This window comes from Pongo abelii, chromosome X (assembly GCF_028885655.2).
Source record: "Pongo abelii isolate AG06213 chromosome X, NHGRI_mPonAbe1-v2.0_pri, whole genome shotgun sequence".
Lineage (NCBI taxonomy): Eukaryota > Metazoa > Chordata > Mammalia > Primates > Hominidae > Pongo > Pongo abelii.
Genome location: NC_072008.2, coordinates 48,219,826 through 48,364,004, shown reverse-complemented (window position 1 = coordinate 48,364,004; position 144,179 = coordinate 48,219,826). Strand labels below are relative to the sequence as shown.

Genomic DNA, 144,179 nt, shown 5'->3' with positions numbered 1-144,179 from the left:
ACAGAACCAAAGACAAAAACCACATGATTATCTCAATAGATGCAGAAAAAGCCTTTGACAAAATTCAACAACCCTTCATGCTAAAAACTCTCAATAAATTAGGTATTGATGGGACGTATCTCAAAATAATAAGAGCTATTTATGACAAACCCACAGCCAATATCATACTGAATGGGCAAAAACTGGAAGCATTCCCTTTGAAAACTGGCACAAGACAGGGATGCCCTCTCTCACCACTTCTATTCAACATAGTGTTGGAAGTTCTGGCCAGGGCAATTAGGCAAGAGAAGGAAATCAAGGGTATTCAATTAGGAAAAGAGGAAGTCAAATTGTCCCTGTTTGCAGATGACATGATAGTATATCTAGAAAACCCCATTGTCTCAGCCCAAAATCTCCTTAAGCTGATAAGCAACTTCAGCAAAGTCTCAGGATACAAAATCAATGTACAAAAATCACAAGCATTCTTATACATCAATAACAGACAAACAGAGAGCCAAATCATGAGTGAACTCCCATTCACAATTGCTTCAAAGAGAATAAAATACCTAGGAATCCAACTTACAAGGGATGTGAAGGACCTCTTCAAGGAGAACTACAAACCACTGCTCAAGGAAATAAAAGAGGATACAAACAAATGGAAGAACATTCCATGCTCATGGGTAGGAAGAATCAATATCATGAAAATGGCCATCCTTCCCAAGGTAATTTACAGATTCAATGCCATCCCTATCAAGTTACCAATGACTTTCTTCACAGAATTGGAAAAAACTACTTTAAAGTTCATATGGAACCAAAAAAGAGCCCGCATCGCCAAGTCAATCCTAAGCCAAAAGAACAAAGCTGGAGGCATCACATTACCTGACTTCAAACTATACTACAAGGCTACAGTAACCAAAACAGCATGGTACTGCTACCAAAACAGAGATATAGATCAATGGAACAGAACAGAGCCGTCAGAAATAATGCCACATATCTACAACTATCTGATCTTTGACAAACCTGACAAAAACAAGCAATGGGGAAAGGATTCCCTATTTAATAAATGGTGCTGGGAAAACTGGCTAGCCATATGTAGAAAGCTGAAACTGGATCCCTTCCTTACACCTTATACAAAAATCAATTCAAGATGGATTAAAGACTTAAATGTTAGACCTAAAACCATAAAAACCCTAGAAGAAAACCTAGGCATTACCATTCAGGACATAGGCATGGGCAAGGACTTCATGTCTAAAACACCAAAAGCAATGGCAACAAAAGCCAAAATTGACAAATGGGATCTAATTAAACTAAAGAGCTTCTGCACAGCAAAGGAAACTACCATCAGAGTGAACAGGCAACCTACAAAATGGGAGAAAATTTTCGCAACCTACTCATCTGACAAAGGGCTAATATCCAGAATCTACAATGAACTCCAACAAATTTACAAGAAAAAAACAAACAACCCCATCAAAAAGTGGGCGAAGGACATGAACAGACACTTCTCAAAAGAAGACATTTATGCAGCCAAAAAACACAAGAAAAAATGCTCACCATCACTGGCCATCAGAGAAATGCAAATCAAAACCACAATGAGATACCATCTCACACCAGTTAGAATGGCAATCATTAAAAAGTCAGGAAACAACAGGTGCTGGAGAGGATGTGGAGAAATAGGAACACTTTTACACTGTTGGTGGGACTGTAAACTAGTTCAACCCTTGTGGAAGTCAGTGTGGCGATTCCTCAGGGATCTAGTACTAGAAATTCCATTTGACCCAGCCAGCCCATTACTGGGTATATACCCAAAGGACTATAAATCATGCTGCTATAAAGACACATGCACACGTATGTTTATTGCGGCATTATTCACAATAGCAAAGACTTGGAACCAACCCAAATGTCCAACAGTGATAGACTGGATTAAGAAAATGTGGCACATATACACCATGGAATACTATGCAGCCATAAAAAATGATGAGTTCATGTCCTTTGTAGGGACATGGATGAAATTGGAAATCATCATTCTCAGTAAACTATCGCAAGAACAAAAAACCAAACACCGCATATTCTCACTCATAGGTGGGAATTGAACAATGAGAACACATGGACACAGGAAGGGGAACATCACACTTTGGGGACTGTTGTGGGGTGGGGGGGAGGGGGGAGTGATAGCATTGGGAGATATACCTAATGCTAGATGACGAGTTGGTGGGTGCAGCGCACCAGCATGGTACATGTATACATATGTAACTTACCTGCACGTTGCGCACATGTACCATAGAGCCTAAAGTATAATAATAATAATAATAATAAAAAGAAAAAATAAAAAATAAAAAAAAATAAAAAATTAAAAAAAAGAAAGAAAATGGTATCCAAAAACAGAGATGATTTCACTTCTTTTCCAATTTGGATGTCTTTTACTTCTTTTTCTTGTCTAATTGCTTTGGCTAGGACTTCCAATACAACTTGGAAAAGAAGTGGCTTTGGCATCTTTGACTTCTACCTGATCTTAGAGGGAAAGTTTTCAGTTTTCGCCATTGATTATGGCATTAGCTGTGTGGTTTTTATACATGGTCTTTATTGTTTGAGGTAAGTTCCCTCTATACCCATCTTGTGGAGAACTTTGTTCTATTAATTATGAATAGATGTTGAACTTTGTCAAATGCTTTTTCTGTGTCTATTGAGATGATTATTTTTTCTTTCATGTTGTTAATGTATTGTGTCACATTGATTTAATTTGGAAGGTTGTTGAACCACCCTTCCATCCCAGGATAAATCCCACTTGGTCAAGGTATATGATCATTTGAATTCAGTTTTTTAGTATTCTATTGATGATTTTTGCATCTGTGTTCATCAGGGATATTGGCCTATAGTTTTATTTTCTTGTAGTGTTTTTGTCTAGTTTTGGTATCAGGGTGATGCTGGCCTCATAGAATGAGTTTGGAGGTGTGCCTTCTCCTTCTCCTCCTCCTTTTCTCCTTCTCCTCTTTCTCCTTCTCATTCTCCTTCTCCTTCTTCTTCTTTGTTTAAGAAGGATTAGTATTAATTCTTCTTTGAATGTTTGGTAGAATTTACCATGAAGGCATCTAGTCCTGGGCTTTTCTTTGTTGGGAGGTTTTTGATTACTGATTCAAAGTCCTTATTTGTAATTGGTCTGTTCAGGCTTCCTATTTCTTTTTGATTCAGTTTTGCTAGGCTGCATGTTTCTAGGAAGTTATCCATTTCTTCTAAGCTACCCACTTTGTTGCCATATAATTATTCATAATAGTCCTTTGTGATCCTTTTTATTTCTCAGGCAATGTCTGACATTTCTGCTGTAATATCTCCTTTTTCATTTCTGATTCATTCATTTGTACCTTCTCTCTTTTTTCTTAGTTATTCTAGCTAAAGGTTGGTTTATTTTATCTTTTCAAGAAATCAACTCTTAGTTTTGTTAATTTTTTCTGTTTTCTAATTCTCTATTTCTGCTCTAATCTTTATAATTTCCTTCCTTCTGCTAACTTTGGGCCTAGTTTGTTGTTCTTTTTCCAGTTTTTTGAGATGTAAAATTAGTTTGTTTATTTGAGATCTTTCTTCTTTTTTAATGTAGACATTTATCCCTGCTAGTACTGCTTTTGCTGTATCCCATATGTTTTGGTATGTTTGTTTCCATTTTTGTTTGTCTCGAGATAGTTTAAAAATTTCTTTTGATTTTCTATTTGACCAAATGGTTGTTCAAAAGTGTGTAGTTCAGTTTCTACATATTTGTGAATTTTCTGGTTTTTTTTTAAATTAATTTTCTGGTTTTCTTGCTATTATTGATTTCTAGTCTCATTCCATTGTGGTCAGAAAAGATACTTGAAATTATTTTGATCTTAAATTTGTTAAGACTTGTTTTGTGACCTAACATGTGATCTATCCTTGAGAATGTTCTGTGTGCATTTGAGAAGAATGTGTATTCTTCTGCTGTTGGGCAGAAAGTTTTATATATGTCACTTAGGTACATTTGGTCTGTAGTGTCATTCAAGTCAGTTGTTTTTTATTGATACTCTGTCTGAATGTTTTATCTATTATTGTAAGTGAGGTATTGTAGCCCTCTATTCTTATTGTATTGCTGCCCATATCTGTCTTCAGATTGGTCAATATTTGCTTTACAATGTCTTAGTCCATTTTGTGCTGCTATAACAGAATACCTGAGACTGGGAAATTTATAAATAGCAGAAATTTATTTCTCACAGCTCTAAAGGCTGGGAATTCCAAGATGAAGGCACTGGCGTTTAGTGTCTGCTGAGGGCCTTGTTGCTGCATCCTCACATTGCAGAAATGGCAGACTAGCAGAAGAGAGAGTGAACTCACTCCTAAAAGCCCTTTTTATAGCAGAATTAATTCTCTCATCAGGGTGGAGTCCCCATGACCTAAACACCTCCCATTAGGCCTCACCTCCCAATGCTATTGCATTGGGGATTAAGTTTCAACATTTTTCTTTTTCTTTGTTTTCTTTTTTTTTTTTGAGACTGGGTCTCACTCTGTCACCCAGACTGGAGTGCAGTGGCATGATCATGGCTCAACCTCCCAGGCTCAAGCGAGCCTCCCATCTCAGCCTCCATAGTAGCTGGGACTATGGGTACATGCCACTATGCCCAGCTAATTTTTGTATTTTTTGTAGAGACAGGATTTCACTATGTTGCCCAGGCTTGTCTTGAACTCCTGACTTCAAGTGATCCACCTGCCTTGGCCTCCCAAAGTGCTGGAATTATAGGCATGAGCCACCGTGTCCTGCCCAACATGGGTTTTTGAGGGGACAAAAGCATTCAAACCATAGCATTATATTTAGGTACTCTGATGTTGGGTATGTATATATTTATAATTGCTAAATCTTCCTGTTGAACTCACCCCTTTGTCATTATTTAATGACATTTTATGTATTAGAGACAGTTTTAGACATAAAATCTACTTTTTCTGAAATAAGTATCACCATTCCTGCTTTCATTTGGTTACCATTTGCATGAAATATCTTTTTCCATCCCTTCACTTCAGCCTATGTGTCTCTTTAAATCTAAACGCAGTCTATTGTAGAGAGCATATTGCTGGATCCTGTTTTGTATTTTTATCCATTCAGCCACTCTGTGCTTTTTGATTAGTTATTTTAATTCTTTTACATTTAAGGTACTTATTGATAAGTAAGAACTTACTATTGCCATTTTGTTAATTGTTTTCTGTCTATTTTGTAGTTGTTTTGCCCCCTTTTCCTCTCTTGCTGTCTTCCTTTGTTATTTGGTGATTTTTTTTATAGTGACTTTCTTGTATTGTCTTTTCCCTTTATCTTTTCTGAATCTATTATAGGCTTTTTCTTCGTGGTTACCTTGAGGCTTGCATACATATCTTGTAGTTACACCCTTCTATTTTAGGTTGATAACAGCTTAAGTACAATCCCACCCCAAAACACTGTACCTTTACTCACCCTGTCCCAACACTTTGTATTCTTGTAGTCAGAGTTAGCTTCTTTTTATATTGTGTATCCATTAACATATTCTTATCTTTTAACTTTTATATCAGGGTTAAAAGCAAATGATGCATCATCCCTAAAGTGTTATATTAATCTGTATATGTCTATATATTTGTCTTCACCAGTGAGATTTATACTTTGATATGTGTGATATTGTTTAGCATGTTTTCATTTCAATTTGAAGAACTCCCTTGAACATTTCTTACAAGGCAGGTCTAGTGATGAACTCCCTCAGTTTTTATTTGTCTGGGAAAGATTTTATCTCTCCTTCCTTTTTAAAGAATATTTTTCCAGGTTTAGTATTCTTGGACAGCAATTTTTTTCTTTCAGTACTTTGAATATGTCATCCCACTCTTTCCTAGCTTGAAAGGTTTCTGGTGAGAAAGCTACTGATAGTCTTACGGGAATTCTCTGATATATGATAGTTTATGCATATTCTCTTTTCTCTTGTTGCATTCAAAATTCTCCTCATCCTTAACTTTAGATAATTTGATTATAATGTATGTCAGTGAAGATCTTTTAACGTTCAGCCTATTTGGGGTTCTTTGGGCATCATAGACCTACATGTTCATTTCACTCCTCTGTGGGATGTTTTCCGTTATTACAATCATGTGCCATATAATAATGTTTTAGTCAATGACAGACTGCATATATGACAATGGTACCATAGGATTATAATGGAGCTGCAATTCCTATTGCCTAGTGACATCTCAATGATCCTGACCCTGTGTAGACCCAGGCTAATGTGTGTTTGTGTCTTAGTTTTTAACAAAAAGTTGAAAAAAAGTAAAATAAAATGTTTAAATATAATAGAAAAAAGCTTATAGAGTAAGGATATAAAGAAAGAAAATATTTTGTATAGCTGTACAATGTGATTGTATTTTAAGCTAAGTGCTATTTTAAAAGAATAAAACAGTTCTAAAAAATTTAAAACACAAAAAGTTTATAAGGTAAAAATTACAGTAAGCTAAGGTTAATTTATTATTGGAGAAAGAAAAACTCTTTGAAAAAAATTACTGTGGCCTAAATGTACAGTGTTTATAAAGTCTATAGTAGTATATACTAATGTTCTAGGCCTTCACGTTCACTTACCACTCACTCACTGACCCAACCAGAGCACCTTTCAGTTCTGTAAGCTCCATTCATGGTAAGTGCCCTGTACAGGTATACCAGTTTTAACTTTTATGCTATACTTTTTCTATGTTTAGATACACAGATACTTACCATTGTGTTACAGTTGACTACAGTATTCCTTTTGATTAACTCAAAATCAACTGATCTGTGATTTTGACTATATATACAAAATTCCTTCACCTTTGCTATATTCTTTGGCTAGAAGCAAGTCATGGGTCTTGTTTGTTCTCAAGGAGAGGGAATTATGAAAGGCATGGATACCAAGTGACAGGAATCATGAGGTAACCATAGGGTCTATACACCACAAGGTGCACCACATTGTAAATGGTTGATATTTCTTTACATGTATTTAATCTATAGATTCTCTTCTATAACGGTTTTTCTTACATTTTATTTATTGTTGCAAAACCCAGGCCATTTGTCCTGTACAGTTTCCCACAGTGTGCATATTGCTGGTTACATTCCTATGATGTTGTCAAACATGTTTTTCTATCCTTTGCATTTCCTACAAATAGACAGTCTTATCTAGAGGTTGATCATATTCAAATTTTATTCTTTTTTTTTTTTTCAAGACCATCGCATAGAAGACCATTACAAGAGACACATATTGACTGGTGATCTCTCTCTCTCTCTTTTTCTGAAACAGGGTCTCACTCTGTTGCCCAAGTTGGAGTGCAGTGGTGCTAGCATAGCAAACTGAAACCTCTGCCTCCCAGGCTCAAGGGATCCTCCCACCTCAACCTTTTTTTTTTTTTTTTTTTTGAGACGGAGTCTTGCTCTGTCGCCCAGGCTGGAGTGCAGTGGCGCGATCTCGGCTCACTGCAAGCTCTGCCTCCCCAGGCTCACGCCATTCTCCTGCCTCAGCCTCCCGAGTAGCTGGGACTACAGGCGCCCGCCACCACGCCCAGCTAATTTTTTGCATTTTTAGTAGAGATGGAGTTTCACCATGTTAGCCAGGATAGTCTCGATCTCCTGAGCTCGTGATCCACCCATCTCGGCCTCCCAAAGTGCTGGGATCACAGGCATGAGCCACCGCGCCCAGCCCCGCCTCAACCTTTCAAGTAGCTGGGACCACAGGCATGCGCCACCAGCTTGGTTAATTTTGTATTTTTTGTAGAGACAGTGTCTTGCTATGTTGCCCAGGCTGGTCTTGAACTCCTGGGCTTAAGCGATCCACCTGCCTCAGCCTCCCAAAGTGCTGGGATTACAGGCATGAGCCACCACAGCCAGCTGGTCATCTCTCTTGTTATAATGGTATCACCTGTTGATGATCACTTTCTATATCCATTAATTCACCATGGTGAACTCTAATTCTCTCATTCTTTCTGTAACTGTCTCATTTCATTGAAGTATAGTTCACTTAAGAAAGTCAGGATAAATGCTTAATTATTTCCTTTTCAAACCAATTATCAAATAATGAGATGATTCTCTAGCATCCTCCAAAGATGACCAATAATATTTTAAAAGTATCATTGTGAATTCATGAATTTAAACACATATGGTGTATTTTAATCCATTACAGTTATTATTCCTATTGATGCATAGTTGTTCCATCTTTGGCTGATGGGAACATATTTAGGTTGGCTTCTGAGTCTGACATGAATTTAGTACTTTTTGAGAGTGTCTTTGCTTTCCGATGTTCCAGTTTTCAGGTTTATCATGTATCTTTGGTGTCCAGACCTGGAATCAAACATTTCTCCCAGGAGCCTTAGTGAGAAATGATATGTGAGATCACAGTCTGGGTGCTATGCGTGCTCATGGCTCTAGATTTCCAGTTCTTTTTAATGAAACAGAGTGAGAAAATATACATTTTAAGAGAAGATATATCATGAATTCATATTAATATTTCTAAATCAAATTTGGGACAGCAAAAATGATAATAGGATTATGGGACCCATTCCTAAAGATCCTTCAGGGGACAGAGGCCATGTCCCAATGGTCAGCACAAAGTATCTGTCTCTGAGTGTTTAGCTCCAGAGGGCCAGGACATACTGGCATGGGCATAGATTCAGCTGTGGTTGGCTGGTCCTTGGGGCAGTGTCTTGGGAGCGGGGGGAGTTCCTAGGAGGGCAGCCCTGGATACCTGCACTGGTGGAGTTGGGCCAGAGGGACAGTTCTCTACAGAGGGAAAGACAGAGGGCAAGTGTATTAGTCTGTTCTCACACTTCTAATAAAGACATACCTGAGACTGGGTAATTCATAAAGAAAAAGAGGTTTAATGGACTCACATTCCACATGGCTGGGGAAGCCTCACAATCATGGCAGAAGGCAAAGGAAGAGCAAAGGCATGTCTTACATGGCAGCAGGCAAGAGAGCATGTGCAGGGGAACTGCTCTTTATAAAACCATCAGATCTTGTGAGACTTATTCACTATAACGAGAACAGCATGGGAAAAACCCACCCCCATGATTCAGTTACCTCCCACTGGGTCCCTTCCATGACCTGTGGGGATTATGGGAGCTACAATTCAAGATGAGATTTGGGTGGGGGCACAGCCAAACCATATCAGGAAGGGAATGAGACTTGTGCCTGCAATGAGAAATATCATGCTGGGGTATGTCCTCTGATAGATATAACCACATTGATCTTTATTTTGGGATTTTTCCATGAACCAGAAGTTCTGGACCTTTCAAGAGCCTTAATTGTTTTTGAGGGGCAAGAGGAAAAGGAACACTAGGACTGAGGGATGTTTATGGTGTCAGGGGCTGAGTTCTTAGCAGTTCAACAGGAGCTATTGGGCTCCAGGAATCCACCCCACTCCCACTACCAGAGCGGAGTTGGGGTGCTTGTGTTCTGGTGGGGAGACAGATGTGGAAAAAAGGTAGGCAGGTGGTCCTGTTGAAGTTTGTCAGGTAATAGTATATGGCCTAGGTGATGGAGGGTTTGGTTAGGAATTGAGTCAAAATAACTGCAGGGAGGCATAAATGGGTCAGGGATTCACAGATTCAAGGTCTCTAGAAGACAATGTGCAGACCTATCTCCCAGGCTACTTCCAAACAGCCATATCAAGAGGTGGCATTCCCAGCCCTTCTAGAGCCTCCTGTTGTGACATCCATCACAGGAGATTTTCAGGAGTCTGTCCAGACTTACTCAAGTCCAAGTCACATTAAATAGACTTGAGGTGCAGTAGGTAACATTTGCAGACCTGCCCATGAGTGATCATGGACACAGAGGAAAAAAGCAGAGGTCAGCAAGAAAGTTGGGTGGAGTCCACCTTAGGAGCTTTCAGGAACAAAGATGGGAAGTTGAGGCATGACTTCTCCCAGCCCGGCTTGCCATCTGCCTCTAGCAGAAGACAAGGATTATCTCAGAGAGCATCTACCTCTCTTGATTCTCAGAGGCCTGTGAGGATGGGGAGGGGATCTGGACCCTGTGTTCCAGTGGAGGAAGGGACACTGATCTAGTGCCCTGGACACAATGGCCCCATCTCTGTTAGTATTTTCTCTCCATAAACATCCATCAGGAAGCCCAACAACAGTGGATTGTAGCCTGGGTGGGGGCTGTCCATGTGAACCATATTCTTGCTGTTTAATCCTCCCTAGAACTCACACCTATAACTTCCTACCTAAGTGGGAAACTGATAGTGGGGGAGTGTTTTTGGAACTCTAACAGCTTCTCCCACTCCCCCCGCACTAGGGTTATACTATTTTATTTTTCTTGAATGGGTAATACATTGGTAATACATTTATGTGGTTCAAAAAGCAATGTGATATAAAAATACATAAGTTAAGTCTAACACATACAGACATGTGTAGATCCTGGTAAAATTTTACTTCATTAGCTCATTACTTCATTAGTGGGTTTACTTGGATTTCTTTTTGCAAATATGTATAATTTGCAAATAGATAAAAATATATATTTATAAATGTATATTGCATATATATTTAACTCATATATATAGATATATAACCCCCTTTCTCACACAAAATTGAGCTTACTACACTGTTCTATACCTAGTTTGGTTTTCTCTTCTCAATATATTCTAGAGATCTGTCTCTACATGGTTTCAATGTATTCCAGTGTTTATATTGCCATATTTTGTTTCTATTGATGGGCAATTAAGTTACCAGTCTTTTAATAGTATAAACATACAATGCTGCAATATAACTATGTCTATATTTTATTTTTTCATAGACTTTATTTTTAGAGAAGTTTTAGGTTTATAGCAAAATTGAGCAGAAAGTACAAAGAGTTCCCATACTCCTCCTGTCCTCCCCCACAGCTTCCCCTTCTATCAGTATCTCTCACCAGAGAGATACATCTGTGAGAACTGATGAACCTACATTGACACATTATTATCACTCAAAGTGCCTCATCTACATTAGGATTCACACTTTATGTTGTGCATTCTATGGGTTTGAACAAATGTAAAATGACATGTACACACCATTATACTATCATCCGGAGTAGTTTCACTGACCTAAAAATCCTCTGCACTCTGCCTATTCATCCCTCCTTCTCCCCAGCTTCTGACAATCTGATATTTTTACTGTCTCCATAGTTGTGCATTTCCAAAATGTCATATAGTTGGAATCATACAGTATATAGCCTTGTAGACTGGCTTTTTTGACTTAGTAATATGCACTTAAGTCTCAGCCTTGCATTTTCATGGCTTTAATAGCATCTTTCTTTTTAGTGCTGAATTATATTCCATTGTCTGGATATACCCCAATTTATTCATTCACCTACTAAAGGACATTTTAGTTGCTTCCAAGTTGGGGAATTATTAATAAAACTGCTACAAACATCCATGTGCAGGTTTTTGTAGGGACACAAATTTTCAAATCTTTTGGGTAAATACTAAGGAGTACAATTGCTGAATCATATGATGAGAGTGTGTTTAGTGTTGTAAGACACTGCCAAACTGTCTTCCAGAGTTACTGTACCATTTTGCCGTCTCACAAGCAATGAATGAGAGTTGCTCCACATCCTTGCCAGCATTTGGTGTTATCAGTGTTCTGGTTTTGGTCATTCTAACAGCTGTGGTGGCATCTCATTGTTGTTTTAATTTGCAATTCCCTGGTCACGTATGATGTAGAACATCTTTTCATATGCTTATTGGTTTGCCACCTGTATCTCTTTTTTGGTGAGGTATCTGTTGAGGTCTTTTGCCTATTTTTAAATTGGGTTGTTTGTTTTCTTACTGTTGAGTTTTAAGAGTTCTTTGTATCTTTTGAACAATATATCTTTTGCAAATGTTTTCTCAGAATCTGTGGCTTGTCTTACTCTCTTGACACTTTTTTTTTTTTTTTTTTACATTGTACACCTGTAGGATGAATTTCCAGAAGTGGGAGTGCTTAGTCAAAGGTAAATAATTTTCTGATTTTGTTAGAAGCACTAAATTAGCCCCAAAAGAGCTGTAATATTTTTATTTTGCACTTCCAACATCACTGTATGAGACTGCATGTGCCCCCCTCTCTCATCAACTGGGTGTTTTTGTTTTTGTTTTTGTTTTTGCCAACGTTATAGGTAAAGGATAGTATCTCAGTGTGGTTTAACTGAGTAACAAATTAACCCAAAACTTAGCAGTTTAAAATAACAAATAGGAATTATGTCACAGTTTCTGTGGGTTAAGAATCTGTGAGTGGTATAGCTGGGTGCCTCTGACTCAAGGTCTCTCACGAAGCTGCAGTCAAGATGTCACGTGGGGATACAGTCATCAGAACGATTGACTGGACCTGGAGGAACACTTTTAAGCTCATTCACATGGGTCCTGAATGGAGGGCCTCAATTCTTTGTGGGCTGATGAACTAAGGACCTTGGTCCTTGCTACACCATGTGGACCTCTTAATAGGGCTATTCAAAACATGGGATCTTTCTTTTGCCCCAGTGCAAGTCATCCAAGCTAGAATACCCAAGACAGAAGCCACAATCTTTTCATAACTTAATCTTGGATGTGTCTTCTCATCACTTTTGCTGTATTCTCTTCATTGAAAGTTAATCAGTAAGTCCAGTCTACACTCAGGAGAAGGGATTACACAAGAGAGTGAATATGAGGAAGTGGGTATCATTGTGGTCGTCTTAGAAGCTGACTACCATAATACACATTGATCTACCACATGTTGGTGAAGATGTACAGCAACTGGAACTCCCATAAATTCCTGGTGGGAGTGTGAAATGGTATAACCACCTCGGTTCAGCAGTTTCTTATAAAGGTCAACAGTTCAATAGTTCAACAGTTTCTTGTAAAGTTAAGCATATACTTACCATGTGACCAACAATTCCACACCTAGATTTCTTAAATCATGATCGTTCATGAGCTTTTATTTAACTGTTTATTTTGAAATACTTTTAGACTTATAGAAAAGTTGAAAAAATAGTACAGAGTTCTTATATTCCCTTCACCAGGTTTCCTTCATGTTAACATGTTTCATAACTATGATATAATGATAAAAAGTAGAAATTGACATTAGAACAATATTATTAACTGACTTACACACTTTATTCCTACTTCGCCAGTTCTTCCACTAATGTCTTCAGATCCAGGATCCAATTCAAGATACCACATGGAATTTAGTTTTCATGTCACTTTAGTCTCCACCAATCTGTGGCAGGCCCTTCCTCTTTCTTTATCTTTCATGACCTTGACACTTTTGAAGAGTACTGGCCAGCTATTTTGCAGAATGTCCTGTAAGTTGAGTTTATCTTATGTCTTTTTTTTTTTCTTTTGAAACTGAGTTTTGCTCTTGTCGCCCAGGCTGGAGTGCAATGGTGTGATCTCGGCTCACTGCAACCTCTACCTCCTGGGTTCAAGTGATTCTCCTACCTCAGCCTCCAGAGTAGCTGGGATTACAGGTGCACACCACCACACCCAGCTAATTATTGTATTTTTAGTAGAGACGGGTTTTCACCATGTTGGCCATGCTGGTCTTGAACTCCTGACCTCAGATGATCCACCCGTCTCGGCCTCCCAAAGTGCTGGGATTACAGGTGTGAGCCACCGCGCCCGGCCTGTCTTCTTATTATTAGATTGAGGTTACACATTTTTGGCAAGAATACTACAGAAGCAATGTGTCCTTCTCAGTGCATTATATCAGTGGTCACATAATGGCCACATCATCTTACTGGTGATATTAACTTAGATCACTTGATTAACCCAGTGGTATCTACTAGGTTCCTTCACCATAAAGTTACTATTTTTTCCTTTGTAATTAATAAATATCTTGGGAAGGTACTTTGAAACTATGCGAATACACTTTCTCATCAAGGTTTTACCCACTAATTTTAGCACCCATGGGTCGATCTTCCCTGCAACAATTATTACTATAGTATTCTAATAACAATTTTCTACTTCCCTCACTCTTTCTACATTTGTTAATTAGAATTATTCAGTAAGGAAGAGTTGTCCATTTTACCCCCATTTATTTATTTATTCAATTATTTATTTACAACAATTTAGACTCACATATTTATTTTAATCTATGGGTTATAATCTATCATTATTTATTTTCTGTCTCAAATTATTCTAGCTTTGGCCACTGCAAGCTCTTTCAGTTTAGTTTATGGTGCTCTTTTGATAGGCCTCCATCTTTTTTAAAAAGCACTTCACTACCTTCTCAGACTACGAGGTGCTCCAATTCAACCACTTTTTCATGGAACCCTGGTTCCTTTTATTAGAGAATGGTATTTAAAAACCAAGATCTGACTGCTGTATGTGCTCACTGGTACTGTTATTATTGCTTCTAGACCCTCTCAGCTAACTTGAAAGCTTGGAAATATATGTATATATTAATCCATGCATGCACATATATTCATTCTCATTCTCTGTCTCTATGTCTCTCTCTCTCTCTCCACCTCTGATTCCAATCCAACACCACAGGATTCATTCTAGCCTTTCCCATTTCCTTAATTATAACAGTGAGAAATCTAGCTCTCACTAACTGATATATTTACTTATTTGTTCAACTCTAGTATTAACATAAAGAACTTTCAGAATTGCTAACTCATACCCCTGGGAACAACAAATTTACTAACTAGAGAATAATATTTGTGTTCCATTATTTTTGTCTATACCCTTACAGTATCCAGTAAAAATACTATGTCCTAAGTTATGTATTTCTGTCTTTTCTGCCCCATCCCCTTCAGTGTAATGTTATTAATTTATAAGATAGTTGGGTTATTTTTTCTTTCTTTCTTTTCTTTTCTTTTTTTTTTTTTTTTGAGATGGAGTCTCGTTCTGTCACCCAGGCTGGAGTTCAATGGCGTGATCTTGGCTCACTGTAAATTCTGCCTCCCTGGTTCAAGCTATTCTCTCATCTCAGCCTCCCGAGTAGCTGGGACTACAGGCACGCATCACCACGCCTGGCTAATTTTTGTATTTAGAGATGGGGTTTCACCACGTTGGCCAGGCTGGTCTTAAACCCCTGACCTCAAGTGATTCGCTCGCCTCGGCCTCCCAAAGTGCTGGGATTACAGGTGCGAGCCACTGTGCCCGGCCAAAGATAGTTGCGTTCATTTTTAAAAGTTTGTGTCCCACTTTGGGTTCCCCCCAAATCCTTTCTAAAAATTTTCCATATAGTCAAATCTGCTTCTTGTGGTATACATTTCTGTGGGTTTTGATAAATGCATGGAGCCATCACCACAGTCATGATACACCAGTTGAAGGGCATTTGAGTTCTTTTCAGGTTGACAATTGTGAGTAAGACTGCTTAAAACATTCATGCACAGGTTTTAGTGTGTATATAAGTTTTTATTTATCTTGGGTGGAATACCTAAAGATGGGATTGCTGAGTGGTATGATTAATTTTATATGAAACTGTGTAATGTATAAGAGCTCCAGTTGGCCCACATCCTTTAAAGCACTTGGTATGGTCAGACTTTTTTATTTTAGCCATTCTAAGAGGTGTGTAGGGGTATTTAGTTGTGGTTTTAGTTTGCATTTCCCTAATGACAGATAATGTTGAACATATTTTCATGTGCTTATTTGTCATTTTTTGGTAAAGCATCTGCTCAAGATTTTTGCCCATTTTTATGGGTTGTTTACTTATAGCATTTTGAGAGTTGTTTTACATATTTTTTTCAGACAGGGTCTTGCTGTGTTGCCTATGCTGGAACACAGTGGCACAATCATAGTTCACTATATCCTTGATCTCCTGGGCTCAAGATCCGCTTGCCTCAGCCTCTCCAGTAGTTACGATGACAGAAATGCACCACAATGCCTGGCTAGCATTTTATTCTTGTAGAGATGAGGTCTCACTATGTTGCCCAGGCTGGTCTCAAACTCCTGGCTCAAGCAATCCTCCTGCCTTGGCCTCCCAAAGCTCTGGGATTAAAGGCATGAGCCACCATGCCTGATCTACATATTCTTAATATGAGTCAGATATATGTTTTGCAATTATTTTACCCTAGTCTTTGGCTTGTTTTCTTTTAATATAGCACAGGGTTTTTATTTAAAAATCCAATTTATCAATACATTTTAATGGATTGTGCTTTTCCATGTCATATCTAAGAAATCTTTGCAAACCCAAGATCATGAGGTTTTCTTCCTTGTTTTCTTCTAGAAGTTTTACACTTTTATGTTTTACATTTAGATCTATGATCCATTTTTTATTGCGGTCAAATATACATATAAAATTCACCATTCTAACGATTTTAATGGTTATTCATTTGGTATATTCACAAATTTGAGCAACTATCACCACTATCTAATTCCAGAATATTTTCATCACTACAAAAAGGAAACTCTATACCCACTAAGCAACAACTTCCCACTCCTCTCTCACCTCAGCCCTTGGCAACCACTACTGCTTTCTGTCTCTACAGATTTGCCTATTCTGGATATTCCATATAGATTAAATCATAAAATACTGTGGCTTTCTGTGTTTGGGTTCTTTCACTTAGCATAGTTTTAAAGTTTATCCATATCGTGGCACATATCCATGACACAATCCTTTTTATAACTGAATAATATTCCATTGTATAGATATACTACATTTTGTTTATCCATTCATTGGTTGATGGACACTGGGTAGTTTCTATCTTTTGGTTATTGTGACTAGTGCTTCTACGAATGTAAGTGTACAAGTTTTTCTTTGAACACCTGTTTTCAATTACAGATGGTCCCCAACTTACAACGTTTCAATTTTACAATGGTGTAAACATGACACATTGAGTAGAAAGTGGTATGACAGTCTCTCACAATGCTGGGCAGTGGTAGTGAGCCACAGCTCCCAGTCATTCATGTGTTCACAAGGGTATACTGTAAGAATTAAAGAAAGAGGAAAGAAACATGAAAGGTGGCTCGACAGTCAAACACAGGTTCATTTTAGAGAAATACATCTGAGAGGGGTAAGAGTTTTTAAGGATTTAGGGCAGGTTATTCTAGCCTTGTAGTATAGTTTGAAGTCAGGTAGTATCATGCCTCCAGCTTTGTTCTTTTGGCTTAGGATTGACTTGGCGATGCGGGCTCTTTTTTGGTTCCATATGAACTTTAAAGTAGTTTTTTCCAATTCTGTGAAGAAAGTCATTGGTAGCTTGATGGGGATGGCATTGAATCTGTAAATTACCTTGGGCAGTATGGCCATTTTCACGATATTGATTCTTCCTACCCATGAGCATGGAATGTTCTTCCATTTATTTGTATCCTCTTTTATTTCATTGAGCAGTGGTTTGTAGTTCTCCTTGAAGAGGTCCTTCACATCCCTTGTAAGTTGGATTCCTAGGTATTTTATTCTCTTTGAAGCAATTGTGAATGGGAGTTCACTCATGATTTGGCTCTCTGTTTGTCTGTTATTGGTGTATAAGAATGCTTGTGATTTTTGTACATTGATTTTGTATCCTGAGACTTTGCTGAAGTTGCTTGTCAGCTTAAGGAGATTTTGGGCTGAGATGATGGGGTTTTCTAGATATACAATCATGTCGTCTGCAAACAGGGACAATTTGACTTCCTCTTTTCCTAATTGAATACCCTTGATTTCCTTCTCCTGCCTAATTGCCCTGGCCAGAACTTCCAACACTATGTTGAATAGAAGTGGTGAGAGAGGGCATCCCTGTCTTGTGCCAGTTTTCAAAGGGAATGCTTCCAGTTTTTGGCCATTCAGTATGATATTGGCTGTGGGTTTGTCATAGATAGCTCTTATTATTTTGAGATACGTCCCATCAATACCTAATTTATTGAGAGTTTTTAGCATGAAGGGTTGTTGAATTTTGTCAAAGGCCTTTTCTGCATCTATTGAGATAATCATGTGGTTTTTGTCTTTGGTTCTGTTTATATGCTGGATTACATTTATTGATTTGCATATATTGAACCAGCCAATCATCATTCTCAGTAAACTATCGCAAGAACAAAAAACCAAACACCGCATATTCTCACTCATAGGTGGGAATTGAACAATGAGAACACATGGACACAGGAAGGGGAACATCACACTTTGGGGACTGTTGTGGGGTGGGGGGAGGGGGGAAGGATAGCATTGGGAGATATACCTAATGCTAGATGACGAGTTGTTGGGTGCTGCGCACCAGCATGGCACATGTATACATATGTAACTAACCTGCACATTGTGCACATGTACCATAAAGCCTAAAGTATAATAAGAATAAATATATATATATATATATATATATATATATGGAACATTTTTCATCCAAAAAAAAAAGGATTTAGGGCAGGAGAGTTTATCAGAGACTTGGACTGCTTTTGTGTCTCTTAGTTGTGCTTGTCTGGGAGGGAGACTTGTGTGTCTGTTCCCATACATCTTCCTGCAGCTGCAGGCATACCACCGCCCCACTCCCCCCGCCCCCCGGAGAGTCTGCTTTTAGCTTCCCTATCTTAGTGCACCTGAAGGGAAAGAAATGTGCTTATTAAGACCCACTGTTTCATGGGGCCCATTGTATAAGGGTGAAGTTTGGCAGTTACCCGAGAGATGTCCCCACCCCCCGCCCCGCCTGCCCCTGCCGCTGCCGGCCCCAGCTCAGTGCCTGAGCTGTCTTATCTGTGTTTTACTGTCTGCTCTTTTCTGGTTGCTTGTAGTTAGAAAAGAAGTGATTTCCTTGAAATGCATGAGGATAGAAAGGGAGCTGGAACTGAAAGTGGCGGTGTTTGTCTGAGATGACAGTGCTCCTGCTTTGTCATTGCAGACCCTATAGTTATAAAAGGACAAGGGGTGATGTGTTCTTTCTGGCTACTTCCTGCTGAGGGGTGGGGGGCGCGGAGAGTTTCTTGGTCTCGGAGTGACTGCTGGAGAACACCATCTGTAGATGTTTTTGGGTACTTACCTGTGAGATGGCCATGATCCTGTCAGTTAAAAATCTTTGAAAAATGTTAATTAGGCAGGGCAAGAACATTAGTCCTAGGCATATTATTAGGAGAGGGTCCAGGAATGGGTTTACCCATGCTATGATTTTGTTTTTAAACCAATAATTTATTTGGTTGTTTTGGTATTTCCTTAGCTCTTTAGCCCCCCTTTTATTATTATTATTTTTAGTTTTTCAGCAGCATGTTTTACTAGGCCCAACTGGTTGAGATAGAAACATTCCTGACTCAATGAGAGGCAGAGCCGCATGTTTGGAAAGGCCCATGTGTTATTTTTTGTTAGTAACTGTTATTCCTGCTATGAGGCTAATAATTAAGCAAAATGTTACAGTAATTGAGATTTTCTGATATTCCACCTTGAGGGTGCTACGGCATATAGTCCTACTGCAAATAGTAGAGTGAGTAAAGCAATTCCCACAAGGGTGGCATAGTAAATAATTTCCATTAAAAAGGTTTTAATATTTGGCTTAAAAGGAGAGAAACGACAAAAAGTATTTGTAGGGGTGAGACTGAGTAAGATGAGTAATTCTCACTCAGTTACTTATTTTTTATGATTTCCAGCTTAAGATTTCTTATTTCTTTACATTGATATTTAGGATGTTTCTCTGGGCTCTTAGGGGTTGCTTCCTTAGCTTTTTAGGCTTTGACTTGAGTGTGATGTAACCAGGAGTTGGTTTTTGTAACCGATATAATTTAAACTGTAGCAAATGATAAAAATTGAAAAACATTAGGCAAGGCTAGAATTTAACAACAGGTGTGCTACAGTTTTTGAAACATAATTTTCATTCTCCAGTTTCCCATTTTTATTAAAAGACAAATTATGGTAGGACTGGTTTGCTTTATTATACTTGGCTTAATTATTTGTATACAGTGCAGCAAGAATAATTATTTGCTATATAGGCCTTTTAAATTGGCTTTGATGGAACTTTGTTTCATAGAAGGAATTTGGGATAAGACTTTTTAAAGCTGAGCCCAGCCATGGATTTGTACTATCAAATACCTATGAGTTGGGCAAATTCCTTTTCTCTTGAGGTTTTAAGATAACTTGGGGTTCCTGGCCTGTTAGAAAGTGACATTCTTTACTTACTACAGATCAGAAACCCTGTACAGGGACTGTGTACACAAAATATGAGGCCAGTTTTCCAAGGGCTTTATTGGTTCCATAAGTTAAGTTTGATTCCTTAAAGGAGAGCACACCATTCCAGTCAAAGCCTTTTTTCAATTTTTTCCAATTGTGTTCCATTTTTCCAATTGTGTTCCATTACAAAAGAAAACAGATTCTTATTGCACTGATGCAAACAACTATATTGTTGTAATTTAAGAATACTTATAAAGTTTTCAAATTGTAGAGGAACTAAGTAGAGAGAAACAAACACACTTTAAATCCTATTTACAAGAGTATAATTTACTTAGTTGTTAAAGGCTGTAGCTAGCTTAAGACAAATTTTCTTGACTTCGAAAAGTAAAATAAGGATTAGTAGTGTTCTAAGCAAAAGGTAAAAACTTGTTTTTGTTTTTATTAGTTTAGTCCATTTTATTAACTTTTGTTTTGCTTGATATCTTGATATTTATAAACATTTTAGCTTTTTATGAGTTCTGTACTTCTTTTGTGTGTGTGTGTGTGTGTGTTGTTGTTGGAAACCTGCATTTGAGAGCACCTGTTAAAGTCCCACAGCTTGAATATAAACCATGTTTTGAAGAGAATTAAAACAAAATAACAATTGTTTGTAAATAACAAAATGTCCAGTTTGGATACAGTTAGAAACACAATTGACAAAGAAATTTGGTTATTTTTGTGGTTTACAATAACCCAACATATACAACCAATACTCTATTGTGTTCTGTGTTGCCAGATAATTTTGCCCAACTGTAGGCTAATATAAGTGTTCTGAGCGTATTTAAGGTAGGCTGGGCTAAGCTGTGATGTTCAGTAGGTTAGGAATGTTTAAGTGCATTTTTGACTTGTGATAGTTCAACTTATAGTGGGTTTATCGGGACATAACCCCATCATAAGTCAAGGAGAATCTGTATTTTGGGTATATACCTAGGAGTAGAATTAATGGGTCATATGATAATTCTGCACATTTAATGACTGAGGAACCACCAAACTGTTTCCTCAGAGGCTGTACCATTTTACATTCCCACAAACAATGCATGAGAGTTCCAATTGCTCCACATCCTTGCCAACATTTCACAACACATAAACTCTTCCAGAAAAAAGAGGAGGGAACACTTCCCCATTCATTTTATTAGGCCAGCATTGCCCAAATACCACAACCAGAAAAAGATACAACAGGAAAAAAAAAACTGTAGACCAATATCCCTCACGAGCATGACATAAAAATCTTCCCCAAAATATTCGTTTTATATATAGATATATGTAAATATGATTTTATATATAGATATAAAAACATATCACAACAGAGGGGTTCACGCCAGGAATGCAAGGCTGTTTCAACATTTGAAAATCAGTCTTTGTAATTCACCATATTAACAGACTAAATACGACAAATCATATAATTATCTCAGTAGATGCAGAAAAAGGATTTGACAAAACTGAATATCCATTTGTGATTTTTAAAAACTCATAGCAAACTAGGAATAGAATGAAAATTATTCAACCCAGTAAGTGGCAGCTACAAAAACCTACAAGTTACATCATACTGAATGAAGAGAAATTACATGCATTCTTCCTAAGATCAGAAGCAAGGCAAAGGTGTCCTCTTTGATCATTCTTATTCAACATTATGCTACAAGTTCTAGACAGCGCAATAAGATAAGGAAAAGAAATAAAAGGCATTCAGATTGGAAAAGAAGAAATACAACTCTATTTCCAGACATTATTGTCTATGTAGAAAATAGTACAAATCTACAAAAAATTACCCAGAACTAGTAAGTGAGCTAGCAAAGTTACAGAATACATTGTCATATACAAAAGTCAGTTGTATCCTATGTACTATCTATGAACAATCAGAATTTGAAATTTTAAAATATAACATCTACAATATTGTCAAAAATGAAGTACTTAGGTGTGTGTGTGTATACATAAATATGTGTGAGATCTATATGCTGAAAAATTTAAAAAGGAAAAATAAAAGATCATCTAAATTAAGCTTGTCCAACTCACAGCCTGCGGGCCACATGCAGCCCAGGATGGCTTTCAATGTGGCCCAACACAAATTCGTAAACTTTCTTAAAACATTGTGAGATGTTTTTGTGATTTATTTTTTTTTGGCTCATCGGCTATCATTATTGTTAGTGTATTTTATGTATGGCCCAGTACATTCTTCCAATGTGGCCCAGGGAAGCCAAAAGATTGGACGGACACCCCTGATCTAAATAAATGGAAAGACAGACCATGCTCATGGAGTAAAAAATGATGAGTTCATGTCCTTTGTAGGGACATGGATGAAGCTGGAAACCATCATTCTCAGCAAACTATCGCAAGGACAAAAAACCAAACACCGCATGTTCTGACTCATAGGTGGGAATTGAACAATGAGAACACATGGACACAGGAAGGGAAACATCACACACTGGGGACTGTTGTGGGGTGGGGGGAAGGGGGAGGGATAGCATTAGGAGATATACCTAATGTTAAATGACGAGTTAATGGGTGCAGTACACCAACATGGCACATGTATACATATGTAACAAACCTGCACATTGTGCACATGTACCCTAAAACTTACTTAAAGTATGATAAAAATATATGTATAGTTGAGATAGAATTTCTCCCTAATTTGATCTATAGATGCAACATAATCTCAATCACATTCCCAGAAAGCCCTTTTGAGGTACCAAGCTGATTTTAAAATTAACATGATAAAGGAGCAAGAATAGCCAAAACAATTCTGAAAAGAGAAAACAAAGTTGGAGAACTCGAACTACCGAATTTCAAGACTCACTGTAGAGCTACAGTAATGAAGAAAGTGTGGTATTGACAAAAAGCCAGAAATAAAGATCAAAAGAACAGAACAGAGAACCCCCAATAGGCCAACACAATTGTAGTCAACTGTTTTTCTTTCCTAACTTATGGAGAAAGAAGTAAAAATAAGCAAGGGCAGGGAGAAGGCTAGAAGGAACCCTGTAGTGCTGGGTTTGAGTTGGAGATGTCAGTATGAACTTATGTTTTTATTTATTTATTTATTTATTTATTTATTTATTTATTTTGTTTTTTTGAGACAGAGTCTCGCTCTGTCGCCCAGGCTAGACTGCAGTGGCATGATTTTGGCTTACTGCAACCTCTGCCTCTCGGGTTCAGGCGATTCTCCTGCCTCAACCTCCCGAGTAGCTGGGATTACAGGTGACTGCCACCACACTCGGCTAATTTTTGTATTTTTAGTAGAGATGGGGTTTCAACATGTTGGCCAGGCTGGTCTCTAACAACTGACCTCAGGTGATCCGCCCGCCTTGGCCTCCCAAAGTGCTGGGATTACAGGCATGAGCCACCACGCCTGGCTATGTTTATATTTAAATGTATACAGATAAATAGCTAAAGAAATAAAAATAGGTATGTGTGCACACATGGATTAGAATACATACATGAATTTCCTAGCTCTGTGACACTCCTAGGAGTGACACACCAGTAACAATAAACACACCTAATCTTAAGAGCTTGATTTCCAAATGCCATTTTCCAGCAAAAGGAACCAGATCTCCTTGGAGGAATAAATAGCGGATTCTTTGTCTGGGTCAAGGAAAATACAAGATGAGCCTGGACCACCTTATGGTTCCAGGAAGTAAGAAAGTGCCCCCCCAACTACCAATAAAAGGATGGGGTCATGTAAAAGGAACAGAAGAACCAATCTGAAAGATCTAACAATAGCCAAACCTGTAACAATTTGTGCCACATAATTAATAATGTAGTATTCGATTATAATACAAAGAATAAAATAAATGTCCCTTCATCCATACTGACATAAGTAAATGACTGAATAAACAAATAAGCAGGGGAGACAGGACATATCTTCCTTACAGAAGAATCCCAATTAACAATTGTGAAAGCAATGAAGGAAACAGAAAATCGCTATTAGAAAAACACAGTAGTCGCTGAAGGCACGATTCACTGATGAATGCTGAAATTACTGGGCAAAACTTTAAGGAGAAACAGATTATCTGTGTAACATCAAAGCAATTCCCCTGTGGTAGTTTTAAGATATGACCACAAAGTCTTTGATACCCCTCTGTCCAGAAAGTGGAGCTTAATGCCACTCCCCTTTAGTATGAGTGGGACTTTGGCTCACTTTTAATGAAAAATATGGAAAGAGGAAAAGTAATAACTTTGCAACAGAAAAACTCAGGAGACAACACCATAACAAAGTGATCAAGATTAACATTACTAGTAATAAATCATGTTGATATAATTTTGTCTCCTGAAATAATTCAATAAGAAGGGACTAAGATTTGGTGATATCCATCCCTCAAATTCATAACCTCAATCTGCTCATGATAAAAAAAATCAGACGAAACCAAACTGAGGAACATTCTACAATATTCATGACTATTCTTCAAAAGCATCAAGGTCATGAAAGAGAAAGACCAAGAGCTGTCACAGATTGGAAGAGACTAGGGAAACATGACAACTAAGTGCAATGTGATATCCTGGATTGGATCCTGGAACAGAAAAGGGTCAGTATGCAGTAAAGGATTAATCTTGCTCAAAGAAGCTTTGGCTTTTTGTTCCTGGCTCCTAGGAGGTAACCTCTAAGCCCTTGGAATGTCCTGCTTGATAAGAATGTCCTTGGTTACCTGGGGGTCTTCAGCCATGCAGTATCGCTTAACCTCTGGAGGATCTGGAGAATTAAGGTCAGCAATGCAGGCACTCAGTCATGTCTATGTAACCAACTCCCAATAAAAACTCTAGACATGGCTCAGGTAATCTGCCTGGTTGGCAATATTCCATGTGTATTGTCACACATCATTGCTGGTAGAAATAAGCGCTATCTGCATTACTCTACTGGGAGAGTACAACTAGAAACTCTATGTCTGGTGTCTCTTGGACTCTGCCTGATGTGCCTCTTCCCCTTGTTGATTTCAGTGTGTATCCTTTCACTGTAATGAACTGTAACTGTCAGTATAGTGGCTTTTCAGAGTTCTGTGAGTCTTTCTAGTGGATTATTGAATCTGAAGGTGGTCTTTGGGACCTCCAAACTCATAGTCAGTAATAAAATAACAAAGGAAATCTCAATGAAGTATGTAGTTTAATTAACACTATTATTAATTTTGAGAAAATCTATCAGGATTATGTATAATGTTAACATTAGGGGGAGATGACTGATGGGTATATGGGAACACTCTGTTATCTTTATAACTCTTCTGTAAGTATAAAATCATTTTAAAATAAGAAGATATGTAGATAGGTAGTGGAAAAATACATACTTGCTAAAACTGAGAAAAAGAAAAATGGAGTGGCTATTGTAATACAAGAATTTTACCAGAATAGTGTCATTCCATATTGATAAAAGTGTCTACTTAACAAGAGGACTTAACAATCCTAAATGCTTGTGTACTCAATAACAGAGCTTCAAAATAGACAAAGTATAAACTGGTATAACTAAAAGGAGAAATAGAAAAGATATAATTTTAGTTAGAGATTTCAATACCTCTCCCTCAATAATTGATAGAATAAATACAGTAGTCCCCCCTTATCCGTGATTTTGCTTTCCATAGTTTCAGTTACCCACAGTCAATTGCAGTCCAAAAATATCAAAGGGAAATTTCCAGAAATTAAAAATTCATAAGTTTTAAGTTGTAAACAGTTCTCAGTAGCATGATAAAATCTTACACTATCCCACGCTGTCCTGCCTGGGAGTGAATCCTCCATTTTTCCAGCATCTTCATGCTGTATATGCTATCCACTTGTTAGTCACTTAGTAGCCATATTGGTTATCAGATCAGAAAAACAGAGTACATAGGGTTCAGTACTATCCATGATTTCAGGCATCCACTCAGAGTCTTGAAACATATCCCCCGTGGATAAGAGGGGGACTACTATATAGGAAAATCTGTAAGTCTATAGAAGGCTTGAACCACACTATCAAAAATCTTGACTTAATTCACATTTATCGATCATGCCATTCAATGATAGTAGAATACATATTCTTTATAAGTATGCACGGAACTTTTTAACAATACAGACCATATTCAGGGCCATAGAGGAAATCTCAGTTAATTTGTAAATATCCAAGTCCTATAAAGTATGTTCTCTGACCACAATGGAATCAAATTATAAATCATAGGGAAAGATAAGTAAAAAATACTCAAATATTTGCATACTGAATAATACACTTCTAAATAACCTATGGGACAAAGAAGAAATCCTAAGGTAAGTTAGGAAGTATTTTGAATGAATGAAAATGTAAAAACAATGTAAAAATATCATTACAATACAGTATCAATGTAAAAATGTAAAAACATCAAAATATATGAGTTGCTACTAAATGAGTGCTTAGAGGATAGTTTATATCACTAAAAATTTATACTACAAAAGAAGGAAAATGTCAAAGCAGTGACTGCAGCTTCAACCATAGAAACTAGAAAATGAGCACTTTTTTTTTTTTTGAGACGGAGTCTCACTCTGTCGCCCAGGCTGGAGTGCAGTGGCGTGATCTTGGCTCAATGCAACCTCTGCCTCCCGGGTTCAAGAAATTCTCTTGCCTCAGCCTCCCAAGTAGTTGGGATTACAGGCATGCACCAGCACACCCAGCTAATTTTTGTATTTTTAGTAGAGACAGGGTCTCACCATGTTGGCACAGCTGGTCTTGAACTCCTGACCTCAAATGATCCACCCACCTCAGCCTCCCAAAATGTTGGGATTACAGGTGTGAGCCACCGCGCCCGGCCGAAAATGAGCACATTTAAGTCAAATAAGCAGAAAAAGGAAATAATAAAGAAAAGAGCATAAATCAATAAAATCCAAAATAGAAAAACAATAGAGAAAATCAAGGACACTAAAAGCTTCTTGAGAAAGTCAATAAAACTGAGAAACTGCTAGCCAGACTGATCAGGAGAAAAAAAGTGAAGACATAAATTACTGATATCAAGAATGAGAGAAGAGACATCACTTCCAATTCTACAGATAAAAAGGGGATGTGACAACTTCATGTTCCTAAATTAGACAACTTATGTAAAATAGACAAGTTCTTTGAAATATACAAACAAAGCTTTAGTGAAGAAGAATATGACAACCTGAATAGTTTCCTAACTATTAAGGAATTGAATTTGTAGTTAAAAGCCTTTTCACAAAAGAATTCTAGGACCAAATGACTTCACTGGAAAATTGTATCAAACATTAAAAGGAGGCATAATACCATTTCCACACTAACTCTTTCAGGGGAGGTACCACTTCCCAATTCATTCTGTGAGCCCAGCATTACCCTGATACCAAAAGCAGACAAAGAAAATACAAGAAAAGAAAACTATAGACCAGTATCCCACATGAACATATATGCAAAAATTCTTAACAAAATTTTAGCAAAGTGAATCTAGTGAAATATAAAAATGGTAGTACATCATGACCAAGGAGAGTTTAATTCCAGGAATACTAAATCTATCAATAGTCAATGTAATTCAAAAAATTAACGAACTAAAAAAGAAAAACTATATGATAATCTTGATGGAGAAAAAACATTTGACAAAATCTAACACCTATTCCAGATAAACTATCAACAAACTAGGAGTAGAGGCAACTTCATCAACCTGATAAAGATCATGTATGAAAAACATATAGCTAATATCATACTCAATAGTGAAAGACTAAATGTTTTCTTCTGAAGATCAAGAAAAGGGCAAAGATATACACTCTGACCACTTCTATTCAACATTATATTGTAGGTTTTAGTCAATGCAATAAGACAAAAAAAAAGAAAGAGCGCCTATAGTGGAAAGGAAGAAGTGAAACTATCACACTTCACAGATGACATGATTGTCTGTGTAGAAAAGCTTACAGGATTTACGAAATTACTAGAAATAATAAGTGAGTTTAGCAAGGTTATCGTATACAAGATAAACACATAAAAGTGAATTATATTTCTAAGTACTAGCAAAGAAATATTGGAAATTGAAATTTAAAAATAACTAGTACCATTCAAAAGCATAGATATGAATTATTTAGAGATGAATTTGACAAGATATGTCTAAGGCTTGTACACTTGAAAACTACAAAGCACTTTTTTTTGAGATGGAGTCTCGCTCTGTCGCCCAGGCTGGAGTGCAGTGGCACAATCTCTGCTCACTGCAAGCCCCGCCTCCCGGGTTCACGCCATTCTCCTGCCTCAGCCTCCCGAGTAGCTGGGACTACAGGCGCCCGCCACAACGCCCGGCTAATTTTTTGTATTTTTAGTGGAGATGGGGTTTCACCGTGCTAGCCAGGATGGTCTCGGTCTCCTGACCTCGTGATCCGCTCGCCTTGGCCTCCCAAAGTGCTGGGATTACAGGCGTGAGCCACCGCGCCCAGCCACTACAAAGCACTTCTAAGAAAAATTAAAGACCTAAATAAATGGAATGATATATCCTGTTTATGGATATGAAAACAATGTAATTAAGATGTCAATTCTCTCCATATAGATCTATGAATTCAGTTCAATCTCAAAATCCCTGCAGGCTTTTAATAGTAACTGACAAGGTGATTCTAAAATTTATACAGAAATTCAAAGAAAAACCAGAATAGCCAAAACATCTGTGAAAAAGAGGAATAAAGTTAGAGGATTTGCATGATCTGACCTCAAGACTTATGAAGCTACAGCAAAGAGTAATGCTACAGTAGTACAGAAGCTACAGTAATGGTGTAGTACTGGCAGTAGTGGTACTGGCATAATAGAAAACTAAAGCAGAAATAGAACCAACCAATTAATTTTTTGATAAATGTATCAAGGCAATCAATGCATTATCATTTTCAACAAATGGTTCTGGAACAACTGCACAGCCATATGCAAAACAAAATCAACCTAAATCCTTATCTTTGGAAAGGATTTACATCATATACAAAATTAATAAAAATGGATTAGGTAACCAAATATAAGAGCCAATATTATAAAACTTCTAGAAGAAAGCATAAATCTTTTAAAAAAACTTTTATCTTAATGACCTTGAGCTTTGCAAAAATTTATTAACCACGACCAAAAAAGCATGAACTATAAAAGAAAACAAAAATGAATTGAGCTTGCTAACATTAAAAACTTTTGGTCCTCTGTTATTTAAATGAAAAGGCAAACCTAGAAGAAACTGTTTGCAAAATATACATCCAACAAAGGACATATATCTAGGATATATAAAGAACACTTACAACTCAATAATAAGACAAATAACTGAGCTTACAAATGGGCAAAATATTTAAAAAGATACATCAACCAAGATGGTATACAGATGGTACATAAACACAAGAAAAGATGCTCAACAGCATTAATTATTAGGGAAGTGTAACTTAAAACCACAGTGAAATACCACTACACCCCCATTAAATGACTAAAATTAAAAATAATAATCATATCCAATGAAGCAACTGCAGCACTTATATACTGCTGGTTAAAATGTAACATAGTACAACCACTTTGGAAAGCAGTTTGACAATTTCTTAAATAATTAAGTATATACCTACCATATGACTAAGCCATTCACTCCTATGCATTTACTCAAGAGAAATGAAAACTATGTCCACACAGACTTGTAAACAAATGTTCACATCAGTTTTATTTGTAATAGCCAAAAGCTGGAAATACAAATTTCCATCAAAACATGAATGGATAAACAAATTCTGGTATGTCCATATAATGAAATAACACTTAGCAATAAAAAGGAATGAACAAGACGCATATAACAACCTGAATGAATCTCAAACTTATTATGCTGAATGGAAGGAGCCAAACAAGAGTACCTATAGTATTATTCCATGTGTATAAAATTGCAGGAAATGCAAACTAATCTATAACAATAGAAAACAGATCCATGATTGCCTGTGGATGTGGGAAGAATGTGGGGAAAGAGGGCTGAATGACAAAGAGGCATAAGGAAACTTTTTTGGGGTGATTGATATGTTCTTTATTTGTACTGTCATGATGGTTGGAAAGGTGCACACGTCAAAACTCATCAAATTGTACACTTTAAACAAGTTCCACTTTTTGTATGCTAATTCTACCTCATTGGAACTGTAAAATATGTTTTGGGGACAATGGGAGAAATTTGGAAATGGACTGGATATATCATAGAGTTAGATTGATAATGATATCCCAGGTATGTGGGAGAATGTCCTTATTTTTAGGAGATGAATGCTCAATTATTTATGGGTATAATGTTATATCTATAACTTACCACTGGTATTTCAGGAAAAATTACATATAAATTGTTAAATCTAGATGGATGTTATATAGGTTGTAATGTGTTTTCAATATTTCTACATGATTGAAAATACACATAATTAAGATGTGAGGGAAATAATGTTATATCATTTTATTGTCCATCCTATTCTTCGGGTGTATATATATATATATACAATCTTTATTAACCTGGAATGCAACCAAATCTTCTCTGGGAAAGTCTCCAGGGAGGGAGACATTCTCTATCTTTACTATCCTGGAATGTAAATAAATCTGAGCAAATTGCTTGTTAATGTCTAAACAGGAAGAACATGAGATTCAAGCAGAATTGTCTCTGAAGACAAGGCTAGAGTCAATCACACAAAACTGAAAAGAATAATGATGTGAAATGAATGTTGATTGGTAGAAAATGAATGTAGAAGATGACAAAGACATCTTACATATGCATAATTGATGTCCCTGAAGAAGAGAAGAAATGGATCAGAAAAAATGTTAAGCAAAATAAAGCTTCCTTGAAATGAATAATTGGAATGGCTCACTGTAACTCAGGTAAAATTAATACACAAAGATCAGGACCAAAGCATATGCTTCCATAGATCCTTAACTTCAAGAATAAAAAAAGAATCATATGGTAGAAAGGCACATTATATACAAGAAAAAAGAGAGCAAGTTTGTCTAAGACTTCTCAATAACATCACTCAATTTTAGAAGAGCAGCATCTACCAAATTCTCAGGAAAAGAAAGTTCAAATATGTCAATCAGGGAAGCATAATAACTATGAGTATTATGGAATAAGGGATGCATGCACAATTTATAGAAGTAGCTGGGGAAGGTTTAGAAGGGGGAGTTAGAAGACTAAAGAAATCACTAAACCAGCCCTTTTGAGACATTAGCATGGGTGGATAAATCAGAGCTTTCAGGAAAATCTGAGAAGCCGGGCACCTCTAGCTGCTGATGTGGGACTGCCAAGAGAAGCTGATGGAGAAGTCCATGAGAAGCTTTTGTGAGCCTGCAGCCAAGCATCTGTTGGTAGACCTGGGGCTACTGTTGGTCAGTAGGGCTGGAAGATGGAAAGAAGGGCTGGATATAGAGTGGAAGATAGGAAAAATTGGAACCTGCTGGGTACCTCTGCATCTGTCCTCACTGTCTCTAATTTCAAAGACTTTCACAGCAATAGTTGCTCCTTCCCTTTGGCCTTCCAAATCTCATGTAATTTCTACTTTAGCCAACTCTTATTTCTCAGTATAACCCAAACGACAGAATAATCTAGTCCAATGGCTTGATATTTTTCTATGAGAAAAATTGCTTCATGGTGAAGTAACACTACCTGAATTCAGAAATTCCTCTGAGTTTGCTCAATTGCTTTGTTTAAATTTACTTCCAAAATAGCATTCATCAAAGCCAACAACAACCTCTGTGTCATAAAATCAAGAACCAATTTTCCATCCTCATACAAATTGATGTCTAATTTGGACAAGTCCTCCATTAAAACACTCATTGGAAACACTGTTCTCTATGAGCCCCTTGCTCACCTGGTATGTTTTTACCTCTCTGGCTGCTCCTTCTCATTATCTTCTATAGACATATCCTTCTCGACCCAAAGCACAAGCTTTGGTCTTAGGCCTGCTTTTCCTGTTACTCCCCACATTTTCTTTAGATAGTTGGATGACACTAAGATGCCGGAAACAAGCTCTCAAATCCCACCTCAGTGTCCCAAGCACAGAGAGTTGTAGGGGTACCTATGTGGGCTCAGGAAGTGAGGTGTATCTAATACTCATTAAGAAATTCTCTCCATGCATAGTTCTAAGAGCTCTACACAATATGCATTAACTTCTTGTTAATGAACTGTGTACCTGCAAAAAAGATACGTGGAAATCCTAATCCCCAGAACCTCAGAATACAATTTTATCTGGAAATAGAGTACAGAGGTAATTAAGTTAAAATGGGGCCATTAAAGTGAACCCCAATCCAATATAGTGTCCTTACAAAAGGGAAAATTTGGAAACAGAGCCAGACACACAGAAGGAACATGATGTGAAGAAACACAGGGAGAAAACAGCCATCTGACAGGAATAATGCATCTATAAGCCAAATAACACCTGAGGCTCTCAAAAGCTAGGAGAGTGGCATGGAACAGTTCCTTCCCTAGCACCTTCAGAAGGAGCATGACCCTGCTGACACCGTGATTCGGATCTCCAGCCTCAAGAACTATGAGACAATTTCTGCTGTTTTAGGCTGCCCAATTTGTGGTACTTTGTTATAGCAGCCCTAGGAAAGAAATACGCTTCTTAGTCAAATCTATGATAGGTGCTAGTGTGTACATCTTTTATAGATGAAAACCATCAGGACAGAGAGGTTAACTAACCTTCCCAAGGTTACATAAACTAGTAAATTGGTAGAGCCAGGATTGAAACCCTGGCAGATGGGTTCCTGAGCCTATCTACCTAACCACTATGCAAACTATCTTTTAATATTTTTAACATCATTGTTCCCAGTGACAAAAAAGGGTTGAAAATGGGAGTGAATAAATTTTAACAATGCAAATAGTTTAATACATTATTGTATATCCACCCCATAAACTATCATGCAACCATTCAAAAGAAATATTGTTGAATAATAATAAAGCAAGCTGCAGAGATGGTTGTATGTTATGATCCCATTTTTGAAAATCAAAGGAGGAAACAGTCTTATATAACTTCTGATTACAAGCATGGGAACGTATGTATGTCTATATATAATTATGAGCACAGAGCAGAGATTAAAACATGAAAGTGTTCACAGTAGTTTATTAGTATTGGTCATCTGTTAGGGAAGAACAGTGGAGGAAGAAATGCAATAAATAATGAATGTATCAGTTAGCTTTTTGCTGGGTTGTTATCATGCCGCCCAAAACTTAGTGACTTAAAACAATTAACGTTTTAATCCATTATTCTGGTAGTTGTTTGGGATGGCTGGGATGGATGGCAGAACCTTCCTAATCTGGGCCAGTGTATTATTAACCTATTACTGGGTAACAAATTACCCTAAAATTTAACAACTTAAAACAACATTTATTGTCTTGCAGTTTCTGTGGGTCAGGAATTCTTGTGGCTCAAAAGATGCCTCTGGCTGAAGGTCTCTCATGAGTCAAGCTATCTGGCTTACAGTCAAGCTATTTGGCTGTGGTCCTTATCTAAAGGCTAAACTGGGGGAGGATATGCTTCAAAGTTCACTCATGTGTGCCTTTCCACAGGGCTATCTCATGATGTAGCAGCAGGTTTCCCCTATGATGAGCCATCTGAGAGAGTAAGCAAGCACCTAAAATGGAAGCCACAGTCTTTTTGTAACTAATCTTGGACATGACGTCCCATTACCTCTGCCTCATTCTATTCACTAGAACCAAGTCACTAATTCCAGTCCAAACTCAAGAGGAGGGGATTATATAAGAGTGAGAATACCAGGAGGTGGGGATCATTCAGGGTCATCTCAGAGACTGCCAGCCAAAGTTGCCTTGACCAAGACTGGATGCCTAGGATAGCTTCATTCATATGTCTGGCAGTTGAAAATCTGGTTGGTGTAGGGTATCTCAACTGGGATGGCTGGTCTTTGCTCCATTACTGCTCCATGTGATCTTTCTCATTTTCCAACAGCACAGTTCAGGCTTTTCCACACATGGGTTCAGGATTCCAAAGAGCTGCAAAAGTGGGCAAGCCTCATTGTGCAGGCACGTCTCAAGCCTCTGCTTGTATCATACTTGTTAATGTCCCATTGGCCAACAAAATAGCCAAGATCAGTTGCAGGGCTGAAGAAATAGATTCTACCTCTTGATGGGCGAAGTGGGAAAGTCACACTGAAAAGGGCACATATTCTGATAGTAGGAGACAATGGAGACTGTCCAGACTTCTAGTTTCTGCCTAGCATGTAGACATCTGGAAAGAACACTGCTCCCATCTTTGTAACAAGAACAAAGCTGGGTAATCTGCAAAAACATAAGTTTTCTCGAACCCATCAGAGAGCTAAGATTACAGAGCAACCAACTAGCTTGAAATATAATAAAAGACAAGTGCCTCTCCTGGGCCATCTGTGGTACAGCAGGAAGGAAGATGAGGCCACTATACAAGCAGTAAGAATTCATCAAGAATTTTTAATGAATTGCTAAAGGCTGAGTGCGGGAGACTCATGAGAGCTGTAGACGTAAGGGTAGTTGGTCTCTACTTGCAGGCTCTTCTCCATAGTCATCCACTGAGTGCTCTCAAGAAACACGGGGACAAAGAAGAAGATTGGAGAAAGCCTACCTCCGTGGGGTAGGCCTGCAAGGGGGCTGCTGCTAATATAGAAATGGCACAAAGCTCCAATGAAACCCTACTCCCCTACAGAACAAAATCCTTAAGCCACTAAAAGAAGTGCAGCAAACCCTGTTGCCCTCAGGACACAGGTCAAGATTCACTGTGACTAGAGTGAGGGAAATGGAAAACAAAAAATTCCACCCATGATAAAAGGGCAGGAAATCATCCTGGGCCCAGATCATTAAAGGCCTTCTACCAGTGGAAGAGGGCAGGATCACTAAAAAATCCCACCCTCAAGACCCAGGGATTCATGGCCTGACAAAAACTGAGGCTGGCCCAGGACAACCCCTGCCCCCCAACTCACCAGGTCAGCAAGAACCAAGTAATAACAGTTGTCTACTACTAACATAGAGGCAACAACATGGAGAGAGACCCTCCCTGAGATGCAGGCACACAGGAAAGGCCTACAGGCCTAAAGGCAAGTGTGGTCTGGGAAAAATAAAAATTCTCTGGGCAAACCAGTGCCTACCTCAAGCATAAGATAACAATAGAGGAATTTTAAGTCTATGGTACAGCAAAGGTAACACTGGCAACAAAGAAACACAAACTCAGCCCAACTCCTGATTAGATGGATTCAATCTCCCCATGCTAATGGCCTATCAAAAGGGCAACCATGGCTATTTCCAGGAATAATTACTATTTACCTCAGTTTCTACTATCCTACATACAACATCTGTGACATTCAGCCAAAAATTATTAGATGCAAAAGAGCAAGAGAAGACAACAACAGACCTAGACTCAGTTGACCTAGTAGTTGGAACTATCAGACAAGGAGTTAAAAATTATTAATATGTTAGAGGGTATTATGGGCTGAATGTTTGCATCCCCCCCAAAATTCATATGTTAAAATCCTAATCCTCAATGTGATGGTATTGGGAGGTGGAGCCTTTGGGAGGTAGTTAGGTAATGTGGGTGGAGACCTCATGAATGGGATTGGTGCCCTTATAAAAGGGATCCCAAAGAGTTCTCTAGCTGTAGACATGGGAAAATACAAGGAGAAGTGAGCAGTTTGCAACCTTGAAGAGGGCCGTCACCAAGACCTAACCATGCTAGATTCTGATCTCAGACTTCCAGGCTTCAGAACTGTGAGGAATAAATTTCTGTTGTTTATAAGCCACCAAGTCTATGGTGCTTTATTATAGCAGCTCAAACTGACTAAGACAAAGGGTAGAGGGGAAAACATGAACATGAATGAAAAGATGGGGAATTTCAGCAGATATATGAAAACTGTAAGAATCAAATGGAAATATTAGAAATAAAAATAAAACATAACTGAGTTGAAGAATGCCTTCAATGGGCTCATCAGTAGACTTGACAAAGCCAGGGTAAGGGAAAAAACATCAGTGAATTTGAAGATAGATCAATAGAAATTATCCTAACTGAAACACAAAGAGAAATAAAGACTGAAGCAGGACACATATATAGGGATGAAGACATCTGTAGCATTTTTCTACCTAACACAGTGTGTCTTCTGGTCACAAATTATTCACATTACCACCCCATGCAAAATATGTTCACCCCTATTCCAGGACCTCCAAATTTCTCATCCAAAATTGTGGCATCAAGCTCCAATCCAGAATCTCAAGTCTTCTGTATCAGGTTCAGTTGTGGCTGAGGTTCCTAGGGTACAATTTTTCAGTTTCTTGATCCAGATACCTGTGAGCTAAATGACAAGTTACATGCCCCCCAACACACACCCAATATATACAATGGTGGGATAGGTACAGGATAACTGTAATAGACACTCCCATTCAAAAAGAGGAGGACGACGAGGCACATATCAGTCACTGTTCCATAACAATTCTGAAATCCCACAGAGCAAATGTTGTCAGTTCCCTTGGCTCCAGGGGCAGATAATGTTTCTTGATTAGGGCACAGTTCTCCCTGGGAACGGCTCCCCAGCCCATTTTAATATATTGTTCTTGGGTCTTCCCTCTGAGATGCCCTTCATTTTCCATAAGAAATGGACCATGTTTGCATCTGAGTAACTTTCTCAGCTTGTATCCTATTCATAGAAGTTAGGGAGGGGAATCCAGAGGCCACTTTTCATTTTGAACTGTTTCAGTCCCTGGAAGTCCAACCTGGAGGTAGTTTTACTAGTAAAACTCTATTAAAAACTTTGTGAGTTTTTCCTATGAATCTGGTTTGGATCTACTCCTTTCCCCAAATGCCACATCAGCATTTCTTTTCAAGATAGGTCTCTCTCCACTTTGAGTAGTATGTCAGGCTTCTATGGGACAACATCATGATTTTTAGAAGCCCTTAAGTTTAGCTGAGATGGTCTCCTAAGCACCAACTGAACTATTTCACACATTGTAATAAAGAGTCTTACAGACACAACCATGATTTGATCTTTACCCTGAGGCCATTTTTTACCTTGAGAATAGTTAGATAGCTGGAGAGACTAGCGATGTGAAACCATTATTTTTTCAACCCAGCAATCCTTGGCTTTTCCGTATTTCTTCTGAATTCTGCTTGCCAAAGAAACAGTTATTTCTTTAGTTCATTTCTCTCTTTCTGTATCTTATCATATGCAGCTAAAAGAAGCAAATTGATACTTCCCATATTCTGCTGCAAATCTCCTTAGCCAGATCCACCAGTTCGTTTGGTCCATTCTCTATCTTCCCACAGAGTATGGTGACGACTGTTTTTCTATATTTTTCCCTACTAAATAACATGGGTTGCCATCTATCCAACCTTTGTTATTTGAGGAAAAAGTTTTCCTCACTGTTTTTCCAGTTTCTTTGTGCCACTCAGACCCAAAGCCAATGCCACATGTCATGTTTTGGTCCACTATGCCCCCTCCCCCAAACATATACTTTCAAATATTACTTAGCATTTTCTGTACAACAAACTACCCCCAAAACTTATGTTGCTTAAAACTGTAATCATTTTATTTATCTCACAATTCTGTAAATCAGCTGGAATAACTGGTATGGCTCTTCTGGGCTAGGCTGGCTCAGCTGGGGCTAGAGGTCTTGGAAAACCTCACTCCCAATTCTGACAATTGGCAGGCTACTTGGTCTAAGGGGCCTCAGCAAGGCTGGCTCACCACTGCTCTATGTGGTGGCTCCTCACCCCCTTGTAGGGCAATTTGAGATTCTTCAGGTTTGCAAAGAGCAGCAAGAGAGGGTAAGCTTCAAGGCAGGCTTTGCACACTTCTCAAGCTTCTTATCGATTCTCTTTGCTAATTTCCATTGGCCAAAGAAAGTCACATGGCCAGGTTCAAAGTCAAGTAGTAGACAAAGAGACGCTACTTGGGATGGGAGGAATCTGTGGCTACTTTGCATTGTACCACAATGAAAGAAAACAAGATACTATGTCATGGAAACCAGTACGAATGACAGGATTATATTTGTGTGTTCTTATAAAATTATATCTGCAGATATGTGTATATATAAAACCAAAGTGACTTTTAAATTGTGGATTCACTTGATAGAAATATTCAATAAGAAACATATTTGATAGACATATTCAGTAAGAAACATTTGATGGACATAATTATTCTAAATTTGAAAAAAATGTAATATTCCTCCTGTTATGCACTGTGTTCTGCCACAGATACCCTATAGAACTGACAGTAGGTCTACTCATCAGTTATATTATTTTGCTGCACTACCTTTCATTTTGTTATCACTTTAAATTGCTTAATAAAACACAGTAAACCTGACCATCATTTACATAATTTTGCACTGTCCTTCCTATAAAGAATTTGGTAACAATTTAACTTATAATACTTTCTATAGGAAGGCTTTTCCTAACACACCAAACTGACAACATTTTTCCCAGTATGACTTTTACTATATTTCATGAGGCTGTGCAAATTCTCTCTCCTTCAATACATTTTTAAGAGAGTTTCTTCTGAATAATTTTTTTCCATCTCAAGTGAGATAGCCTGATGCTTTTCCTTATACAACACATTCATATAGGATCTGTCTTGGATGAATTTTATAATATATAGTTAGACCTGACTTTTGTCAGCCTTATAAGGCTCTCATTTTCAAGAAACAGGATTACTTTCATGTATGAATATTGCGATGCATACTGAGAACTGATTTCTGGGTGAACCCCTTTCCACAGTCACTGCATTTATACGGTTTATCTCCAGTATGAATTGTCTGATGTTTATTGAAATTTGACCTATCAGTGAAGGCTTTCCCACATTCTGCACATATATATGGTTTCTCCCCTGTGTGAATTCGTTGATGTACTTTGAGATGTGGTTTCTTGGAGAAGGATTTCTCACAGTCAGGACATTTATAAGGCTTCTCTGTAGTATGAATTCTCTGATGTGTAATCAACTCTGACTTCTGGATGAAGGCCCTCCCACAATCAGCACAAACATAGGGTTTCTCTCCAGTGTGAATGGTCTGGTGTTTATTGAAATTTGACCTGTCGGTGAAGGCCTTCCCACATTCAGCACATATATAAGACTTTTCTCCAGTATGAGACTTCTGGTGAGTATTGAGATTTGACCTGTTGGTGAAAGCCTTCCCACATTCAGTGCATATATAGGGTTTCTCTCCTGTGTGAATTCTCTTATGCATCTGGAGTTGTGACTTAGAAGGGAAAGATTTCCCACAGTCACTGCATTCATAAGGCTTCTCTCCAGTATGAATTCTTTGATGTGCAATCAAGTGTGCCTTCTGGATGAAGGCCTGCCCACATTGAGTACAGATATAGGACCTCTCTCCTGTATGAATTCTCTGATGCATCCTGAGTGTTGATTTTTGGGTAAAGGCTTTCCCACACTCACTGCATTTGTGATGTCTCTCTCCAGTGTGAATTTTCTGATGTATATTGAGGGCTGAGTTCAGGGAGAAGCCTTTACCACATTCACTGCATTCAAAGAGTTTTTCTCCAGTATGAGTTGTCTGATGCCTGAGTAGAGATGACACCTGGAAAAATGATTTCCCACATTCATTGCATTTATAGGGTTTCTCTCTAGTATGAGTTTTCTCATGCATAATTAATTCTGAATTCTGAATGAAGGCCTTCCCACATTTAGTACATATGTAGAGTTTTTCATCTCTATGAACTCTCAGATATATACTGAGTAGTGGCTTCTGTGTAAAAACATTTACACATTTGCTAAGCTCATGAGGTTTTTCCACAGTATGAATTTTCTGAGGAGCAAAGAAATGTGACCTCTGGGTGAAGATCTTCCCAAATTCAGTACATGTGTTTGCTTTCTCTCCAATGGGAAATTTCACATTTTGACTGAGTGAGTGTTTGAGGCTGAGGACTTTTCCACATTGATTACGTTCACAGAACTTCACTCCTGTATGTGTATTTTCATGGTGACTATAAGAAGAGCTCTGGGTAAAAACTTGACCATGCCCAATAGTTTTATCCAGGTTCTTTGCTGCATTGCTTTTATTATGAATATGTAAGTCTAAATTATGCTTAAAACTCTTCCCAAATGAATCACGTTTATGGGGTCTTTTCTGTGAAAGAATGAGATTTGGGCTTGGATGAACAAATTTTCCAAAGTCTTTATATTCATAATCCCACTCTGTATTCAATATTTTCTTATTGAGGAAAGTAGTGCGACTCAGAAGTTTGTTGTGTTTTTCCTGACATCTCTTTATCTGTTCAGCATCTTGCCACAATTCTTCTAAAATAGAGTATAATGAATCATCTCTTGTATCTTCACTCTCCATTTCACTATGAAATGTAGATTTCCCAGAAATTCTCCTCTGGGAAGGCTTAATTCCAAATTTCCCATCTAAAAAGAGAAAGAAAAAGTAAAATTGACACAAACAATAGACCTCAAGAGATTAAAAGGTACACATAAGCTAATACAAACTGAACACATGGAAATCAGTAAATCTCATGATAACAGTGATGACAGGAAATACATATATAGCACTTTTATGTGCCAAACTCTTACATGACACTTACAATATTCCAGGCACCATTCTAAGAAACATATGCAGTCACGCATTGCTTGACAACAGGGATACAGTCTGAGAAAGCTGTCATTAGGCAATTTCGTTGTGCAAACATCATAGAGTATACAGTACTTATAAAAACCCAGATGGTATAACCTACTACACATCTAGGCTATATAGTATAGACTATTGCTCCTATGCTACAAACCCATATAGCATGTGACTGTACTGAATACTGTAGGCAACTATAATACAATAGTAACTATTTGTGTATTTAAACATATCTAAACATAGAAAAGGTAATGCATTGCACTACAACGCAGCAATAGCCATGATGTAAGTAGGTGACAGGAATTTTTCAATTTCATTACAATCTTAAGTCACTCAATATCATTATGTGGTACATGACTGTATATATGAACTCATTTAATCCTTTCAGAGGTCCTATGAGGTATCTACTATTACTATCCACCTTTTGTAGTAAGAAAAGTGAAGCTCATGACAGTTACATAATTTGCCATAAAACATGGTTATTAAGTGTTGGAGGCTGGCATTCAACATAAGCAGTCTAGTTCTATTTTGGTAGGAAGTTTGGCTATTAGGTAGGGTGGACAGAAGACTGATAATACAAGAGTTTTCAGGGGAAAGATCTAGGAGGGCCTAGGCTTGGAGTTTAAGTCCTCATTAGCTTTCAATTCTTTTTTTTTTTTCCACTAATAGATGATACTTATATTGAATCCTGGTATGTGTACAAGTCCAAAAATGCATACACATGTATCTTCTTGCCTAAATATTAAATATAACCATCAGCTTACTTCTGACATTGTGTTGAAGAGTGAGAACCCTGATTGACAAGGATGAGTGTTCACACTTTGAATCTTGCTCTCTGCAACAACTCTTCTCGATGGGTTTCAATTCTTTCAATTCTGTGGGGCTTCTAATATAGGTAGGTCCTTTGCTATGTGCTTGAAGGTTTTCCTCATAGGGACTAGAGGTGCATATGTCTTACTTTGTTGACACCACACTGTTCTCCTAACAAGCAGTGCTTGTAAAAGATAACAAAAAATGTTTATCGAATTTAATAGAGGGGGTGATAACTACAAATTTAAGTGGTCATATTACTGTCTTTCATGGAGCTGGCTCAATACATAGTGAAGAATGAATATGATCAAAATACAATAAATGAATGAATTTTACTTCACCTTGATGCAAAATTCTCCATATTTTTCTTTTCTTTATTCGTTTTGAAATAGGGTCTCACTCTGTTACCCAGGCTGCTGGAGTGCAGTGGTACAATCATAGCTCACGGCAGCCTTGTACTCTTGGGCTCAAATGATCCTTCTGCCTCAGCCTCCCAAGTGTTGGGGACCATGCCCCACCAAGCCAGCTAATTTTTACATAATTTGTTTTTAGACATGGGGTCTCACTATGTTGCCCAGGCTGGTCTCAAACCCCTAGCCTCAAGCCATCCTCCTGCCTCAGCTTCCTGAGTAGTTGGGATTGCAGAACTATTTTTTTTCTTTTATAATAAATGCTCTGCTATTTATACTCATTTTCAATTCTAAATCCTCATTAATCTTGCTTATCAGCAAAAATCCAAAATTTATGTGATAAAAATAATGTATTCATGTCTATAAAAATATTGTAGTCATAGCCATCCTAACCTATACAAACAATAAATAGATGTCTATACTCCAACTCTACATCCAGGTGTAATTGTTTTCTTGGACCTACATTATATATATATCTAACAAAAAATAGCAGAAAAGACAAGTCATCTCTGGTAGAGACTGAAAGCTACCCACTAGAATCTGTTTCCCCATTCTTTTGCATTTAACAGAGTAGCATCCAGGCATATGGATGCCCAGTCATAGAGCATTTCTTAGCCTCCTTTGAAATTAGTGTGGCCATGTGACAATGTTCTCATCAAGAGAATTTGAGAGAAAATGATGGTGCCACTTTCAGATGGGAGCACTGAGACCACAGGCATGTTTTTTCCACACCCGCTTCTACCTTCTTGCTTACTAAAACCTGGACTTGGCAGAAACACAGAGTCAAGCACGCAGATCCCACAAAAATTCTAAGAGATGGAGTAATGTGTGTTGGACGGAGCTTGGATTCCTGAACAATCATGAGCAATGAGGTTTCCTATAAGAGGGAAATACAATTCCTTACTATTTTAGTCACTATATTTGACAATCTAGTGCTACAAATTAGCATTAGCATAATTCATACATTATTCTTGCCCAGAGTGGGAATTACAGATGTTTCCATTCCTAGTACAGTGCATGAGACATACTAGATTATTTGTATTCTCACACATCTGGCTTTAATTTATTCTGGAGATACTAAGCACTGGATTCCTAGGCATGGTTTCAGAAGCAGTTCTACTTTTTACTTTATTTAAATTATAAATCCCTTGCTGTACCAGACAATTATTTTTTATATCACTAGTACCAATGTTCATCGTAAAAAATTTGCTCCTGCAATAAAAAGCTTCTTTATACCTCTCCTGAGCCCCCGATTCTATGAACAGTACGTAAATGAAGAGTCATCAGTCTAGAAAAAAGAGCTGCTCACGTGAGCTTACATTCTACTTGTCACACACAAAGATGCCTCAAAAGAGTCCAGTTTATTTTCAAATTAAAGGACATATTCATGTCCTCTTTCCCCAATAAGCCTGCTTAGCATTTTCTTTTATGCCATTAAAAAAGATATATGTGCTTCATCAAGCAGTTTAAGAATTTTTACTTAGAAAACTAATCTAATCATATTGCTAGTAAGTTTTTTTCTTCTGAATGTCAAAAGCAGGCACTCTCTATGCTATTCATTTTGCTAATCCCTGTAATAGACTCCTAATTATAACAGAAACACAATGTGTAAGAGGATAAACTTTTAAATATTTGGTGCCATTGTGTTTACTTTCCAATAACAATCTTCATTGAATTCCTCTCAGTATAATTTTTTAAAATCCCTCTAAAACACAGCCAAATTCTATTCTTATCCCCCACAAATTCAGTTAGTTAATATTGGTAAGTATTTTCTTCATGCTCAACATTTGAATGATGAAAATAAGATACGAGCTCTTATTTTCAGAGACTTTCAAAAATTAATGGGGGCAAAAGCATCTGGGACATGGGGAAACAGAAATGGGGAAGAATAATAAATAATGGAGTAATAAATCTGGAGTAGGTAAGGGCCATTTCATGGAATAGATGAAAGCCTGAACACAAAAGGAAAATGTCTATATACCTGGACAGGTAGAGCACAAAATAATAAAAAGCCCAGATACACAGACACACTTCATATATGACAGGCATTAAAGACCAGGCGAACAATTTGAAGTAAGCGTAAATTAAGGAAACTGTACAGATAAAATTTTAAACTGGGAATAATGGTAATCTTATAGATGGCACTGAGAGAAAAGTTATTAGTCATGTGTTATATAATATGGAGTAACTGTAAGATTACTTCATGAAGCTAATGGCAAAGATAAATGCAATGTCTTAGGTAATGAAATCTATCAGTAGCATTTCAAAGATTAACTAGAAACAAGAATGGAATCTGCAGCTTCCATTAGGAACAGAATAATCCAAGCATAAGAAAATACAGACCTGTTTTGGAGTGATGTTACTGGAACTAAGATGAGAGGCTAAGTAGCATTCTTTAAAAAAGAAAAAATAGGAATTGCAGAGTGATTAGTAAGAAAAGACAGCTAAGAGGGAAGAAACAAGAAACAGCAGAATCTGACAAAATTTGGAATGTGAGGATTCCTGATTTGGGTAATGATGATGCCAATTCCTCCCATATTGAGGATGAATAAAGTAGAATATTCAATGGGAATTGTGTGGTATGCAGGTAAGTAAGTACTAGAGCACAATTATAATACAGCACCTAGTGGTGTCAACATGGAAGTCATCAGAATACAAATAAAAACCTTAAGTGTTCCAAATGGAAGACCCCTTTGAGTTAATTACTATTAGAACAGATATCCTGAAGACAGTAAATGGTACCCCTAGCTAGTGCATCTTAGTGGGAAAAAAGCCTCTATGAAAAGTACATGAGACAAAATAGGAACAGACAATTAACAAAGGGGAAACCTAAATGGATAGCAGATACTAGAAAGGGGGGAAGATAACACAATACCACTTTACATCCATTATATTGACACAAGATAAGAAATCCGAACGATGCTGAGTGTTGGCATAAATGTGGTAAAACAGGCACACTTGTGGATTGCACATATACTCCAATGATCAACCAATACCAATTCTATATAAACATCCCTGAGGAATAATCTCACAGGCTAATTATTTTTTATTGAGGTATAATTTATATATAGTAAAGTGTAGATATTAACTGTAAAGCTCAATGAATGTATGCAAAGCTATATAGTATAGATCTTAGCTATAAAGCTGAACTCCAATACTCATATGTATACACCCATGTAACCACAACTCAGATGAAAGTAGAAAACATTTTAATTATCCCAGAAAGTTCTCTGGTGGCCCTTTCCTGTCAATAATTGACTCTCAGCGGTAACCACCATTCTGACCATAGATTGCCAATCACTTATCAATATTATCACAATCATATATTAGTTTTGCTTGTCCTTGCTTGAACTTTATGTAAATTGAATCATATAGCATATACCCATTTGCATGTCTGACTTCTTTTGTTCAACAAATTTTTTGAGGTTCGCCCAAGTTCTTGTAACAGTAGTTCATTCTTTTCATTGTTGTGTAGTATCACATTGTAAGAATATAGCATAATGCTCATCTATTCTCCTACTGATGGACATTTGAGTGGTTTCAAATTTTGAGCAGTTACGCTAAAGCTGGTATGAGCATTCTTGTACATTTATTTTAGTGAATACATTTGCTTGTTTCTCTTAAATATATGCCTAGGAGTGACACTACTGGGCCACAGAATTGGTGTACATTTAGTGTTAGCAGGTAATGCCTATCTTCCAAAGTGGTTGAAAGAATTTACACTCCTACCATCAATGAATGTGAATTCATCCTCTAAATACTCATCAACATTTGATAATTGTCAGTCTTAAATTTTAGCCCTTTTTTTTTGTATGTATGTATGTGTGTAGGGCTGCCACATTGTGGTTTTAATTTACATTTCTCTGATAAGTAATGATCTTTAGCACCTTCTGATATATATAATGCCCATTTGAATACCTCTTTTTTTAAAGTGCCTGTATATTTTACCTATTTTTTTCTCTATTGATTTGTGAGAGTTCTTTATATATTCTGAATATAAAGTCATTTGTCAAATATATGTATTGCAAATATCTTCTCCCAGCTTGTGGCTTCCCTATTAACTTTCTTAATGATATCTTTCAAAGAAGAGTAATTCTTTATTCTAATATAGTTCAATTTACTATCAAATGAGATATGAAGTATTCTCTCTTTATTTCCTTCAAAAGAACATGAATAATATTGGTATTATTTCTTCTCTAAAAGGCCAGAGTTCACTAATGAAGCCATGTGGGTTGAGAGCTTTGTGGATAGGTTTTAAATTATAAGTTCAATTTCTTTAATAGATAGAAATACTACTAAGATTTTGACCTTTTTTCTTGTGACATTTCTGGTAATTTCTGTTTTTCTAAGACTGTTCATTTCATTTTGGTTATCAAATGTTGGGGGATAAAGTTGGTCATAATATCTTCTTAGTATCCTTTTAAGGCCTTTAAGATTTGTAATGATGTTTCTTTTCTCATTCATGGCATTGATAATCTGTGTTTTCTTTCTCCTCCTTGATTGATCTTGCTAAATTTATCAATTGTATTAATCTTTCAAAGAGGCAAATTTTGGCTTTGGTAGTTTTCACTTTTGTATGTCCTGAGGTGCAAACTTAGTGGCCAATTTTTAATTTTGTAATTTTCTGGTAGATATATATATAATAAGAAACTTTCATCATACCACTGTGCTTCAGTTTCATCTCACAAGTTCTTTTTTTTTTTAGATGGAGTCTCACTCCATTGCCCAGCCTGGAGTGCAGTGGTGCCATCTTGGCTCACTGCAACCTCTGCCTCCCGGGTTCAAGTGATTCTCCTGTCTCAGCCTCCCGAGTAGCTGGGTTTACAGGCGCCCACCACCACGTCCAGCTAATTTTTGTATTTTTTTTTTTTGGAGTTTTTTTTTTTAATTTTATTATTATTATACTTTAAGTTTTAGGGTACCTGTGCACAATGTGCAGGTTAGTTACATAGGTATACATGTGCCATGTTGGTGTGCTGCACCCATTAACTCGTCATTTAGCATTAGGTATATCTGCTAATGCTATCCCTCCCCCCTCCCCCCACCCCCCAACAGTCCCTGGTGTGTGATGTTCCCCTTCCTGTGTCCATGTGTTCTCATTGTTCAATTCCCACCTATGAGTGAGAACATGCGGTGTTTGGTTTTTTGTCCTTGCGACAGTTTGCTGAGAATGATGGTTTCCAGTTTCATCCATGTCCCTACAAAGGACATGAACTCATCATTTTTTATGGCTGCATAGTATTCTATGGTATATATGTGCCACATTTTCTTAATCCAGTCTATCGTTGTTGGACATTTGGGTTGGTTCCAAGTCTTTGATATTGTGAATAGTGCTGCAATAAACATACGTGTGCATGTGTCTTTATAGCAGCATGATTTATAATCCTTTGGGTATATACCCAGTAATGGGATAGCTGGGTCAAATGGAATTTCTAGTTCTAGATCCCTGAGGAATCGCCACACTGACTTCCACAAGGGTTGAACTAGTTTACAGTCCCACCAACAGTGTAAAAGTGTTCCTATCTCTCCACATCCTCTCCAGCACCTGTTGTTTCCTGACTTTTTAATGATCGCCATTCTAACTGGTGTGAGATGGTATCTCATTGTGGGTTTGATTTGCATTTCTCTGATGGCCAACGATGATAAGCATTTTTTCATGTGTTTTTTGGCTGCATAAATGTCTTCTTTTGAGAAGTGTCTGTTCATGTCCTTCGCCCACTTTTTGATGGGGTTGTTTGTTTTTTTCTTGTAAATTTGTTGGAGTTCATTGTAGATTCTGGATATTAGCCCTTTGTCAGATGAGTAGGTTGCGAAAATTTTCTCCCATTCTGTAGGTTGCCTGTTCACTCTGATGGTAGTTTCTTTGGCTGTGCAGAAGCTCTTTAGTTTAATTAGATCCCATTTGTCAATTTTGGCTTTTGTTGCCATTGCTTTTGGTGTTTTAGACATGAAGTCCTTGCCCATGCCTATGTCCTGAATGGTAATGCCTAGGTTTTCTTCTAGGGTTTTTATGGTTTTAGGTCTAACGTTTAAGTCTTTAATCCATCTTGAATTGATTTTTGTATAAGGTGTAAGGAAGGGATCCAGTTTCAGCTTTCTACATATGGCTAGCCAGTTTTCCCAGCACCATTTATTAAATAGGGAATCCTTTCCCCATTGCTTGTTTTTGTCAGGTTTGTCAAAGATCAGATAGTTGTAGATATGTGGCATTATTTCTAATGGTTCTGTTCTGTTCCATTGATCTATATCTCTGTTTTGGTAGCAGTACCATGCTGTTTTGGTTACTGTAGCCTTGTAGTATAGTTTGAAGTCAGGTAGTGTGATGCCTCCAGCTTTGTTCTTTTGGCTTAGGATTGACTTGGTGATGCGGGCTCTTTTTTGGTTCCATATGAACTTTAAAGTAGTTTTTTCCAATTCTGTGAAGAAAGTAATTGGTAGCTTGATGGGGATGGCATTGAATCTATAAATTACCTTGGGCAGTATGGCCATTTTCACGATATTGATTCTTCCTACCCATGAGCATCGAATGTTTTTCTTTTGTTTGTATCCTCTTTTATTTCCTTGAGCAGTGGTTTGTAGTTCTCCTTGAAGAGGTCCTTCACGTCCCTTGTAAGTTGGATTCCTAGGTATTTTCTTCTCTTTGAAGCAATTGTGAATGGGAGTTCACTCATGATTTGGCTCTCTGTTTGTCTGTTATTGGTGTATAAGAATGCTTGTGATTTTTGTACATTGATTTTGTATCCTGAGACTTTCCTGAAGTTGCTTATCAGCTTAAGGAGATTTTGGGCTGAGATGATGGGGTTTTCTAAATATACAATCATGTCATCTGCAAACAGGGACAATTTGACTTCCTCTTTTCCTAATTGAATACCCTTTATTTCCTTCTCCTGCCTGATTGCCCTGGCCAGAACTTCCAACACTATGTTGAATAGAAGTGGTGAGAGAGGGCATCCCTGTCTTGTGCCAGTTTTCAGAGGGAATGCTTCCAGTTTTTGGCCATTCAGTATGATATTGGCTGTGGGTTTGTCATAGATAGCTCTTATTATTTTGAGATATGTCCCATCAATACGTAATTTATTGAGAGTTTTTAGCATGAAGGTTGTTGAATTTTGTCAAAGGCCTTTTCTGCATCTATTGAGATAATCATGTGGTTTTTGTCTTTGGTTCTATTTATATGCTGGATTACATTTATTGATCTGCGTTAATTTTTATATTTTTAGTAGAGATGGGGTTCACCATGTTGGCCAGGCTGGTCTCAAACTCCTGGCCTTAGGTGATCCACCCGCCTCGGCCTCCCAAAGTGCTGATTACAGGTGTGAGCCACTGCGCCTGGCCCCACAAGTTCTGATGTGTCATATTTTCACTATCATTTCACTCAATACATTTTCATTGTGATATCTTTTTTGACTTATGGGATATTTGGATGTGTGTTGCTTACTTTTCAAACATTTAGATATTTTTTAGTTGTTTTTCTGTTCAGCATTTTAATTTAACAGTGGTTAGAGAACATACAGTCTATGACTTCAATCCTTTGAAATTTGATGCAAACAGCTTTATATCCCAAAATAGTCTATTCTGGTGAATGTGCCATGGATACTTGAAAAGAATGTGTATTCTGTAGTTGTTGGATGTAGTAACCTATGCATGTCGATTACACCATATTGGTTTATCATGTTCTAGTCTTCTACCTCTTTAGGGATTCTTTTGTGTGCTGGTTACAACAGTTAGAGAAATAGGTATGTTAAAATCTCCAACTATGATTGTGCATTTTGTCTACTTCTCCTTTTAATACTGTCAATGTTTACTATATATTTTGAGGCTATGTTATTAAGTACATAGAAAATTAGGTTTATATATATATATTCCTGTTGAATTGAAATTTTATCAACTTCAGAGAAAGAGGGTACATTGGCGAAGATACAAGACATTAAAGTGACAATACAGAAGTATTAATGAAAAAAACTTATGCCAAAATATTGACATCTTAGATGGAATACACAAACTCCTTGAAGAAACAAATTATTAAAACAAGAAGAAATAAAAAATCTGAATATTCCTATATTAAAGAAACTGAATTTGAAATCAAAGACAGTCCCACAAAGAAAACTTCAGATGACCCAGATGAGTTCACTGGTGAATTTTATCACATATTTAAGAAAAAGAAATTTAAAGTAATCTTATACAAAATCACAAGACACGTGAACACTGAAAAATTCTAGCAAATATGGCAAGTTTACACAAACTCTTTCAGAAAACAGAACAGGCATGAAATTTCCAAACTAATTTTATGAAGCTAGAATTAACAAATCTAGATACCAAATTTAGATACCAAAATCAAAGATATTATAAGGGAACCCCCCACACACAAAACTAGAGACCAATCTCTCTCAAAGACATGGAGATTAAGATCCTTACCAAATATTAGCAAATCAAATCAAGAAATACATAAAAAGATAATACACCATGATGAAGTAAGGTTTATCTCAGGAATGTAAGTTTAGTTTGAGATCTAAAAATCAATAAAAATTCACCATATTAGTAGAATAAAATGCACTTTTCAATAAATACATAAAAAGCATTTGGCATTTAGAAAATTCAACATCAATTCATGTTTAAGACTCTCATCAAACTAGGAATAGAAAGAAATTGCCACAAATTAATAAAGAGCATCTAAGAAAAATCACAGCTAATACACCTAATGGTGAAAGACTGAAAGTTTTTGCCTTCAGATTGAGAACAAGATAAAATAAAAATAAACAGCATATAGACCAAAAAGGAAATGACAGAAAGGCATGATAATGTTTGCAGAAAGTTTTATGGTATTTATTCACAAAAAGACCCACTAGAATTAATAAGCGAAATGTAGCAAAGTCTCGGAATACAAGGTCAATGTACAAGAATCAATGGTAAGAGTTCTACTTCCAGTATGGAGAAGTAAGCTTCTGAAAAAGGCCCTTCTACAGATAGTAAATGTAATCTCTAGAAAAACAAACAAAAATAAAAAAAAAAACAAAAGCAGGCAGATTTTGGAGGGGGGTCAAAAGTTAGAGGAAGTGACTAGCATGTAGTGAGTTCCCCTTTTCTCAGGTTTCTGTTGAGAGTAGCTGCACTCCTAGCAGCAATGCGGAGCAGCTAAAATTCTCATAAAAGCTTGTAATCCTTTTACGAGAGGAATCAGGGGAAGAAGGCCTGGGTACCCAGGGCCACTAGAGATTAAGGGGGCAACTCAAAAAGAAAGAATCAAAAAAAGCAAATTCCTAATTCTGTGTATAAAATCTGCCTAAGTCTCTGGCTGACCCCTCAACTTTGCATGGGTAGAGCAAAATTAAAGCTGGGCTGAAGTGCATCTGAGTTGCCACTCGCCTTAGGTGAGACAGCATTTTCAGTGTCAATCTAACCTAGTTAATTGCCTGCTGTGATAAGAACACTGACATTCTTCAGAACAATATAACAGAATACCATGTTACCGTAAACATTGATAATGTTCAGGACACAATCCAAAATTACTCAAAATATGATGGAGCAGAAAAATGTTCTTTTGATCACTCTACAGCATCTTCAGTAGCTAGTTTTAAAAATATGCTTTCCAGGGTTAACAATTTTTTATCTGTCTGGCAGATTATTTCAATATAAACAATTCTATAATACTAGAACTTGAGTTAAATTTTGTATAGGATGTGAAGTATGGATCAAAGTATGAATTTTTCCCCCAATGCTGACATCCGTTTGTTCCAGCACAATTTGAAAAGACTTTCATTTCTCCCTTCAAATTACATTGGCACGTTTGTCAAAAATCAGTTGTCTGTATATTAATGGGTCTATTTTTAGTCTTTCCCTTCAGTTTCATTTATATATTAGTCTGTCTTTACACCAATACCATACTGTCCAGATTGCTATAGCTTTAAAGTAAATCTTAACATTTGGTAGTGTCAGTCCTCCATACTTTTTCTTCTTCCTCAAGACTGTGTTGGTCATTCTAGGTCTTTTGCATATCCATATAAATTTTAAAATCTCTTTGACAATTTTAACCCCCCCAAATTACAAATAATTGAATGAACAAGTAGAAGACAAATTAGTAAAGCATTAGAAGATTTCAACAACATGGAACCAACCTGAGTTATAGATTATAGAACACTGTACCCATCAACAGCTGAACATACATTCTTTGCAGGGACACACAAAACATTACCCTAGGTAGACCATACGCTTAAATCATAAAGGATATGCTCTCAGACCACAACAGGATTAAATTGGACAACATAGAGGAAATAGACAAAATTCCTTGAAAAGTACAACTTACTATGTCTGGCAAAAGATGAAACAAAAAATCTGAATAGCTCTATGTCTATTTAAAATATTAGGTTTGTCACTAAATCCTTCCTGTCAAGAAAACTCTAGGTCCAAATGGCTTTCTTGGTTAATTCCATGAAACATTAAAAGAAATAATAATCTCACACAAAGTATTTCAGAAAATAGAGAAGGGAACACTTCATAACTCATTTTAGTAGCCAGTATAACCATAATATCAAAACATGACAAAGACATTGAAAAAAAAGAAAACCATGAACCAAATCACTGATGAAAAATGCAAACTTTTAAGTCAAATATCAGTAAGTAGAGTCCAACAATATATAATAAAGCTAATACGTCATAATCAACTAGTATTTATCTCAGGAATACAAGGTTAATTCAACATTTAAAAATCAATGAATTCACCATAATAACAGAATAAAAAATGCTCATATATATAATATCACTCCAATAGATGCAGAAAAAGCATTTGACAAAATTCAACACTCAATCATGATTTAAAAAAAAAAAAACTATGAAACAAGCTAGGATTAGAAAGGAACTTACATAGCCTCTTAAAGGGCAGGTACAGAAAACCTACAGCTAATATCATAACTTAATGGTGAAAGACTGAAGTTTTTGCCCACAATATCAGAACCAAGACAAACATGCCCACACTCACCCCTTCCATTCAACATTGAACTGAAAGTCTTAGACAGTAAAATAATGAAAAGAAATTAAAACATGAGTTTGGAAAGGAAGATGTAAAAGTGTCCCTATTTTTAGGTGATAATGATTACTTATATGAAAAATCCTGAGGAACTTACAAGAAAACTAATAGGTAGATTTAGCAGTGCCTCAGGATACAAAGTTAATGCATGAAAATCAATCACTAGCAACTTATACTAGCAATAAACAATCTAAAAATAAAATTTAAAAAACTTTATATTAGCAATGAAAATCAAAAAATAAAACTAAAACAATGCCATGTAAAACAGAATCAAAAACATCAAGTACTTAGGGATAAACTTAATGAAGGTTTCCTATGACCTCTGTGCTGAAAACTATACAATTCTGCTAAATGAAATTAAAGAACTAAATAATTGCAGAAATATGCCATGTTCATGGGTTAGAAGGCTCAATATTGTTAAGATGTCAATTCTCCTAAAATTGATCTACAGAGTCAACTGAACTCCAAACAAAATCCCAGTAGGCTTTTTTGTAAAAATTACAAACTGATTATAAAATGTATATGAAAATGCAAATGACCTAGAAGAGCAAAGTAATTTTTAAAAAGCAAAGTTGAAGGACTTATACTACCTGATTGAAGATTTACTGTAAAAACTACAGTAATAAAGATAGTATGGGTTTGCTAAAAGGATAATGTATTAACTATATTTTCTTATTTTCTGTACCCTTGATGTTCTGGCATCTGGGGCTTAACTGATCCTGGAGAGACTGCCCCCTCCCAGTGATAGCTAATTCTAGAGATTAGGAAATAACTTGACCTTGAGGATGCCTTTCATATGCAAAGCAGCCAATACACAGCCCATACCCACACCTGCCTCTTTTATTGAGCTCTCACAGGTTGAGCCACTATCCCCCTGCACTAATCACCCCAGGGCCAGGTACCAAGCAACTGGGGAGAGTCCCTATACCCTAGAGCCCAGTGGAATTATTCAAACTAGCCAATCTTAAATCTGCCTAGCCTTCTGACCTTGCCTAGTCCATTCTTTCCCACAAAACCTAAATAAAGGCTCTGGCCCATGCTTTCCCCTCACTCCTTCTAGATCCCAAATGACCTTGGTGCTTCCACATGTGTGGTATGCATGGCCCTGTATGGTGTGGTATGCCCCCGCCTCTTGGGAATTGTAACAAACTATCTTTCCAATGGCAGTTGTCTCCTGATCTGTTGGCTTCATCAAACCTAAATAATAATAAAACCTATCTTTTAAAGCAGACAGACAAATAGATTAATTGAACAGAAAAGAGAGACCAGATACAGGCTCACACACATAAAGTCAATTGATTTTGATAAACATACCAAGGAAATTCAATAGGAAAAAGAAAGCCCCTTCAACAAATGTTTCTGGAACAATTAGATATCAGTATTGAAAAATGAATCACAGACCTAACTGAAAAAGTTAAAATGATAAAACTTATAGAAGAAAGTATGAGAAAATCTTTGTGCCTTGTGGTAGGCAAAGATTTCTTAAACAGATCGCAAAAGGTACTAACAATAAAACAGATGATAAATTGGACTTCATCAAAATTAAAATGTTTGCTCTTTGATGGGCACCAAAAAGAAAATGAAATTTCAAGCCACAGATTGGAACAAAATATTAGCAATACATATATCTGGCAAAGGAGTTGTATCCAGTAAATATATTAAAACTCACTAATAAGAAGACAAACAACCTGATTAAAAAATGAGAAAGATATCTGAGTAGATATTTCACACCAAAAAAATGTACAAATGGTCAATAAGCACATAAAAAGATGCTTAACATCATTATTCTCATAAGAGAAATGCGACTTTAAATTATAACATCCGCTACAATAGCAAAAATAAAAGAGTTTGATGATAACAAGTGTTGACGAGGATGTGGAGAAAGAGGAATCCTTATGTATTGCTGCTGGGAATGTAAAATGGTACAGCCAATTTGGAACACAGTTTGGCAATTTCTTACAAAGGTAAGTATACACTTATTATATGACCTAGCAGTTCCAATCTTAGGTATTTACCCAAGAAAAATGTAAACGTATGTTCACACAAAGACATACGAGAATGTTCACTGCAGCTTCATTCATAATAACCAAATATTAACCACCTATCCATCAATAGGTGTAGAGATTAACAAATAGTAATATATTCATTCCATGAAATACTATTTGTCATTCAAAAGGAATAAACCAGAGATATACTTAATAACATGGATGAATTGCAAAATGATTATGCTGAACAAATGAAGCCAGACCCAAAAGAGTATGTAAGGTATTATTCCATTTATATAAAACCCTAATAAAGACAGATCTAATCTAGAGTGACAAAAAGCATGTCAGTGGTTGCCTGGGGCTGTGTATATTGACTGCAAAGGGCATGAGGGAGCATTCTGTGTGAAGGAATGGTGTATATCACAATAGGGGTGGTGGTTACACTGGTGTATATCTTTATCAAAACTCATCAAACTGTCCACTTAAAATAGATACATTTCATTTTGTGTAAATTCTACCTTAATAAAATGGATTTTAAAAGAAGAAATGCTAAGTGATAGTGACCATAAAGTCAGAAGATGGGAGAGAGGTACTAGGCCATGGGAAGGTGGAGAGGAGTGAGGAATCTGAAGGTGATACTTACAAAGGCAACGGGAGGTGAGGCTGGTTGTAGATGAGAGTTTGTTGGTACCGTAGAGTGAGAAGGTGAGAACAAAAGAAAGAATAAAGTGCAAGAGTGCTAGGAAGAACAGAAGCGACGCAACCAATGGGTTTTCAAAAAGTCAAATCCAGTAAAACTGAAATGTATGTGATAAGAATCTAAGACTCTGGGGTGTGGTTTAAGGAAGTACACATAAAAATGGGATGGAAGGAAGGAAAGAATATCCAAGAAAGCAAGACCTCTAGTGAGGAAGCCTGGCATATGGTCCAGAGTATAGGAATTGGGGCAATTCTCCTGGAAGAAAGCCAAGCAAAGAAGACAGGTGATAACGGTAAGAGAAATAAAGGGAGAGAACAATTTGGCACCCGAGAGGCCAATGCTACCTATCCTCAAGCAATTTCTAAAGTTTCCAACCTTTAAGCAATAACAGCATTTTAAAGGCATCGGTCTTCCTTAGGGAAAAAAAAAAATTACTTCGTGTCCCCATCTGCCTGGGTCACACCCACTCACCTGAACAACTCTGATGGGGGGCTTCCCCTTCCAATGTCCATGGCCCCTCTCCTTGCTCCAACTTGAAGATGACCTCTGGTTTAGGAACTTCGAACCCTGTTAACAGGATATGATAGAGAATTGGGTCCAGCAAATTGCTTTCCATTTGTTCTTTGGAGAAGTAACCACATTTCATTGGGAACTGAGTAATAATCACAGAGGTGAAAAGGGACTGAAGAATCTCAGACAAATCAAGGAGGACATCATCATAGGGTTCAGATGTCCCAGATAGCTCAGTGGTGGTGAAGGGAAACACAACGAGGCTCTATATTGGTGTCCTAAGGCTGCTATAACACAGTACCAAAACCTGGTGGCTTACAACAACAGAAATTTATTGTCTCTTATGTCTAGAGGTTAGAAATCCAAAATCAAGGTGTCAGCAGGGTCATGCTCTCTCTGATGGATCTAGGAGAGAACGCTTTCAGCATCTTCTAGCTTCTAGTGTTTGTTGGCACTCTTTGGCATTCCTTCGCTTGTGAATACATCACCCCAGTGACATGTCTGTCTTCTACCTGCGTATCTTCTTATTGTCTTCCCTCTACGCATGCTTGTAGCAGCAATACCCCAATTTCTGCCTTCATCTTCATATGGCATTCTCCCCGTGTCCAAATTTCCCCTTTTTATAAGGACACCAGTCAGATTAGAGTAGGGCCCACCCTAATGACCTCACTTTAACTTGATTACCTCTGCAAAGACTCTATTTCCAAATATGGTCACATTCTGAAGTATCGAGGGGTAGGATTTCCACATAGTTTTTGGGGAAGACAAAATTCTACCCACAAGAGTCTGCCCTCTAGTCCCCCAAAATTCATTTCCTTCTCACATGCACAATACATTCACCCCATCCCAACATCCTCCAAAGCCTTAGTCATTCTAACATCAACTTGTAAGTCAAAAATCACATCTCGACATCGTCAACTAAAAGTCTCAAATCTCATCATCTAATTCATCCAAATAAGTTATGGATGAGACAGGATATAATTCATCCTGGGGAAAAATTCCTCTCTATCTGTGAACCTATGAAACCAGACCACAAGTTATCTGCTTCCAAAATACAATGGTGGGACAGGCATAGGATAGATATTCCCATTCCAAAAGGGAGAAACTGGAATGAAAAAAGAGATAATGGGACCCAAGTCTGAAACCTAGCAGGGAAAATTCAATTAGATTTTAAGACTTGTGAATAATCTCATTGTCTCCATGATCTGTCCTCTGAGCCCACTGGGTGGCAGGTAGCCCTGGGCCAGGAATGACACCCCTCGCTATTACCCCTAATGGTCCACTAGCAAAATTTTTGCTACCTGTCTCTGTGACCTCATGCTCTGCTGTTCTAGAGGTCTTAATTCCAAAGGGAGAAATACTTCCACCAGGAAACATACAATGATTCCACTAAACTAAAAGTTAAAACTCCCACCCGACCACTTCGGGGGTCCCTCATGCTCCTGAATCAACTGGCAAACAAGGGAGCTATGGTTTTGGCTGGGGTAACTGATCATGATTACCAAGGGGAATCCTTGCATTGCCTAATTTTAGCAAGATTCCTGTTAAGTCAGTTTAGCTAGAATCCCCCAACCTCAATATCTGATCACCCTCGATATCTGATCAAATTCCTCATCTTCTACTATCCCCCACATAATATCTGATCACCCTCACCTGCCTTCAGCATGAATCTTGTCAGGTCAGTTTAGTAACAATCCCCCTTTACCCCTGATGTTTCCTCTTATTAGTCATTTTCCATCTACTGGCCCCACTCTGCTCCTGGGCTATATTTATAAATCCCCACTTGTCCACGTTGTATTTGGAATTGAGCCCAGTTCTATACCGAAGTATCTTTTCCCCTATTGTAATAGTTCTGAATAAAATCTATTTTCACCACTTTAACTATTGTCCAGCTCTGGTTTTCTTTGACAGTTTTGGTGCCACAACTCGGATAAGATCAGATTGATCACTGGACCCCAGACTTCTCACTCAGAATCTGAAATATGCACCTTCAAAGCCTTTGTCTTCACTCCTGACTGATTGGGGACCCATTGATGAGTCCGACTCCTGAGCCTCTGGATGACAGTCCATTGAAGCACATAGTAAGGACAGATTTTGATTTTTTTTTTTTTTTTTTTTTTTTGAGGCAGAGTCTCACTCTGTCACCCAGGTTAGAGTGCAGTGGTACCATCTCAGCTCACTGCAACTTCTGCCTCCTGGGTTCAAGTGATTCTCATGCTAGAAGGCAGGTTAAAGTTCCAGGTAAGCAGCTGTTTATAAGAAAATAAGTTAGAGTCTCATGCAAGGAAAGGCTGGGTTAGTCTCCTAGGCTTCTCTCTTTGTAAGAGGCTGGGTTCTGTAAGGAACAGAAGCTGGGTCAGAGTCCCAAGTTTCTCCATTTATAACCATAAAAGTACTATCAGTTAAAAAACATGGGAACTTCTCAGTCTACCAAAATATCCCTTTTTGAACCCCTGCTGGCTATATGCTCCACCAACTCTACCTGTTTCCTGTCTTGTTGGCATGATTTTACTAAGGATAATTTGGAACTTCAGGGGTTTCCTTGGGAAACTTTACATCTTCCCCAACTGTCTCCTCCAAAACCTCTCCCTTCCCATTGCTTCTGCTCCTCCTTCTTCCTTTTACCACCTTTGATCTTCCCTTTAAGCTCTCTTGAATCCTTTCATAGGTCACTCTTCAAACCCCTACCTCTTCCACCCCTCTATCCATTCCTGCCAGACCTTTCCCTTCCTACTTCAGTCTCTTAACTCCCTACAGTCACTTGAACTTTGGGACCCCTCCTCCATCAGGGGCTCTCAAGAGACTGAGGGAACCCTAAAAGCAATCACCTGAGACTAAAAGAGAAAAAAAAAAATAATTGGAAATAGACTGGACATTGAACCTTTAAATTCTTGGGTCTCCTTTGCCAGTAGAGGCAGCCCTTCTACCCTATCTGAGAAGGTTAACCCTACTTTGCCTGAAGTACTTTCAGTGGCTTCCCCTGAGGTACTTGCCTTGACAGGCACTGCCAATTCCCTTAAGAGTCTATGCTCACCACCCTTCTTTGCTTTTAGACATATAACTGGACTCAAGTCAAAGCAGGTCCCAAAAGGTGAAGTACAAAGAGTGACCCATGAGGATGTGCGTACACCAAAAGAACTGCACGATTCATTTAATTTATGCAGACAAATCTAAAGACTATACATGGATATGGTTATCAAGGGTGTATGATAAAGGTGGAAGAAACAGAAAGTTGGATCAGGCTGAATTAATTGATATGGGCCCACTAAGCAGAGATTCTGAATTTGATATTGCTGCTGGAGGGGTTAGAAAGGGCTCTAACAGTTTGGTTGGCTGGTTAAACATGGACCAAAAGGTGGCCTACACTAAATGAAGTTGAAATGCCATAACTGCCTGGGTACTCTGCAGAGGAAGGTATCCAAAGAATTGGACTGTTGGAGGGGATTTATCATGTGAGACCTGTTCATCTACTCTGGGAGGGTCCAGAGGACACACCTGTCACCACTGTGAGAAACAAAGTTTTAAGGGGAGCCCGAGCATCCTTGAAGAGCTCTGAGTGCTCTTGTCTGTAGGCTGGAACTTACAGTGGGAACTGCAGCCACTGAGTAGGGAAACCTAAGTGCAATGGGGGTAGTTGGATCCTGGGGTGGCAGGGGTTAAAGGGAGGTACTTAATCACCAAATGCAAGGTGAACATGGCTACCACAATGGACAGCAGAGTCAAAGCAACAATCAGAATAGTCTGATTCACAGACACCTATGGCACTGGCTAGTTGATCATGGTGTCCTGAGAAAAGAAACAGATAGGTAGTCTACGCAATAATAAGTTGATCTGTATAAAGTAGAGGAGTTCCAGGTCAAGTGAACAAAACTCTAACTCGAATCATAAAAGCACAAAGTCACAGCCCTTCAATCAATTCCCAGACTTGAGCCTATTTACAGACTCAGACCCCAGAACCCCTTGAATGAAGGGGAAGCCAGGTTCCCTTAGGGAAGGACCGTGGTACACTGCCAAAAACTTATACTATGAAATCTCCCAGTGTTCCCCAAAGGGACCTATGGCCTTTTATCAAGATAACTATGTACTGGGAAAAAAGAATAATCAGACATTTTGGGAATTACTAGACACTGGCTCTGAACTGCCACTAATTCCAGGAGACCCCAAACACCACTATGGTCCACCAGTCAACGTAGGAGCTTACGAAGTGTAGTGGTTAATGGAGTTTTAGTTGAGGTCCATCTCACAGTGCGTCCAGTGGGTCCCTGAACCTGTCCTGTGGTTATTTCCCCAGTTCCTGAATACATAAGTGGAAGGACATATTCAGCAACTGGCAGAATCCCCATATTAGTTCCCTGACCTGTGGAATGAGGGCTACTATGGTGGGAAAGGCCAAGTGGAAGCCACTAGAGCTGCCTCTGCCTAGGAAAACAGTAAACCAAAAGCAATACCACATTCCTGGAGGGATTGCGGAAATCAGTGCTACCATCAGGGATATGAGGGATGCAGGGATGGTGATTCCCACCACATCCCCATTCACCTTGCCTATTTGGCCTGTGCAGAAAATAGATGGATTTTGAAGAGTGACAGATTACTGTAAATGTCACCAAGTGGTGACTCTAATTACACTTGCTCTTCAAGATGTGGTTTCATTGCTTGAGCAAATTAACACATTCCCTGGTACCCTATGCAGCTATTGATCTGGCAAATGTTTTTTTGTGATACTTGTTAGTAAAGACCACTAGAAGCAGTTTGTTTTTGGCTGGCAAGGCCAGCTATACACCTGTACTGTCCTACCTCAGAGGTATATCAACTCTCCAGACCTATGTCATTATTTAGTCTGCAGGCATCTTGATCACCTTCCCCTTCCACAAGATATCACACTGGTCCATGACATTAATGAGATAATGCTGATTGGACCTAGTGAGCATGAAGCAGCAACTACGCTAGACTTATGGGTAAGATATTTACATATCAGAGAGTGGGAAATAAATCTGAAAAAAAATTTAAGGGCCTTACACCTCAGGGAAATTTCTAGGGGTCCAGTGGTATAGAGCATGTCGAGGTATCCCTTCTAAGGTGAAGCAAAAATTGTTGTATCTGGCCCCTCCTATAAGAAACAAAGAAAAGGCACAATGCTTACTGGGCCTCTTTGGATTTTGGAGGTAACACATTCCTGATTTGGGTAAAGCTACTCTGGCCCATTTATCAAGTTATCCAAAAAGTAGCTAGTTTTCAGTGGGGACCAGAACAAGAGAAGACTCTACAACAGATCCAGGCTGCTGTGCAAGCTGCTCTGCTGCTTGGACCATACGATCCAGCAGATCCAATGGTGCCTGAAGTGACAATGGCAGACAGGGATGCTGTTTGGAGCCTTTGGCAATCCCCTATAGGTGAATCACAGTGCAGATCTTTAGGATTTGGGAGCAAAGTCCTGCCATCCTGTAGTAGTGGATAACTACTCTCTTTTTGAGAAATAATGTTTGGCTTGCTATTGGGCCAGAATTTACTCACCCACTGAATTTAAGCACACTAGTTAGTGGAGAAGAAACTTAACAAGGATTCCCTCAGTAACAGCAAGTGAACATGGAAGAGCCCAGTGCTAAACCTCTGCCCCACAGTGGGGGTGCTGGAAATGTGGCATAGAGAAGACCCACTCCCCACTGCTGCTTATAGCACCCAAGTCCTTCTGATTAAGGCCCAGCCTGATGATGGTATGAGGCCAGCAGCAGGCTCTGATGCACTGGGCCTGGGCGTTATTGGGGCCATGTTGCTTGAGAATGTACCCCAAAGTGGGTAGTAAACTCCATCTACTAAGGCTAAATACCTGCACAAAATTGATAGTCAACAAGAACCATAAGGGAAAGTTAAAAAGATATATACATTTGGTCTTCATCACCTGATATGGTTTGGATCTGTGTCCCCTATAAATCTCATGTCAAATTGCAATCCCCAGTGTTGGAGATGGGGCCTGGTGGGAGGTGACTGGATCATGGTGGCGGATTTCTCAGGAATGGTTTAGCACCATCCCCTTGGTGCTGTTCTCATGATAGTGAGTGAGTTCTCGTGAGATCTGGTTGTTTAAAGGTATGCAGCATCTCCCCCTCACTCTTGCTCTTGCTCCCACCATGTAATATGCTTGCTTCCTCTTTGCCTTCAGCCATGATTGGAAGCTTCCTGAGGCCTCCTCAGAAGCAGGAGCCACTATGCTTCCTTTACAGCCTGCAGAACCATGAGCAAATTAAACCTCTTTTCTTTATAAATTACCCAGTCTCAGGCATTTCTTTATAGCAATGTGAGAACAAACGGACTAATACATGGTATAACTAATACGTGGTGTAACCTCAGATCAGACATGATAACCCTGTAACCCTGAGGGCCCTGCCCCCTCAGCACTGAAAACAAAGAGATGGCCCTGTTCTCTGAAACTAAGGAGGCAATGGGTCCCCCCATCTCCCCAGCCTGTGCCTTCAGGGCCTGTGGTGGCAGCTGCAGCCCTACTAGCTTCTGAACTATCCTCAAAGTCATTCTTCCCTTTTCTTGAAGGATGACACATGTTCACAGTCAAAATAGCTTTACCATCACATTTCCTGCTTATAGAATCCCAGAAATCCAACAGCCTTCCTTCATTTTCTCCTGTCTCTGTCCCCTTCAGTCCAACCTGGAAGCATTTCTAGTGAGACAGTTGATTGGATCCACAAGTCACACACCTAATCTCTTTAGTAACTGGTTGTCCAGACACACCCTTTGTGTTCTTTCCAGAGTACACTTTCTGAATTTTTGTCATATGGATAGGCTGAAAATTTTCCACATCTTCAAGTTCTGGTACCTTTTTCCTAACAACTCTTTCTTCAATTTATCTCTTTCTTCTCACATTTTACATAAGCAGCACAGAGAAACCAGGCTGTGCTTTCAACACTGCTTGGAAATCTCCTCAGCTAAATATTCAGGTTCATCACATACAAGTTCTACTTCTGACCCAACAGAACGCAATTCAGCCATGTTCTCTGGTACTTTATAACAAGGATCGCTTTTCTTCCAGTTTGCAATAATATGTTCCTTATTTCTATCTGAGATCTCACTAAAAGTACCTTTAACATTCATGTTTCTACCAATAGTCTCGTTAAGGCAATCTAGGCTTTTTCTGTCAAGCATATCAAAACCTAGCCCCTAGCTCCAGCCTCTACCCGTTACCCAATTCCAAAGCCACTTTCACATTTTTAAGGTATTTATCACAGCCACACCCCATTTCCAAGTGTAAAACTCTGTACTAGTTTCCTAGGGCTGTTATAACAAAGTATCACAAACTAGGGGGCTCAAAACAACAGAAATTTATTGTCTCACAGTTCTGGAGGCCAGAACTCCAAAACCAAGGTGTTAGCAGGGCCATACTCTCTTTGAAGGTGCTAGGGAAGGAACTGTTCCAGGCCTCTCTTAGCTTCTGGTGGCCTCAAGTGTTTCTTGGCTTACAGATGTATCATTCTAGTCACATTCCATCTTCTCCCTGTGTATCTTCATATTGTCTTCACTCTGTCTGTGTGTTTGTGTGTGTGTGTGCGCGCGTGTGTGTGTATATGTGTCTGTGTCCAGTTTTCTCCTTTTTATAAGGACACCAATTATATTAGATTAAAGCCCACCCTAATGATCTCATTTTAGCTTGATTACTTCTGTAAAGACTCTATTTCCAAATAAGGTCACATTCTTGGGGGCTGGGGTATTAGGACTTCAACATATTTTATTTGGGGGACACAATTTAACCCATAACAGGCTCCTCACAACTTCACAGGATGGTTGTCCTTACCCACTGAGAGCAGGTGGCTGTAGTTCTCCAACATTACATCCTGGTACAGGCGTCTTTGAGTGGAGTCCAGTTGCTGCCACTCCTCTCTACTAAAGTCCACAGTCACATCCTCAAATGACACTGATACCTGTAACAACACAATCTTGTTCAAGGCAACATGATCAGCACTGGAGGATGGAGAGAAAACAGATAGGAAGCTCTTTTTGATACTTTTTCATCATAATATATGATATGGTATGCCCATTAAATACTCAGTTTATATATATACACATATGTAATATTGTGTAGAATATAAAAATCTAATCATAAATTTCTGCTATTTATTATGTATGACATTTACTCTTCCATTTATTAAAAATTATAATTTTTAGTAAGGATTTGACCTTGATCCTATTTTGTTGCTCATTTTTATGAGAAATTTGTGCTCTATAACTTGTAGAAGGAAGCACATATATCCCTTCCATCCCAATTTTTAAAAATTTCACATAGCTCCCTCTCCTGTTGCTTTCATTTACTCTTCAAAAATATGGCCTCTTTCTCTTGATGCCCTTTTATTGCTCATTTCTAATTTAATTCCATCATGGTCAGAAAGTATACTCTGTATGATTTCAACATATGGTCTATCTAGGATAATGGTCCATGACTCCCTGAAAAGAATATATATTTGGCTATTGATGGCTGTATTGTTCTGTAATGTATAAATCAAGTTGGTTGAGTGTTGTTGAAATTTCCTGTTGCATCACTGATTTGTTTTCTACTTGTTTAATCACTTATTTGTCAAGATTTTGGTAAAAACTGACAAATGTTAAAGTTTATATGGCTATGCGAAGGACCCAGAATAGCCAAAAGCAAGAAAAAGTATGAAGGATTTGTACACTCTAATGTTAAGATTTACTGTAAAGCTACAGTAATACAGGCAGTATGGGACAATGTATGCACAGACAGATATATCATTAGAACAGAATAAAGTCCAGAAACAGACCCACACATGTACGGACAATTGTTTTTTGACAAAAGTGCCAATGTGATTCAATGGGCGAAAGTGAAGTCTTTTCAACAAATTGTGTTGGAAGAGATAGATATCAGTATTAGGAAAAAAGCATAAACGTTGACCCACCCCTCACACCATATACAAAAATTAACAAAAATTAAGTTTCAGTATGACTACATTGCTTTTATCAGACCAACCTTCATACACATAACAACTATAAACTCTGAACAAAAAATATTTTAAAAACTACCTAAAGATACTAAGGAGCAACCCAAGTCAGGCATCTATGGGAGGAGAGCTGACACTCAGAAAAGAGGCTGGCACTTCAGCTTGTGAATAGGCCCAGTCAGTGCCACGTGGGGTAACTAAAATTCCAAGAGAAGTGGTACATGCTTGTGGTCCCGGCTACTTGGGAGGCTGAGGCGGGAAGACTGATTACACCTGAGAGGTCAAGGCTCAGTGAGCTATGATTGTGCTACTGCACTCCAGCCTGGGTGACAGAGTGAGACCCTGTCTCAAAAAAAAAAAAAAAAAAAAAGAGAGAGAGAAAAGAAAACCACCAGTGTTACTGACCTGAAGAATTGAAGGGAGTTCTGCAGTCATCACTACCATTGGAAAATCAAGGGGGAACCAGAAAGGCATTGAAAGAGAGAAGGGTGCCTAAATTCTGTGAATGAACTCTGCCCAGATCTCTGATTGACCAGCTGAATGAACTGGAATTTGAGCTACCACATACCACAGAGAAAACATTTCCTAGTTTGAGTCTAGCCAAGTTAAGTGCTCCCTACACAAAGCAAAACAAAAAAATCAACAATAGTCGGAGGAATTAAACAGAATCAAGCATCTCTAATATATGTTTCACAACAAAGATACAATCCAAAACAACTCAACAGAGAAAGAGACAGAAAGGTGTGGAGAGAAAGGGAAGAGGCTCAAGAGAAAATGCACTCAGAGACTGACCTGAGGTGATCCAGATGCTAGAATTAGCAGAAAAGTACTTTAAATCAGTTAGTTATAATTATGCTCAAAAACATACAAATATGTTCATAATGAATGATTAAATAGGATAGGCCAACTAAGAAATATAAACTATTTAAAAAAACTGAAAAATACAATCTGAAACTAAAAAGTTCACTGGATGGGCTTGACAGAAGAATAGAGGTAACTGAAGAAAGAGGTAATTAACTTAAACATAGACCAACAGAAATTATCCAACCTGAAAAGCAGAGAGAACAAAATTGAAAATAAAAACAAACAGAGTCTCAGGGATGATGCTATGGTTTCAATGTTTGTTATCCCTCCAAAATTCATGTTGAAATTTAATCCCAATGTGACAGTATTAAGAGGTATGGAGGTATTTAGGTCATGAGGGCTCATGAATGGGTTAGTGTTCTTTTAAAAGGGCTGGAGGGAACTAGCTACATCCTTCCTTTTTGACCTTCCACACTTTCCACCATGTGAGGAAACAGAATTCACCCCCTCTGGAGGACACAGCAACAAGGCGCCATCTTGGAAGCAGAAAGCAGCCCTCACTGGACACCTAAGCTGCTGGTGCCTTTATCTTGGACTTCTCAGCCTCCAGAACTGTGAGAAATAAATTTCTATTGTTTATAAGATACCAAATCTCAGGAATGTTGTTACAGTAGGACAAACAAACTAAAACAGATGAGAAAGACAAAAATAAAAAGATCTAACATACGTGCAATTTAAGACCCAGAAGGAGAGAAGGGCAGAAAAGGTATTTTTAAAAATAATGTGCAGAAACTCCTCAAATTTGGTGAAAGACATACACTTATAGATTCAATAAGTTTTGCAAATTCTAAACAGAATAATCCACATAAAACCACTCCTAGGAGCATCATAGTCAAACTATTGAGAACCAAAGAAGACAAGATTTTAAAAGCACCCAGAAAAGCCAAAAACAAACAAAAAATCCCCCCAAATATTACATACAGAGAAATGGTGATTCAAGTGACCACTTACTGCTCAACAGAAGAAGTGGAGGCTAAAACACAGTTGGATGGTACTTCTAAAATGCTGAAGAAAGTAAAGTATTATCTGTCTGGTTAAATGTTAGGAGTTCTTTGATTAGGTCTCGAGGCCTAGGAATAAATCTTCGTGGCTTTTGGCTCCACACTCTGGGTCCTTGGCACCACACCATCTAAGTTATCCTTCCTTTTTCATGAAAGGCAACAAAAGAGTTTGCTCAACCTGCTTCCTGCCAAAGAATTTTGGGGGGCCAACATGTTTTTCCATTTTTATTGTTTATATCCCTTTCAGTCCAAAGTGGTAGTATTTCTGCTAATATAGTTTGCACTAAAATTTTATTTTCTGTGAATCTCACTGGGTTCACACCATTAAACAAAAGCTGTACACCCATAGATCTCTCTGAAATTTAGGATTTCTCTAATATTCTCCTTAAAATCTTTTCCAGCCTCCACCAACTTCTCAGTTTGAAGGACATTCCCACATTTTCAGGCTGCCCCATTCCCAGTACCAAAATCTGTGTTACTTATCTATTTGATGCATAGCAAATCACTCTAAAACTTAGTAAGTTTAAACAACTGAATCACTCAGCACAACAGCCTGCAAGAAACTGAATCTTACCAACAATCACTTGAGTAAGCTTGGAAGTGGATCCTTCCCTAGTCAGTCTTCAAGATGAATGCAGCCCCAGCCAACTTGGACTGCAGCCTTGTGAGAGACCCTGAGTGAGAGGACCCATGTAAGCCACACCTGGATTCCTGACCTACAGAAACTGTGAGGTAATAGATGAGGGCAGCTCACAACATGGCACCTTCCTTCATCAGAGCAAGCGAGAAGAGCCAGAGAGAGTATGCCAGCAAGCTATCTTACAATCTCTTTTTTTTTTTTTTAGATGAAGTCTCGCTCTGTCACCCAGGCTGGAGTGCAGTGGCGCGACCTCAGCTCACTGCAACCTCCGCCTCCCTGGTTCAGGCAATTCTCTGCCTCAGCCTCCCGAGCAGCTGGGATTACAGGTGCCCACCACCATGCCTGGCTAATTTTTGTATTTTTAGTAGAGACAGAGTTTCACCATCTTGGCCAGGCTGATCTTGAACTCCTGACCTCATGATCCACCTGCCTCGGCCTCCCAAAGTGCTGGGATTACAGGCATGAGCCACCACGCCCAGCCACAATCTCTTATAACCCAACCTCAGAAGGGCCATCCCATCACTTTTGCCATATTCTATTTATTAGAAGCAAGTCACTAGGTCCAGCCCACACATAAAGGGAAGTGGATTACACAAGGGTGTGAATACTGAGTAGTGGGGATCACTGAGAGCCATTTTAGAAGGCTGCTTACTACAGTGTATCAAAATTTGTGAGAAGCAGATAAAAGACAAATTTACAAGGAAATTTATAGCTTTAAACACTTATATTACAAAAGTCTAAATCAGTGTCCTCAAATTTACCCTCAAGGAGCCATTAGCTAATAGAAAATGAAGGACCAAATAAACCTAAAGGAAGTAAAAGAGAGGAATTACTAAAGAACAGAAATAGAAAACAAATCATAGAAAAAGTTAACAAAAAATTAACTTGAGCTAGATTATAGACCTAAACATAAAAGCTGAAACTAAAAATGCCCTAGAAGGAAATGTAAGCGGTTATCTTTGCAACCTTGACGTAAGCATGAATTTCTTGACATAGTACAAAAAGCCCCAGCCATAAAAGAAAATCTTCAAAAACTGGACCTTATCAAAATTAAAACTTCTGCTCATCAAAAGACGCTACTGAGAAAATGAAAAGTCAAGCCACAGACTGGGAGAAAATATTTACAATACATATACAAAACACCCATATTTAGAATGTAGAAGCAACTCCTAGAAAGCAGTAAGAAAAAGACACACAGCCCAATTTTTTTAATGAGCAAAATACTTGAGCAGACACAAAAAAGATATACAAATGGCCAATAAAGCACATGAAAAGATGTTCACCATCATTAGTTGTAAGGGAAATGCAATTTAAGCTATACTGAGAAAGCACTAGACACTCACTAGAAAAGCTAAAATTAAAAAGAAACTCAAAAATTGCTGGTAGGAATGTAAAAACCAAGCCATCACTTTGGAAACTTGTTTGACAATTTCTTTTTTTTTTTTTGAGACCGAGTCTTGTTCTGTCACCCAGGCTGGAGGCAGTGGTGTGATCTTGGCTCACTGCAACCTCTGCCTCCCAGGTTCAAGGGATTCTCATGCCTCAGCCTCCCTAGTAGCTGGGATTACAGGCGTGTGCCACCACACCCGGCTAATTTTTGTATTTTTAGTAGAGACAGAGTTTCGCCATGTTGGCCAGGCTGGTTTTGAACTCCTGGCCTCAAGTGATCCGCCGACCTCAGCCTCCCAAAGTATTGGGATTACAGGCCTGAGCCACTGTGCCAGACCTTGTTTGACAATTTCTAATAAAGTTAAACATATACCTACCATATAATTTAGCAATTCCATTTCTTAGTAGTTACTAAAAAGAAATTAAAACATACATCCTCAGAAAACTTATATAAGAATGCCCATAGCAGGCTTGATTCATGATAATCAGAAACTAGACACATTCTAAATGTTCATCAACACATGGATGTCTACACAAATTGTGGTGTCTTCATACAATGGAGTACTCAGCAACAAAAAAGGAAAAATCCACGGATAGACACAACAACCTGGAAGAATCTCAAAAGCATTATGCTATTTTACAAACAGAAGCCAAACACTGAAGTCAGACACAGATGGTTTGATTCCATTACAAAGACAGGACAATCAAGAATTTTAATCTACAGGGATTTAAAACCTTAACAATGGTTGTTGCCTCAAGGGGAGAATACTGACTGGTCAAGAGGGAACTTTCTATATTTTAATTTGTATGCTGGCCACATGGGTGTGTACATATATGTACATATATGTGTGTATATGGGTGTGTATATATCTATGTACATACATATATACACACGTATATGGGTGTGTATATATGTATGTACATATATATATATACACACCCATATACTTGTCAAAATTCATCAAACTATACATTTAAGATCTGGGCAATTCAGTATATTTCAAATATAACTCAATTTCAAAAACCACAAAAAACAAAAGGGCATGTTAGAAACATATTCAAGGGGCTGGGTGTAGTAGCTCATGCCTATAATCCCAGCACTTTGGGAGGATCGCTTGAGGCCAGAAGCTCGAGACTAGGCTGGGCAACACAGTGAGACCCCATCTCTAAAAAAAAATTAAAAATTAGCCAGGCATGCTGGTATAAGCCTGTAGTCCCAGTTGCCTGGAAGGCTGAGGAGGGAGGATAGTTTGAGCCCAGGAGTTTGAGGTTACAGTGATCTATGGATGCACCACTGCATTCCAGCCTGAGTGACAGAGTGAGACCCTGACTCTAAAAATAAAATAAAATAAAATAAATATATTGAAATATATTCAGGGTACACTGTGGGCCCCAAATAGAAAACAGTCAATTCTACTGGGGATGTTAAGTTTAGGTTCCATAAAGTTGGTGCAGTTTAAACTGACTCTTGGGAAAAAAATTAATTGAAAAGATAAGTGGGGGAAATACTTTCCAGAAGAGACAAGGAAAATAGTGTGGAAACAGGAAAATACATGGTGAATTAAGTAAAGAGCAAACAGCTCTGTAAAAAAGAGAGAAGACTATTTATATGTCAGTCCTATGGTTTGAATATTTGTCCCCTCTGTCACAGGTAGGCAGTGACTATCTGGGGCCGGTGGCACAGGGGTAAGAAGAATTTACCAAGACAGTTGTAGGTGAAGAAAGGCAGATTTATTAGAGAAAGTAGGAAAATATGTTGCAAGGGTGCAATGGGCAGACCAACAAGAGAGGAGCTAACTGCAAGGAGAGAAAGGCTTGCTGGGGATTTTATACAATGGTGTTTATGATGTATGCTGAAGAGGGCTTTGTGCAGTACTGATAACACCAGCTGAAGGTCTGGTGATAGTTGGGCGCAGGAAGATTGCAAGTTATTTGTGCAGGAGGGCTATGTGTCCCGGACCATGAAGAAAGGCAGACTTGTAGCTTATCTGCTTTCTCTTTTTGCTTTCCTTCAGTCCCACTAGCCCAACTCCTTTTCCCTAATTAGGACTCCACACCCTCCAAAATGGATTAGTCCATTCATAGATTAATGGGTTATCACAGGAATGGAACTTCTGGCTTTATAAGAAGAGGAAGAGAGACTGAGCTAGCACACTCAGTCCCCTCGCCATGTGATACCCTGCACCACCTCAGGACCCTGCAGAGTCCCCACCAACGAGAAGGCCCTCGCCAGATGTGGTCCCGTGACCTAGGACTTCTCAGCCTCCATAACTATAAGAAACAAATTCCTTTTCTTTATAAATTACCCAGTTTCAGGTATTCTGTTATAAGCAACAGAAAATGGAAGTAAGACAATTAGGGAGGTGATTATGAGAAAAACATTCAAGTAAGTATGCCGGAGTCTGATCATGGAAATAGCACGAATTCTTTTAAATAACAGTTTGCCAATGAAGTGTTTTATATATCAAGAAAGAGGTATTACTGAGTTTTATATTAAATTATCCCACCCACAAGTACTTCATTTCAGGGTACACAAATAGTTGATTTTGGAAATTTATTCTTTACAGAAGAATTCCAGCTGAGAAATGCTAATAAAAGCAATGATCACAAGGCCGGGTGCAGTGACTCATGCCTGTAATTCCAGCACTTTGGGAGGCCAAGGTGGGCAGATTGCTTCAGCCCAGGCATTTGAGACCAGCCTGGGCAACATGGCAAAACCCCGTCTGTACAAAAAATACAAAAAATTAACCAGGCATGGTAGCGCACACCTGTAGTCCCAGCTACTTGGGAGGCTGAGGTGGGAGAATAACCTGAGCTTGGGAGGTCGAGGCTGCAATGAGCTGTGATGCATCACTGCACTCCAGCCTGGATGACAGAGTGAGACCCTGTCTCAAAAGAAAGCACTGATCATCAATGGCTGCTGAAACCACTGAGTGAAAGACTGCAGAAATTTTATAATGTATGGACCAGGCTGAGGACCCCTGAACACACAGACATGCTTAGGTATTATGTGCCTCCTGGAGGGATGAATTAGCAAGTGTGTTCAACACCACCTATGAAGTATTCTTGCCAAAAAAAATTAAATCTGAATTGATCAAGCCTCTAGATTCATCAGTTCATATTAAAACAAAGATACAGGAACACGTTAAATAACACCACAAGAATACAATTAGCAAATTCCAAAATGTGGGACATAGCACAGGGCAAATGGCCCAGTTTCTTCAACAAATAAATAGCAAGGAGAAAAACAAGAGAGAGGAGAATCTGGGAGATTTGTCACAGATTAAAAGGGACTTGAGAGGCTGTTGGGAGATGGCTCTCCACAGGTCTCTGCACATCTTGAAAGCAGACTAACTGACTGCCTTTTTTCCAACTTATCTTTTCAAGCCTGTTAACACAGCAAGCAGCCTTGGAAGATAGAGTCTCCCTCCAGAACAAAGGGCAGGTTACACTAGAAATTATACTAAACGTAATTTCTCCTTTCAGGACAAAGGAGAAGCAGACTTATTGCCCATTATAAAAGATCTGGAGTCCATAAACTTAGGCTTTCTCTCCTGTAATGGAACCCACTGTATGTGCAGGTGTCATCTAGCCCTCTGCATTGCCTTGTGGAAACTGAGGCTTAGAGAGGCAGCACAACTGCTAACACTCCGGCTACCACAAGTATTATAAAGTCCTTTATCTCTTACTGAGGAGTCTTGTATTTTTTGCCAGCATCCATGATACTGTGCTGGGTTTTTATCTTGCAAGTAGGGTAAAATCTCAGACCCTTCACAGTTCTGGGAAGTTCTGGTGATTAGGATTGGCCACTCACAGAGATGTACCTTTCTGGAAAAGGAAAGATGAGGGCCTTGTGGACCCCTGGAAGGAAAAAATAATCCCCCCAACTCCCTGCCATGGATGTCCATCGTCTAATCCCTGGAACCTGTGAATATATTATACTACATAGCAAAAGGAAATTAAGGTTGCATATGGTATTAAGGTTTTAAATCAGCAGACCTAAAATACGGAAATTATAATGTATCATTTAGGTGGGGCCAATGTAACCACAAGGATCCTTAAAAGAAGAAGAGTGAGGAAGAAGAGAAGGTTAGAGTGACCCAATGTAAGAAGAACTGGACTCACTGTTGCTGGCTTTGAAGATGGAGGAAGCAGCCACAAGCCAAGGAATACGAGTGGCCTCTAGAGGCTGGAAAGGGCAAAGAAATGGAATTTTCCTTAGAGCCTTGAGGAAGGAATCAGCCTTGCCATCTTGATTAATTTAGACCAGTGAGAACCACTTTGGACTTCTGAACTACAGAACTACAGGATAACAAACTTCTGTTATTTTAAGCCACCAAGTTCGTGGCAATTTGTTACAGCAGTGATAGAAAACTAATATATGGGGCAATTAAGAGGATTTAAGGTGAATCAGCAGTGAATATGTTGACTAAATTGTATGGTCAACTGTGCAATAAATGGTCCTCCACTTTATTGCTTGTCAATGAGGAGGAACTGGAGAAATTATTCACACTAAGTGCCAGGAAGTAGGTTTAAAGAGTCTCCTAGTTATTCCAAATTCTCATCCAGGTGGGGGACTTCCTCACCAATCTGATGGTCAGTCTCAGGTTCCCCCCAATGGGGGGATGTCACTGAGGGGAATGCTGCCCGATACAGAGGTCTGGGCATACTGAAAACATGAGAGGTTCACTAGGTTGAGTCCTGAGCAGCTGCTGCATTGCTTGAAACTGAAAGTAAATGGGAAAACTTGCTTACTGGCATGGCGCCGCACCCTCTCACTCCATGCCTTGTCCCTCTGTCCCCTTCTACCCTTAGTAACAACCAGTATTGAGAATCATTGGTGGGAGGGGTGGAGGTGCAGTTCCCAACCCTTTTGCAGACAATAGTTACAGAAAAGAGCATCTACACTCAAGACAAAAAGAGGAAAATTCATGACTGGTAGGCACAGAAACCAGGAAAATGGTCAGAACTTTGGCTGGTCTGGTTGCACGACAGGCAGGAGGGGGATGTAAAGTTTGTTAAGGAAGAATGGCAACAGCTGGGATGTTCATGGCTCGGCCCCTCCTACAGTCTATCATGCCAATCTTAGAGCCCTTCAGAAGCAACAGGAAAAGGTCTCAGAGGTTTTTTGCAGTAGATCCTGGCTGCTGTCATTAGGCCTATAGTTAGCCCTCTTGGTAAGCTGCCTGAGATGAACTCTTGTGGGAAATCACAGATGAGGCATTGGGCTCTTACTGCCCCGTATTGGATCCATAATGCTAGGAAATGAGAAACTGACCCAAAGAATTCAAGATGTTTTTTAGGTCAGCTCACACTGTCCTGGAAAACTCCCCTCGTTTTTACGCTTAAAACTAAGCAACAACTTAAGGTATGCTATCAGGAAAATGGGCAGCAAATGTGCCAGCTTAAAGTGGACATCTTAAAAATAGAAGTTGCTACCGTGCTAGTAAAGCCTGAGTTCACCAGTGGGCATGACCAGAAACCAATGTGGCCATGGCTGTAGAACTGAGGCATCCCCAAAGTCGAAACAGATGGTGTCAGTAAGGCTGACCTTGCCGCCCAATACAGAGTTCTGGGCATACTAAAAGCATGAGAGGTTCACTAGGTTGAGTCCTGAGCAGCTGCTGCATTGCTTGAAACTGAAAGTAAATAGGAAGACTTGCTTACTGGCATGGCACCGCGTTCTCTCACTACATGCTTGGTCCCTCTGTCCCCTTCTACCCTGAAATCAGCTGTTTTTAATAAATGATTAGAGAGGGGACAGAGGCCTCCCTGTTTCCAAGAGGGACCAAAGGCCACCATACATGCCCCTCTGAGTGTGCTGGAGAACTTCAGGGAAGGGAGGGACTTGGACTTCTAAGGCTTGGTTGGATACCGTCGCCCAAGGGAGCATCCTATCTGATCTCAAGGTGCGGAGGGAGCACCCAAATTCAACTGATGGGGTTTAGGCAGGGATTAGTGAGGAAGGTAAACTAAAGTGACCTTGTGGATAAGGCCCTTTGGGCCAATTCAGTGTATGGTTATTGGGGCTTCCATGGTTGAGTGTATCACTGGCATGATGTTTTACATGCTTGTGCTGTGAATGCTCATCCAGTCCAAAAGGGATTCTCCTGTTCAGGGACTCCCCATATGTAGACACATGGTAGTGAGACATACAAGCCACTCCCCAACCCATCTCCCTTCCTCTCCCAGGTGGTCCAACAAAAAGGAGAGAGAGAATCCCTGGAGGACAAAGAGCAATCACAGCTTCAATTAAGGACAAAAAGGCAGCAGGTATCGTGAGATATGTAAGATGTCAATACAACAGCCCTATATGGCCAGTGAAAAAGATCAGCAGGAGCTGGAGGCTGACAGGGGATTCCCGCCAACTGAATTCAGTTGTTGCTCCCATAGTCCTGGCTGTTTCAAACATAGTGACTATAACTGAATACACTGCACAAGCGAATGACACTTGGGACACTGTGTTGGACATTGCCTATGCTTTCTTTTCTACCCCACTGGAGTTAGAAGACACTTCCATGGGTCTCTTGTGCTCCTACACATCTTGCTGGGTATGACTAGACAGCAAGGCCCGGACTGCTCTTGACCTGGACACGTCTCAGGCCTATATCTGCATCAAGCAAGTTTGAGCCTTGCTTACAGGCGGCTGTTCAGTAGCAGATTCCCTGGGCTTGTTCATTTCTTGTAGTGCACCTCACTCACTGCATGTGCAGGCACTCATCAAGGACAATCTGAGCCACCCCTGTGGGAATTGGGATTTGGAGAACCCCTAGCCTATAAGGTTAAAAAAGAATTGAATTTTCACTGTTGCCAAGGGGGAAAAATGCCTTTTCTCTTCTTCCCTTTTCTAGAGCATTTCCTTGAGAAGATTTATATTCTCTTCAATATGTACATAAATCTTTTTAAAAGCTAAATAAGTTTTTTGTCAGCATTACAATGCAGGAATGTTTTTCTTAAGAGCTTATGAGCCATCTCTTTGAATACAGATATCAAGAATCCTATCTCCTATCTCCCTGTAACCCTGGAGTTTACCCTAGGCACCAGGCTCTAAGATGTAACTACCTGCTTATCACAGAGACAGAAGTTTGACTTTTGCCTTTGTATAAAGGCAATTAACTAGCATATGTGGCTAGTTACCACATATCCAATTACCAGGTAAACAGGATGAACTATAAAAGAATGTATAACAAATGGTGCTGTCAAGTCATCTCACATGAGGATGAGTTATCGTTTATCCTGAGAACACGTATGTAATGGATTGTATCTGCTTGGCTATATAAAAGGGTGAGATTTCCTGCTACCTTTGCAATCTCATTAGCAGATTGCCTGTGATGCAAATCAGTGGGCTTAATGCTTATTCAATAATAAAACTGTTTTCTTTCTTCCCTACATTTGTAGTCAGGATTTCCTGGGTTGCCAGATTTTACTTTTAATTTTCCCCTAGCAATCTGCTGATGAGGACGAGATGGCCTGGAAGTTCCTCAATTGAGCAGACCAGCTGAAGGTGAATTATAAAATGTCTCCCTTCTAGCTCTGTGCCATTTTCAAATACTAGCCAGACAAATCATCTTTTCCAAATTCCAGATTTTATGATTGAGAAGCATGTGTAATGCAGAACCTATAACTCCATCAGGATCACCACTAGCTTTGATGGTAGAAGAATATGGGAAAGCCTGCACGGCTTTCTCTTAAAGGGCTAACATATCTGTACATAACATTTGGAATGAAATCCATTTGGAATGAGAATCCAGTCTTATAGTGTGACCTGAGGATGATTCCTTTCATTTGGGTGAATTAACTTATTTGTGGTGATTCTTAGAAGGACCTCATTGCAAGCAAATGCATTACTCATGTTTATGGGATGAATGTCATTCTAAGAAGAAAGTTAAAAATTATTTGGAAGGATTGAGGAAAACAGAAGAGCAAATGGGAGAATGAAAGGTACTTTCTCTTTCACCAAACCCTCCTGCTCCTCCTTGCTCTGCTGTCCCCATTCACTCTGTTCCCCTTGCATTGACCTCTTTATCTCTACCCACCCCCACCCCCGTGGCCTCAAACTGACTCCTGGTAAGAAGAAAGCCATAATCTTTGAGATGGGTGGTTCCCTTAGGGGGTTTACCTGCAAAGAGGGACAAAAGCCCAACTGTTTTCACCAGCAATGAATTATCTGCCCTGTGTGAGGTTTGTGTGCCCTGATTCCATTTCATGCTTAGCCTAGATTGCACCTCCAACAGTCCTTTATTATCCACACACCATATAGCTAGGGAAGCAGAGGTAATAAAGCAACAGCATCAGGGAATAACTGAGATACAAGACTGTGTCCCCATATGCAGGTGACAAGATGGACAGCAGTTGCAGTAGCTACTTGGAAAAGACAAACAAAAAAGGTGTGTTAGGCTGATACATACCAATATGGAAAAGAAATCCCAAGTGCTATCTAATTCTACATCTTTCTTGACTCAATGAGAGGACAGCAGCCCTTCCTATCTGCATCACCAATAAGGCTGGTGCCATCACAAAGCTACCCCAGACCTACACAAGGGGAACCTGAAATGGTAAGAATTTATATGCCCTCAACTCATCCAGTATTACTCACACAAGGACTTCCTTTCCTGTGCCCAGGCAAGAGCCACAGAAGTTTACACAAGAACTTGGCTGTGTGTTTCCAGTTTACAACCCTGAATATGGGGATGTACCCTGGCTCCCGCATGGAATTCTGCAACCAGCAGGCTGTGCTTATTTGATGGAACAGGCATGTTAGGGATTGGAAGATGACCTGTCACAATAGGAGGAATAGTGGCCAAAAGACTGCTACTATCTGCCATCCCCCATGGCCATGGAAGAACACGGGCTTTAGGGACCCATTAAAAAGGGTTGCTAATGCCCATACTTGAACCCCTTTCTGCTAAAAGTGAGCTGGCAGAAATTACAGCAGTGAACCTAGAAGATGAGTGTGTTCCTTGTTGATTTCTCTCAGCAGTTTGTTGAGGCTTTCTCAAAATTTACCAGTGCAAACCCAGGGACAGATCAAAACCACTCTCTGGTCCTGTCTGCCTTTGTCTCAGCCAAGGACAGATTATTACTCAAATCTTAGCAGCAGCTACTTAGTTTTGGGACAAGTTAGAGAAAGATGAAGAAGAGAAGCAATTAAAACCCACTGTGAGGCCAGGCATGGTGGCTTGCACCTGTAATCCCAGCACTTTGGGAGGCTGAGATGGGCAGATTGCTTGAGGCCAAGGAGTTAGAGATGAGCCTGAGCAACATGGTGACACCCTGTCTATACTAAAAATACAAAAATTAGCCAGGCATGGTGGCACATGCCTGTAGTCCCAGCTACTCGGGAGGCCGAGGCAGGAGAATCACTTGTACCCAGGAGATGGAGGTTGCAGTGAGCCGAGATTGTGCTGCTGCACTCCAGCCTGGGTGACACAGCAAGACTCTGTGTCAAAACAAAACAAAACCAACCAACCAAACAAACAAAAAACAAACAAACTCCACTGTGTTAACTGTTCAGTTACAATTATTTTCCAAAGGAATCATGCTACCCTGGACAATATATAAAGGGAGCCAAGGACAATGAGAAAACTGTCATTAGAGTAAGAAGCCAGGACATTGGAAGAGGGATTGTAGAGACCCCACAGGATGCAAAAATTGCAAAAAACATCAGGAAAGCCCCGGAGAAAACCCTCCACTAAGGAACAAATGGCAATTGGCTCAAAACTGGCAGATTGAGGGAGTTTCAGGGGTGGAAACTAGTGAACGGCAAGTGTCAATAACTTTCCCTCAGGCTAACCTATGCTTGCCTTTTCTGGTAGATACTAGTGCTACTTATTCTGCAACTGCCTCAAATTTCTCACTTGCCATCTGGTGACAGGTTAATACAGGCTGTTGACATTTCAGGTCAGCCTTCTACTTGTTTCTTTCCCTCCACAGTTCCCATAAAGATAGGTCCTCTGATAACGAACATGCTTTCTTACTTTCTCCTGATCCTCCTGTAAAGCTATTGAAGAGAGACTTCCTTGCAGATTTGCTGTGCAAAATAAAGGCTACCATATTCTCTACTCCAGATGGAGTGCTTGTGGAGATGCCTAGAGGAAAAGGCACCTGATCTGGTTACTAAGTGCCTTTAGAAAGAAAAGGGGATGGCAGAGGGTAGCAGTCTCACACTGTGCTGGAAAAGTACCCCAAACTGAAACAAATCAATGGGCCCCACAGAATAATGATACTGGTTTAATTCAAGATATCAAATCAATAAAAATAGCTTACCAAAAAGATAAGCTATGGCCATGTATAACACAATAACCTTTGCTGAGAGCTCAATCAGAAGGAATAAAACCATGTATAAAAGAATTAGAAAAACCAGGAATAATTTTTAAAAGGGCACTCACCCTGTAATAGTCCCATACTTCTAGTCAAGAAAAGTACATTTGATGAAGACGGACAACCACTATATAGATTTATACAAGACCTTAGGGAAGTAAATACATTTGTTGCTCCATTAACCCCATTAGTTCCTAACCCTGCAACTACTCTGACTTCAGTGCCATTGTCTGAAAATCTTTCCTGTGTAGTTTATCTGTGTTCTGCATTTTTTTCTTTTCCTCTAGCTAATGAGTCTAAATTTTAGTTTGGTTTTACTTACGATGAAGTTCAATATTTATGGCAAATGGTCTCTCAAGGGTTTCCGGACTCTCCTACTCTTTTTCTCGAGCCACTCACAGGAAAACTTAGGGAAATCTGTCTCACTGGAGGGATCTGTAATTATTCAATATGTAGATTATTTGCTGGTAGCCTCTAAAACTGAAGAACAATGCAAAACTGATACTTTGGCTTTGTTACAATTCCTTGCTTGGCTAGGACATATGGCCTCACTAAACAAACTCTAATACTGCCAAACTTAAGTGAAATACTTAGGGAATCTGTTGTCAGGTAAAGGCTGCAATTTTGCAGATGAAAGGGCCTACTACAATAAAACAACTGAGACCATTTTGGGAACTGCTAGGGGACTATAGAACAAGGGATTCCAGCTTCTGCAAAGAGCAGAAAACCTCGGATGGAGCAACTGCATGGTAATTCTCCAAATGTTCTGATTTGGTCCCTAGAATCCGAAAAGGCTTTTGAGTAACTAAGATTGGCTATGGTCTCTCCCCTAGCTTTGGGGATTCCAAAATTTTTAAAACCTTTCCACTTGTTTTATCATGAAAATAAAAGTGCTGCTAGTAGAATTTTAACTCACAAGGCGGGGTTAGGCTATAGAGCGACAGCTCATTTCCCAGTTCTTCTGGATGCTGTTGGGAATGTCTGGATGCCCCCAAGCAGTAGCAACAGCTGCCACACTTAGTGAAAAGGCTCAAACCCTTACCTTGGGTCACCTGACTCTTCTGCATACCCTTCATGCTATGACAACTATCTTACAAGTGCATAAGACCCAGCATTTATCAGTGTACTATCTGATTAATTATGGATCAGCATGATTACCCAATCCTAATCTTGTGCTTGGAAGATGCAGTCTTCAAAAACCAGCTACTCTTTTACCAGATCCTGGTCAAACAGATGATCATGAGTGTACAACAGTAATAGAAGATACTAGACAGAAACCTGATTTTTCTGATATTCCCATTCAAAATGCATATTTGATAAGGTTTACTGAGGGGCATATACCTGGGATGAGAAGGGCCACCTTCAGGATTCTTATGCTGTGGTGACTGCTTAGGAAATCATGAACGCTTATGTTTTGCCTGGAATTAAATCAGCACAAGCAGCCAAGCTAATAGTAGCCACTAGGAATCTACAACTCTTGGTTCAGGACTTAAAGTGAATCTATATACTGACAATAAACATGTGTTTGGTGTCTCTCACATAATAGGGGAAATTTGAAAAAATGGGGGATTCTTGACTCCATGGGAACTAAAATATCTCATGGAAAATTAACATCCGAGTTATGAGAGGCTTCACAACTGCCGAGTAAGATAGCAATAATCCACTGTAGAAACCACATAGTGCAGAAAAACAAAATTTCTAAAGGCAATGATTCTGCTGATAGGGCTGTAAAACCTACGGTTAACACACGGCTGACACCCAGGTCAGAAGCCCCAATTCTAATACAAGAAACTTTCATTTATTTTCCAAAATATGCATTCCAAAAGAAAATGGGCAAATGGATTAAGGAAGGGGCTGTACTATGGGAATTAGCTAACAATATAATTCCTACTCCTTGGTCTTTATTTACTTGGTTAGTATTGTGTCAGCAACAAAATCAGCTACATAAAAGATGGATTTTAAAGGTATCAGACTCTCACTATGCCTACCAAAAAGATGAATTTATTCAAAACATAGTAAAGAGATGTGCTATTTGTCAGCAAAAGTCTTCACAGACCACTCCCAGGGTAAGCACAGGAAGTTTTCCCCAATCAACATACCAGGAACCTGGTGGCAGCTGGATTTCATAGAATCAATGCCCGCAGAAGGTAAGAGACGTTTGTCTAGTTATGGTGTGTATGAATGCCCTGAAGTTTTGCCCTCTTCAAAAGTCATTGCTCAGGCAGTGGTAAAGTTTTCCTTAATAAACGTAATTCTCACTTTGGGGATAAAAAAGCAGATTGAATCAGAGTAAGACCTTTTATTTTCTGTTATTCAGGAATTATGCAAATGTTTGCAGAATCCTATAAACTATTATATGCTCTATCAATCATTTTCAGTCCTCTGAACAAGTGGAGCAAATGAATCAAAGTCTAAAAAAACTCATTGGCCAAGATTCACTGACTTTCTGAATTAAAATGGCCAGTGGCTTTACCACTAGCCTTGTTAAAAATTAGAGCAACCCCTGCTAGCAAGCATGGTATCACTCCCTTTGAACTTATGTTTGGCAGACCTATGATGTGGGTCTGAGACCATGTCCTGTGCCTAACTTAATTGAATCTTCTTATAATCATATTCAATATTTAGAAGAGTTCCTCTCTTCCTTAGGAACCCTAAGATATAAAGTCATAAAGATCTGGATGGACCTGCTGGAAGAAGTCTGCCACCTTTTTCAACCAGGAGATTTCATCTACATGAAAGTGTTCCTGGGGAAAGACAGGCTGTCGCTGACCTTTTCAAGTGCTGCTGATCACCCACTCTGCTATCAAAGTAAAAGAAAAATGCAGTTGGGCCAGGTGTGGTGGCTCAGTCTTGTAATCTCAGCACTTTGGGAGGCCGAGGCAGGCAATCACTTGAGTCCAGGAGTTTCAGACCATCCTGGACAACATGATAAAACTCTGTCTCTACTAAAAATACAAAAATTAGCCAGGTGCAGTGGTGCACATCCATAATTCCAGCTACTCAGGAGGCTGAGGCACAAGAATCACTTGAACCCAGGAGGCGGAGGTTGCAGTGAGCTGAGATCGCACCACTGCATTTCAGCCTGGACAACAGAGTGAGACTCCATCTCAAAAAAAGGGAAAAAACAAAACAAAACAAAAAACCGAAAAATACAGTTGGATCCATGCTTTCCTTGTGAAGCCAGCACTGACAAAAGACTTGAAACTTAAGTTTTCCAAAGTAACTTACACTGGTATTGAGATTCGACTGAAAAGAGGTATTCTGGAAAATGTATTACTACTATCCTCAGAGATTGCCTTGCTCTCCTGTTCTTAATAGGCTCATTTTGATTACTTAAGAATCTCATTTTACTAGAAAACAAATCTGTTATTTGTTATGCTGCTTTTTTTTGTACTCCCAGTAATGGTCTCCACAATTACACAGACCATGTCCTGTGCCCGTGCCATGTCCTGTTTTTTCCTGATGAACTCCATATTATATCCTGAGAATACACATGATCTGGACTTTTAAGTCCAACAGTCAAATTATTGGCAGAGTAAAGGTAGAGCCATCTTCACGAATAATGTTTGACAATACTAAAGTAACTTATATGCATCCAGATACTCAAGCCCTAAATTTGATACAAAAATGTTTTGTTAACTGGTTTGACTGGAAGGATCCTTAGAGGAAAAAAAGGAACCTGTTGGTGTTTTGGGAGAGCAGCCAAGATGGCCGAATAGGAACAGCTCCAATCTACAGCTCCCAGCATGAGCGACGCAGAAGATGGGTGATTTCTGCATTTCCATCTGAGGTACCGGGTTCATCTCACTAGGGAGTGCCAGACAGTGGGCACGGGGCAGTGGGTGCAGCACACCGTGCATGAGCCAAAGCAGGGCGAAGCATTGCCTCACTCGGGAAGTGCAAGGGGTCAGGGAGTTCCCTTTCGTAGTCAAAGAAAGGGGTGACAGACGGCACCTGGAAAATCGGGTCACTTCCACCCTAATACTGTGCTTTTCCGACAGGCTTAAAAAACGGCACACCAGGAGATTATATCCCGCACCTGGCTCAGAGGGTCCTACGCCCACGGAGTCTCCCTGATTGCTAGCACAGCAGTCTGAGATCAAACTGCAAGGCGGCAGCGAGGCTGGGGGAGGGGCACACACCATTGCCCAGGCTTGCTTAGGTAAACAAAGCAGCGGGGAAGCTCAAACTGGGTGGAGCCCACCACAGCTCAAGGAGGCCTGTCTGCCTCTGTAGGCTCCACCTCTGGGGGCAGGGCACAGACAAACAACAAGACAGCAGTAACCTCTGCAGACTTAAATGTCCCTGTCTGACAGCTTTGAAGAGAGCAGTGGTACTCCCAGCATGCAGCTGGAGATCTAAGAACAGGCAGACTGCCTCCTCAAGTGGGTCCCTGACCCCTGACCCCCGAGCAGCCTAACTGGGAGGCACCCCCCAGTAGGGGCAGACTGACACCTCACACAGCCGGGTACTCCTCTGAGACAAAACTTCCAGAGAAACGATCAGAGAGCAGCATTCGCGGTTCACAAAAATCCGCTGTTCTGCAGCCATCGCTGCTGTTACCCAGGCAAACAGGGTCTGGAGTGGACCTCTAGCAAACTCCAACAGACCTGCAGCTGAGGGTCCTGACTGTTAGAAGGAAAACTAACAAACAGAAAGGACATCCACACCAAAAACCCATCTGTACATCACCATCATCAAAGACCAAAACTAGATAAAACCACAAAGATGGGGAAAAAACAGAGCAGAAAAACTGGAAACTCTAAAAAGCAGAGCGCCTCTCCTCCTCCAAAGGAATGCAGTTCCTCACCAGCAATGGAGCAAAGCTGGACGGAGAATGACTTTGACGAGTTGAGAGAAGAAGGCTTCAGATGATCAAACTACTCCGAGCTACAAGAGGAAATTCAAACCAAAGGCAAAGAAGTTAAAAACTTTGAAAAAAATTTAGACGACTGTATAACTAGAATAACCAATACAGAGAAGTGCTTAAAGGAGCTGATGGAGCTGAAAGCCAAGGCTCGAGAACTACGTGAAGAATGCAGAAGCCTCAGGAGCCGATGCGATCAAATGGAAGAAAGGGTATCAGTGATGGAAGATGAAATGAATGAAATGAAGCGAGAAGAGAAGTTTAGAGAAAAAAGAATAAAAAGAAATGAACAAAGCCTCCAAGAAATATGGGACTATGTGAAAAGACCAAATCTACGTCTGATTGGTGTACCTGAAAGTGACGGGGAGAATGGAACCAAGTTGGAAAACACTCTGCAGGATATTATCCAGGAGAACTTCCCCAAACTAGCAAGGCAGGCCAACATTCAGATTCAGGAAACACAGAGTACGCCACAAAGATACTCCTCGAGAAGAGCAACTCCAAGACACATAACTGTCAGATTCACCAAAGTTGAAATGAAGGAAAAAATGTTAAGGGCAGCCAGAGAGAAAGGTCGGGTTACCCTCAAAGGGAAGCCCATCAGACTAACAGCGGATCTCTCAGCAGAAACCCTACAAGCCAGAAGAGAGTGGGGGCCAATATTCAACATTCTTAAAGAAAAGAATTTTCAACCCAGAATTTCATATCCAGCCAAACTAAGCTTCATAAGTGAAGAAGAAATAAAATACTTTACAGACAAGCAAATGCTGAGAGATTTTGTCACCACCAGGCCTGCCCTAAAAGAGCTCCTGAAGGAAGCACTAAACATGGAAAGGAACAACCGGTACCAGCCACTGCAAAATCATGCCAAATTGTAAAGACCATCGAGGCTAGGAAGACACTGCATCAACTAACGAGCAAAATAACCAGCTAACATCATAATGACAGGATCAAATTCACACATAACAATATTAACTTTAAATGTAAATGGACTAAATGCTCCAATTAGAAGACACAGACTGGCAAATTGGATAAAGAGTCAAGACCCATCAGTGTGCTGTATTCAGGAAACCCATCTCACATGCAGAGACACACATAGGCTCAAAATAAAAGGATAGAGGAAGATCTACCAAGCAAATGGAAAACAAAAAAAGGCAGGGGTTGCAATCCTAGTCTCTGATAAAACAGACTTTAAACCAACAAAGATCAAAAGAGACAAAGAAGGCCATTACATAATGGTAAAGGGATTAATTCAACAAGAAGAGCTAACTATCCTAAATATATATGCACCCAATACAGGAGCACCCAGATTCATAAAGCAAGTCCTGAGTGACCTACAAAGAGACTTAGACTCCCACACAATAATAATGGGAGACTTTAACACCCCACTATCAACATTAGACAGATCAACGAGACAGAAAGTTAACAAGGATACCCAGGAATTGAACTCAGCTCTGCACCAAGCAGACCTAATAGACATCTACAGAACTCTCCACCCCAAATCAACAGAATATACATTTTTTTCAGCACCACACCACACCTATTCCAAAATTGACCACATACTTGGAAGTAAAGCTCTCCTCAGCAAATGTGAAAGAACAGAAATTATGACAAACTGTCTCTCAGACCACAGTGCAATCAAACTAGAACTCAGGATTAAGAAACTCACTCAAAACCACTCAACTACATGGAAACTGAACAACCTGCTCCTGAATGACTACTGGGTACATAACGAAATGAAGGCAGAAATAAAGATGTTCTTTGAAACCAACGAGAACAAAGACACAACATACCAGAATCTCTGGGACACATTCAAAGCAGTGTGTAGAGAGAAATTTATAGCATTAAATGCCCACAAGAGAAAGCAGGAAAGATCCAAAACTGACACCCTAACATCACAATTAAAAGAACTAGAAAAGCAAGAGCAAACACATTCAAAAGCTAGCAGAAGGCAAGAAATAACTAAAATCAGAGCAGAACTGAAGGAAATAGAGACACAAAAAACCCTTCAAAAAATCAATGAATCCAGGAGCTGGTTTTTTGAAAGGATCAACAAAATTGATAGACCACTAGCAAGATTAATAAAGAAGAAAAGAGAGAAGAATCAAATAGACACAATAAAAAATGATAAACGGGATATCACCACCGATCCCACAGAAATACAAACTACCATCAGAGAATACTACAAAAACCTCTACGCAAATAAACTAGAAAATCTAGAAGAAATGGATAAATTCCTCGACACGTACACCCTCCCAAGACTAAACCAGGAAGAAGTTGAATCTCTGCATAGACCAATAACAGGAGCTGAAATTGTGGCAATAATCAATAGCTTACCAACCAAAAAGAGTCCAGGACCAGATGGATTCACAGCCGAATTCTACCAGAGGTACAAGGAGGAACTGGTACCATTCCTTATGAAACTATTCCAATCAATAGAAAAAGAGGGAATCCTCCCTAACTCATTTTATGAGGCCAGCATCATCCTGATACCAAAGCCGGGCAGAGACACAACCAAAAAAGAGAATTTTAGACCAATATCCTTGATGAACATTGATGCAAAAATCCTCAATAAAATACTGGCAAACCGAATCCAGCAGCACATCAAAAAGCTTATCCACCATGATCAAGTGGGCTTCATCCCTGGGATGCAAGGCTGTTTCAATATATGCAAATCAATAAATGTAATCCAGCATATAAACAGAACCAAAGACAAAAACCACATGATTATCTCAATAGATGCACAAAAGGCCTTTGACAAAATTCAACAACCTTCATGCTAAAAACTCTCAATAAATTAGGTATTGATGGGATGTATCTCAAAATAATAAGAGCTATCTATGACAAACCCACAGCCAATATCATACTGAATGGGCAAAAACTGGAAGCATTCCCTTTGAAAACTGGCACAAGACAGGGATGCCCTCTCTCACCACTCCTATTCAACACAGTGTTGGAAGTTCTGGCCAGGGCAATTAGGCAGGAGAAGGAAATAAAGGGTATTCAATTAGGAAAAGAGGAAATCAAATTGTCCCTGTTTGCAGATGACATGATTGTATACCTAGAAAACCCCATTGTCTCAGCCCAAAATCTCCTTAAGCTGATAAGCAACTTCAGCAAAGTCTCAGGATACAAAATCAATGTACAAAAATCACAAGCATTCTTATACACCAACAACAGACAAACAGAGAGCCAAATCATGTGTGAACTCCCATTCACAATTGCTGCAAAGAGAATAAAATACCTAGGAATCCAACTTACAAGGGATGTGAAGGACCTCTTCAAGGAGAACTACAAACCACTGCTCAAGGAAATAAAAGAGGATACAAACAAATGGAAGAACATTCCATGCTCATGGGTAAGAAGAATCAATATCGTGAAAATGGCCATACTGCCCAAGGTAATTTATAGATTCAATGCCATCCCCATCAAGCTACCAATTACTTTCTTCACAGAATTGGAAAAAACTACGTTAAAGTTCATATGGAACCAAAAAAGAGCCCACATCACCAAGTCAATCCTAAGCCAAAAGAACAAAGCTGGAGGCATCACACTACCTGACTTCAAACTATACTACAAGGCTACAGTAACCAAAACAGCATGGTACTGCTACCAAAACAGACATATAGATCAATGGAACAGAACAGAGCCCTCAGAAATAACACCGCATAGCTACAACTATCTGATCTTTGACAAACCTGACAAAAACAAGCAATGGGAAAAGGATTCCCTATTTAATAAATGGTGCTGGGAAAACTGGCTAGCCATATGTAGAAAGTTGAAACTGGATCCCTTCCTTACACCTTATAAAAAAATTAATTCAAGATGGATTAAAGACTTAAATGTTAGACCTAAAACCATAAAAACCCTAGAAGAAAACCTAGGCATTACCATTCAGGACATAGGCATGGGCAAGGACTTCATGTCTAAAACACCAAAAGCAATGGCAACAAAAGCCAAAATTGACAAATGGGATCTAATTAAACTAAAGAGCTTCTGCAAAGCAAAAGAAACTACCATCAGAGTGAACAGGCAACCTACAAAATGGGAGAAAATTTTCGCAACCTACTCATCTGACAAAGGGCTAATATCCAGAATCTACAATGAACTCAAACAAATTTACAAGAAGAAAACAAACAACCCCATCAAAAAGTGGGCGAAGGACATGAACAGACACTTCTCAAAAGAAGACATTTATGCAGCCAAAAAACACATGAAAAAATGCTCACCATCACTGGCCATCAGAGAAATGCAAATCAAAACCACAATGAGATACCATCTCACACCAGTTAGAATGGCAATCATTAAAAAGTCAGGAAACAACAGGTGCTGGAGAGGATGTGGAGAAATAGGAACACTTTTACACTGTTGGTGGGACTGTAAACTAGTTCAACCATTGTGGAAGTCAGTGTGGCGATTCCTCAGGGATCTAGAACTAGAAATACCATTTGACCCAGCCATCCCATTACTGGGTATATACCCAAAGGATTATAAATCATGCTGCTATAAAGTCACATGTACACATATGTTTATTGCGGCACTATTCACAATAGCAAAGACTTGGAACCAACCAAATGTCCAACAATGATAGACTGGATTAGCAAAATGTGGCACATATACACCATGGAATACTATGCAGCCATAAAAAATGATGAGTTCATGTCCTTTGTAGGGACATGGATGAAATTGGAAATCATCATTCTCAGTAAACTATCGCAAGGACAAAAAACCAAACACCGCACGTTCTCACTCATAGGTGGGAATTGAACAATGAGAACACATGGACACAGGAAGGGGAACATCACACTCTGGGGACTGTTGTGGGGTGGGGGAAGGGGGGAGGGATAGCATTAGGAGATATACCTAATGCTAAATGACGAGTTAATGGGTGCAGCACACCAGCATGGCACATGTATACATATGTAACTAACCTGCACATTGTGCACATGTACCCTAAAACTTAAAGTATAATAATAATAAAATAAAAATTAAAAAAGGAATCTGTTAACTATATGACAAACAAAATACCTATAGGAGTAAGCCTTGTGATTTATTCTCTCACCTTTACTATGGTAGAGGTTTGGTTCAATAAAACTACTGATAGTTGTAAAGACAGCGATGGTAAATTACATCCATACTGGTGAGAATCCTTTCAACAGACTCCTCAAGATGTATATAAGAGAGATCCACCCCACCCCCCGCCACTATGTTTGGAACATGGCAATGCCCTGAGCCTATTTTAATAGGTCCCAGGATTATAGGTAGATGGCTTTTCTTGAACTATCTGAGGCTGCTATCAGTCTTCACAGCTAGACATGTATCCCTTGAGCCTTCCCAATATAAAATTTATTAACAGGCCTGTTTGGGGACAGCCAAGAGCGAAAGGAGACTTATTAGAATACAATCCTGGGAGGAATAGGGACAGGTACAGATATACCTCTTTTGAGATTGAGACTTTGAATAATAAACATAGTACTTTGGGACAACGACAAAAACACATAATACAATCACAAACTGGATGAATCACATCATGTAAGATATTTTAAAGCAAGGGGAGCTCAATAGGAGTGGAAATGGAAAACAGTATAGAATTGAACTATTTGGAGTAATTTAATGACGGAACCAAAAATCACCATGAAGGTCTCAGAGGTTCATTTGCACAGTCCAAGGCAATTGGTTATAAAATAGTCCCAGATACCATCATTAGTTCAGAATCACAGGGCTGTTCATCTTTAAGGAAATAGATAGGCATTAGACTATGACTATACCAGAAGAGACAGAAGAATAGTATTTAAAAAAGCATCTACTTAATAGACAAACAAATCTGGCAGTCACAGATAGAGACTGAAGAAAACAGGTTTAATGTCATTGGATTAATTTAGGATGCAAATTCTCTCCAGTCCCAGAGATAAACTGGGACAGATAAACACAGGTGGATGCCTGTTACTCATGGGGACTGACATGCCTGGTGTTACTATTGATTTAGACTAATGCAAGCAATGACCCACAGATTGGGGTTTTCCTCAAGACTTAAAACAATTAGAGCCAAGCACATTAAACACTGGAAGTTCAATCTGTACCCTTCAAAGAATGCCTCATAATAATATACTCGATAATAGTCAGGGGTATCTTTGTGTTCTGCATCTTGGACATATTATTTGGGAAGATGGAACAAGTACTACAGGGCTACATTTTGTAAATGTGGTGTTACTGATTGACAGGAACTCAGGAGAAATTTATTGGGTGTTATAAAACTCTTAATTAAAAATTAGAATATCAGGTCCCTGGAAAGCTACTCCTTAGACTTGGATTGGGTAAGACTTCCTAAAGAACTACAAAACAATACTTAAACAATCATCTTAAAGAACAAGCAAAAAGGACAACACCAGCAATCTGTAAAAGTAATATATCAGGAAATGAGAATTTTTGCACATTGCTAATCAAGAATGTGCTTTAACCATTCACCACTGGTAAGACATACTTAAAGGATTTTCCCCCAATGCAAATGTTGCACTGACATTTTAAATTCATCCTATGGTAATTTTCATAATTGCTTGCTTTGCATTTTACTATGGATTTGCTGGATCTTTAGATGTCTAACTACCCAGAGAAAGGTAGAAATGGTGAGTGATGGAGAAAATTAGAAAACTGTAGTGTTATTATAAAAGAAGGGGAAATCGTAAGGAGAAAAAACATTTAAATTTTCCTTATTACCAAAAGGGAAAGAGACCTTCCTCCCTCTTACCTTTTCTTAGAGCATTTCCTGAAAAAACTTGTATTTGTAAATCTTTCCTCTGCCCTTTTGATATGTATATGAATTTTTAAAAGCTAAACAAGTCTTCTGCCTGTATTACAATCCAATAATGTTTTTATTTTAAGTTCCAGCATACCTGTGCAGGATGTGCAGGTTTGTTACATAGGGAAATGTGTGTCATGATGGTTTGCTGCACCTATCAACCCATCACCTAGGTAGTAAGCCCAGCATGTATTAGCTATTTATTCTGATTCTCTTAGCCTCCCCCTAACCCCCCACAGGCTCCAGTATGTGTTGTTCCCCTCCCTGTGTCCATGTGTTCTCACTGTTCAGCTCCCACTTATAAATGAAAATGTGGTGTTTCATTTTCTGTTCCTGTGTTAGTTTGCTGAAGATAATGGCTTCCAGTTCCATCCATGTCCCTGCAAAGGACATGATCTTGTCCCTTTTTATGGCTGCATAGTATTCCATGGTGTATATGTACCACATTTTCTTTATCTAGTCTATCATTGATGGGCATTTGGGTTTATTCCTTGTCTTTGCTGTTGTGAATAGTGCTGCCATGAACACACGCATGCATGTACCAAGAATGTTTTTCTTATGAGCTCAGGAGCCATCTCTTTGATATATAAACATCAAGGATCCTATCTCCCTGTCACCCTGGGAGTTTAGCCTAGGTGCCTGGCTCTAGTCTGTAACTACCTGCATGTCATAGATAGAAGTTTGATTTTTGCCTTTGGATAAGGGCAATTAACTAGCACAGATGGCCACTCCAATTACCAGGTAAACTTAGGATGAATTATGAAAGAATATACAGCAAATGGTGCTATCAGTTCTTCTTACATGAGACAAGTTATTTATCTTGAGAACATGAATCTGCCCGGCTACATACAAGGGTGAGATTTCCTTCTGTCTTTGCAATTTCATTAGCAGATTTCTTGTGATGCACACTGCAGTGTGGTTTACTGCATATTCAATAATAAAACTCTTCTCTTTCTATTCTATATTTGTGGAGAGGATTTCCTGGGTTGCCAGGAAATTTTATTTTTAATCTTTTCTCCAACATGCAGCCAAGCTGATGCTGGCTACGTCTTTTTCTCTGAGTAATGGTCTTTTATCACTGACTCAGGAATCTGGTGACTTCTGCCAGCACACTTGCAACTGTGGCAAGCCCAGTTATTAGCTTATAAGTAGGGTAAAATCTCAGGTCTTGACACCAAGGGCCAAGATCAATTTTCGTTCATGTGGCAAAGGCCTTCAACCCAGGTTTGCAGTACTCTCCCAGGGGCAATGAGTACCTTGTCATTGAACACCAGTGAGTAGGTTAGGCTTTAGTGTGACCACCTCTACCCTCTGATGTACAAAATTTTCACTATAGAGATCAGTCTTCTTGGTTGCCAAGTCAGAAGCTTCCATCTCAGTGGCTCTGACGGTGTTATTAGCACACTTTTGCCATCAGAGATGGCTGGTAAATTCTGACGAAGTTCAGGGGCATGCTCATCAAGTAAAGCATCTGGGACCTCTGGGTGGATTCACAATGTTCTGTCCCTCTTTCAGTCAAGGAAAAATTTCCATCTCTTTGAACCTCACACCTAAAAGGAAGCCCCAAAAGAGACCATTCTGGATGCTTTAGGTATGGGAGACATTATGTGCCTCACTTGGACATTCTACTAGATCCTTTATATCAGATAAACTGCAAACCAATGTCCTTTGAGTGGGGCCCAACCCAACAGGCAGTGGAGGATGCTGTCCAGTAAGCTGTGGCACATTCTTTGCTCCTTACCTTCAGGGTCTCCAAAGCCTAGATGACCCTGTTGAGCTACTAGTGTTTGTAACTGGTGATTTTGCCTAATGGGATCTCTAACAAAGGGAGGCAACCTCCACCCAGAAAAGCCCTTTGGGTTTTGGATTTTTCATTGTCCTTACAGAGTCACCAGCAACACCCCTTATGAAAGACAGCTATTAGCTTGCTACTGGGCCCTTGTCGAAACTGCTGACCAGTGGAGGCCTTGTGACTCTCCAGCTTGACTGACATTCCCACTTTGGGGTGGGCTGATTCAGACTTGATGACTAACAAGGTAGGAAGGGCCCAATAGTATATTCAAGAGTATAACTGGCCTGTCCCCAGTGGCATCTCGATTTTACATGAAAATGGGACAACTATCCCTTTGGGGGTAAATTTATTTCTCACTCTGCCAACTAGAGCAAGGCTGCTGGGCTTAATGGGGCCCTCAATTCACAAAGGTTCCCCTAAAAGCCTGGACCTGATCCACTAATGGTCCGGCTAAGCTGAAACCTGATGGTTTCCACTGGGCCGTGTGGCTGTTCAACCTCAGCAGAACTGAGAATGGATGTGGGTGCTCTGCTCAGCAGGCAGAATGCAAGGCCACTGTTGTAACTCTGCTCAATATTCTCTTTGATATTTTTTAACTCTTAAGCTATTGCCAACGGCATAGCTTTTCAGTCTCCCACTTGGAAGACTACAGACTGAGATCATTCAGCTCTTTTTGGAACCATGGACTGTAGAAACAAATTGTAGCTACTAGTTGAGTGGTCTGGGTAACCCATAGATGCCTATGGTAAGGGTCCGCTCTCTGATGAAACTGAGTGAAATCAAGCTGCTGATTCTATACTATTCATACTATGGCCACTGCTGCCTGGATCCAACATCCATTGGTGATGGCAATGCATCCATTGTCACAGACTGGGCACAAATTACAAGATTCTTAAGTTTCTGATGCAGAAGCTACCACTGCATGCCAAACTTCTGACTCCTTCTAAAAGATTATCCATTGTGATAAGAAAGGTCACATCACATGAGGTGTGGCCCTGCTCACTCCTGGCAAATTGATGGCATCATTCCTCAAGCCCATTCTAAGAGCTTTCACTGAGGTTGCACCACTGTTGATGTCTTCTCAGGTAAAAGTCGTGCTGTTTCAATCTGCTCAGTCAGTTCTGGCCTCATAATTGTGGCTATTTTCAGTTTTCTGGACTATTTGCAGCCTGAAAATGGTGTACCTTTTATTGCAAAATCCATGTGACAATGGGCTGATGTCAAGGTATTCAACAGACTTCCATATTCTCTACTGTCCACAGGCATCTGGTATTGTTAAGCATTGGAAAAGCCTCCTCAAAAACTGACTCAAAAGGACTTCAGAGTCTACCTCCCTTGCCTCCTCCTGGTCCACAAACCTTAGTAAGGCAGTTTGGTCATGAATATGCCTGACCCCAGAAAGGGATCATTTTCTTTCAGCTTCTCCCTGGGTAATGATCAGAACAAAAAGTGTCAAGGGTCATATGAACATTTTTGAAAATCTGAAATGCTGTCTTGAATATTTCTGGGTATTATCTTCTTTCTTTCCCCTAACAGCAACCCCTGACTAGAGTGTTTGGTAACCCTCTGGGTGGCAGCCTAGCCAGAAGGGAACCAAAGGGATTTAAGTTTAATTCCAGTTCAGCCACTGGATTCTCTGGTTGGACTGACATTGTCTTAGATCATAAGGATAGGTACCATTGATTCAGTACACTGCTCACTGTGTCCCCCTACAGTAACCCACATGGGCCAAAGGGAAGAACATAATGGACCTCTGTAAATTTTAAAAAATGGTCTTGTCCCTCCTGCACCTGATCCATTCAGAAGAAAGGTCTAGGAACTACTAGGGAATGACTGATAGCTACTAGAAAGGGCCACAAAGATTTTGCTTCAGTAGAGGGAGAGCAAGAACTCAGCATCTGAAGAGGAAACACCTTCGACCCCATGAGGCACAAGACAGGGAGGAACTGTAATGATCTTTGTCTTTTGGACCACCCCTGGAGCCTTCCTCAAAAAGGAAAATGCCCTCATAAATCTCTCCCAAACTGTTGCAAGAGCCTTCAATTTAACTGACTATTGGCTGGGTACGGTGGCTCCCGCCTTTAATCCCAGCACTTCGGGAGGCCAAGGCAGGTGGATTGCTTGAGCCCAGGAGTTCAAGACCAGCCTGGGAAACATGGTGAAACCCATTTTTCCACAAAAATACAAAATTATCTGGGTGTGGTGGCACATGCCTGTAATCCCAGTTACTCGGGAGGCTGAGGTGGGAGGATCACTTGAGCCCAGGAGGTCAAGGCTGCAGTGAACTGTGATTGCACCACTGCACTCCAGCCTGAGCAACAGTGAGATGCTGTCTCAAAAAAATTTTTAAAAACTTTTTAAAAATGAAAAAGAAAATAACTGTCAGCTGAGGCCAATCCCCACCCTCCCTCCACCCAGCTCCTGCATCTCACATGCTGAACAACTATCAACATCTCCAAATGTCTTCTCCAAGCCCTTCCCCCAGCTGTCACTAAGTCATTCTGTGGGTAGAAGAATGCCATGGGGCTAGTGGCATGGGCATGTAGGACCAGTAGGATGACTGCCGTCAGGCAGTCTCTCCAATAACAAGAACTGGACTCAAGTTTTCAAACAGAAGTGAGAACACTCAACAACACTGAACTTCACCTGAGCTCTGAAAACAGTGAGTTAAGAAATCCCCCCCCACCTGTTTAAGTTCCTTCTTGAGAAACAACTTACCACAAAGAGCCATTCTTCCCTATATACCTAAGCTAAGGCTTGCTGTCCACTCTCTGTCATAACTCCTATAAGACTTGCAGATGACTCCATTGTTTACCTGTGATGAGGCCAAACACACACCTTTCCCTTTTTGCTTGAACCTGTGCACAAGGCCTGACACAGACCCTCTAACTCCCCATTCTTTTCTCATGAATGATCAACCAAACTGTTATCCTTCTGAAACTAGCTAGATACAAAGATCAACATTTCCTGGTCAGCTGACTGACTGAGACTTCCCCTCATGGCAAAAACAATCTCCCCTGGAAATCTCTCCACTTACAACTTGTCTATCCTCCCTACAAAAGTATAAGGTAAAACCACCCGGCTGAGACTTTACTATTTGGATCTGGGGTGCTCTCCCTATTGCAACAGATTGAATCAAATCCACTTTCTTACTTGCTCGGTTTTTGTCTTGGACAGTTTGGTGCCATGACTTGAAGAGGACTAGAAGCTCACTTCCTGACTGCCTCCTCCACCCAGGTACCAAGGCCTCCAGCCCACTGTGCTCCTCCCTGACTGGTGATTCGGGGATCTGGGTAAGTCCAGACCCTGATCCCTGTGCTCTGGACACTGTCTATGGTAGCACAGTAAGCATGTGGTTTTCATTCTTTGAGTGCTCTTTTGGTTTTGTTTTATTGCTGGCTTTTGTTTAACCTTGGTACTCATTGGAAACTCTTTTTTTTTATTATTATTATTATTATTATTTTTATTATTATTATACTTTAGGCTCTATGGTACATGTGCGCAACGTGCAGGTAAGTTACATATGTATACATGTGCCATGCTGGTGCGCTGCACCCACCAACTCGTCATCTAGCATTAGGTATATCTCCTAATGCTATCCCTCCCCCCTTCCCCCACCCCACAACAGTCCCCGAAGTGTGATGTTCCCCTTCCTATGTCCATGTGTTCTCATTGTTCAATTCCCACCTATGAGTGAGAACACGCGGGGACATGGATGAAATTGGAAATCATCATTCTCAGTAAACTATCGCAAGAACAAAAAACCAAACACCGCATATTCTCACTCATTGGAAACTCTTGATCCAATTATCAACGCCTTCAAAAAACTCTTGGCGATTAAATGCTTTGCTACTATGGCAACAATTCAGTTCGTGATCTCAAAAAAATGCCAAAATTTTACTAAGGATAACTTAGAACTCTAATGGCCCTTTGAGGCCCTCAGGATCTCCCTAAACTTACTTATTTGTGAAATGCTCCCAAACCTTGGAGCTCTACTGTCTCTTCTCACCAAAGGTCAGCTTGTTTTGTTTTCTATGAGGAGGCTGAAAAATGAGAAAATGTCTTCAATGTATCTCAAACTGCATAATCCCTTAAGAACTGTCTCTCAATCAACAGTCCACTCCTCCTGCTCCTCCTTCACCCCCCAGCTAAACCTCAAAACCCTCTTCTCATCTGGAACCCTCCATGTGTGCCACTGAGCCCTTTCCCTACTCCTGTGGATTCCCCCTACTCCTCCTCTCTGGGTCTATTAAACTCTCCTGCTACCAAGTCCCCATCCTAACCTGTAGTATTGGCCTTTCTCCACCTGTGATGGAAGGTCAATGACCTGAGCCCCCATGTGAACCAAGTATTCTTTCAGCCTTGGTCTTGCTCATATATACATGAGACTGTTAAGGACTTTCTAAACTCCTATAAGAGTGAAGAATTCTGTAATCAATTCAGAGAGTTCCTTGAGGCATATTTTCCTGGGCTCTCTGACTCTTTTCAACTTGTGCTACTGCTAGTGGCCCTGCAGGTGGAACTTCAAAGAAATCAGAACACCTTGAGGCAATCTACAGCCATAACTCCCTGCAAGCCCTGTCTCATCTGATCTCAGAAACTAAGCAGGATCAGGCCTGGTTAGTACTTGGATGGGAAATACCCTGAGGCTTACATGCAAGTTAAAACCATAGGGGAGAGGCTTTTAGAATCTACTCCCACTGTCTTCCCTCTCAGAAATTAAGACACAAGACTGTACACAACAAAGAGATAAATACATCTCTAACTAAAGACAGAGATTAGAATGTGTTTGGAAAGACTACTCTGGTCTTGTTCTTGAAGATGAAACCACATCTGCCTTGGTCATTAACTTCGTTAATAGCTTACAACCAGAAATTAGAGACATGATTCAAAAACATAATGTAAATTGGTGAAATACTCTTCTCTCCTAAATACACACACTAGTTCGACACCATAAGGACTTCACTACTGAAAAGACCAAATCAACACAATGCAAACCCATGGCTTTACAACTCAAACATTAAGAAAGGAATGAGCCAGAGCAATCTGCTCTCCCCGCAACCCCCACAGATAGGGTGGGGACATTGGACTTGGAATTCCAAGCTCTAAATCACAAAAGGGAACAAGAATCCAAAAATTCATCTCCCCAGTGACTTTCCTTGGAAGGACCCTTGCCCTTGTGCCCAGAACTGACTCAGTTTGCAAAGGGAGAAAATCATCCCCAGCATAGACATCCTACCACCTTCCCAGCAGACACAAGGCCAACACTTTCCACCATTAATGCCTCTTATTTTCCCACCATCCTGCCTCAGATCATCCAAACCAACCTGTGGTGGAACCTGATAATGTACTACATGACCTGCCTTCCTCTAGACCTCTTTCTGTCTCACTAGGACCTCTCAAAACCCAGCAGAGCTTTCTGCTCAGCTCCACTGCCCCAGTAAGCCCACTGAGAAGAGAACAGCTCTTATATGAACCAGTGAGCTATAAGCTCTCTATTTGTGTCTGTCTGTATGTTTATGTGTCTGTGAGTAAGTAATATTTTCCTACCTCTGAGAAAAAATGAATATTCCTAAAATTCACCCCCAATAACTTGAACTTCTAATACTTTTAATATGCTTTTTTTTTTTCTTCGAGATGGAGTCTTGCTCTGTCGCCGAGGCTGGAGTGCAGTGGCACAATCTCGGCTCACTGCAACCTCCGCCTCCCAGGTTCAAGCAATTCTCCTGCCTCAGCCTCCCAAGTAGCTGGGATTATAGGCACGCTCCACCATGCCCAGCTAATTTTTATATTTTTAGTAGAGTCGGGGTTTCACCATGTTGGCCAGGTTGGTCTCGAACTCCTGACCTCGTGATCCACCCACCTTGGCCTCCCAAAGTGCTGGGACTACAGGCATGAGCCACCATGCCTGGCCTTAATATGCTTTTTTAAAAAAGTACAGTAGTTTCCCCTTATCCACGGGAGATATGTTCCAAGAAAGACCCTCAGTGGATGCCTGAAATTGTAGACACTACCAAACACTGTATATACTAAGTTTTTTCCATCTGATAACCAAAATGGCTACTAAGCGACTAACAGGTGGGAAAGCAGACAGCATGGATGTGCTGGATGGAGGGATAACTCACATCCCACGTGGGATAGAATGGGATGGCACGAGACTTCATCATGCTACTCAAAACAGCATGCAATTTAAAACAGAAATTATTTCTCGAATTTTCCATTTAATATTTTCAGGCCCTGGTTCACTGCAGGTAACTAAAACTATAGAAAGCAAAACTGCAGATAAGGGGACATTACTTACAGAGACTAACTCAAATGTTTTAAGAATTCAAATTCACATAATTGAGGTAAATCTTTGCCAAACAAGACTAGTTTAATGTTATTAGTTAATAAAAATAGCCATGTCTTTTGCATTATCAGTATGAAGTATAATACAAGCATTTTTTTTATTGCAACCAGCATAAATTTGTAACAAAATAGGTTAGAGGAAAAGAAAATATCCCAGTATATTATTTGCGAAGAGTATTGCTTCTAAACTTTTTTTCTATCGCATTTGTGTGTGTGTGTGCACATGCGTGCATGTGTGTGTGCGCATCTGCCTGCATATATGAATGCACAGTGGGGAGATTATATATATATATACACACACACACACACACATACATATATTTTATATATATGGTATATATATATGGTTTATGTATATGGTGTGTGTGTGTGTGTGTGTGTGTATATATACAAACAGATCACCATGTAAAATGTACTTCTCACTGTGCATCACAGTAAAACATGTTTGGAAAAAAATTCAATGAAACTTTTTTTAAAAAGTTTGAAAGCCTCTGCTCTATTTGCTGGCTTACCTTAAAGGACAAGCAAAGCAACAGGCTGCAATGTCATTTTCCATTAGATAAAATATTTGCCTGAAGAATCTAGAATGTCTGGTTGAAGCCTACAAAGTCAGCATCTCCCTCCATCCATCAAGCAGCATACTGGGGAGCTGTTCATCACATTAGTGCTTCATGGACAATAACCATCTTGCTTTTCATTCCAAAATACCATCCATCACTATATCACTGACTTCACTGCATTCCCCTGGAGGCTAACCAGTTCTTGATTATTCCAGGTAAGAGTAGACAGGGCTGTGGCATAAAAGACTGAAATCCATAAGTGATGTAAAAACGTCCTTTAGGGTGATTTTCTATATCAAAAATTGAAACTAAACAGAAACATACATTTCTATTCCAGTTGGATATATTCTTTCTATATTTATACAGGTTTACTGGTTGAATATGCTATCATTACATCTACTAGATGTTCAAGATTATGAAAAATGTACATGTATATTTGACCAAATAGAATCATTATTCTGACAAACTTTATTTCTATAGTAATTATATGTCAGTATGTCAGTTTGAAGACGGGTGCCAATATTTTTAGGTAACTTGAAGCCTTAGATGTATGTCAAATTAAGTTAATCATTATTCACCAGATACTTAGTTATTTTTAAGTAAGAATGAAAACTAAAACATTAAGCATAATTTTAAGTTTATGTAACCTTTGTGACTTTTTTTTTTTTTGAGACGGAGTGTCACACTGTCGCCCAGGCTGGAGTGCAGTGGCGCGATCTCAACTCACTGTAACCTCTTCCTCCTGGGTTCACGCGATTCTCCTGCCTCAGCCTCCCAGTAGCTGGGATTACAGGCACACATCACCATGCCCGGCTAATTTTTTGGATTTTTAGTAGAGGTGGGGTTTCACTATGTTGGCCAGACTGGTCTCGAACTCCTGACCTGGTGATCCGCCCACCTCGGCCCCCTAAAGTGCTGGGATTACAGGTGTGAGCCACTGCGCCTGGCCTGTGTCTTATTTTTATATGGTACAGAGAGGCTATACATATTTGGGTCTGTTAATGAACATGTTAAGCTTTGTCATTTTGAGAAATTGTACTATAAAGGATGTGTATGGCTATAAAAAATTGGGAGATGTATATTCATAAGCTCTGCTAGTCTGCTACAAAATGCTGGTGTATGACAGACAATTCACATTTATTCACAGTTCATAGTTTTCTCTGTGAAATAGAAATTATTGTGGTTAAAAGTTGTAATCTATATATGTGAATGAGACTACCAGGAGCAACAGTGGTGGAAAGGAATAACTCTGTATGTGAGCTACACAGGATATGTTTTTGTTGAGGAAAAAGTAAGTAGTTTTGTCGTAAAGTAAAACGAATGGTTGTTCCAGAATGAGAAGAGAAAAATAGAGGGCAAAACTTGAATGAATATAGAAAGTTGTAGAAGGTCCACAGAAAGAATTTTATTTGTTGTGGACAAAGTTTGCTAAGGTTTAATGAGTTTATTTGTAAGATTTTCAAAATGAGTTTTCGTAACGAATATTATACTGATATGAAACTAGAATTTGGTTTTTGCTCTAGTTAAAATTATTTAGCCCTTGCCATCTTGCTTCTTTGTCTGCTCTTTGTCATATTTTTCCTTCTTTTCCATTGACCTCTGACCCAACCGTCCCCTTATGATCCTGTACTCTAAGATGGCTTTGCCCCTCACAGTACCTTCTGTCCTCTCCCTCCTTTATATTCCCACTGTACAAAGAGGGGATGATATTCCCTTGTTTGGTTTTATTTTATTTTTTTTGTTGAGACAGAGTCTTGCCCTGTCGCGCAGGCTTGGAGTGCAATGGTGCGATCTCGGCTCACTGCAACCTCCACCTCCCGGGTTCAAGCGATTCTCCTGCCTCAGCCTCCCCAGTAGCTGGGATCACAGGTGCCCACCACCACACCCAGCTACTTTTTGTATTTTTTAAATAGAGATGGGGTTTCACCATGTTGGCCAGGTTGGTCTCGAACTCCTGACCTCAAGTAATCTGCCTGCCTCGGCCTCCCAAAGTGCTGGGATTATAGGTGTGAGCCACCCCACCTGGCCCCTTGTTTGGTTTTCAACTATTGCTACCACTCGCAGTCTCGCCAGTTGTTGGATGTGTCAACCCTCACTTGACTTTCAGCATTAACATTTAATCACCATTCCCCTCAGCACATCCCATTTCCCCTTACTGGTTTATATTGGTATTTAAACCATCTCACCTCACCAATCCCAACCTTTTAGCACATAGTAATGACACTGTAACTCCTAACATAATTAATGCTTCTCTTGAAATCTCCAGCAATAATTTGTAACCAAATAGGGTAGGGGAAAGGAGAAAATATCCCAGTACATTATTTATAATGGACTCCACTTCCTCAGAATCAGTCAAAGGAAAAAAAAAAAAAAACATAGCAGAGCTTTTATCCACCATTTTCTCCTCCACCACTTTTCAATCAGCCTCATAGACTTTGTTCAATTTTACACAAAGATTCTGCCCCCCTGAGGGGTCCACCCCTTGACTAACTGCAACCATTATGAAGAATTCCTAAACCACAAACACTGTCTATGACCCCTATGGTACTACTTTGTATGTGTCCAGCCAGTCTACACCTGCCTTCCCGACATTAGTCTTTTCAGTGTCTTTGGAATCCTTGTCCAGGACCTCCGAATATTGAAAACCACCACCTCACCTGTCAACCCACATGTCCCTCTGGAGACTTAACCATTCCAAAATGATGCAACTAAAGGGTATTCAGGAGAACCCCCCAGGAGAATCAGCAATTTTCTCTTTATGCACACTATAAGGATCATTTTACCCACTCAAGGAATTCTGCAATTAGAAAAAGTAGCTCCAAATCTCTCCTAAACCCTTGCAGAAGTAATAAATGATGATACCACCTCTGCCCTACAACATAGCAAATAAGTTGAAACTCACTGGCTCAAATTAGTACAACCATGTAGCTCTTGCATTCCTCCTAGCTGGTCAAGGAGGTGTCTGTACCATAGCCAACACCTCTTGCTCTACTTGGATGAACACCACAGGCCTTGTAGAATAGTCAATCACTAAACTCCAGGGAAAGGCTACTTGCCTCTCTAAGGTTCACATGAACAGCCTATGGGGCATGTTCTCCTGGGCAGAATTTGGAAGTAGAAGATCTTAGCTTTCAGGCAGATGGCAGAGATTACTAATCCTTCTCCTGTGTATAATCTTACACTTTGCAATTGGGGATACAGCCTGCCCAGAGTCTTAGTGCCACACTGCAGCCAGTCTCGACAAATGATTCAACATATCACAATCCAGCAGACCTGACAGCTGCACTGCCAACTGACTTCGTGCCCAGAGGCCAAATCTGAGCCAACAAAGTTACATGTGGAGATCAAATCTAGACTGACAATGGTGTAGACCTGGTATCCCCAGTAGCCTCATTTCCAGACAGTTGTTCAAGGACAACCTTATAGCTGCCTTGAACAAAAAGGGGTCTGACAATGTTGAATTCCACCAGCACTCTGAAAATAGCAACAGTTAAGAACCACCCTCCCCGTTTCATGTTTTGGAAACACTGACTGCAAAAGACCCCTCTCCCCCACATGGCTTAGATAAGGCTTGCTGTCCACTCTTTCTCATGACTCCTGGGTTTACCTGTGAAAAAGCCAAACACAGACCACTCTCCTTTTGCCTGAACCTGCAAAAACGCCTGAGACAGACCCTCTAACGTCCTGTTCTGTGTCTCATGAATGATTAACTGAGATTGGAAGCTTGTTTTCCTGAAACTAGCTAGCCACAAAGATAAACATTTCCCTGTTCAGTTGACTAGGACTTCCCCTGAATGCAAAAACAACAACCCACCTCTACACTGGAACTCTCCCCACTCAAACCTGTCTACTCTTCCCTATAAAAGTAAGATTCAAAACCACCCCTCCCAGACACTCTGATCTCCAGATCTGAGGCACTGTCCTTTTGCAGTAGCCTGAATACATTCAATTTCTTACACTGCTTGGATTTTATCTTAAATAATTAAAGACTATCAGTGGGCTGTGAGATCACATTGGAGGTACTCTCACCCTGTGTCCCTGGACTGCTGTGGTTCCTACTTAGGGAGCCCCCTCAGTTTTAAACAACACTTTCTTCCCAGAGTCACCCTGAGATTGTAGTTTTCTTTTTTCTTTTTCTTTTTCTTTTTTTTTTTTTTGAGATGGAGTCTCGCACTTGTCGCCTGGGCTGGAGTGCAATGGCATGATCTCGGCTCATTGCAACCTCTGCCTCCCAGGTTCATGTGATTCTCCTGCCTCAGCCTTCCGGGTAGCTGGGATTACAGGCACCCGCCACCACGCCCAGCTAATTTTTTTTGGTATTTTTAGTAGAGACGGGGTTTCACTATGTTGGCCAGGCTGGTCTCGAAATCCTGATCCGCCTGCCTCGGACCTCCCAAAGTGCTGGGATTACAGGCATGAGCCACCGCGCCCAGCCGAGATTGTACTCTTTGTGTGTAAGTCAGACATTAACTTGTCCCCTCCCAAAATATGGTGATTTGCACCTTGAGTGGGGCTCATTAGAGACCTGCAAGTTGTAAGGAATCACTACCAGGGGTTCACGTAACCCTCAAATGACTCTTGAGACCTCACCAAAACAAGGCTACCCATTGTTGCTAGGAGGAACTTCCTAGAGGGATAAACTGGCCTGTTATTTATGTGTACCCTGCAAGCAGTTATTCCCATGATAGGAATCATCCAGTTAGAAAAGGTGGTAGCAAATCTGTCCCTGACTTTAGCCGAGGTGATTAATAATGCTACCTTGGCCTTGGAAACATTCTGGTCAGCCTCAACTTGCTGTCCAAGGTCGTTATGGATAATGAAATTGCCCTTTGGGGCCAAGGCAGAATTTGTGCAATTGCTAATACTAATACATCATGTTACCTGGATTAGTGCCTGAGGCCAAGTAGAAAGGTCAAGCTAGAAAGTTAAGGAGAAAAACACCTGGTTTTATCAGGGAGACAGACCTTAACGGTTTATGGGATTTGTTCAGCTGGTTGGGCCTGGAACCCTAAGGGTTACGGTTGAGGAAAACACTGCGGATTGGCCCAGTATTGCTGGTATTGGCCCAGTACCGGCCAGACTGCTGCTTGGAGCACTGCTGATCAACCCTTAATTAAGTGCTGCATGAGACAAATTGCACAGATTTGGCCCTAGCCTCTGACAGAATAATTAAAGTAACCAGTGGAGTAGTGTACTCATGGGAACATGTGCAGAATCAAAGACAGTGTAGAAACAAGGGGGAGATGCGAGACAGTTCTCTACGGGGCTCTCACATTTTGCAGATCTTGTGAGGACAGGTACTGATTGCCTGAAAAAGGGAAAAAAACAACTGTTTTTCCTTCCACTCACACAGAACACTTCTGACACCAAATGTGTTGGGTTTTCCACACCAAGCAATTATTTGCAGACTCTAACAGGTGTTCCACACTTTAATACTGAACTAACTACCCAGTGTTGGAACAGACACTAACAGGTTAAGGCCCAGCCACACAAGACTGTCCCCACTTCAGACACCAATCAGAAGTCCAGGTCTCCTGTACTTCCCACTAATTGGCTATAAATTGGGGATTCCCACGAACTCCTCCTCGGGTTCAATCATTGCTAGAATAGCTCATAGAACTCAGTAAAACACTTATTTACATTTATTGGTTTATTATAAAGAATATTACAAAAGAAACAGATGAACAGCTAGATAGACAGCCTGATTAGAACAAAAGATGCTCCTATCACCCAGGAAACTGCATGGGATTAGGAGCTCTGTGTTAAGAACCAGGGTCAAAGACCAAATGTTAGAACAGCAGATGTTCCTAGCACCCCTATCCACATACATAGGGCAAGGTATGTGGGAAGGGGCACAGAGCTTCTACGTCCTCTCCAGGCGTGCCACCCACCCAGCACCTCCATGTTCACCAACCCTGAAGCTCTCCAAACCACATCTTTTGCAGACTCCAATAGGTGTTCTACAATTTAATATGCCCACAAGTTAAGGTTCAGTCCCACAAGACTGTCCTGCTTCAGACACCAATCACAAGTACAGGCCTCCGTACTTCTGGCCAATTGGCTATAAATCAGGGGTTGGTTTATAGGGATTTTTATGGATACATCATCACATAGGCATGATGATCATCTCAATCTGCAGCCCCTCTTCCCTCCCCAGAGGATGAGGGTGAGGCTGAAAGTTCCAAGCTTCTAATCACGGCTTGGTCTTTCTGGTGATCAGCCCCGCTCCTGAAGCTATCCAGGAGCCCATCAAGAGTCATCTCATGGTCAGGAGATCGAGACCATCCTGACTAACACGGTGAAACCCCGTCTCTACTAAAAACAAATAAAAAAAATTAGCCGGGCGTGGTGGTGGGCGCCTGTAGTCCCAGCTACTTGGGAGGCTGAGGCAGGAAAATGGCATGAACCCAGGAGGCGGAGCTTGCAGTGAGCCAAGATCGCGCCACTGCAATCCAGCCTGGGCAACAGAGCGAGACTCCGTCTCAAAAAAAAAAAAAAAAAAGGTCATCTCATTAGAACAAAAGATGCTCCTATCACCCAGGAAATTGCATGGGATTAACAGCTCTGTGTCAAGAACTAGGGTCAAAGACCAAATATTAGAACAAACAGATGTTCCTGGCACCCCTATCCACTCAGGAAATTACAAGAGTTTTCAGAGCTCTGTGCAAGGAACCAAATATATATATTTTTATTATGCCACACTGCCTTTTGTTCCAGGCCATCTTTTCGAGGATGTTTGCAGAGCAAACAGCCTTGGAAATATATATTGTGTCTCCCTCCAGAGGAAAGGACAAGTTTGCTTACTACTCAGTATAAAAGACTCAGGGTACCTAAGCGACCCACTGTGCATCACCTGGCTCTCTTCACATCACCCTGTAGGAATCGGGACTTGGGGAGCTGGCACAAATGTTAAGACTCTAGCTACCATGACTGCCATGAGTAATAAAGTCCTTTTCTCTAGCCCATAGTTTCATATCTCTTTTGCCAGCATCCAGGACACTGTCTCAGGCTAACTCATTAGCTCACAAGTAGGGTAAAAATCTCAGACTCTTCACAGTTCTTGACAGAGACATAGGAACAAATGTGTGGACCTTATTTGGATTCTGATTTGAAGTCATCAACTTTGAAAAGACATTGACATGACCATTTGAAGTGATTAAAAAAACAAAAAATCAATACAGATATGAATGTCTTTAACAGTTCCTGTCAAAACAGGTAGGAACAAAGAAAGGATTATGGCCAGTAAACAAAATGAAGTGGAAATCAACAAATACTTCAAAATATAATAGGAAAAAAATGACAGAAATATGGAAGAGAGGAAAATCAGTATATAATTTGTTCTTAAAAATGGACCCAGGCAAATTGGACTGATAAGCCTTCAAATACAAGGCTGAAGGAAAACTAATAAAAGAATTATTGAAATAACATATACAAATCTTGTCACTACTCAAGGTGGACAGTTAATAGATAGTGTTATAATAATTAGAATATTAATTATAATTTATAAAATTAATGTTATAAAGGTAACCACTTAAAGAACCAAAAAAAGAATTTAAACCTTTCTTTTACTTTCTTTTCTTTCTTTTTTTTTTTTTGAAACGGAGTTTGGCTCTTGTTGCCCAGGCTGGAGTGCAATGGTGCGATCTTGCCTCACCACAACTTCTCTCTCCTGGGTTCAAGCAATTCTCCTGCCTCAGCCTCCCAAGTAGCTGGGATTACAGGCATGTGCCACCACGCCCGGCTAATTTTGTATTTTTAGTAGAGACGGGGTTTCACTGTGTTGGTCAGGCTGGTCTCAAACTCCCGACCTCAGGTGATCTGCCTGCCTCGGCCTCCCAAAGTGCTGGGATTACAGGCGTGAGCCACCACGCCCAGCCGACCCTTTCAAATTATTAGAAAAAACAAAACACAAAGCAAAATAGAGCATATAGTGAAACATATTAAAAAGAAACATTAAAATTAGAAAGTATAATATAAAACACATCTTTCACATATTATAGAGAAAGATGAACAAAGATTCAGAATGATGGTAAAAGGATAAGCAAAGGTGTATCAGAAAAAGCCAAAAGAAGGGAAGCAAGACCTCCATCTTAATATCAACCAGAGTAGAATTCCAGGGCAAAAGAATGAAACAAGACAAAGGAAGACACTTTATAAAGATAAAAGACTCAATCTAAAATAAAGGATTCTGAACATCATCAGTGTATAAGGAAGTCCCAAAAGAAAGGAGGCATGGTCTCCATCTTAATCAGCCAGAGACGAATTCTGGAAAAGTATAAGACAAGACAAACGAAGATGACTTATAAGGGACTCATTCCCAAATGAAGAGTTCTGGATGTTCTTAATCAGCCTTCACTACTTCAGTGACAATCCCTAGGGTGAGTTGGGGGAAGGAACTGGAAGCGTGGGATGCTTGACTTTGATACTTTTTAAAATCAAGAATGGATGTTGAATCTTGTGACATTGCTTTTCTCTGATGGTATGTTAATATGGTGCATTCTAGATTTTATAATATTGGACCACGTGGTCAGAATGAGTGACTTTTAAAGGAATTGATGGATTCTGCTTGACGATATTTCATTTATAACAGTTCCATCACTATTCATGAGTGAGGCTGATCTGTAATTGCTGATGTTCTCTTTGGCAGGCTGTTATACCACAACATTAGGTAAAAAGTATGAGACCCTTGGTAGTAAGAATGGCAGCTTACAGAATAAAAGGGGAAGAATTGAGGGTCAGGGGTTGGCATAATTGAGATTCCCAGGACCTGCAAAGAAGTGTACCACAGAGATTATAGGGGAGTAACCCCCAGCCTCGCCCCAGTTTGAGGAAACGTGTCCCTGGCCCAAAACCCACCTAACAGAAGAAGACATTAAACTGTTTTGCAAGTCACAGGTTTTGTCAGTGAGCTTGCAGGAATTACTTATTCCTCTGGTGAAACACCTTGGCTGGGAGTGGATGAGGGGTCAAGGGCAGATTTTTTCAGATAGACAATATTTCTGCATGTTGCATGCTTGTGAGAATGGCCCAGCATAGAAGGGGAAAAGTGATGTGATAGGAAAGAGAGGAGATAACTGGAAGGGAGGGGAAAGGGTTCAGTGGAAAGATCATTTCTAACAGGAAGGAAAGTTCATGGGTATAGGAAAGGAATAAATGGACATTCAAATCTATAATTTTCCATCCACCTGTAAGTTTAGCTTTACTGCATAAACCTTGAAATGTGCCTCTTGATGTTTACTTGTATGTATTTTGTAAGATGATTTATGCTTTCTCTTTAAACATATTTATGTAAAATATTTTAATGTGCATAGAGAATATTTATTTTTCACTAGCTGCTTACTTTTTATTTTTAATTTCATGCTTTCATGCTCTGTGTGATGATCCATATTACAGCAAAGCTTTAAAATTTTTTTTTCTTTGCTTCATCATCTAGTTTCTGAAAAAGGCTGGGTTAAAGTGGCTAGTGGTACAATTAACTATTTCACCTAGTTTTAATTTTACATAGTTTAAGGATATATCATTAGCTATATATGTGTTGATAAATGTTATAATTCTTGGTATTTCACAGTTTGAAGAACCATCTACTTTCATACCTTGCGATGTTTTTCACCTTATATTCCCTCTGCTCAGGTTTTAAAATTGCAGCCACAGGCTTCTATTGGTGTTTTTTGGCCAAGTCTATCATTTTCTATCCCGTCATTTTCATATTTTCTGGGTCTTTTAATTTTTTTTTTTTTTTTTCGAGAAGGAGTCTCGCTCTATCATGCAGGCTGGAGTACAGTGGCATGATTTCGGCTCACTGCAACCTCTGCCAACCTCTGCCTCCCAGGTTCAAGCAATTCCCCTGCCTCAGCCTCCCGAGTAGCTGGGATTACAGGTGAGCACCGTCTAATTTTTGTATGTTTAGTAGAGATGGGGTTTCACCATGTTGGCCAGGCTGGTCTAGAAATCCTGACCTCAGGTGATCCACCCGCTTCGGCCTCCCAAAGTGCTGAGATTACAGGTATGAGCGACTGCGCCCAGCTGGGTCTTTTAATTTCAAATGTAACTCATGTTTATAAAATAATGCTGGACCTTGGGGAATTTTTCAGTTGTTTTTTCCTATCTGCTGACGATGTTTTTCTTTTAATGAATGATTTTAACCCATATGTAATTATTGGAACACTAGGATGGATTTCTGCTATTTAAATATTTCTTTTGGTTTCCTTTAATTTCCTTGGCACATAAAATTTTTGGTGTTTTCCCCCTTAATGCTCATTTGAAAATTACTATTCATTCTATGTTTAGTCTTATCACTCATCCCAACATAAGACCAGAATTATATGCATGTTTCTCTCCCAAAGTCTATCAATATCTATATTCTTCTGAAAAAGAATAAGAGAATCATAGGATTCCTTGCTTTCCCTTTCACTTACTTTCTTTCAACTATTTCTTCTGTGGGAATAATTGTAATTTTAGTTTCAATTTATAATGATATACATTCATATATATTTGCATTTTTGCCATTTAGAAAATAGAAACAAAAACTGATGTCAAAACATATTTGAAGAAAATGTTAACACATTAACGGGAAATGCAAAGATTACTTGAAAAAAAGCAAACATACTCAATTCTTTTTTTTTTGAGGCAGAGTCTCACTATGTCACCCAGGCTGGAGTGCAGTGGCGTGATCTCGGCTTACTGCAACCTCCACCTCCTGGATCCAAGTGATTCTTGTGCCTCAGCCTCCTGGGTAGCTGGGATTATGGGTGTGCACCATCACGCTTGGCTAATTTTTGTATTTTTAGTAGAGACAGAGTTTCACTGTGTTGGCCAGGCTGGTCTCAAACTCCTGACCTCAAGTGATCCACCTGCCTCGGCTTCTCTAAGTGTTGGGATTACAGGCATAAGCCACCACACCCAGCCCATACTCAATACTTTAGTAGGAAATCTGAATTATCATAAAGAAGCAAATGGCCCTATCTTAGATATAAGTTTAATGCAAGTTTATTCACAATGGCAATATAATTATTTTTAAATTTGGTAAGTAAATTATAAATTGTGTACAAAAAAGAAAACAGTAAATTCCTGAAAAAAGGGGTAATCAGAGACAGCCCTACCATCTACTAGAAGAAATAACAAATATAGAGGAATTAGAATAATAAAGATATGACTATTAGCTCAATGGAACAGGATAAGGTCCAGAAATATACCCAATATACTCAGAGTTATATCTTGGAAAGTATGTATAGGCATACATGGTTTCATTGCACTTCACTGCACTTCTGAGATATTGTGTTTTTTGTATACTGCAGGTTTGTGGCAACTCTGATAGGGCAAGTCTATTGGGACCATTTGTACAACAGCATGTGCTCACTTCATGTCTCTGTGTCAGGTTTTAGTAATCCTCACAATATTGTAAACATTTTCATTATTATTATATCTGTTTCTTCTCTTTTTTTTAAGGTGGAAGATTTGGTTATTTTTTATTTTTATTTAATTAATTAATTAATTTAATTTGAGACGGAGTCTCACTCTCTCACCCATGCTGGAGTGCAATGGCATGATCTCGGCTCACTGCAACCTCTGCCTCCCGGGTTCAAGCAATTATCTGCCTCAGCCTCCCGAGTAGCTAGGATTATAGGCACCTGCCACCACGCCCGGCTAATATTTTTGTATTTTTAGTAGAGACGCGGTTTCACCATCTTGGCCAGGCTGGTCTTGAACTCCTGACCTCATGATCTGCCCACCTTGGCCTCCCAAAGTGCTGGGATTACAGGTGTGAGCCACCGCACCTGGCCTATTATTATATCTGTTATGGTAATCTGTGATCAGTGATCTTTGATGTTACTATTGTCGTCGTCTCAGGGCACCACGAACCATGCCCATAGAAGATGGTGAACTGAATTGATAAATGCTGTGTGTGATCTGACTGCTCCACCTACTGGCCCGTTCCCTGTCTCTCCCTCTCCTCGGGCCTCCCTATTCCCTAAGACACAACAATATTGAAATTAGGACAATTAATAACCCTCAGTGGTCTCTAAGTGTTCAAGTGAAAGGAAGAGTCACATGTCTCTCCCTTTAAATCAAAAGCTAGACATGATTGAGCTTATTGAGGAAGGCCTGTTGAAAGCCAAGCTAGGCTGAAAAGCTAGGCTTCTTGCACCAGTCAGACAAGTTGTGAATGCAAAGGAAAAATTCTTAAAGGAAATTAAAAGTCCTACTCCAGTGAACACATGAAAGATAAGAAAGTGAAACAGGCTTATTGCTGATACGGAGAAAGTTTGAGTGATCTGGAAAGAAGACCAAATCAGCCACAACATTCCCTTAATTAAACCAAAGCCTACTCAAAAGCGCAAGACCTGAACTCTCTTCAATTCTGCGAAGGTTGAGAGAGGTGAGGAAGCTGCTGAAGCAAAGTTTGAAGCTAGCAGAGGTTGATTCGTGAGGCTTAAGGAAAGAAGCCATCTCCATAACATAAAAGTACAAGGTGAAGTAGCAAGTGCTCAAGTGCTAACATAGAAGCTGTATGCAGCAAGTTATCCAGAAGATCTAGCTAAAATCATTGATGAAGATGGCTACACTAAACAACAGATTTTCAATGTAGATTAAACAGCCTTATATTGGAAGAACATGCCAGCTAGGACTTTCATAGCTAGAGATGAGAAGTAAATGCCTGACTTCAAACCTTCAAAGGACAGGCTGACTCTCTTGTTAGGGACTAATGCAGCTGGTTACTTTAAGTTGAAGCCGGCCAGCCATGGTGACTCACACCAGTAATCCCAGCACTTTGGGAGGCTGAGGTGGGAGGACTGCTTGAGGCCAGGAGGTTGAGATCAGTCCTGGCAACAGAGCAAGACCCCATCTCTTAAAAAAAAAAAAAAAATTAGCCAGGCATGGTGGCACATGCCTGTAGTCCCAGCTACTCAGGAGGCTGAGGCAGGATTGCTTGAGCCCAGGAGCTCAAGGTTACAGTGAGCTATGATAACGTCACTGCACTCCAGCCTGACTGACAGAGTGAGACCCTGTCTCAAACAAACAAACAACAACAAAAAAGGTGAAGCCAATGCTCATTTACCATTCTGTAAATCCTAAGATCCTTAAGAATTATGCCAAATTGGCCAGGCGTGGTGGCTCACGCCTGTAACCCCAGCACTTTGGGGGGCCAAGGCAGGCAGATCACGAGGTTAAGAGATCGAGACCATCCTGGCCAACACGGTGAAACCCTGTCTCTACTAAAAATACAAAAATTAGCTGGGCGTGGTGGCGTGTGTCTGTAGTCCCAGCTACTCGGGAGGCTGAGGCAAGAGAATCGCCTGAACCCAGGAAGCAGAGGCGAGGTTGCAGTGAGCTGAAATCGCACCACTGCACTACAGCCTGTCAACAGAGCGAGACTCCATCTCAAAAAAAAAAAAAAAAGAATTATGGAACAGCAAAGCCTGGATGACAGCATATCTGTTTACAGCATAGTTTACTGAATATTTTAAGACCACTGTTGACACCTATTGCTAGAAAAAAAGATTTTTTACAAAATATCACTGCTCACTGACAATGCACCTGGTCACCAAAGAGCTCTGATGGAGATGTACAAGGAGATTCATGCCTGTTAACACAACATGATTCTGGAGCCCATAGATCAAAGAGTAATTTCAACTTTCAAGTCTTATTTAAGAAACATGTTTTGTATGACTATAGCTGCCACAGATGGCGATTCCTTGGATGAATCTGGGCAAAGTAAATTGAAAACCTCCTGTAAACGGTTCATCATTCTAGAAGCCATTAAGAACACTCATGATTCATGGGAGGAGGTTAAAATATCAGCAATAACGGAAGTCTGGAAAGACTTGATTCCAACCCTCATGGATGACTTTCAGGGGTTCAAGACGTCACCAGAGGAAATAGCTACAGAGATGGTGGAAATAGTGAGAGAACTAGAAGTGAAGCCTGAAGATGTGACTGAATTGCTGCCATCTCATGATAAAACTTTAACAGATGAGGAGTTTTTTCTTATGGATAAGCCAAGAACATGATTTCTTGAGACAGAATCTACTCCTAGTGAAGATGCTGTGGACAGTGTGGAAATGACAGCAAGTGATTTAGAATATTACATAAACTGAAAGAAAGCAGGGGCAGGGTTTGAGACGATTGACTCCAATTTTGAAAGGATTTCTACTGTGGGTAAAATGCTATCAAACAGTGTTGTATACTACAGAGAAATCTTTCAGGAAGGAAAGTGTTCATTGATGTGGCAAACTTCATTGTTGTCTTATTTTTGAAAATTGCTATAGCCACCCCAATGTTCAGCAACCACCACCCTGATCGGTCAACAGCCATCAGCATCAAGGCAAGACCTTTCATCAGCAAAAAGATTATGACCCACCAAAGGCTCACGTGATTGTTACCATTTTGTAGTAGTATTTTTAAATTAAGGTATATACACTGTTTTTAGACATAATGCTATTGTACACTTAATAGACTATAGCATACTATAAACATAACTTTTATGTGGGAAGCCACAAAATTTGTATGACTCTCTTTACTGAGATACTCGCTTTATTGCAGTGGTCCAGAATCGAACCTGCAACATCTCCAAGGTATGCCTGTATATGCTAATGTAGTATTGCATGTTAGTGGGGAAAATATAGATTATTCAATAAATGGTATTTGGACAAATGTGTAGGCATGTTGAAGAAAAATTAAGACAGATCCCTGGCTAAGGCTTTACAACAATAGCAAAAAGAATCCAGCTAGTCGCAGCAGTAAAAGTAAAAAATAAAAACAATTAAGTATTAAACAGAAAATGTAAGAGGTTTTTTTCCCAAATACAGCTGAGCAATGAGGAACAATGAGGAAGGCTTTTCTAGTTATGATACAAAACTTGGAGAACAGAAAAGATTCATAAACTCAATGCACAGAGAAAACACTAACATTTTCATTTAAAAGACAAATGGGAAATTGGGAAAAATAACTGGGACACATGTAATATCCTTCCATAAATAGCAACACCCTAATAGAAAAATGGGAAAAGGAAATTTTAAAATGCCTCAGAAAAAAATCATATAAATGGCTCTTTAAACACAGTCACATATATTCAGCCTCAGCCATAAGAGAAATGCAAATTAAATCTATACTGAGATACTGTGTCGTAACCTATCAGACTGGCCAAAAAGAAAAAATGAATATGACAAGACACTGTGTTGCTTGGGTATGGTGAAAACAGACACTCATACAACTGACACAACCCACAGGGCAGGCAATTTTTCCATATCCATTAAGAATAAAAATGTGTAAACAAAACAAAACAAAAAGAGTAAAAATGTATATATCATCTGTCCTGGGAATTCTACTTGGAGAAATTTCTCTTTAAACATACTCTCTCTTGTGTTAACTAAGATTTGTATAAGGATATTCATTGCAGTGTTGTGTACAATTGCAAAAGATTAGAAACCCTTTAAATGTCTATTAATAGAAAACTGGTTAGCATATTTTGATATATTCATATAATAGAATAAGACGTAGCCTTGTAAAGGAATGAGGTAACTCATTACATGTAGTGACACTAAATAATCACCATGCTTTATTGTTAAGGGAGAGAAGCAAGTGCTGGAAATTTTGTATGCTAATATTTCAGTTTAAAAATGGATATAGGGGTGTTGGGGTATGTGTGTGCATGTGTGTTTGTGTGTGTGCCTGTGAATGAGTGCATGTGTTTGTATGGACAGACTATCTGTAGCTGCCTTGGGAAAGAATATATAGGCTACTGGGGTCAAAATTGGAGGGTACATTTTTTTCTTTTCAAAAGATTATTATTATTAAATATAATATTCATGCAGAAAAACATATGAAACAAATATTCACCTTAACTAATCATTCGAAGCAAATACCAACCTAATTACCACCACAATCTGGAAATAGAACATGGCCAGCTCCCTGGCCGGAAGCCTTACTCATGCCTCTTTCCCTCCCTCCCTGCAATGCCCCTGGTCAAGGAAGCCACTATTCTACCTCAGATGGTGAGCACTTCCTCACTTTGCTTTCAAGTTTTATCACCTACAAATATACCCCTCTATACTATATGCTTTTGCTTTTCCTGTCTTAAAACTTCATATAAATTGAAATAAACACAACAAATTCTTTGGTGTTTACCTTCTTTCACTCAATATTATGTTCAATTTATTTATCCATTCTATTTTTAAACTTTTTTTTCTTTCTTTTTTTTTTTTTTAAGAGATAGGTCTCATTATGTTGCCCAGGCTGGTCTTGAACTCCTGGCCTCTAACAATCTTCCTGCCTCAGCCTCTCAAAGTGTTGGGATTACAAGTATGAGCTGTCACACCTGGCCCCACTCTATTATTGATGGTCATTTGCATTATTTCCAGTTTCTGGCTGTTACAAGTAATGCTACAGTGAGCATTTATACACGTGTCCTGGTACATCAGCCAAGGATTTCTGGTGGGTGTTTTCCTAGAACTGTTTCCTCATATGGTCTACATATGTATGGATGAATAAGGCTAAAAGGTCCCCAGAGATTGTGCCGGTTTACATTCTCATCAGCAGTGCTCCTCCTCCTAACACTTGTCATTGTACTTGTCATTGTCAGTGTTCTAAATTATAGCCATTCTAGTGGTGGTGGTAAGGGGTAGTTGTATTACATTGTGGTTTAAATTTGCATTTCCCTGATGAATAATGACATTGAGCACTGTCTCACGTGTCTATTAGCCATCTGAATATCTTCATCTGTTACATATCTGTTCAAGAAGGCCTCTGACTAGTGAGTATTCTGCTTTTTCTTGTTGTTTTGTTGTTCTTGATATATTCTTTATAAGTCCTCTGTTGTTTATATCTTCTCCCTTCTCCCACTCTGTGGATTGCGATTTTCTTCTTCTTTTTTTTTTTTTTTTTTCTGAGACGGCGTCTTGCTCTTGTCACCCAGACTGCTGGAGTGCAGTGGCGCGATCTTAGCTCACTGCAACCTCTGCCTCCTGAGTTCAAATGATTCTCCTGCCTCAGCCTCCCAAGTAGCTGGGATTACAGGCACCTGCCACCATGCCTGGCTAATTTTTGTATTTTTAGTAGAGACAGGGTTTCACCATATTGGACAGGCTAGTCCCGAACTCCTGACTGACCTCAGGTGATCCACCTGCCTCAGCCTCCTGAAGTGCTGGGATTACAGGTGTGAGCCACCGTGCCCAGCTGTGATTTTCTTCTTAAAGGAAGTGATTAACATAAAAGTCAGGGTAGTAGTTAGCTCTGGGAGTAGAGGGATTGTGGAATGCTAACTATGGACTCTTTCTAGGCCTATGGAAGGATAACTCACTCGGCCATACATGTCTGTTCTGTATGCTTTTCTGTATATATGTTATATTTCACAATAAAAACGTTTTTAAGACATAACTATGACCCATTAACTTCACCCCCCTGTATATATTTAAGAGAGGGTGTACACATGTGCATGGAGACATGAAGAATGTTCCTAGCAGCATTGCTTATAATTCACATTATAGTTCACTGAAATATTTTAAATTAACAAAAATTGATAAAAATGTCTTTAATTGGCTACCTTCTGTGACATAAAAAGGAGAAAATAAGAATGTGTTCTCAGCTGCTGTTATTTGCATAAAGAAACCCTAATCATACAGAGAAAAACTAACTAATCTGGTTATATGTATTAGAGAGAGCTGAGCAGACAGGAGACAGATGGATAAGAGAATTTAGACCATGGAGCTTGAGTAGCCCTTATCTGAAATGCCTGGGATTAGAAGTATTTGGGATTTTGGACTTTTTTTCAGATTTTAGAATATCTGCATTATACTTAGGTTGGGCATCCCTAATCTGAAAATCCAAAATCCAAATGGGCATTTCCTGTGAATGTCATGTCAGTGCTCAAAAAGTTTTGGATTTTGAAGCATTTTGGATTTTGGATTTTTGGATTAGGGATACTCAACCTGTATAGCTTTTTATATGTCTTTAATTTTTTGAGCCATTTTTTCTATATTACTATTCAAAAAATTAAGTTGTCAAAAAAACTACTACTAATATCTTTAGAATGATATGATGCTGCATCCTTAAAACAAAAATAGCACGGGAATATTCTGAAGACAAAAAGAACTACTTAAAAGAAAAAATATAACAGCATTAATGAGAGACACAAAAGAAGATTTTGAAGATAAAGTTTTTAAAAAGTACTACTAGAAGGGAGAACAAAAGAGATAGAAATGGAAATCAGTAAAGCAAATAATTTTTACAAAGGAGCATCGACAACCAAATAAAAAGAGTTTTAGAAAAGCAGAGAAAATGTACGTGTGAGTAGAAAAGGCCTAGGAAGACTTTGGAAACAGGCTTTTAAATTGGGCATAAAAATGATTTCTAGGCCATGCACGGTGGCTCACGCCTGTAATCCCAACACTTTGGGAGGCCGAGGTGGGCAGATCACGAGGTCAGGAGATCGAGACCATCCTGGCTAACACGGTGAAACCCCGTCTCTACTAAAAATACAAAAAAATTAGCCTGGTGTGGTGGTGGGTGCCTGTAGTCCCAGTTACTCGGGAGGCTGAGGCAGGAGAATGGCGTGAACCCAGGAGGCAGAGCTTGCAGTGAGCCGAGATTGTGCTACTGCACTCCAGCCTGGGCAACAGAGCAAGACTCTATCTAAAAAAAAAAAAAATCATTTTTAATCTAGAATTCTATTCTCAGCCAAAAAGACAAATTTAGTCTTTTTTGTCAGGATCAAATAGGTATATTTCCATGGCATTCATATTTATATTTCTACACATAAATTTATACAGTTATATGTATTGAGTAAATATATTTCTGCATGACATTTTCAGACATGCAAAGTTTCATAAAATGTACCTGTCATGCATCCATTTGCAAGGATATACTGAAGGATGTGCTCCCCACAAAATGAAGAGGTAAGCCAAGAAAGATGAAGACACAAGCTCCAGGAAACAGATCTGACCCAAGAGAGAAGTCAAGGGGATTTCTGGGAGATGGTGAAGGGAAGACACCAAGGTAACAGCTCTGTATCAAACTGAGAAAGCCACCAGTCCAGACTTTAGCAAGTCAAGCTCCAGGAGAGATTTCTTCAAAGAGAAGACAATGATGCCCAGAAGTGAGAGCAGCCCCACCTATTACTGGCTATTTGCTGTGTAAACCTGGGCCAAATGGTTTTCCCCTATGCCCCAGTTTTCCCCCTATGACATGGGGATAATAATGGCACCTACTGGGCATGGTGGCTCGGACCTGTAGTCCCAGCTACTTGGGAGGCTGAGGTAGAAGGATCACTTGAGCCCAGGAGTTCGAGGTTGCAGTGAGCTATGATCGTGCCACTGCACTTCAACCTGGGCAACAGAGTGAGACCCTGTCTCTAAAGATAATAATGGCACCTACTTCATGAGGTTGTTCTGAAGATGGGTGAACACATTAGAGTACGTGTAACAGTGCTTGGCATGCAGTAAATGTTGTATGACTGCTTTTAATTATTATCACTGTGATTAATATCTAATGTGTTTGAATATATAGAAAAGAGATCTAAACACCAGGGAAGAATTTGGAGTTGAATGATTGATGTGTATATAGTAACGCAAACAAATGACTGAGACAGAAAATTGTTAATTCGAGGGAAAAGAAAAAAGTTGTGCAGAAATAGTCATCACAGCATAGATACCATGGGATTCAATGATCAACACTGACCATGAATCTCACCAAAACAATGATATACCTATCTTAGGGAGGTGGAGTTAGGAAATGTGTATGTGAGTGAGGGTGTAAAGAAAAGCTCAATCTCTATCTTCCATAGTGGAAAGACAATAGATAACACCCAAAACATTCTTTAAAACTATTAAAAAGAGTAAGGGTGCTTGCTTCTGGGGAGCTGGAATCTGGCGGAAAACAAAGCATGGAAGAGCTTAGAGCTTTTTTTTTTTTTTTAAACAAGACTTAGAGAACTATTTGATACCTTTACCACTTGTAAATGAAACTAAGAGCTAATTGCAAATTACGAAGTGGCAACAAATATTCATAAAAATATGCAAGAATGATAAAGGGCTATTAACCTAAATATTTTCAAAAGCCTCTTTTAAAATCCATAAGCTAAGATAAATAAATCAGCAATGAACAGGAGAAGGAAATTCACAAAAGGGAAATAAATGACCAATAAAAATGGGGGTGGGGGGAAATTTTCCTGCCTGCTAAAAAAAGTACTAGAAATGAAAACTATGAGATAGTATCTTTCCTTCAGGGCTCTGGATGAATTCCAACCCGTGGGCACCTCTTCCTCCTCCTCACCTCACAGGCACTGCCATGTTCCCCTGGCTGGGGAGCGTCCTCGTTAGCTGGCATGTTCCCGATGGACTTGGACTTCAGCCCTGGGGCTTTCTTGCTGACAACTCTATAATTCCAGTGGGATCGGTGGACTCAACGGGGACTGCTGGGGTCAGAAGGAAGATCCTGCAGCCTTCACTATGAGATCTGGCCCAGGGACTCCGCAGAGACTCCAAGAACTCTGGAAAGACAGTGTCCATATGATCAGAGGCAGATAGCACTTACTACACAGACATCTCCTGGGGGAACCAAAGTACAGTTCACTGCACTGGATACTGTGACGTAGATAAAGTCCAAGAAACACATATTCTGCTTATCAATTAGAATATGAGCAAGAGCATGAGATTTGGACTAAAATTAATAAAGGTTTAAATTCTAGCTCTGCCACCTTTTAGCTATGAGAACACGAAAAAGCTGCTTCAGGTTTATTTTTCAAAATGAATTTGAAATATTTATCTCAAGTGGTTATGAAAATTAGGTGAGATTATGTTTCAATGGTACTTAGTGCTGAACTGGCCCCAGGTAAACACTTAATACATGTTACCAAGTATTGTTATAAGGAAGCATGTAATATGCAGAAGCAGGTAATTTACACAACAGTCCTTTCATCTGTGTGTTGTTATAATCATTATTTCATTTTATGCATACAGAATTAGAGGTTTAGTGGTGTTAAGTCAAACCCAATCTACCAAGGCTCCAAAGTTCACACTGTCAAAGTTATATCATATGATACCTATCCCATGGTAGGTTCAAAATAAATGGTTCTGTTTAACAGATGTTGAAAATATGACCCTGAATTCAGAATAAAAAAGTTAAGTAAAACTTCTTGAAACAGAAGAGACATGCTATAAGAAAAATATTAATAGCCTGGGACTAAAGTTTTTTAATTAACTCAAAAATATCCAAAGGTAAAACTGTTTCCTTGTTGAGGGAACTAGGGAGGAGAGGGTGTCTCTGTGTCCAAGTTGAGGTACAATTTTATTCTGATCAATTATTAGAGGCACTGTAGATTTATTTAGTCATTCTTGTTAAGAAAGGAAAAATATCTACTTAAAAAAGAGGAACTTAAGACAACGGAAGTAAGAATGGGATGAAGAGGAAAAGAGAAAGTAAAATAAATAAAGAGTAAAATAAAATAAAAGGCATGAACAAGTTAAATTTTAAAAACATAAAAAGGATGTTATACCAAAACAAGACGGAAAATATACTTTCTTCTCTTATAGTAATGGAACTTTTACGAAATTCCTTCAAATAACTTGGCCACCAAAAAAATCTGATAAATGTTTTAATGTTGGGAATTGACAGGTTTACATTCTCTGATCGTAACATAAGATGTTCAACAACATCAGTCATTAGGAAAATGCAAATCAAAACCAAAATCTTTCATGTATTAGGAGACCATGTCACATCCACTAAAATGGCTAACATAAGAAGAAAAGACAATAACAAGTGTTGGTGAGCTGTGAATAAATTGGGGCTCTCATACATTGCTGGTTGGATTGTAAAATGGTGTACTCATTCTGAAAAACAGTTTGGCAGTTTCTCAAAATATGAACCATAAAGTCACCATATAACCCAGAAATTCCACTCATAGGTATCTATGCAAGAGAAATTTTTAAAAACCCATGTCCATTCCAAAACTTGTATACAAATATTTACAGCAGCATTATTCATAGGAGCCAAAAAGTAGAAACAATCCAAATGTTTGATGTCAATTGATGAATGGATAAACAAAATTTGGCATATATACACAATGGAATATTATAACATTTGGTAATACAAAAGAAGTACTAATACTTACTACAACATGGATGACCCCTGAAAACTCTACCCTAAGTGAAAGAAGCCGGTCACAAAAAACCACATATTTTGTGATTCCACTCATGTGAAATATCCAGAATAGGCAAATCCACAGAGACAGAAATAGAATAGTGGTTGCCTAGGGCTGGGAGTATGAGGTGGCATGAATGGTAAATGTCTGCTAATGAGGACAGGATTTCTTTTGGGTGTGTTGAAAAGGTTCTAAAATTAGATTGTGGTGATAGCTGCACAACTCTATTAATATACTAAAAACCACTGAGCTACATACTTTAAGTGGGTGAATTTTATGGTATTGGAATATACCTAAATAAATCTTATTTTTAAAAGGGGAAGAAAACTTTTTCCTAAATAACCCAGGATCAAAGTGGGAAATCAATACAGAAGCTATACAAATTTTACGAGAAGTTACGGAATACAGCATTGTATTTGCAGTGAAATTTACTGCTTTAAATAGCTTTGGTTTTAATTAAAAATAAATACAACCCCAAAATGAGCTATATATTCAACCTAAAACATTAGAATTAGAAAAACAAAATTAAGCAAAACAAAAACCAAAACCAGGAAGTAATGAATAAAACCTTAACTAAATCAAATAAATAAAGGAGGTTTAAAGAAAAAAAAATGAAATGACCAATGTAGCCAGGCGCAGCGGCTCGTGCCTATAATCTCAGCACTTTGAGAGGCCAAGGTGGGAGGATCGCTTGAGCCCAGGAGTTTGAGCCCAACCTGGGAAACATGGTGAAACCTTATCTCTACAAAAAAATAGAAAAATTAGCCAGGCATGGTTGTGTGCACCTGTAGTTCCAGCTATTCAGGAAGACTGAGGTGGAAGGATTGCTTGAGCCTGGGAAGTCGAGGCTGCAGTGAGCTACAGCTGCATCACTGCCCTCTAGCCTGGATGACAGAGTGAGACCCTGTCTCAAAAAAATAAACAAATGGAAATGCCCAATGTCATAAAAAAAAAACTCTCTAGCAAATCAGATAAAGGAATCAAGAATGTGTATGTGTGTGTGTGTGTGTGTGTGTGTGTGTATGTGTGTGTGTAGATATAGGAATAACGTAAGATAATTATCATCATCAGTCATTAGGAAAATACAAATCAAAACCCAAATCTTCCATTTGATTAGGAGACCATGTCTATGCAAGAGAAATTAAAACACATGTCCATTCCAAAACTTATACACAAATAGTCACAGCAGCATTATCCATAATAGCCAAAAAGTGGAAATAATCCAAATGTCCATCAAGTGATGAATGGATAAACAAAATTTGCCATATATATACAACAGAGTATTATTTGGTAATAAAAAAGAAGTACGGATACCTATTACAACATGGAAGAGCCTTAAAACCATAGAAACCACACACACACATACACATATACATATATTCAAAATGAGAGGAAAATCTTCCCCAGATAGGAAGGTGTTTAAAGCAGTTATTGCAGAACATTATGCATAACTGTATAGCAATGCATTTTAATACTGCCATAAAACAAGTGCTTCCCTAGTAAAATGCAAATTGACAAAGTTAATATAAGAAAAGAAAAGAGACCGGGTGCGGTGGCTCACACCTGTAATCCCAGAACTTTGGGAAGCCAAGGCTGGCAGATCAGTTGAGGCCAGGAGTTCAAGACCAGCTTGGCCAACATGGTGAAACCCTGTCTCTACTAAAAGTACAAAAATTAGCTAGGCATGGTGGCACGCACCTGTAATTCCAGCTACTCAGGAGGCTGAGGCAGGAGAATCACTTGAACCCAGGAGGCAGAGGTTGCAGTGAGTTGAGATCACACAAACTGCACTCCAGCCTGGGTGACAGAGTGAGACTCTATCAAAAAAAAAAACAAAAAAACAGAAAAGAAAGAAGAGACTAGTACATGTAGAAGAGACCAGAAAAAAAATTAAAACAACAAACACAAATCGGAAGACTCTGAAAGGTAGAAAGGTAAGGAGGACAGCTTGCAGACCTCAGGACTTGAACAGCACAGTGGTTGAGTTCCCTGGGTTTTCCCTTATCCTCCCATATATCATCAAAAGGTACTGGAGAAACTTACAACTCAGAACCATCAACAGGAACAGACTCCCCCCGCCAAAACAATATGGCTCCAAGAAAAGCCATTCCTGTTAAAGGACCAGGAAAAAGGTGACTTCACTGAACAGAAAACCTTTTTGAAGATACGCAGCCTTCTCCAGCCAAACACTAATGGAATGCACATTCCTTTCAAGCACTTGTTGAACATTCTCCAAATAGACCATACCGGGGGTCATAAAACACCTCCACAAATTGAAGTCGTACAGAGTATGTTCTCTGATTATAATAGCATAGAACTATCAATCAACAACAGAAAGATAACAGGAGAATCTCCAGATACTTTAAAATTAAATAATATATTTCTATATGATCCATGGATCAAAGATGAAGTCCCAAGGGAAATTAAAATGGGATGAATGAAAACGAAAAATGTAACTTATCAAAATCTGTGGGGTACAGATAAAGCACTGTTGAGAGGGAACATTATAGCACTAAATGTTTATATGAGAAAAGAGGAAAGGTCTTAAATCAATAATCTAAGCTCCCACCTCAGGAAACTAGAAAAAGAAAACTCAAACTAAGCGGAAGGAAGTAATAAATATAAGAGCAGAAATCAATGAAATTGAAAACACAAAAACAATAGAAAAAATAAATAAATCCAATAGCTGGTCTTTTGAAAAGAACAATAAAACTTGTAATCCTCCAGCAAGATTGACAAGGATAAAAAAGACACGACTAGAAAGATGGCAGAGCAAGAGCAAAGAAAAATCCCTTTGGTTCCAGAAAATCTCCTGAAAAAAAGAGGAAGGTTTATCAAGCCCTCAAAGCCACCCAGTCAAAGCAGGCACTTTTGGCAAAGAAGGAGCAGAGGAAAGGAAAAGGGCTCAGGTTTAAGTGACTGGAATCATTCCTACATGATTCCTGGTGGCAGAAACGTGACAAGGTGCGTCTCAGACGACTAGAAGTGAAACTTCATGCCTTGGAATTGCCAGATAAACATTCCTTGGCCTTTGTCATACACATCGAAAGGATTGATGGCGTGAGTTTACTGGTGCAGAGAACCATTGCAAGACCGCCTAAAGAAAATTTTTAGTGGTGTCTTTGTAAAAGTTACCTCCCAGAACCTAAAAATGCTGCGTATAGTGGAACCTTATGTGACCTGGGGATTTCCAAATCTGAAGTCTGTCCGGGAACTCATTTTTAAACGTAGACAAGCCAAGGTCAAGAATAAGACCATCCCTCTGACAGACAGTACAGTGATTGAGAAGCACCTGGGGAAGTTGGTGTCATTTGCTTGGAAGACCTCATTCATGAAATTGCCTTCCCAGGGAAGCATTTCCGGGAGATCTCATGGTTCTTGAGCCCTTTCCACCTGTCAGTGGCCCATCATGCTACCAAAAATAGAGTGGGCTTCCTCAAGGAGATGGGCACACCTGGCTATCGGGGTGAACACATCAATCTGCTCATCCACCAGCTGAACTAGACCCAGGTGCCAAACTGCAGTAAATTTGTATCAATGGAGTGGAAGCATGTGTTTTTATTTTTTGGGGGAATTTTTATCAAGTATCTTCAGAGAAGTTTATTTCCAGCTTTATCTTCAAAAACTGGAAAGGAAGGGTCAAAGAAAAGACAGTAGCTCACCGGGCGCGGTGGCTCACGCCTGTAATCCCAGCACTTTGGGAGGCCAAGGCGGGCGGATCACCTGAGGTCGGGAGTTCAAGACCAGCCTGACCAACATGGAGAAACCCCATCTCTACCAAAAATACAAAAATTAGCCGGGCGTGGTGGCACATGCCTGTAATCCCAGCTACTCAGGAGGTTGAGGCAGGAGAATCGCTTGAATCTGCCTGGGAGGCGCAGGTTGCGGTGAGCTGAGATCACGCCATTGCACTCCAGCCTGGACAACAACAGCAAAACTCCGTCTCAAAAAAAAAGTAAAAGAAAAGAAAAGACAGCAGCTTATGTTCACGGCAAGCACCTCTCATCACAGTCCAGTTCCAAGGAAAAATTCCACCATTTTCTACATTGGCTGCGGCCTCATCTGATATCAGCACATTCCAGGGAGGAAGGAGTCCTGCTTTGCTGCATCTTCTATCCTAGGGTTTAATGTTGGTTAATGAGTAACTCTAGCATTTGTATAAGGCTTCCTAAGAATCCTGCAGCAGTCGACCAAGCCCAGGGACATAATTGAATCTGGAGATTCCTGGGGCCTTGTTTTGAAAAAGACTTCAAATACACATAGGAAGAAAGGCACAAAAATAAATGTTCACTTGTCTCTGAAAAAATAAAAAGAGAGAGAAGACATGAAGACATAAATTACCAATATTAGAAATGAAACACAGAGATGTAACTGAAGATCCTGCAGCCATTAAAACAGGGGTATCTAATCTTTTGGCTTCCCTGGACCCCACTGGAAGAAGAATTGTCTTTCACCACACATAAAATACACTAACACTAACGATAGCGGATGAGCTTTAAAAAAAATGCAAAAAAAACTCACAATATTTTAAGAAAGTTTACGAATTTGTGTTGGGCTGCATTCCAAGCTGTCCGGAGCCACATGTGGCCCACGGACAGCAGGTTGGACAAGCTTGCATTAAAAGGATAGTAAGGGAATACCACAACAACTTTGTGCACATAAATTCAACAACTTGGATGAAACAGTCCAATTCCTTGTAAAACGCAAAGTACCACAATTCACCCACTATTAAATGCTTGGGAACAGAAGTGTTTCAGATTTCAGGTTTTTTTTTATTTTGGAATATATGATATATATAATGAAGTATCTTGCAGAATGGGACCCAAATATACACACAGAATTCATTTATGTTTCATGTACACTATGTTACCTTATAACATAGCCTGAAGGTAATTTTATAGAACATGTTTAATAATTTTGTGCATGGGGGGGAGGAGCCAAGATGGCCGAATAGGAACAGCTCCGGTCTACAGCTCCCAGCGTGAGCGACGCAGAAGACGGGTGATTTCTGCATTTCCATCTGAGGTACCGTGTTCATCTCACTAGGGAGTGCCAGACAGTGGGCGCAGGTCAGTGGGTGAGTGCACCCTGCGCCAGCCGAAGCACGGCCGAGGCATTGCCTCACTCGGGAAGCGCAAGGGGTCAGGGAGTTCCCTTTCCAGGGGTGACAGACGGCACTCCCACCCGAATACTGTGCTTTTCCGACGGGCTTAGGAAACGGTGCCCCAGGAGAGTATAGCCCGCACCTGGCTCAGAGGGTCCTACGCCCATGGAGTCTCACTGATTGCTAGCACAGCAGTCTGAGATCAAACAGCAAGGCGGCAGCGAGGCTGGGGGAGGGGCGCCCGCCATTGCCCAGGATCGCTTAGGTAAACAAAGCAGCCTGGAAACTTGAACTGGGTGGAGCCCACCACAGCTCAAGGAGGCCTGCCTGCCTCTGTAGGCTCCACCTCTGGGGGCAGGGCACAGACAAACAAAAAGACAGCAGTAACCTCTGCAGACTTAAATGTCCCTGTCTGACAGCTTTGAGGAGAGCAGTGGTTCTCCCAGCACGCAGCTGGAGATCTGAGAACAGGCAGACTGCCTCCTCAAGTGGGTCCCTGACACCTGACCCCTGAACAGCCTAACTGGGAGGCACCCCCCAGCAGGGGCAGACTGACACCTCACACGGCCGGCCAGGTACTCCAACAGACCTGCAGCTGAGGGTCCTGTCTGTTAGAAGGAAAACTAACAGAAAGGACACCCACACCAAAAACCCATCTGTACATCACCATCATCAAAGACCAAAAGTAGATAAAACCACAAAGATTGGGAAAAAACAGAGCAGAAAAACTGGAAACTCTAAAAAGCAGAGTACCTCTCCTCCTCCAAAGGAACGCAGTTCCTCACCAGCAACGGAACAAAGCTGGACGGAGAATGACTTTGACAGGCTGAGAGAAGAAGGCTTCAGACGATCAAATTACTCCGAGCTACGGGAGGATATTCAAACCAAAGGCAAAGAAGTTGAAGACTTTGAAAAAAATTTAGAAGAATGTATAACTAGAATAACCAATACAGAGAAGTGCTTAAAGGAGCTGATGGAGCTGAAAACCAAGGCTCGAGAACTACATGAAGAATGCAGAAGCCTCAGGAGCCGATGCAATCAAATGGAAGAAAGGGTATCAGCCCTGGAAGATGAAATGAATGAAATGAAGTGAGAAGGGAAGTTTAGAGAAAAAAGAATAAAAAGAAACGAGCAAAGCCTCCAAGAAATGTGGGACTATGTGAAAAGACCAAATCTACGTCTGATTGGTGTACCTGAAAGTAACGGGGAGAATGGAAACAAGTTGGAAAACACTCTGCAGGATATTATCCAGGAGAACTTCCCCAATCTAGCAAGGCAGGCAAACATTCAGATTCAGGAAATACAGAGAAGGCCACAAAGATACTCCTCGAGAAGAGCAACTCCAAGACACATAATTGTCAGATTCACCAAAGTTGAAATGAAGGAAAAAATGTTAAGGGCAGCCAGAGAGAAAGGTCGGGTTACCATCAAAGGGAAGCCCATCAGACTAACAGGGGATCTCTCAGCAGAAACCCTACAAGCCAGAAGAGACTGGGGGCCAATATTCAACATTCTTAAAGAAAAGAATTTTCAACCCAGAATTTCATATCCAGCCAAACTAAGCTTCATAAGTGAAGGAGAAATAAAATACTTTACAGACAAGCAAATGCTGAGAGATTTTCTCACCACCAGGCCTGCCCTAAAAGAGCTCCTGAAGGAAGCGCTAAACATGGAAAGGCACAACCGGTACCAGCCACTGCAAAATCATACCAAAATGTAAAGACCATCGAGACTAGGAAGAGACTGCATCAACTAACGAGCAAAATAACCAGCTAACATCATAATGACAGGATCAAATTCACACATAACAATATTAACTTTAAATGTAAATGGACTAAATGCTCCAATTAAAAGACACAGACTGGCAAATTGGATAAAGAGTCAAGACCCATCAGTGTGCTGTATTCAGGAAACCCATCTCACGTGCAGAGACACACATAGGCTCAAAATAAAAGGATGGAGGAAGATCTACCAAGCAAATGGAAAACAAAAAAAGGCAGGGGTTGCAATCCTAGTCTCTGATGAAACAGACTTTAAACCAACAAAGATCAAAAGAGACAAAGAAGGCCATTACATAATGGTAAAGGGATTAATTCAACAAGAAGAGCTAACTATCCTAAATATATATGCACCCAATACAGGAGCACCCAGATTCATAAAGCAAGTCCTGAGTGACCTACAAAGAGACTTAGACTCCCACACATTAATAATGGGAGACTTTAACACCCCACTGTCAACATTAGACAGATCAACGAGACAGAAAGTCAACAAGGATACCCAGGAATTGAACTCAGCTCTGCACCAAGCGGACCTAATAGACATCTACAGAACTCTCCACCCCAAATCAACAGAATATACATTTTTTTCAGCACCACACCACACCTATTCCAAAATTGACCACATACTTGGAAGTAAAGCTCTCCTTAATAAATGTAAAAGAACAGAAATTATAACAAACTATCTCTCAGATCACAGTGCAATCAAGCTAGAACTCAGGATTAAGAATCTCACTCAAAACCGCTCAACTACGTGGAAACTGAACAACCTGCTCCTGAATGACTACTGGGTACATAACGAAATGAAGGCAGAAATAAAGATGTTCTTTGAAACCAACGAGAACCAAGACACAACATACCAGAATCTCTGGGATGCATTCAAAGCAGTGTGTAGAGGGAAATTTATAGCACTAAATGCCCACAAGAGAAAGCAGGAAAGATCCAAAATTGACACCCTAACATCACAATTAAAAGAACTAGAAAAGCAAGAGCAAACACATTCAAAAGCTAGCAGAAGGCAAGAAATAACTAAAATCAGAGCAGAACTGAAGGAAATAGAGACACAAAAAACCCTTCAAAAAATCAATGAATCCAGGAGCTGGTTTTTTGAAAGGATCAACAAAATTGATAGACCGCTAGCAAGATTAATAAAGAAAAAAAGAGAGAAGAATCAAATAGATGCAATAAAAAATGATAAAGGGGATATCACCACCGATCCCACAGAAATACAAACTACCATCAGAGAATATTACAAACACCTCTACGCAAATAAACTAGAAAATCTAGAAGAAATGGATAAATTCCTCAACACATACACCCTCCCAAGACTAAACCAGGAAGAAGTTGAATCTCTGAATAGACCAATAACAGGAGCTGAAATTGTGGCAATAATCAATAGCTTACCAACCAAAAAAAGTCCAGGACCAGATGGGTTCACAGCCGAATTCTACCAGAGGTACAAGGAGGAGCTGGTACCATTCCTTCTGAAACTATTCCAATCAATAGAAAAAGAGGGACTCCTCCCTAACTCATTTTATGAGGCCAGCATCATCCTGATACCAAAGCCGGGCAGAGACACAACAAAAAAAGAGAATTTTAGACCAATATCCTTGATGAACATTGATGCAAAAATCCTCAATAAAATACTGGCAAACCGAATCCAGCAGCACATCAAAAAGCTTATCCACCATGATCAAGTGGGCTTCATCCCTGGGATGCAAGGCTGGTTCAATATATGCAAATCAATAAATGTAATCCAGCATATAAACAGAACCAAAGACAAAAACCACATGATTATCTCAATAGATGCAGAAAAGGCCTTTGACAAAATTCAACAACCCTTCATGCTAAAAACTCTCAATAAATTAGGTATTGATGGGATGTATCTCAAAATAATAAGAGCTATCTATGACAAACCCACAGCCAATATCATACTGAATGGGCAAAAACTGGAAGCATTCCCTTTGAAAACTGGCACAAGACAGGGATGCCCTCTCTCACCACTTCTATTCAACATAGTGTTGGAAGTTCTGGCCAGAGCAATTAGGCAGGAGAAGGAAATCAAGGGTATTCAATTAGGAAAAGAGGAAGTCAAATTGTCCCTGTTTGCAGATGACATGATAGTATATCTAGAAAACCCCATTGTCTCAGCCCAAAATCTCCTTAAGCTGATAAGCGACTTCAGCAAAGTCTCAGGATACAAAATCAATGTACAAAAATCACAAGCATTCTTATACACCAATAACAGACAAACAGAGAGCCAAATCATGAGTGAACTCCCATTCACAATTGCTTCAAAGAGAAGAAAATACCTAGGAATCCAACTTACAAGGGATGTGAAGGACCTCTTCAAGGAGAACTACAAACCACTGCTCAAGGAAATAAAAGAGGATACAAACAAATGGAAGAACATTCCATGCTCATGGGTAGGAAGAATCAATATCGTGAAAATGGCCATCCTTCCCAAGGTAATTTACAGATTCAATGCCATCCCCATCAAGGTACCAATGACTTTCTTCACAGAATTGGAAAAAACTACTTTAAAGTTCATATGGAACCAAAAAAGAGCCCGCATCGCCAAGTCAATCCTAAGCCAAAAGAACAAAGCTGGAGGCATCACACTACCTGACTTCAAACTATACTACAAGGCTACAGTAACCAAAACAGCATGGTACTGGTACCAAAACAGAGATATAGATCAATGGAACAGAACAGAGTCCTCAGAAATAATGCCACATATCTACAACTATCTGATCTTTGACAAACCTGAGAAAAACAAGAAATGGGGAAAGGATTCCCTATTTAATAAATGGTGCTGAGAAAACTGGCTAGCCATATGTAGAAAGCTGAAACTGGATCCCTTCCTTACACCTTATACAAAAATCAATTCAAGATGGATTAAAGACTTAAACGTTAGACCTAAAACCATAAAAACCCTAGAAGAAAACCTAGGCATTACCATTCAGGACATAGGCATGGGCAAGGACTTCATGTCTAAAACACCAAAAGCAATGGCAACGAAAGCCAAAATTGACAAATGGGATCTAATTAAACTAAAGAGCTTCTGCACAGCAAAGGAAACTACCATCAGAGTGAACAGGCAACCTACAAAATGGGAGAAAATTTTCGCAACCTACTCATCTGACAAAGGGCTAATATCCAGAATCTACAATGAACTCCAACAAATTTACAAGAAAAAAACAACCCCATCAAAAAGTGGGCGAAGGACATGAACAGACACTTCTCAAAAGAAGACATTTATGCAGCCAAAAAACACAAGAAAAAATGCTCACCATCACTGGCCATCAGAGAAATGCAAATCAAAACCACAATGAGATACCATCTCACACCAGTTAGAATGGCAATCATTAAAAAGTCAGGAAACAACAGGTGCTGGAGAGGATGTGGAGAAACAGGAACACTTTTACACTGTTGGTGGGACTGTAAACTAGTTCAACCCTTGTGGAAGTCAGTGTGGCGATTCCTCAGGGATCTAGAACTAGAAATTCCATTTGACCCAGCCAGCCCATTACTGGGTATATACCCAAAGGACTATAAATCATGCTGCTATAAAGACACATGCACACGTATGTTTATTGCGGCATTATTCACAATAGCAAAGACTTGGCACCAACCCAAATGTTCAACAATGATAGACTGGATTAAGAAAATGTGGCACATATACACCATGGAATACTATGCAGCCATAAAAAATGATGAGTTCATGTCCTTTGTAGGGACATGGATGAAATTGGAAATCATCATTCTCAGTAAACTATCGCAAGAACAAAAAACCAAACACCGCATATTCTCACTCATAGGTGGGAATTGAACAGTGAGAACACATGGACACAGGAAGGGGAACATCACACTTCGGGGACTGTTGTTGGGTGGGGGGAGGGGGGAGGGATAGCATTGGGAGATATACCTAATGCTAGATGACGGGTTAGTGGGTGCAGCGCACCAGCATGGCACATGTATACATATGTAACTTACCTGCACATTGCGCATATGTACCATAAAACCTAAAGTATAATAATAATAATAATAAATAATAATAATAATTTTGTGCATGAAACAAAGTTTTCACTGCATTTTGACTGTGACCTGTCACAAAATCAGGTGTGAAATTTTGCTTGTGGCATTATGTCGGCACTCAGAAAGTTTTGGATTTTGAAGCATTTTGGATTTCAGATTTTTGAATTAGGGATGCTTAACCTGTAGATAGTCTAAAATGATATTAAATAGATAATCTGAATAGTTACATAAATATTACAGACATTGAAGCCATGATCAAAAAGCTTCCAAATGGAAGTTTCCAGGCCCAGATGGCTTCACTGGAGAAGTCTACCAAATATTTAAATATTTAAATAAAAATTAGTACTTATTCTACACAATCTCTTCCAGAAAACAGAAGAGGAGGAAATAGTCCCCAATTCATTCAATGAGGCCAGTATTACCCTAATACTAAAACCAGACAAGGCCAAGAGCAGTGGCTAACACCTGTAATCCCAGCACTTTGAGAGGCTGAGGCAGGAGGACTGTTTGAGCCCAGGAGATTGAGACCAGCCTGGGCAACATAGTGAGACCCCGTTTACAAAAAATAATAAAATTAGTTGGGTGTGGTGGCATGTGCCTGCAGTCCCAGCTACTCAGGAGGCTGAGGTGGAAGAATCACTTGAGGCTGGGAGGTCAAGGCTGCAGTAAGCCATGATCACACCACTGCACTCCAGCCTGAGGAACAGAATGAGAGCCTGTCTGAAAAATAAAAAATAAAACCAGACAAAGATAGTAGAAAAAAGAAAACTATAGACAATATTTCCCATGAACTTAGATGCAAAAATCCTCAAAAAAGCATTAGCTAATCAATTCCTTCAATATATCCAAATAATTATACATCACAACCAAGTAGGGTTTATTCCAGGAATGTAAGACTAGATCAATATTCAAAAATCAATCAGCATAACCCTCCATACTGACAAGCTAAAAAAGAAAAAAAATCACAAGATCATAAAAATTCAGAGTGTTGATGAAATTCAACACCCATTCACGATAAAAACTACTTTTGAAATTAAAAATAGAGGGGAACTTCCTCAACTCAAAAAAGAGGGTCCAAAAAAAGAAAGCCCTACAGCTAAAATCATACTTAATGGTAAAAGGTTGAATATTTTCCCCCTAAGACTGAAAACAATGCAAAGATGTCCACTCTCTTATTCAACATAGTACTGGAACTTCTTGCCAGTGTAATAAGGGAAGAAAAGCAGAGGTATAAAGATTGGAAAGAAATAAAACTATCCCTGTTTGTATATGACATGATTGCTCATGCAGAAAACCCAAGGAATCTGCCAAAAAGGTGTAAAACCTAATAATTGAGCTCAGCAAGATTGCAGGATACAAGACCAACAGACAAAACTCAATTGTATTCCTATATATAAGCAGCAATTTAAAAGATAACACCATTTATGACCACTCCAAAAAAATTAAATACTTAGGTATAAATTGAATAAGACATGTACAGAACTTGGGTGATGAAAATTAAAATATACCATTTACAGAAATTTTAAAAGATCTAAATAAATAGAGAGACATACTATGTACATGGATTGGAAGACTTGGCACAGTTAAGACTTAACTTCTTCCCGAGTTGGTATACAGGTTTAATGCAATTCCTATCAAAATCCAAGCAAGATGCTTTGTAGATAGAGACAAGATTTTGTAAAATGCATATAGGAAAGGCAAGGGAACCAGAGGCATTAAAACAATTTTGAAAAAGAATAAAGTGAGAGGAATCACTCTATCCAATTCAAGACAGCAAGGTAGTACTGGCAGAGGGATAGACACATAGACAATGAACTGAATAGCAAACCCAGAAAGAGCCCACACACAAGTATGGCCAACTTATTTTTGACAATGGTGAAAGACAAGTCAATGGAGGAAAGATAGTCTTTTCAACAAATAGTGCTTCAGTCTGGACATCCATAAGCAAATTAATGCACCTCGACCTAAGTCTCATACTTTATACAAAAAGTAACTCACAGAGGATCACAGACAGCAGTAAGGAGACACAGACAAATCACCATCACAGTGGAGAATTTCTCTCTCCTCGAAGTAACAGAAGAAGCAGACAAAAAAGGATAGATTTTCTATGACACAATTGAGGACTAAATAATTAAATATTATTTTCAAGTTATATACAGAACGTTTCTAAAAATTCACCACGGACTAGGCCATAAGTCTCCTTATATTTCAAGGAATGAGCTTCACGTAGATATTTTTCTAACACAGAAAACTAAGGTTAGAGATCCATTACAGAGATAAACTTTTGCACACTGAAACCCCACTTTTGAATAACTCCTGGGTAAAAGACAAATGAATACAAGTTAACACTCTTAAAAAGCATAATGCTCCAAACCCAATGGGGCTTAGAATGAACTTTAAGACCTTAACGGTGATATTAGAAAAGAGAAAAGCCTGCAAAATGATGACCGAATCATCCAACTCAAGTTAGATAAACGATTCCATCACTGGCCACACAAAATCGCCCAGCACTCACCCTCCCCGGCCCCCCATCACCTCCACATCCCTGGGCACTGAACGTCGAATCCTCCTGACAACTACCAAACCCCGGCTGAGAACCGGCGAGAACCGCAGCCGCTTCCGGTCACTACCCCTAGCACCGCCCTTTTTCGAGGTTTGGGACTTCACATGAATGAGGGGAAGGGGGGGGTCCGCGCGTGCGCAAAACCACCTTTGAAGCTGCCGTTAGCCAGGAGTCAACATGGAGAAGTTACGGAAGCGGGTGCTTTGGGACTTTCGGTGACCCTCGGCGGCGTGGTCAGGTGGGGAACATGGCCGCGCCCACGTCGCGCTTCCCCATGGGGTACACCATGTTGGAGGAATGTCCATCCGTATTGAGGATGAGGACACCTCTAAACTCACAGAGCAGGCTGTGAATTTGGAGCTGTCTTCTCTAAACTCAGGTGGAGCTGTCCCGCTGGTGGCGGGGAGCACGGGTAGGGACGTTTCTCTGGGCGGGCTAACTGGAGGAGGGGTCTTTGGACCTGTCGTCTATGGATCTGTGTGATACCGCTCCGAGAAACTGAAGGGCCTCTTGGAAAGAATCAGGGGCGGCCGCGGCTATCTCCTGGCAGATACCACAGGATGAGAAGCGGGGAGATGTCAGGCTGGTTACAGGCTTCTCCTAGGACATACCACAAGGGAAGGAGGAGGAGAAATCAGGGTTATGCAAGTCCTCCTAGGATATGCCATGAGGTATGAAAAAGGGAGAACTCAGAGTGCGGGGTTCCCCTCCTGCTGTGCCTGTGGGGTTTGGATGCGGGGGTTTGAATGCTCCAATCTACCTTATCTCCCACTCCATCTACCCCAGCTAAAAAGGGACTATGTAGTACCAATACTAATAATTTTTAATGTGTCCTTAGTCCAATGCAATATGTCAATTAAAATCTTTAGGAAACTTTATTATTTTTATTTCCTCATGAAGTAAAATATATGTGGTCATGGTGCCCTTACTTTGGAAATGTAGCTTTAATACAAGGCTCTGCTTCTACCCTTCAACCAGTTTGCTGCCCCATATCACCTCCAATGTGTAAATTCTGGAGATGCCCCTGCCCTCTGGGAGATGTCACTGGAGCAGAAGGGGAAGAAGTCATACAGTCCTTCACCTATGAATGCCTATTCATCCTTCAATACCAAGTTCAAATATCTCCTCCTCCAGAGAATCCTCCTGACAGAGCTAGAAGCCTGTGTGCCCTCCTGAAGGCCTTTCTGAATCCTCAGGTGAAAAAAATATTTTGAGAGGACCTGGTGTAGGCTGAAGTGTGGACTTGCTGGGGGCTCTCAATCCAGTCTTATCCCCTCTGGCCCTCGGTTTAACAATCTCGAAAGTTAGAGGTGTCCTAGTCCAATTAGCCTCAAACTAATTTTTAGTCTGACAGATCCAGCAATCAATAAGGGAGACTGCACACCCGGGGCACCATGGGCAGCTCACTAAGCAAAGGAAAAGATAGAGTTCTTATAGGATTTTGAGGAATAGTGGAGTTCAGATGAAATTAAATGAAGCAGTGTTTTAATGGGCTCAAAGGAAAGCAGGGCTGTATGTAAAGGGTCATTGTCAGGTCTGGACTGTGAAGTGAACCCAGAGTGCTGTTTCCTTGGAAACAATTTAGATGTAGAATTTTGTGTCCCCAGATAACTCTTGCCTAAAGCTTTGCACCTGGGTTGAAAATTGAATCTTGCTTCTCTGTCTGGAAGTGACTTAGAATCTCCCATGAGAATCACATGTTTCCCTCTTACTGATATCATTTCAAATAGCAAAGTTTCTGATAGTCTATGATTGTAGAGAACAAAGTTTCTCATTGACTAAGAAAGCAATAGGCACTTAAAGTAGGGGTTCTTTATGGCATTACAAATGCAGCATGTCCTTAGAAGAAATAATGTTTCCTGTGAATTTTGCATTTGGCTTTATATGTGTCTGTTCTTCCATCCTGATGAATAGCAAGGCAGATTTTTATAGTCCGATTTTCATTTTAATTTTCTTAAGAGAGTTGGTATCTTTGTCCATTTTCTGCTACTATAACAGAATATCACAGATTGGGTAATTTATAAAGAAAATAAGCTTATTTGGCTCATAGTTCTGGAGATTGGGAAGTCCAACTTGGTGCCAGCATCTGGTGAGGGTCTTATTGCTGCATTATTCCATGGCAGAGGACAAGGGGGCAAGCAAGTGTATGAACAAAGAGAAAGCACAAGGGACTGGGCTGACTTTATAACAACCCACTCTTGAGGTGACTAACCCATCCCCTCAGTGACAGCATTAATCAGTTTATGAGAATGGAGCCTCCATGACCTATTCACTTTTTAAAGGCCCCACCTCCTAATACTGTTACAATGGCAATTTCAATATGAGTTTCAGAGGAGACAAACATTTGAACCATAGCAGTTGAACTTTGATTATCCCAGCTTGTCATTCTGCTCCTGCATCCCTGGTCTGGGCAAATGTTTGTTGAATGAATACATGAAAGAAGAATGGAATCAGTGGAAGCATATTTGGCATGCATACACTTCTAATAGAGTGCCAAGAATCACTGTTAGTGTTCTTGGATGTCATAATAGTACCAACAAAAAAAAAAAAAAAAAAAAGTTCTGTTAAACCACTTCAGAGAAGAAGGAAATATATAAAGAGATGTTCAAAGTCATTTGTGATTAGGGAAATACAAATCAAGACATGATAAAAATGACATTTTATACCCATTCAAATTGCAAAAACGTAAAAGTCTGACAATACCAAGAATTGGAGAGTATGTGGGCCAACAGGATCTTTTTGCCCTGTTGAAGGAATGTAAATCAGTGCAACCACTTTAGAAAATATTTTTGCATTTTCTCCTACAGTGAATATATACATACCTTACAATCCAGTGAATCCACTCTCATGAATGTAGCCAAGAGAAACACTTGCACAAGAAACCTAGGATATGCATGTTGTGCATGTTTCTTAGTCTGTTTTCTGTTGCTTACGACAGAATACCTGAAACTGGGTAATTTCTAAAGAAAAGGAGTTTATTTCTTACAGTTATGGAGCCTGAGAAGCCCAAGGTTGAAGGGCAATAACTGGTGAGGACCTTCTTTCTGGTAGGGACTCTCTGCAGAGTCCCAAGGTAGCACAGGGTATCACACAGTGAAGGGGCTGAGCATGCTAGCTGAGGTCTCTCTTCCTCTTTTTTTTTTTTTTTGAGATGGATTCTTTCTCTGTTGCCCAGGCTAGAGTCCAGTGGTGCGATCTCGGATGCCTGCAACCTCTGCCTCCCAGGTTCAAGCGATTCTCCTGCCTCAGCCTCCTGATTATAGGCACGTGCCACCACGCCTAGCTAATTTTTGTATTTTTAGTAGAGACAGGGTTTCAACATGTTGGTCAGGCTGGTCTCGAACTCCTGACCTTGTGCTGGGATTACAGGCATGAGCCATTGCACCTGGCCTCTCTTCCTCTTCTTATAAAGTCACTAGTTCCACTCCCATGATAACCCATTAAATCCATTAACTCATTAATGGAGTAATCCATTCATGAGGGCAGGGCAGAGACCTCAACACTCAATCACCTCTTGAAGGCCCCACCTCTCAATACTGCTACATTGGGGATAAATTTCAACATGAGTTTTGGAGGAGACAAATATTCAAGCCATGCCAGCATGGCATCCTGTTCACAACAGCAAAACCTGGAAACAAAAATGGATGCTCATCAATAGGAGTCATAATGAATGAACTAGAACAACACCCAACAATATGGATGAATATTAAGGGGGAGGAACTGTAATCCCAAAAGATTATATAAAGCATAACACACTTTTATAAACTTAAAAGCTACTAATATAGGCTGGGCACAGTGGCTCATGCCTGTAATCCCAGCACTTTGGGAGGCCAAGGTGGGATGATCTCTTGAAGCCAGGAGTTCAAGACCAGTGTGGGCAACAAAGTGAGATCCCCGTCCCTACAACAATTTTAAAAATTAGCCAGGTGTGGCGGTGTGTGCCTGTAATCCCAGCTACTCAGGAGGCTGAGGTGGGAGGATCCCTTGAGCCTCTTGAGGAGTTCAAGACTGCAGTGAGCTATGATAGTGCCACTGCACTCCAACCTGGGTGACAGAGCAAGACCCTGTCTCTTTAAAAAAAAAAGCTACTAATATAAAGGATATGAACTATTTAGGATTTTGTGTAGTTGCAATAAAATTACATTAAAAAGAAATTTTAAAACGACGAACTTGGGATTCAGGATGATATTTACCTCAGTTGAGGGTGGGGCAAGGCAACAAATTGGGGGACTCCATGGATAGATGGAGGTTATCATCAAGTCCGTACCTTTTCTTTTGGGTGGTAGGTGCATATATTCATTCATTCATTCATTCATTCATTCATTCATTCATTTTAGAGACTGAGTCTCACTCTGTCGCCCAGGCGGGGGTGCAGTGGCATGATCATAGCTAATTATATTATTAAAAGTAACTAAATATTTAAATTAATTGGGAAAATTAAGATGTTAGATAATGTGATAGTTAATACTGAGTGTCAACTTGATTGGATTGAAGATGCAAAGTATTGATCCTGGGTGTGTCTGTGAGGGTGTTGCCAAAGGAGATTAACATTTGAGTCAGTGGGCTAGGAAAGGCAGACCCACCCTTAATCTGAGTGGGCACCATCTAATCAGCTGCCAGCACAGCCAGGATATAAAGCAGGTAGAAAAATGTGAAGACTCTAGACTGGCTTAGCTTCCTAGCCTACATCTTTCACCCCTGCTGGATGCTTCCTGCCCTCAAACATGGGACTCCAAGTTCTTCAGCTTTAGGGACTTGGACTGGCTTCCTTGCTCCTCAGCTTGCAGACAGCCTATTGTGGGACCTTGTGATTGTGTGAGTTAATACTGCTAAATAAACTCATATATATATCACCTACTAGTTCTGTCCCTCTAGAGAACCCTGACTAATACAGATAAATATCTAACTGATAAAAAGAAAAAATCTGTATGGAGAAAAGTGGCATCTCTCCCTTTAATGGGGCAAGAAAACATTTGGCTCCAGCCCAGAGATGCCACCTAGTGGTGGGATGAACAGGGAGGCAGGTGCTCCATGGCCTTGACATTTACTGCTGCCCCTGGCTCCATGGGTCACTCTATCGAGTCACTTACCTGCTCAAATGTCTCTTCTTCAGAGGTCTTTCTTCCCTGGTCTATCCCAACACTCGAGCTCTTCGCCAGGCTTCAGTTTTCTTCATAGCCTTCCTTTGTATCAGAAATTATTGTATTTGTTTACTGTTTGCTCATTTACTTGTTCATGCTGATACTGCAGTGATTTCTGCTTCTTACATATATGGAGTAATCAACTGCTTTATTTCCAGTATCTTTATTATACAATGTAGAGGGCAGCAAAATACACACATCAGAGTCATTTTCTTAAAATATTAATGATTTCCCCACAAGACTCTGCAGGCATCTCTGGACGACATGACTGCTATAATAAAATTAATGTGGTATAAGTAATGCATGAAATACCAAAGAGATGGAGAACTTATAAATACTTGATGAATTGACCATCCAGCACTGTTCTTGGTACTTGATGTTTGGTGCAACAAAACAGCCCCCAAATCCCTAACTTCATGGAGTTAACATCCTAGCAGGGAATAGAGGCAATAAGCATTTTTTTTTCTTTTTATTATTATTATTATTATTACTATTATTATTATTATACTTTAGGCTCTATGGTACATGTGCTCAACGTGCAGGTAACTTACATATGTATACATGTGCCATGCTGGTGCGCTGCACCCACCAACTCGTCATCTAGCATTAGGTATATCTCCCAATGCTATCCCTCTCCCCTCCCCCCACCCCACAACAGTCCGCAAAGTGTGATGTTCCCCTTCCTGTGACCATGTGTTCTCATTGTTCAATTCCCACCTATGAGTGAGAATATGCAGTGTTTGGTTTTTTGTTCTTGTGATAGTTTACTGAGAATGATGATTTCCAATTTCATCCATGTCCCTACAAAGGACATGAACTCATCATTTTTTATGGCTGCATAGTATTCCATGGTGTATATGTGCCACATTTTCTTAATCCAGTCTATCATTCTTGGACATTTGGGTTGGTTCCAAGTCTTTGCTATTGTGAATAATGCTGCAATAAACATACGTGTGCATGTGTCTTTATAGCAGCATGATTTATAGTCCTTTGGGTATATACCCAGTAATGGGATGGCTGGGTCAAATGGAATTTCTAGTTCTAGATCCCTGAGGAATCGCCACACTGACTTCCACAAGGGTTGAACTAGTTTACAGTCCCACCAACAGTGTAAAAGTGTTCCTATTTCTCCACATCCTCTCCAGCACCTGTTGTTTCCTGACTTTTTAATGATTGCCATTCTAACTGGTGTGAGATGGTATCTCATTGTGGTTTTGATTTGCATTTCTCTGATGGCCAGTGATGGTGAGCATTTTTTCTTGTGTTTTTTGGCTGCATAAATGTCTTCTTCTGAGAAGTGTCTGTTCATGTCCTTCGCCCACTTTTTGATGGGGTTGTTTGTTTTTTTCTTGTAAATTTGTTTGAGTTCATTGTACATTCTGGATATTAGCCCTTTGTCAGATGAGTAGGTTGCAAAAATTTTCTCCCATTTTGTAGGTTGCCTGTTCACTCTGATGGTAGTTTCCTTTGCTTTGCAGAAGCTCTTTAGTTTAATTAGATCCCATTTGTCAATTTTGGCTTTTGTTGCCATTGCTTTTGGTGTTTTAGACATGAAGTCCTTGCCCATGCCTATGTCCTGAATGGTAATGCCTAGGTTTTCTTCTAGGGTTTTTATGGTTTTAGGTCTAACGTTTAAGTCTTTAATCCACCTTGAATTGATTTTTGTATAAGGTGTAAGGAAGGGATCCAGTTTCAGCTTTCTACATATGGCTAGCCAGTTTTCCCAGCACCATTTATTAAATAGGGAATCCTTTCCCCATTTCTTGTTTTTGTCAGGTTTGTCAAAGATCAGATAGTTGTAGATATGTGGCATTATTTCTAATGGTTCTGTTCTGTTCCATTGATCTATATCTCTGTTTTGGTAGCAGTACCATGCTGTTTTGGTTACTGTAGCCTTGTAGTATAGTTTGAAGTCAGGTAGTGTGATGCCTCCAGCTTTGTTCTTTTGGCTTAGGATTGACTTGGTGATGCGGGCTCTTTTTTGGTTCCATATGAACTTGAAAGTAGTTTTTTCCAATTCTGTGAAGAAAGTCATTGGTAACTTGATGGGGATGGCATTGAATCTGTAAATTACCTTGGGAAGGATGGCCATTTTCATGATATTGATTCTTCCTACCCATGAGCATGGAATGTTCTTCCATTTGTTTGTATCCTCTTTTATTTCCTTGAGCAGTGGTTTGTAGTTCTCCTTGAAGAGGTCCTTCACATCCCTTGTAAGTTGGATTCCTAGGTATTTTCTTCTCTTTGAAGCAATTGTGAATGGGAGTTCACTCATGATTTGGCTCTCTGTTTGTCTGTTATTGATGTATAAGAATGCTTGTGATTTTTGTACATTGATTTTATATCCTGAGACTTCGCTGAAGTTGCTTATCAGCTTAAGGAGATTTTGGGCTGAGACAATGGGGTTTTCTAGATATACTATCATGTCATCTGCAAACAGGGACAATTTGACTTCCTCTTTTCCTACTTGAATACCCTTGATTTCCTTCTCCTGCCTAATTGCCCTGGCCAGAACTTCCAACACTATGTTGAATAGAAGTGGTGAGAGAGGGCATCCCTGTCTTATGCCAGTTTTCAAAGGGAATGCTTCCAGTTTTTGCCCATTCAGTATGATATTGGCTGTGGGTTTGTCATAAATAGCTCTTATTATTTTGAGATACGTCCCATCAATACCTAATTTATTGAGAGTTTTTAGCATGAAGGGTTGTTGAATTTTGTCAAAGGCCTTTTCTGCATCTATTGAGATAATCATGTGGCTTTTGTCTTTGGTTCTGTTTATATGCTGGATTACATTTATTGATTTGCGTATATTGAACCAGCCTTGCATCCCAGGGATGAAGCCCACTTGATCATGGTGGATAAGCTTTTTGATGTGCTGCTGGATTCTGTTTGCCAGTATTTTATTGAGGATTTTTGCATCAATGTTCATCAAGGATATTGGTCTAAAATTCTCTTTTTTTGTTGTGTCTCTGCCCGGCTTTGGTATCAGGATGATGCTGGCCTCATAAAATGAGTTAGGGAGGAGTCCCTCTTTTTCTATTGATTGGAATAGTTTCAGAAGGAATGGTACCAGCTCCTCCTTGTACCTCTGGTAGAATTCGGCTGTGAACCCATCTGGTCCTGGACTTTTTTTGGTTGGTAAGCTATTGATTATTGCCACAATTTCAGCTCCTGTTATTGGTCTATTCAGAGATTCAACTTCTTCCTGGTTTAGTCTTGGGAGGGTGTATGTGTTGAGGAATTTATCCATTTCTTCTAGATTTTCTAGTTTATTTGCGTAGAGGTGTTTGTAGTATTCTCTGATGGTAGTTTGTATTTCTGTGGGATCGGTGGTGATATCCCCTTTATCATTTTTTATTGCATCTATTTGATTCTTCTCTCTTTTTTTCTTTATTAATCTTGCTAGCGGTCTATCAATTTTGTTGATCCTTTCAAAAAACCAGCTCCTGGATTCATTGATTTTTTGAAGGGTTTTTTGTGTCTCTATTTCCTTCAGTTCTGCTCTGATTTTAGTTATTTCTTGCCTTCTGCTAGCTTTTGAATGTGTTTGCTCTTGCTTTTCTAGTTCTTTTAATTGTGATGTTAGGGTGTCAATTTTGGATCTTTCCTGCTTTCTCTTGTGGGCATTTAGTGCTATAAATTTCCCTCTACACACTGCTTTGAATGCATCCCAGAGATTCTGGTATGTTGTGTCTTGGTTCTCATTGGTTTCAAAGAACATCTTTATTTCTGCCTTCATTTCGTTATGTACCCAGTAGTCATTCAGGAGCAGGTTGTTCAGTTTCCATGTAGATGAGCGGTTTTGAGTGAGATTCTTAATCCTGAGTTCTAGCTTGATTGCACTGTGATCTGAGAGATAGTTTGTTATAATTTCTATTCTTTTACATTTATTGAGGAGAGCTTTACTTCCAAGTATATGGTCAATTTTGGAATAGGTGTGGTGTGGTGCTGAAAAAAATGTATATTCTGTTGATTTGGGGTGGAGAGTTCTGTAGATGTCTATTAGGTCCACTTGGTGCAGAGC

The 144,179-nt window shown here is 39.6% G+C and overlaps 1 protein-coding gene and 2 pseudogenes across 2 annotated transcripts; 2 read left to right on the top strand and 1 right to left on the bottom strand.

Moving 5' to 3' along the window:
* Positions 1 to 29,514: 29,514 nt before the first annotated feature.
* On the bottom strand, positions 29,515 to 135,121 carry LOC100437875 (zinc finger protein 81). 2 transcript variants are annotated; one of them, XM_009234794.4, is made up of 5 exons: positions 134,967 to 135,121; positions 119,668 to 119,884; positions 63,667 to 63,793; positions 55,830 to 55,925; positions 29,515 to 40,216 (listed from the first exon to the last, which is right to left on the bottom strand). In XM_009234794.4, the coding sequence occupies exons 2-5, from the start codon at positions 119,719 to 119,721 to the stop codon at positions 38,508 to 38,510; spliced, it is 1,986 nt and encodes a 661-aa protein (XP_009233069.1). In that variant the 5' UTR covers positions 119,722 to 119,884; positions 134,967 to 135,121; the 3' UTR covers positions 29,515 to 38,507. The 2 variants fall into 2 exon arrangements, with proteins under 2 accessions (XP_009233069.1, XP_002831628.1); XM_002831582.6 differs by having other exon boundaries at positions 134,987 to 135,093.
* Positions 124,293 to 125,038, top strand: LOC100438474 (ribosomal protein uL30-like; annotated as a pseudogene).
* A 70-nt stretch (positions 135,122 to 135,191) lies between the features above and the next one.
* On the top strand, positions 135,192 to 139,291 carry LOC100437508 (uncharacterized; annotated as a pseudogene).
* The last annotated feature ends 4,888 nt before the right edge of the window (positions 139,292 to 144,179 follow it).

Bases quoted from the DNA above. Each gene is read 5' to 3' on its own strand.
- LOC100437875 (XM_009234794.4), bottom strand. From the start codon at position 119,721: ATGCCAGCTAACGAGGACGCTCCCCAGCCAGGGGAACATGGCAGTGCC. The intron at 55,926-63,666 runs GTAAGGACAACC...TCCTGTTAACAG, and splicing joins CAGCCACCTGCTCTCAGTGG to GGTTCGAAGTTCCTAAACCA. The intron at 40,217-55,829 runs GTGAGTGGGTGT...TTCTCTTTTTAG, and splicing joins CCCCCATCAGAGTTGTTCAG to ATGGGAAATTTGGAATTAAG.